This window comes from Lucilia cuprina, chromosome 3 (genome assembly GCF_022045245.1).
Source record: "Lucilia cuprina isolate Lc7/37 chromosome 3, ASM2204524v1, whole genome shotgun sequence".
Classification (NCBI taxonomy): Eukaryota; Metazoa; Arthropoda; class Insecta; order Diptera; family Calliphoridae; genus Lucilia; species Lucilia cuprina.
In genome coordinates, this window is record NC_060951.1 from 12353109 (window position 1) to 12497287 (window position 144179).

The 144179-nt window shown below is 31.1% G+C and overlaps 5 protein-coding genes across 11 annotated transcripts in view; 2 read left to right on the forward strand and 3 right to left on the reverse strand.

The window, feature by feature from the left end:
* Positions 1 to 12825: 12825 nt before the first annotated feature.
* Positions 12826 to 70216, forward strand: LOC111676572 (homeobox protein unc-4). The gene is made up of 4 exons (XM_023437520.2): positions 12826 to 13990; positions 62048 to 62241; positions 69622 to 69761; positions 69823 to 70216. The coding sequence occupies exons 1-4, from the start codon at positions 13417 to 13419 to the stop codon at positions 70214 to 70216; spliced, it is 1302 nt and encodes a 433-aa protein (XP_023293288.2). The 5' UTR covers positions 12826 to 13416.
* Positions 70217 to 90902: 20686 nt separating this feature from the next.
* Positions 90903 to 93030, reverse strand: LOC111676574 (putative leucine-rich repeat-containing protein DDB_G0290503). 2 transcript variants are annotated; one of them, XM_046946959.1, is made up of 3 exons: positions 92903 to 93030; positions 92362 to 92517; positions 90903 to 92300 (listed from the first exon to the last, which is right to left on the reverse strand). In XM_046946959.1, exons 2-3 carry the CDS (start codon positions 92481 to 92483, stop codon positions 90998 to 91000), a joined length of 1425 nt encoding a protein of 474 aa, XP_046802915.1. In that variant the 5' UTR covers positions 92484 to 92517; positions 92903 to 93030; the 3' UTR covers positions 90903 to 90997. The 2 variants fall into 2 exon arrangements, with proteins under 2 accessions (XP_046802915.1, XP_023293290.2); XM_023437522.2 differs by lacking the exon at positions 92903 to 93030 and adding an exon at positions 92589 to 92738.
* A 2275-nt stretch (positions 93031 to 95305) lies between these two features.
* Positions 95306 to 97779, reverse strand: LOC111676582 (flagellar attachment zone protein 1-like). The gene is made up of 2 exons (XM_023437533.2): positions 97417 to 97779; positions 95306 to 96870 (listed from the first exon to the last, which is right to left on the reverse strand). Exon 2 carries the CDS (start codon positions 96843 to 96845, stop codon positions 95415 to 95417), a length of 1431 nt encoding a protein of 476 aa, XP_023293301.2. The 5' UTR covers positions 96846 to 96870; positions 97417 to 97779; the 3' UTR covers positions 95306 to 95414.
* Positions 97780 to 102124: 4345 nt separating this feature from the next.
* LOC124419121 lies at positions 102125 to 102971 on the forward strand. Its single transcript, XM_046947514.1, has 2 exons — positions 102125 to 102582; positions 102643 to 102971. Exons 1-2 carry the CDS (start codon positions 102433 to 102435, stop codon positions 102874 to 102876), a joined length of 384 nt encoding a protein of 127 aa, XP_046803470.1. The 5' UTR covers positions 102125 to 102432; the 3' UTR covers positions 102877 to 102971.
* A 3574-nt stretch (positions 102972 to 106545) lies between these two features.
* Positions 106546 to 144179, reverse strand: part of LOC111676579 (alpha-actinin, sarcomeric) — a 55958-nt gene continuing 18324 nt past the window's right edge. Inside the window, exons 1-9 of one of the 6 annotated variants that reach the window (XM_023437526.2) lie at positions 138159 to 138303; positions 137044 to 137172; positions 113164 to 113580; positions 112935 to 113088; positions 112461 to 112612; positions 109651 to 109743; positions 109052 to 109581; positions 107100 to 108234; positions 106546 to 107034 (exon numbers count right to left, since the gene is read on the reverse strand). In XM_023437526.2, the coding sequence (XP_023293294.1) occupies positions 106876 to 107034; positions 107100 to 108234; positions 109052 to 109581; positions 109651 to 109743; positions 112461 to 112612; positions 112935 to 113088; positions 113164 to 113580; positions 137044 to 137157 (2754 nt within the window). In that variant the 5' untranslated portion in view covers positions 137158 to 137172; positions 138159 to 138303 and the 3' untranslated portion in view covers positions 106546 to 106875. Of the gene's footprint in view, positions 107035 to 107099; positions 108235 to 109051; positions 109582 to 109650; positions 109744 to 111146; positions 111233 to 112460; positions 112613 to 112934; positions 113089 to 113163; positions 113581 to 137043; positions 137427 to 137488; positions 137508 to 138158; positions 138304 to 144179 lie in introns of those variants that run through there. The other 5 variants (XM_046946927.1, XM_023437527.2, XM_023437530.2 and 2 more) reach the window with 5 other exon arrangements.

The following is a 144179-nucleotide window of genomic DNA, read 5'->3' on the forward strand; positions in this document are numbered from 1 at the left end:
TGAAAGAGTCCGATTTTTCCTTTGTAGTGTCATGGGATTAACTAACTATGATTTCCTGCAGCATCATTTCCAACATCCTCCTCTGTGCTCCAGAAAATCTTTTCTTTGTAATAGGTATAGTCTAGCTATGCTATCACTTACATCTTTTATCAATTGCTCTACTTCATCTTTTTTGGGATTTGCTATAATGGTATTATTATTATCATCTGAGGATTCAGAGTTGGAACCCTCACCTATATTTAAAGGCTGAGGTAGCTTAGAGCTCTCTCCGAATACAACCTTCTCTTTCATCCCTATATTTTTGCCAGTGGCATGCTGTACACTTGACGCATTGCCCACTTCGGAGGCCAAGGTACCCACCTCCGTAGTAGTATTATGCTCACGATTGCAGGATGACGACGACACGTGACTCGCGAGTAGATCAACACTTGCGACAATCTGCCCTCCCTCACCTTAAGTGAAATTAACGCTGGCAGAGGACAGATTGTCCATCACCACCCCCTATCTACCACCCAGGGGCGTGCTCGGTAAGAAAAACTGGAAAACTCCCTCGAGAAACTATGAACTTAGTATGTGAAATATATGATCTATATGATATGAAATAAATGATCCATTTAGGTAATCCCAAAACTACTCGTTTGTAAACATTATTTAAGTACATGAACCATTTGGCAGTCCTACGTAATGCAAGCATGAATTATGTTTACTTTTTTGAAAACCAGAGACCATGTTGTGGATCATATACGGCCATACTTTTAGCAAGGAATGAATGGATTACGTGGTCCTTACCTTAAACCTCACATCACATATTCCATATTTTTACCATATATTTGGATAAGTTTTAGTCCAATCCTAGTTCTTTACAAAGTACGGTTTACAAGGGAATAATCTCAATTTCTGCAGTTCTCATTAACATTGCGTTTATTATTATCACGGGGGATAAAATCAACTAACTGACTGATTCATCATCGCATAGCCCAAACGGCTGAACCTAGAATCATGAAAATGATTTTTGGAAATTTGAACATTTACGGGTAAAAGGGGGAAAAAACGGGTAAAACAGGTTTTCTTTTAAGGGGTAAAAATGTGTAACAAAGGTGATTTTGGTACCTTTATGGCCCTTTATAACTTTTGAACTAATTAAAATAATCAAGTTTTTCTAAATATTTTGGATACATCTCCCAAAATTATGAGACACCTGTTTCATATTTTTTTAAAATTCAGTCCTTTTTGGGTGTAAAAGGGAGAAAACTGTATTTATGGTACTTTTTTTTGCACATTAAGAAAATTTTTTCGGTTTATTGAATTATTCCTATTAAATTATGGACTAACTCTGTAATAATATTATTGTAATAAAATTTTTGCTATTTCACCGGGTAAAAAAGTAGCAAAAAGGGAAAAAACGGGAAATTTTATTTTATTCAAACTTATTTATAAAATTTCAAAAAGTAGTTTATTTACTTACACAAAATAAGCTATTGGTATATTATTTTGGAATATGAGTACTAAGGCCTATATAGGACCAAATTCGAGTAAATTGTTTGGTACCTTTTTGAAAGCACAATTTTTCTGGAATAAATGAATGCAGATTTGAATCATTTGAGATTTATCTGTGATATATAGATTTAAATACGGAACATTTTGTATACATAATTCTCGAAAAAGTATACTTCTAAGCGAAAAGGGGAAACATTGTATTCTTTTTATTAGTACTTTCCACTTAGGAAAACTTTATTCCACTTTTGGTACTTTTTCTTCCTTCAAATGATGATCTATGTATGTTCTTTAATATGAACTAAAAACACATGATTATTAAACATACATGGTCCTCATTAAATAAGCTTCTTTAAGAGACAACTTGTTAGTACTTTTTATCTCATAAATTGTACTTTTTTAATTTTCTAAAATATTCAACCTAGGAACAATATTCTGTAAGTGGGAACTATTTGGTACTTTTCTATTCTTCAAATGGTACCCTTTAGATTCTTTATAATGGTTAACCGGAACACACGGTCCTTATTAAATGAGAATTTATTGAGAGAGATTTTTGTACTTTTTCGTTTTTCCGATGGTACTTTTTGATTTTTTAGGGTAGCGAAGCACCCAGGGTATGCTAGTAATTTATAAATTTGTTCACTACTGTAGTTGCGTATAAGTGTGAATACGTATGTAAGTTTTATGAAAATATTAATTATCATTATTAAATGAATAAATAAATAAATATTTATCTAAAAGTTTGTTTGTTTATTTGTAAACAAAATTTTCAGTTTTACCCTCTCAGTTTTTGCATAACAAATGACATTTAACATTATACCGGCACACAAACATACATACTATTAGTATCTGTGAGTTTATATTCACATACTTATGAACATATTATTATTATTTTTGTGTATGAGACTTTATTACGTTCAGATATAATTTTATGTCATGAATATTTTAATTACAATTATTTGTATTTTATATTGTCAGAAGTGACAGTGATCTTTATATTTATTTTAATTGGTTTTTAATTTCATATCAACTGTCGTATGAAGTCATTTACTAAAATTATAATATTAATTTTTTGTTTTACTAATCAAAATTTAATCAATTCTTTGACTAATATTGTTTTTCATTATTTATTTTTGGTTTAATAAGTTTTTTTTTTTTTTGCCAGACATTTTTTTGTTTTTGATTTGTGGAAATATCTATTTATGAAATCTGCAAGTCATGTTGCCAAATAGTTTAATATTTATTTGTTTCGGTAGTTTTCCGATAATTACCAATATGACAAACATGTTGTTTTTATTCTGATTTAAATATATTTATTTTTTTATTAATTATTGACAGGTGTAAACTTATTTACTTAAAACATAAGAAAATTTTCAAATTTAAGATGATCTTGCTGCTCTCTTTCAAAAACAGTTGGAAATATTGTTGATCCTTATATAAAAAATTAGGAAAATCCTTTTGTAGAGAAACTTTTAATTTTGTGTGTTAGAGAAAGAGATGGTTGATATTTCTTTCTCTTTCTCTCACACACAAAAATCAAAAGTTTCTCTAAAAAAGTTTTCCAGTGTGAACCAGGTCTTAGTAAATACTAATTCTTATTTAGTTTGCAAATATTTATTCTCAGTGTAAACTCTCCACTGTGAATACTTATTTACATGCCTGTGACATGAAGAAATATGTTTGTGTGTTTCTATATATAGACGTTATAAATATGTAATAAAGAATTTAATTTTCCTTGAATTCTCTCCTTAAGACCTACTAGAACATAACATACCAAGATTCAAAAATATTAAAAGATTTTATCAACTTTTTTGTGGCAAATAGAAAAATGATAAAAATAAAACAAAAACAAAAAAAAAAGAAACTTATTAACGAGGAAATTAAACAAACAAAATGAAGGAAACAAATTAAAAAGAATGAAAAGGAATACTACTCTACGAATTGCCTCAAATGAAATACACACATAGACACATATGTATGTACATCCCAGCACAAACACCAGCACCCAACAAAAAAAAGGGGAGTTAATTTTATTGGGTGTTGGATAGGAAAAGTTTTTCGACTGTCAGGATGGTTTGTTTCATTTATTCAATGTCTAGATGTCTGTTTGTTTGGCAGCCCAACCAGCAACAACATACATACATATACTACAAGTAAAAATACCAACAACAACAACAGCAGCAGCAGAAACAGCCATAGTAGTCGCAACATCAGAAGGCAGACAGTCAGGCAAGTGGAAATTAATTGAATTGAGTATGCGTTCGTTCGTTCATATAGATTCGTGCAAAATGATAATGGAAAACAAATTATTTTCAATGTCTTTGTATGTATATGTACTATATTCGTATGTATATGTATATCAAAAAAATCCTTATATTTTTGTTTAAAAACACCATTTCCTTTATTGCATTTTTTTATTTAAGAATCAGAAAACATCACAATTTCTTACTGAAAGTCCCAAGGTTTCGATTTGAAAACTCGAAATTGGAATCATTATTTAAACCTAACCGATGTGTCGAACTTTATGAACTTCTGACGCCACCTTTTGTAGGTATACAGAGTGAAACCGACATCTTTCAAAACTGTCACCAAAATTTATTTACAAGCCAAATCCTTTGAAGATATGGACAATGAATCGCATCACAATGACTTGACAACGACCTCTCACGGGATATATAGAAGCGTAACGAACAAAAAAACACTTCCCTCTCTTTCGCATGAACGATTTCAATGATTTTTTAGGCGTTAGGCCCTAACGGATGGTACATTTGAACTAGCATGTGAATAATCTGTATAATAATGGACGTTAAGACATAGAAAAACGTACCATTCTAAGGACAGACCTTGGATCAACTAATTGCTCTTATTAAAACAAACAAAGGTGTCTGGTCCTTCTAAGCCTAAAACCACATATAATATTGATAATATTAAAGGGTAAAGAGGTCTAAAACTATTTCGATATTAGAGAGCAAACTACAAAGTGGATCTGAAATTTTACTTGAACTTGTGATCTTTTAAAATTAAAATCTGGCTAAAATTATGGCATATAGAACCAATAGATGTTCAAAACTCTATACAAATTCTCCTAAGATTTCAGTCATTCTCAAATTGCTTACTTAGGAACCTGAACTACTAGAAGCCGCAATCTTGGAAATGGTGTAAGCTTATAATGCCTGTAGCAACTGAAAAAAAGTTTTCAACCGTAAAAAGGAAAACTTAAAAGGACAAGAATATAAAGACGAAAAACAAATATGGCGCTGAATTGAAAATATGTTTTTTTTTTTTATTAAATACCAACAACAAAATCTTAATTAGTACTTTTGTAACAGACATTAATTTCATTTAAGGTAAATTAAAAAAAAAAAAACAAAATAAAAAATCAATTTAATTATAACACATTTAAATTATATAAAATCTTTAAAACTATAAAGATTAAATTAAGAAAAAAGCTTTTTAGTAATTATTATAGTTTTTCATTTTCAAAACACTTAATTAGAAAGCAACCTGTAAGTAAATGTGTTAATAAAGTAATTGCATTCTTATATTTAAGGAAATTATTTATTTAATATTTTTAACTAATATTAAATGAAATCAACAAAAAACACATTATTACTTAATGAACACATAAAACAATCAATAGCGCTTAAGGAACCAGCCAAGCATATAAACAATGAATGCCAGGAAGAAGGAGGAAAAATGAAAAGGAAGTCCTTTTTTGTTTTAAGTTAAAAGAGAAAAAAACCACTTAAAATATTGTTAACAATAATTCATTCTTAATACACAATGAAGAAAAATGTTTATACACACATTTACTAATTTAGATATACTTTTATACACACATACGATTTCACATATAAAACTGAAAATACAAACAAATACATATGCATATATATATTTTAATATAAAATTGTATGTAAGTAAGTGTTTATGTGCTCAGGACATTCTTATCCTTAGGAGTTGTATAGAATTTCAGTCGATATATTTCATAGTCGTAGGATATTAAACACAATAAACGAAAGACAAAGAAAATACTTCCGCAAGATAACAAGGAAGTTGAAATAACTACACAAACACTCTTACACTTTCTTTTTCTAGTAGATTGCTTCGAATGGTAAACTTTGGTCCAAATTCAAAACACTAGAACTTCTATGGAAAAAAGTATGATATAAAACGATTTTTTTGTTTTGTGTACCATGTACATGTTGTTCCTCCCATTTTGAGACATAAATAAGATATGATACGGTTAAAGGATACGCACTCAATGTATACAGAACACATTGGAAGGCTAAACACAAAAATCGAACGTGTCCAAAAGCATACCAGACTTTGAGGAACTTTGAGACCTATTGAGACATACAGGACGCGCCATCAATGTATTCTAAACACATTGGAAGGCTTTACACAAACATCGGATGTGTCAGAAGGCATAGCACGCACAGAACTTCTCAGGAACTTTGAGACATTAGATACTCCAACTATTGAGACATACAGATCGCGTCATCAATGTATTCTATACCACACACAGAATTTGCAAGGATCTTTGAGACACTGATGCCAGATAGAATATTACAATAACCGGAATGTGTGAATGTATTATTAGGATAAGTAGAACTTAAGAGAGCCTTAACCGAATGCTCTTTCAGATGTAAGCATTCCATCGTATGGCTACGTGAATAATTTGCAGCAAAAAAGTGAAAATATTTGAAATGCGCTTCGTTCGGGAGAAAGTTGAATTAATCGCAAATATATTAAAAGTTTCAAATATCTCCCTTTGGAAAGTCGGTTAAAAAAAATGTAATGACACTTCGACACAAAGTCCAAAGTATAAGACTATAAGTAGTATTTTTTGAATATTAAAGTAATACCCCCAAAATACTTTGATTATAATGAAACTTAATCAGGATTAAAAGTACTTTAATCAAGTTAAAAATTCTAGAAACAAGCATATTTTGGATAATTTCGATCTAATTTCAAGATTAAATCAAGCACGCTTTGAAATCACTTTGATCCCAAAAGAGCTTAAATCGTACTAAAATCAACACTTTAGTCGCTGATTCAAAATTGATTCATTTTTCACTTGATTCTATCCAAACCAGGACCGTATTATTGACACCGATATGAAATAATTCAAGCCCGGATGACTTAATTGTTTTTTGAGTGTAGGGATGTTACCTCTAAATATTTATGATAACGGTCCTATAGAGAGATCATATTATTTCCCTGTGATAGTTTTCCAAAGGAAAATTATAACATTCTTATTCCAGATCATCAATTCGATTTCCGATAATAACATGTTACAATAGTACAAGTAAACCGCTTGCGATCAAAGCTTTTATAGGAAAGTATTCTAGGATCAACACTTTATCTATTGTATACCTTTGATTAACCATTTCCAATTTTGCTGATGACACTTATGATCAGATGAATAGATAAGTGATTCAAAAATTGGAGATATGTAACTGAGACCTGTACTAAAAACATAAGCAATCTTAAAATTTTGGTAATGAGTAATCTAGATAATGTAGTTATTTAATATAATAACCAGGGCAAGGATTTTCATGCACTAAAAAAAATTAAAAATATGCGCTTATAATATGCACTATAAAATGGGAAAATATGCACTAAAAATATGAAAAATATGCACCAAAAATATTTCTTTGTGAAGATACATACTTAGTGTTTTGAGAACAAATATACAGGTTTTTAAGGACTGCTTTATATACTATAATACCACGGAATCACGACCTCGAAAATGACAAATATAAAGACTAAGAAATAACTTTAAGTAATTTAATTTCTGAAAGTGGAAAACTTGATAGCGATTCTAATAAAATTTGCTGAATAAATGTACTTTTGTATAAATTATATTTCTTCCGAATTTTGTCGTTTGGTAATGTTTTATAAGTGAATTATGGACGTGAGAAAGATGTGAGAACAAAATTTCATCAAGTCATCTTTTTATATGGACACACAGAAATTAATACTTAACCGATACTTTAAGGACCAATATTTTGAACGTTACATTTAGCAGCACAAACTCAAAATCTAAATATGTAAATACCAAATTTGTTGTAAAAATATGAAATATAGAGAAAACATAAAATTGTGATTTAGAAAAATTAAAAAATATGCAATAGAAATGTTGAAAATATGCAAAATATATGCAATTTAAAGCAAAATATGCAATTTAGACATTTATAACATTTCCAACAATAAACATGTTTGTTACAATGAAAATAGGTATTATTTATAATTGAGCAAAAGGTTCCTTCGATAAATATTAAGCAAAATACTTAATTGATGAACTGTACAATACATTCGATATCAGTTCTTTACAAAATGAATATATGGACAAACTTTGATAATAATACACTATATTATAAAACATTTTTCACACTCTAAGAGAGATTTTGAATATTTTAAAGAAATTTCTGATAACTTTTTAATACCTATGGCAACCCTAAAAACTCCTTAACTTTAATGTAGTTAATCATCCTAATTTTGTTGTTTTAAATTACTAATAATAATAATCGTAATAATAATAATTTTATGAAATGTCTACAATACAAAAAAATTTATGAAAATGTATGTACATATGCATTATACCTACATACAGAATACAGAGAGAATAAGTGGGAATACCGTGATATACGTACATAATTTAACACAAGTTATTATTGCTTTACCATGATTCTATGGCAAGTGGAAAATTCTATAAGAAAAAAAAGTGGCAACAACAAAAACTAACACTTTTACACTTACAATTAGTAAAAGTTTATTTATTTTTATTTTCATCTTTGTTGCCTTTATTTTCTTTTTATTTATTTATTTTGTTTTTTTTTTTTTTTGTTAATTTAAGATTTAATCTATTTGAACTTAACATTTCCTCCCCATATACAACATAAATACAATTTTCAATTTTCTTCTACCAAAATTTGTATAATATACACACACAAATAACAAATTTCCCAGTATTTTATTTTATAAACCACACCCTTGTTTTGAAGTTTACTAAAACCGTGTACATATATTGTGCTCTTTCACTCTCATTGGTGTTTCTATTGTAAGCCCTGTTGTTGGCTGGTAAATTGATTTTTTTCTCATTTTTTTTCTTTGATTTCATTCTCATCATCGTTGTTGTTGCTGTTTTTTTTTCTTTTTTTGTATAATTATTTTTGTTTATACACTTCTGCTTGCTGAAGCAGAAAAATATTTTTCATTTTTTTGCTGCTGCTGTTGCTTTTGCTGCAGTTGTTGTTTTTGTTGTTATTTTAGTGTCGTCTTAAGTGTCGCTGTTAAGTGAAACCATTTTTTTCTAATAGAATTTCATTCATCTTTTATTGCTCTGCTCTTTTGCACGATACAACAATTTTGCATTGTCCACGTAAGAGGTTTAATAATTTTCTTTCTCTATCACTCTTGGTGTGAAATAGTGATAACGACATTGTTGCTTTTGTCTTTTTGTTGTTATTGTTTGTGTTATTTTAGTACTTGAAAGTTAGTATGTAGTTGCTTTTTATTATTTGTGTGGGAGTTTGGTAAAGGTAAAAAATTTAAAATGTACACTGCACAAAAATTTGTTAAAAAGACATAACTATCTCATTAGGTTTTTGGGATATCGTGTCCTGATAATGGTATATTTGGCATAATTATAAGCTCACAAATAAGGGGTTCCGCTTATCGTCTTTGGGCCAAATTTGTGTTCCAATATTTATCCAATGATCTTTAAAATTATGACCTCTAGTTTGATTACAAGTTTACATGGCTTAATCGACTTAGAAAATGATACTGAGCCACAAAAGTGGTGTATGATATTGGATTTTCAGATGACATAACACAATATTATCATCTTAATAATGGCCATTAACGGGTATCTCGAAAACTTGATTGAGAATTTTTTAGGTCAGATTAGTATTCTATAATTAAGGATTGGAAAATCGTATTTAGTTAATTATGAGGGCGAACCAAAATAAGGCTAATTTTCGGAATGGACCCTTAATGGGAATATAAATTAATTATGGATCGAAATCTTAAAATAAACAAAATTTTTAACAAATTACTAATGTACGTTAATCACATCCTATTGGAGCAAGAACTCACTCAAAACCCCCTGAAACCGGTGGCACAGTTTTGGACTTTGTCTGGTTTCGTTTTTGAAGAGATCTCTTCGAGGCGCATATGGTTACTGTAGTGGATCGAAAAGGTGAAATGTGGCCATTGCATTTGTGTGGTTTTAAACGGATATGATGTTTATAGATCTCGAGGCAGCAATAGTCAGAGAATAGACAGCTTAAGAACGAAAATTTTCACCTGGGTATTCTTTGTAAGTCACAAAGGGGAGATGGAGTTTTAAGTCGGATATTATTCACTCTGTGGTTAGAGTGGATTCCCGTATTAAAAAAGAATGGAGCAATCTTTATTTAAATCAATCTTGGGGAAATTTCTGGTTTGATTGAAGCTTAAATGTCAACTTGATTTGAGATAAAACAATAATATTGATGTATGAATGTTAAAGATTGAATGAATATCTTGATTTGAACTTAATTTGTACACGATTTAAGGAAATTGTTGTGGTGAGTGATCTAGCAAGCGAGTTAGTTTGAAAATGTAATAGTAATATATTACACATTCTTTCTTGCCAACACTTAATCTCTTCCTGGCTTCGGTATTATAATTATATTGGAGACTTTCCATAGGAAGAAGTCCTAGAGACAAGATCAACAATTTGACACTCTCAATATTTTTCCAATTATGAAAATATAATTGAATCGTAACCGGAAGATTTCCATAATTTAAGACCATATTTTCTGAACAAGTATGTATTTATTAGCTTCATAAAGAGGTAGTAATATAAAAATGATTTGTCCCTTGTTTTCTTTTTCACACCAAAGTCGCCAGAAGTTTAAAAAAACATGTGTCCAAGTAGCTGGCCCGAAAAATGTATTCATTCTGCTTAATCTCAATTGAACCTAAATTTATAAAATTATATCAATATTATTTTTTTTATACAGTGTAAAAACTCCATAGTTTATGATTGCTCACAAGCAAAGGAATAACTCGAATAGAGAGTAAAACGGACATTGCAGGTGGATAAAATTAAATGGTGGCCAAGTAGTATTAGTTAGTATCAGCATAGTGTTAGTGACGAATTGTTTTCTTTACACGAGAGAAGTATTTTTTCAACGTGCAACACTTACTTTCCGGTTTTTATGTCTCTTTCGCACATGTAGTGAACGAAATAAAATGTGGTTTTTGGTGGCACTACTAGCAGTAGCAACCACACGAAGGGGAAGTTGAATTGAATTGTAAATTTACAAGTTACAAAAACTCCTGTGACTCTACTACTATAACAAGAAAGTACTGCGTGTTAATTGCTATTATAAACGTTTATGGTTGACGCTGTTGATGTTCGAAGAAGTTTAAATTCGTGTGTAAAGAAAAAAAATAAGCAGGAATTCTTTTTTGTGTATATTTTTAGAATATTAGGGTTTGATTTTTTTGTTGAAACGTTTTCAATTTGGATATAAGCTTTATATCGAAATTCAGAATTCTTTAAAATATGTTTGCACTCATTGAAAAGCAATTAGAACTAATAGCTTTATTATTTATTTCATAACTTCAGATAGATAGATAGATAGATAGATAGATAGATAGATAGATAGATAGATAGATAGATAGATAGATAGATAGATAGATAGATAGATAGATAGATAGATAGATAGATAGATAGATAGATAGATAGATAGATAGATAGATAGATAGATAGATAGATAGATAGATAGATAGATAGATAGATAGATAGATAGATAGATAGATAGATAGATAGATAGATAGATAGATAGATAGATAGATAGATAGATAGATAGATAGATAGATAGATAGATAGATAGATAGATAGATAGATAGATAGATAGATAGATAGATAGATAGATAGATAGATAGATAGATAGATAGATAGATAGATAGATAGAATAGATAGATAGATAGATAGATAGGATAGATAGATAGATAGATAGATAGATAGATAGATAGATAGATAGATAGATAGATAGATAGATAGATAGATAGATAGATAGATAGATAGATAGATAGATAGATAGATAGATAGATAGATAGATAGATAGATAGATAGATAGATAGATAGATAGATAGATAGATAGATAGATAGATAGATAGATAGATAGATAGATAGATAGATAGATAGATAGATAGATAGATAGATAGATAGATAGATAGATAGATAGATAGATAGATAGATAGATAGATAGATAGATAGATAGATAGATAGATAGATAGATAGATAGAATAGATAGATAGATAGATAGATAGATAGATAGATAGATAGATAGATAGATAGATAGATAGATAGATAGATAGATAGATAGATAGATAGATAGATAGATAGATAGATAGATAGATAGATAGATAGATAGATAGATAGATAGATAGATAGATAGATAGATAGATAGATAGATAGATAGATAGATAGATAGATAGATAGATAGATAGATAGATAGATAGATAGATAGATAGATAGATAGATAGATAGATAGATAGATAGATAGATAGATGGATAGATAGATAGATAGATAGATAGACAGATAGATAGATAGATAGATAGATAGATAGATAGATAGATAGATAGATAGATAGATAGATAGATAGATAGATAGATAGATAGATAGATAGATAGATAGATAGATAGATAGATAGATAGATAGATAGATAGATAGACAGACAGATAGATAGATAGATAGATAGATAGATAGATAGATAGATAGATAGATAGATAGATAGATAGATTTAAAGTAGGATACATGATGCATTACATAAAATACACATAGGCCATTAACAAGCCATTTGTGTTCATCTTTACAGGCGGGATTTCAACCCACGACCTCTGGACTGATTGACTATTACTCAACTACTTAACATAAAACAACATAAAAGAGGCAGAGTAGGAAGTTCTCCTTAATGTTTTTATGTATATTTTTTTTTTACTAAATATATGAATAATGTACCTATTGAATATATCTCCTTAGAGAGTAAATAGCTAAGAGAGATTATTACAGATCATGCGCACTAAATTGTAGGATAAATGCTACTGTTACCATTTCATAAATTGCAAATAAATCTTTAAAGTGTTTTTATAATTATTGCGGAATATAGATTTTTTCTATTTTAAATTAAAGTTTCTGAAAATTTTAACTTTACAATGATAAGTCTGTGCAAAATTTTGGTGACATTAAGGCAGAAAAAAAACGATCGTTTGGGGGTTTTGAGAGACAAAAGAAAAAACTTTTTCTATTTTTTTGCCAGCAGCGACGCTCTAACACTTTTTGCACTCACATACACACACATGTTTTTCAATCGAATTTTTATTATTTTCGTGTGATTGTGATTGTCTTTGCAACGTAAATTGTAATTTGAATCAATTTGTAACATTATCTCTTGCTGCTTCGGTTTTAACTTTAACAGACAACTCCAAACAACCTTTTGTTTGTGCAAGTTCACTTCATGCTCTCAGTTTATTTCACTGTTCATCATTATCTACTTGCAACATATACATAATTTTACTTTTTTATTAACCACAATCTACATAAGTACACTCAAACTAATCGAATAAAAAAGAGAAAGAAGAATAAGCAACAAAAAAACTGTTTGCAAAACGTCGAGCAAACAGTGTCACATTTGGTTTGTTGTCTAAACGTAGCAACATTCTTCATACGTGCTCGCTCTAACATCTATCGGTAGTGTGTGTGAGACTATTCGAATAAAATTAACGATTAATCGTTGAACTTTTGCTAGAAAACATACATAGATAATAAAGTGTTATATACAATTTTAAACGAAATTGTTAGTTGTCTAGTTAATGAATATATAAATAACTATAAAACAATTTACTAGAAAATTAATTCAAACATGGTCATGGATCAACTGCTACAGCATTTAAGCAACGGTTTACTCACCGTTGCTTCCGCCCAACGTTTAGCTCCTCCACTTAATGCCACACTAACTAATATTTTGCCCTCCACCTCGGCTTTAAATTTGTATGCAGCTACTACAGCTGCTTCTAATTTACGTGTACCGCCATGGGCGCCTTTCTTACAACTACCCCACCAAGTTAATGCTGGTATATACACCACACGTCAGCGTTTATTAAACAGCTCCTCTGCCGAAACTGCCGATTCTGGTTTATTTCACGCCTGTTCTCCAATTGGTGCTGCTCAGCAGCATCCGCCTAAAGTTATGGCAACTGTTGTTTTGCCATTTTCTACTAGCATTTTTAAGGCTCAGTTCGCGGCCAATACTTTGCCACTTGTAGCTGCAGACCCAAGACAACAACAGCAACGGCAACAGCCGCAGCAGCAGCCTCAACAGCCACAAGCAAAGCTTAATATAAATTTGCCAAAGACTAATTTGCAACATGCTAAACACAATGCTGTACCACAAGGACCTCCAGCTGCCGCCGGCAATGAATCGAATGATGATGATGGTAAGTGATTATTATTTTTTGTTTTTCAATTTAAACCTGTTTTCTATATCTAAATTGTTTACGAGTAATAAAAATAATATAAAATTAATTTTTTAAAGCCAATGCTTGTTATTTGATAATTTGGCAAATAAAAATTTGCCTGAATTTGGTTTAAAGCAAATGTAAATATAATTTTGTGTTTAAATTTTTGTGGAATTAGATTTGCTCATTTTGAAATTTAACTTAAACATTTTAGTTAAAGCTTAATTAAGTTAAAATATTTCATTTTTAATTTTTGTACATTTTCATGTGCTGATGTAGCCCAAGGAAGCTTATTATGGATATCTTCCATAAATTTCAGATAGTTTGTGAGATTTGAAAGTGGGAACTTTGACATTAAAATTTTTTCAGTTAGACAAAAAGTTTACAAACTATGAACATATTTGACAAATTTAAGAAAAACTTATAAAATCACTAGAAGCTACTCAAGAAGCAATTTCAAAAGATGTTTAAGCAACAGGATTCTCACAAAAGTATTACTTCCGTAATACAGCTTAAAGCCATTTTAATATAGGTCCGTTACATAAATCGTATGTCTATCCAACCACCTAGATCAATGCCACAACTTAATACACGGCGCCAAGGTCATATATTTTGTTGGAATCCGAACAGTGTCATCTCTAACCAGCTATTTTATTCCATATGCTCTCTAGAGCTTTATTATGTGTTGCTGATATGAATTGTGGATAGATGACCTTCGACATGCTGACTCCTTTGCATTGATTGACCAGGACCTGGACGTGCCTTAACGGCCTTATTTCACGGTGTTTTTTTTCATCCACTGGGTAGACTTGAGAAAGGGGTATCATCAGAGTATACTCTGAACATATCTGGACAAAATTCAATGGTATCATTTGTATATGATACCTTTCATCCATCATCATTCAACCCAGCATACATCTCATTCATACGACACATTCATAAGAGCAATACACACGACAACTCATTTTCAACGTTTAGTTCCACAGTCACTCCTATGTAGGGTATCTGTTGTTTCGACAACAGCACCGAACTTATCCCGAAATATTGACTTTACCTTACACCTTTTAACCGCCATTTACTCTCTCCGCGAATTTGAGTTTAAACCACAGCCACTACGTGGATCCTGAAGGAACCTCAACCAACTGGCCAGCTAGGACATAACCTGCGGGCAACTGGCCACCCGTAGTACCAGATTATACAGTGCTGTGGTCTGACCTCTTTCAATCTACGCAAGGACTAAGCCAAACAGTAGATTGTAACCAATTTTTTCGTCCCGGCCAGACTAGAGGTATTGGCCACCTCTTTATACTCCGGGATTGCAATAACGCCAAGGTGGAGGCTTCACCAAGGTAACATGCCCCCGCGGGGTTATAAACAGGACAATATAATCACAAACTAATCTACAGATATTTGGCATAAGAGGGGCATACATAATTAAACAAAGTACACAGTTCCTATTCGGCCTAACATTCAGACACATAAAAGAAGAATCTCCTCCTTGATGATAACAAAATCAACAAATCTGTAGATCCCATCATGGATTCTTTTGTTCTTAGTTTTTCATCGTTGACGGGTGCAGATAATCTCTCTGACTAAAAACTGCGGCTAATCTGGGACTTCTGATATCGGTGAATTTGAAACACTTTATTTTCGCACAAGCAGAATAGAAGCTGAAGTCCAACAGTTTTCCGTAAACCTTCCATAATTAACTACTTTCTATTTGAATTGAAATAATTGGGGTATTCAAGTCGTATTGGTGTGCTATTTAGTCGTTTTGTCATAAAATACTAAAGTTTTATGATAGTTTAAAGCAATTGTTGTTGTGCTTCAAAGAAGAAAGTCTTAAAATAATAACACCTTCTATGATATATTCATAGTTTTGTCATAACTAAACAGTGCAAATCAAAGTCAAAAGTAGAATTTTTTTACTTTTTTCAGACTGGCAGCCATCGAACGTATAACAGGCGTCAGAAAATATTTCCGGCTTAGTCATTAACAGCTGTTTATGTTTTTAAACAATTTCGTTTAACCAAATTAAAAGAAAATACTTTAAATTTTTATAAAAATGGATTGTATAATCTACCAATACAATGTCCAATACGCATTATACAAAACACAAACCGACTTTTATATCAGTTTTTGACTTACTTTTGTCATTTTTACTAAAACATATTTGTATTATTTGTAGATGACTCAAATTTAAAATAGTACACTAACTTATGAAGTGTGCTCACAGCAGTCATTTTTTTCGAGTTATTATTTTATGACATATGACTATATGACGACCGTGTGAATCCCCTAAATAACTTGCTGTCATAACACTATGTATTCTTTAACCCAAAAATTTTTCTCATTAAATATGTTATTTACTCATTTTAATATGGCCCAAAGCCAAAATCTTTTAATAATAGAAGTAGAAAACAAAATTAAATCAAAATTATTAAATTTGAACTTGTTAAGAGAGTATTTGTGTAATTATTTACAATGTGTTCTACTTGTTGGCCACTTTAATGTTATAATTGGTCTTGGAATATTTCCCTTATTAAATCTATGATGAGTTATTATTGTTGTACACTAAGTACTCGCTGCTCCTAGTCGCGTTCAACTTTTTTGTGTTGAGTTAATGTTGTCTTTAGGTTACTTTTTTTTGTAAGGGAAGTCATCATCGCTACTGATGAAACATCATTATAATTGATCATACAGAATAAATGGTGGGTAAACAAGATCATGTGGCCAGTGGTTTAGGTTTATAATGAAAGAAAAAAGATTTTTGGAAAACCCAGCTATATAAATGCACTTGAAGAAAAATATAGTGATGTTCCAATCGCATTAAATCAAACTTGTACAAAGCTTTTTTCCGAATCCGTATGTTATTTTGAAAGAACTATGGCAGTAATTTTTTTAAATAATCTGACCTCTATATATGTAAAACAGAGTTGGGACTTCTGAAATTAGGTTGTTAAGAGAATATATACTATATAAATACGAAGAATTACTTCTAAGTCGTTATCGGCTTAAAAAAGTAAACTCACTTTGTGGTTCCATCCAACACTTAATTCATTCTCGCATTTTTATAATTCTATAGGGAACTCATTCAAATTTTCTAAAGAAATTTGTTTTTCAGTGTATTACTATAATGATTTGATACTTGTGGCACTAGTTTTCTTTGGATACATTAAAAATGAAAATATGTTTGATGAAATCTATCAGTGCATCATTAGAAAAGTGATGAATTGTTGTGGTATTTAATCTTAGATTATGTTACTCAATTAAACACAGCACAGCTCTGACGAAATAGACACTGTCTAGTGTTTTAACAAAAAAAAAAAAAGAAAACTTAATTAAATTGTAAAGAAATGTTTGATGGAAAAGGGAAATATTAATATTATTTCTTTATTTCTTTCTTTCTTTTCATTCATTTCTTGTCTAATGTTTTGTAATTTGAAAATGTTTGATTTAAATGTTTCTACCGTTTGTTCTTTTGATAATTATTTGGTTTACTTTTGTTAATTTATTTCGTTTCTATTTGATTTTTGTCTGTTGCTGCTGCCGTTGATGTCTGTCATTATGGCCCAGTTACAAATTGTTTAAGCGGTACAAGTAAATTATTTAAACTACTTGTATTTTGTATTTGTTCCAAATGAAAACATTGTTAAATTATTTCCAACTTAATTATAGAGAGAGTATCTGTTTTATTATTTTCGAGTTATTTTTTTTTCTTTTCATCTACATTTATTTTTTGGAAAGAAACCAAAACAATTCTCAAATTAGCCGCATTACAATAAAAAAAATGACTAATGGCTGTTAATTTCCTTTTTCACTCGTTTTTCTGTTGGCTCAAAACTATTATGTTTTTTTTGATACGATAAAATACAGTACGTTATCAAAATATTATAACCAGGTTAACTGATGCAAAAAAGAACAAATTGACCATTATGTATTAAATATCATTTGTATTCTAATGCAAAAAAACTCAGATTTAACCATGAATCTCATTGTTCTCTCAGGTATTCTTGGTGAAACTAAAGAAATATTCATCACCGATAGAAAGATCGCTTTTAGCCTGAACAAATATGGTCTCTTGTAACTTGGTCATAATGTAGACCTTTAGTTTTTCAGAATTCAATACCCCTTCCGGGACATGCTACCTCAATAAACTTTTCCCATCTAGAACTGAACTAGAACTGACCTGTGATCCCGGTAAAAAGATGTGCTACCAGTACCTCAAGTCTGCAGGGACCAAAAACAGATTATTTCAATGGCGTTCTCTTGAAATGACTAGACATAAGGGTAGAACTAGAATGACTTCTTTTTCTGAAATATAAAAATGTCTCTACTTAGTCTACGCTCCAGCATTCTTCGCCAATGAAGTCATAACTTTTCATGAAACTGTCTCGTCCTAGGGTAGTTTAAAGTCTTCTTTTTTACCAAGCTTTAGGAGTTCAATTCCCACGATAATTGGATCTATGCTCCGGAACGACCCGAGTCATACTCGTCCAAAGATTGTCAACACAGCGCCAGCGAAAGCTTTTTCCTCAGGAAAATAATATCGGTTACAGTTAAACTGTTACAACAAAAGTCCAATATGAAAAGTTTCCTACCGACAAATCTACATTCTAATCATTACATTATGTAAATCATAGCCCTCATTTAAATCAAGTGCTATATATTAATGAGGAATTTTTAAGGACGTAATGGGCGTTGAAGTCATTTCTGGTCAATTTTGTAGCGATCCTCATACAATTTGGTAAAGAGAATTTGGCTCCTAAAAGACTTATTTATGTAAAATTTTATCGCTATACATACTCACATTTTTAAAACAGTTATAACTGTTAAAGCTGTTTTCGGGGGCATTTGTATGAGAGCTATACGAAAACGTGAACCGATATTGTCAATTTTTAATACCAGGAAATATTTGTGTAAAATTTCAACCCTATACCGTTTAGACTCTATCGTGCTTTCAACAGACAGACGGATGGACAGACATGGCTAGACTTTTGTGGGTCTATAATCATATATTGGAATGGTTTTCCTTATATTGGTACCAGGCAACTGGGGAATAATAGATAACGAAACAACGAACGTATTGTTGTAACTGAAATGGAACTTGAGTAAGCTAACTTAAAGAATACAAAACTGTTTGAGGGCTGAATTAAAAACATCCCTATAATCAAATAAAAATTTAAATTCCCTAAGAAGAGGAGAACGAGAAGTATCTTTAGAATGAGCATGTCTTAGGTTAGTATGATTGTACGTATTCTAAGTGGAACTTCGTCCTGGAAACTATGTTTCTAAACATCGGATGACAGTCTTGATAACGAGTGGTCTTGGAGTATTTCTTCGGATTTGATGTATTTTATATCTTACTCTCAACCTAAAGATAATATGTAGTTGGTTATAATTCTTAGAACTTGAGCTGTTAATTTTTGTGTTGGTTTGGTATTTTGTGCTGGTGTGAGCTAAAAAAACAATATAGTTTTGTTCCTAAAGGGCGTGTTGTGGTGGCGGCAGCATACCAAACTGTAGGCTCATTCTCTGGGTTCTGAAATTTTATAAACACATAAAAACACACACACAAACACTTGAGATTCTATCAGACTCTTTAGAAATAAACAGGAACCTTTAAAGCGATCCACAGCGGCAAGCAGGCGCTTTAAACACACTCACACGAGTTCTCTATTTGTTGAGAAGATTGATATTTTTCATGTTTGAAAAACATTTTGACTTCTTTATTTTCGGTCGTTATATATTTGAGAATAACCCAAACAAAAACAACAAAATTAGAGTATTTTAGACTGAAGTGTTGCAGCTGAAAATGACTTTATTGTGTTAGAGTTTATATTTAATTTTGTTTCTTTTTTTTTCATCTTCACGTTTTTTTTTTTGGCAACGGATGTGCGGTTTAACTTTCCAATTATTAAATGTAGTCTACTACTATAGTTTTTGGGTTTTGTAGCAAACCAATAATTAAATTTTAATAAATAACCTGAATATAGTTTAATATTCATTAGTCAAGATCAAGCAAGATTCAATGAAATACATCCATTCACAATAATTACTTAATTTTGTTGTCTGATTCCAGTTTTAAGCAGCAGTAATTACTGATAAACTGGAATATATTTTTATTTTTGATTTATATTTATGGCATTGTGGTGGTTATGTTCGGTTATTTTATAAATTGATTTTGTTTTTTTTTTTTTTGAGTTGAATGGTATATTTTTAAAATTAATTAATATTTAGAATTAGGTTTTAATTAAATAGTTTTCTTTGTTATAAATTTTAGGTTGATTTTCTCAGCAAAAACTCGGTAATGAGTTATAATTATATGACACTATTCATCTACTAACACATACCATCCATATTACTTTTCAGTACTTTTATAATGACTAACATGTGATCAGATACGTAAGTACCGGCCTGTTAAGCATAATACCTGCCTGTTAAGATTGATTCTTTAATCATAAAGAATAAATCTAATGCGGGTTAAAATATCCAATTTTTCCTAAAAATTGTATCATAATAATCTAATTTAAAAATTCTACCGTTTTTTTAAGAATTTGGCACCAGAATTAGATATATAACAGATCTTCAAGTTTATACTATAAATTAAGAATCATCTCCTTCGACATTACATGTCCCTAATAATGCCAAAATAAATCATCTTTCAATCGATATATATTTGTCCAATATTTCATTAACTTCTTAGGAATCTCTAGCTTTACTTTCTCATTTGTATTAAAGTAAGTTAGAAAGTGTGACAAATAAAGTGTTCCTTTCTTTGCTCTCATTAGAGTCATCCCATTGGTCTTTGTGGTTCTACCAACCGTTTTATTGTTCCAAGAGGCCTTATGTGATTATCTCACCTATATTTTTAATTCAGCTTTTGTTGCGTCAAGTGGTTTTGCATTTGTCAGATTAATTGCCTCGAGCTCCCTTCTCTTTAAAGCTATTGTAAACGAATACTCCCGAATGGCAAGCTACGCATATGATGTAAACCTAAGCCCATTTTGTTCACCAATTTAGAGCCATTCGAGAACAACGGATTCCTACTGGTATTTGCTCCAATGTTCAGCTTGATCAAGACATTCTATCTGGCATCAGCGTTACAAAGTTTCCTACATATTCTGTTTCTTGTGCGCGATCAGCCATGTCCGATGATTGTGTCCAGTATACATTAATAACGTGTCCTATAACCGCTTTTGGTCAGTCCGCCTTAAGTAAAATGCCGTTCGGCTGTAAGCGCTACCTCATATCTTAATTATGTTTCAACAGGTAGTATATCCAGCAAGACGAATGTCGAAAGATTAACGTGAGCACCTGCCTTAACGGCTTTATCTCACGGTGGTCTTTTTCATCCACTGGGTAGACTAGAGACGGTCTACCATACGCCCCTGAATTCCTCAATGAAGAACTCAGGTAGCAATTTTTGTACATGAATATCCGGTCCATGTACAAGCACTTTGTTGAAGTACTCGACTATCTAATCTCTTGCCATTGCAGCCCCGTTGCGGAATGACAGGCCGCATTGGAATTAATACGCGTACCCCGACAAGGAAAAAGCAATCACTGGTCTAAAGCCAATAGAAGGGGGTGACGAGTCCCAACATCAGGTGAAATCAATCTTCCGACATTGCGGAAGTGACCACCCTTTATGATGTCATGAAAGAATTGCATTATCAAAATTGCAATCTCCATCATCTAATGACCCATTCCAGTGTATTCCTTAAACTCTTTAAGCCCGCGCAACCACACTACTGAGATGGCTCTGTTGTTTTGGCAACAGCACCTAGAGACATTAGTTCCATTACGGAATGACAGGCAACCATTGAATACCGACCTGACAATTCCCCAGCATATACTGGCGTCCCACTACACGAACGGCAAGAGATACCGATAGGGTTTAGGAATCCAGCATATACTGCTTTTTACACAGACCTGTTCGAAGATCCAACCTATTAGGTATAGGATATATCAGTCCTTAAACCAACATTCTCTCCCCGCAATGTTGGGTTTTAAACCACAGCCACTACGTGGATCATGAAGGAACCTTAACCAACTGAGCATAATCCCGCGGGCAACTAGCCACCCGTAGTGCCAGATTATATGGTGCTCATGAAAAATCATTCCGAGGCGAAGCCAAGTATATATTTGACATCACCAGTTTATAGTCCCGGCAGACTAGAAGTATTGGTAGCACCTCTTTACCCGGGGATTGCAATACACCATGATGGAGATGTCATCATGGAAACATGCCCCCGGGGGGGGGGGTTATATCCAGCAACGTTTCCAGAGCCTTGTTTGAAGTAGTAAATACCTGTAGTGTTTGATATTACAATTTTGGTCCAAAGCAGTCAACACTTTTATAAAGCCAATTTGAACTAAGACTCCATTTCATGCATATCGTCAAGAACCTATGCGCAAAATCTTTACTTACCCGGTAAATAGGCAAGTAATATTGGAGAAAAGTGTAAGTAGTTATTTTATGGGTGAATAACTACATATTTTTGTTCGACGACGACCAAAAAATAACTGGTTATAAAGCTGATTACCCGATTTTTTCCGACTTAAAACTAGTTTTACAGTTATTTTTTATGTTTGCTACTCTATTCTCTTATTCAATGACTTAATTAAGAAGGAATTTTATCATTCTATCTGTAACGTTTCCACACAATTGAAAATATTAACATTTCTCGAAGGAACTTCCTAAATCGACTACGGTTAGAATCACTAACTAATTCCTTACTAGACATACGCTATAGACAATTGACTATAACTTCTATTAAAAACAAAAAATAATTTGTGTTATTCATAACGACAACTCATTACCAAGTAATGTATGAAATAAGTACATTACCTACAATACTCATTACTAAAATTTGAAAATATCTTAATGGGTATCATCTATAAGTTATCTATATTTTAAAATAATTTCTACTTATTTAACGCTTATTGTCTCTTAATAATAAATGTAAAACATTTTTCTATTTTCCCCTCAAAAACATTTATTATTTAAATACAATTTCCATTAAAAAATTGATTATTTGATGATGGGATTAAAAAACAATTCCGTTGTGATTATGAGAAACAAAAAAGAAATAATAATAAACTGATTATTAAATACGAACATGAACAAAACTAATGTGTGTTCAGTCAATTGGAAAATAATGCAAAATAATTAAATGAAAAGAAAATTACTAAATATTTTTAAATACACAATTCTCCAAACAAACACATACATGCAAATGTACATACATATTTAGAGACTAATGGAAAAAACACACTGACATTCTCCTGCGACCTACAGAATCTGCTATAAATAAATGTTTTAGTCTGCGTGTTGTTGTATGGAAAAAAAAACAATTTCATTACTATTATTATAATTATTATTAAATGACAATAAACAATAAAAATTTAGTTGGCTGCAATAAATTTTTAATATAAAATACTCATGCAACAACAACGACTGTATGGCAAAACGCACAAAAAACTTGCACTGATTTTCAATTTACCAATAAAGTTAAAATCGCCATTTTAATCAATTCGCAAATTAAAATTTTTTCCATTTTCACACAGCAGCGTTTGTCGCAATGGGTGCTAGAGCTAATGGACACACAACTTGGATACGTCATTTCAAATAGCTCCCATTTGTAACTAACGCCCATGACATTAATGTTATAAACAGTTTTATATGTTGCCACATTTGTTAAATACTCCGTAGTTATTGCAACCTGCTACATATTGTGGCATTAAAGTGCGTGCAGTATGATGGCTGCCATAAACAGGGTGGGTAATTAACCATTAAAATAAAAACTACTTAATCAAAAACAAAAAACAGCAACCGACTACAGAAAAAAATCCATTGAATTTTAATTAAAACTTCACATAATTATTTAAAAAAAACGAAGTAAAGCACTATAAAATTAATGAGTTTGTTTTTCATTTTACACCAAAAACAAGCATTAAAAACTCGCAATATCAAGAGTTCAGTTTAAATATTATGTTAATGAGAAACACCCATTATATTGTGAAAAAAGGGGCCAAAAACAAACATTTAAAGTTGTACACACTACACTGCCTCATTTTGGCAGTAGCAGACTATCTATGGTTACAGTTGTTAGAGTTTAAGCGTTTAGAACTGTTGTAATGCTAAAGTATAAAATCATTTCTAAAAATTTGGTGTCGCTGCTCCACTTTCTTTGAAACCCCACCTTATATGATTCTTAAATCCTAGCTTGGGTTATATTCTGTAACTGTGTATGTTTGACTTATGAAACTGTTTGATTCTATCAGTCCTAATTTTTTGCAAATAAAACAGTTCAATTAAAAGGCCTATTAACTCCCCGATAACGAAAAAGCTTGCACTACTTTATCGTTTTGCTGTTTTTCTCTGGGTGTATACGAGCTTAGTTCAGGTATCTGCAATTATAATCCCGACTCTGTCATCCTTCTTTGTCGGGCTGGGGACAAACCGTACTATTAAACACAATTACAGAGCTCAATTTTCAGTTATTGTAAACTGAAACTGTCATTGCTGCTGTTGCGAAGACAGAAGGAGCTAGAAGATCATTACAGATCCGATCAGTGAATTCTTTAAAGCAATGCCAATTTGCTTTCTTTTGGTTTATTAAATGTCAGCTGGGTCGATCCCGATTAAAAACCACTGAGTAAGTAGCATGAGGCTAGAGGACTGTTCCCTAGGTTACGTTGTTTATGAGCCAAGGGCTTGCAATTATAATGTCTGCGCAACTGACGTGTGACTGCATAATCATTCAAGTCAGATATGATACGCCAGTAACGCTTCTCTCTGTTTTTCCTAGGCTATACTGACAGAACTTAGTTTACGAGGTCATTACAAGTCAACTACAAATAGGAATATACCCCACATCTTTGGAATGCAATCGATGCGAATGTTGTATTTGCTGCGGTTGTTGAGATGGCGCTAGAGAGGAGATTGATGTGGCATATGATGACAGCAATGTCGATGATTCGTTGACTTCGAGTTGTTGGCAGCGTGGGGCGAGTCTGTGGCAACTTTTGATGATAGGATAGCCAAGAGCAGTTCCTGAGAAGACACCAGACCAAGCAAACATTGCACCGGAAGTGGATGGGCATATGATGGAACGGGTTCTCATAAACTGTGCAGAGACATTGTCCGGGATTTATTGCGATTCCAGCTATGTTGTTTTGGTTGTAAACTTGTATAGTTGTTCATTTCAGTATATAGAATCGACTGTGTCAGTACCACAGCTTATATTTTGCAAGTGACAATAGTGGTCCTTCTAAGTTCCAATGTTTCTTTCTATCTATTTGTAGATTATATGTATTTGATACTGTAGAAACCCTATCGATTCGACAATATAACAGTTTTTTAGGACAGGAATTGAAGAGACATTGTATCATGTTCAACCTTCAGAGATGCCAGACTCTTTACTTACATTTTTATGGTAGACAGGATTTATTTATTGAAACATTCCCGCAATCGTATTGATATCGTAAATTTAAGCCTTAAAACCACTGGTTTAAAGCAATCAGATCTAAGCCAAACTAATCAATGAAGTCTTATTGAAAAGAACTGCAACATTACATCAAGGTGGACGATATTTTGGTAAAAAGTACCAATGCTGTTCTTGCTAGATTGATATCTGAATAGTTTTCTCTGACCTACTCACTAGATCACTAGCAGAAGTTAGCCGGAGTCTTAAAAATCTATGACACATTTTGTCAGATTGTTACCCCGGATCATTCTAAGAACGATTTTAAACGATCATGATCGTGATAGGCTGGAGTTATAGGCTGATAGGCTGAAGTTATAGCTTCCGTTCTTTACTTACATATGTGGATGGTGTTCTTAATGACAACCTTAATTCTCGGTATGACTTTAACTCGGAATGTGTGATTATAGTCCATTTACCATTGCATCTATTGGGAACCTTACAATATAACACTAAGAATTAGTGGACGCAAAACATTTCTATGAAATAATTCTTTTATTAACTCAAAATAATTATTTTCTATTAAACGACTAAAACAAATAAACAACAACAATAAATACTATATAGAAATAAAACAGAATACAAAACAGCTTGTTATGCTAATGAAAATGTTTGCAGTCAGAAATTTACACTCCTCATCGCAACCGCTTAAAACACACACTCGTATTAAATTAAATATTTTCACTTACAAACCGAACAGTGTTAATTCACTTCTTCTGTGCCCCTACAATTATTGGCTGTTAGTTTGTGTGTGTGTCTACTACAACTAAAATTGTATTTGGCGGCATTTAAGTGAATGTTGAATATGTACTCTCAATCGTAGTGCTACTAATAATATGCACTTTGTTGCATGTATAGTTATTAAAGTTGTTGCAGCTGTTGTTTTAGCCAGCCAGCCAGCCAGTCAGTCAGTCAACCAACCAAACGATCAACAACACAAACAAATCGTTTATAAAGTTGGCAACCAAGCCTTTGTTTTGTCAAGACCTGAACAACATTGTGCTTCGAATACGTCGCTTATGCAGGCAGGCAGGCGTCTGTTGCCTTTCATACATCCCCAAAGCACCGATTTAAATGTAAAATTAATTTTTAACACGATAAAAAATGTTTTTCATTCTGTTTTGCAATGTTTGTTTGTAAATTTTGTTGCCGTTGTTGGCATATTAATGTAAATTTAACAAGATAAATTTAATAAAATATTAGAAAATTCATTAAAACTATTTTCAACTTTAATTAATTAGTATTAAAAGTGTTAAACTTACTAAATTAAATTTATAATAGTTAGACTAAAGATTGTAGAGTTTAAAATAGAATTTGGTTTAACTTTTCAAAAGATTTTTTTCCAACGACATTGTCTTTAAGAAGTCGAAGTTCTAAAGAATTACTATCGAAGATAGTTAAATAGGATGTTCATAAAATAGAGTTACACACGTAAATTTCAGTAGTTTCCTTTACTCTTCTATAAGTTTAGTAAATTAGAGTTTTGTAAATTTCAAATTTCAAAAGGGTCAACTGAACCGAACGATAAAGGAACTAGAGCTGAACTATAAATAAACTGAACTAGAATTGATGTTATACTGAACTAGAACAGAACAAGGAAACAAGAGAATATTCAAGATGATTTATGAAAAATCAATCACTTTAAATATTTCAAACTGGTATCATATGGTCGGCCACGTCCGACTAACCTGGGAATTCCACCTTAAGATACCTATTTAACCAAAATAGTTACTTTCAATTTATACTTTTTTTCGACTTTTAGAAACAGGTCTTTGTCCTAGCTGTGGTTTAGAAGTAAATTCTCGGGAAGAGGGTTTTTCCTTCCCCCGCGCCTGTTTTAGTGAGATGTACCATCAGACACTTGTATCTGATGGACGAGATTGATTCTGAGTTATATCTGTAGAAATGTCGGAATAACGAATCGAATAACGGTTGAAGCGTCGGAAGAGTTGGTTTAGATGTTGGGTAGTTGAAATACCTCTTTACTCTAAACATGTTCAACTTATCAGAGTAGGTCCTTGTGGCCACTGAAATAAGTCTGTTAATTAAATATAGAACTGTGTTTTTGAATCCCCTAGGTGCTGTTGTCAAAATAACAGAAGTCATCTCAGTAGGGGTCTAGGTATACAATGGGTTTAAGTCTTTAGCACTCCTCATAGAATCAATTTGGTGTTTCCTAATGTTGGATCCGCCCCTTCTATCGCCTCTAACAAGCCTTTACTTTTGTCAAAGTTAGATTGAGCTTGACTCATCACTTATCAAATCAATTTTTTTTTTTTGTTTTTTAGATCAATTGTTGCGCGATCCTCGTAGAATTTTTCTACAATACTTGTTCATGTCGAATTTCATTTTTAAGTCATAATTGAGTATTAAAGTCAAGGGAACCTTGTATGGGGTCTGAAAAGGAATCTTATATCAATTATGGCCCGATCCTGGTCATATTTTCTTGATATTGCCCATTGGGTGCCAGATTAATATTTCGATGAGTTACAAACGGAATGACAAAAACAATATACACCCTTTCTTTTTTTAAGGTGGGCATAAAAAAATTCATTACAAAATATATAAAATTAATTGGATTTTTATGACGTTAGTTCAAAAATACAAATAATTAAGTTTGTAAGGGGAATTGTGAAGATTTTAGATAAAGAGCAAATATTTGTAACAACTAAAATACTCTCGTAATTGTAGACATTTAATTATAAAATAAATAATAAAATTAATGACACCATCTTTACTAAATCACCTTCTTCTTATTGTTCATTGTTTTACTTAAATTAGAAAGAACAGTAACGGAAAATAGAAAACACAATAAGTATTAGTGGTAATTTAGCCATTTAAGTTATTATCGCCCAAATCTCAACTTAACAAAAGTAACTGAAGAAAAAAAAAACAAAAAAAGTCAAAACCCCCCAGAAATTATACAAAAATTAAGTAAAGTCTAGAAATAAAACATTAAATAATCACAACAAAAAATCTTTGTATACAACTAAAACCGCAAACAAAAAAGAAACACATTATTTTTCAAAAGAAACTAGAAATCAAGTTAAATAAAACAGTAACAACAACAACAACGAAATAATGTTGATCCTTTATTAAATGTTTTCAATTTAAGTTTAGCCAACAAAAACGCCTATTTGTGGCTGACTAACTAACTAACTGGATGAATGGATAAAGATGGCTGGCTTGTTCGCTGTCTGGTTCTTGCTCAGCATTTTGGATTTTTTGTTTGGATGACTGACTTACTGGATGTCTGTTGGTTGCTGTTTGTTGGTGGTAGCGGTTAAGTGCCGGTACAGTAAATAAATTGCAAATATTCAAGCATTATTTCCCTACCAAATGACTCTTAACGAAACAATTTAGTTCTTTCATACATATTACCAGAATATATATATTTTTTATTATTCTTCCAATGTATCCACTCATTATGTTCAAGTACATTGTATTCAATGTGTAAAATTTACATACATTACAGTCATATGAATGTGCTTCTGTATACTGAAATACATTGACAAATAGAATTGAAAGTTACCCAATAAACATTTATGTTTGCCATGGTCATTGGAATGAATGAACGCATCTGTCAAGGACGAACCTGGACTAAACTAGAACTAAAACAGAACCAAACTGCACTAGAACTGAACTTAAACTGAAGTAGAACTGAAATTGCACTAAAATAAAAATAAACAAGAACTGAACCAGGATTGAACTAGAACAACCCTCAAATGAACTGGATTAAAATAGAACTAAACTAGAACTAAAATAAAATCAAACCACAACTAAACTAGAACTAAACCAAAACTGAAATAGAACTGAACTAGAACTGAACTAGAACTGAACTAGAACTGAACTAGAACTGAACTAGAACTGAACTAGAACTGAACTAGAACTGAACTAGAACTGAACTAGAACTGAACTAGAACTGAACTAGAACTGAACTAGAACTGAACTAGATCTGAACTCGAACTGAACTCGAACTGAACTCGAACTGATCTAGAACTAAACTAAAACTGAAGAAAAAACAAACTAGAACTGTGCAAGAACTGAACTAAACTAGAACTAAACTGAAATAGAAACTAAACCACAACTAAACTTGAATTGAACTAGAACTAAACTGGTTATATCGGGAAATATTTTCCTATTGGTTTGTCACTTATATATTTTCAAATGATACAATTCATTGTTGAATTAATATGTATGGTTCCAGTATTAAGGATTTAAAATCCGTTATAAATGAACGAAATGCGTTTTCACGAAGGTGATCGTATTCCCCTAACCGTGGTTTTGAACATGATGTAATTATCATTATTAATATGCTCTAACTTTGTAGTTGAAAGCCTTGATTGCTGTTTACTGGGTAACACAGGCTGGTAGTGGTAATGTTGGCACAACAATATTAAAAAATCAAAGAAACACGAGAAAAAAAGGTTTATTTTTATTGTTCCTGTTTTATGTGGCACAAATGGCACAATCATTGGGTTGCGGAAGGCTGGCATATTGTAAACGCCTCACTTCCTTGTTTTATGCAAATTAGTTTAAAGAGATTTGCACTTCTTGTTCCTTGTTACCGCTACTATTTCCTAGACACAATTGAAAGTATTACATTCTACAACAACATTAAATAATTTACCCTCTTTAAATTTGTTGTTTTTCACTGATGGTGGAAGTTAATTAGTCGAGGGTATAATCAGTATTGTTGGTATTGTTCATATTATTGTACGACAATAGAAATTATTTATTTTAACTGATGTTGTTAATAAATTAAGAAAGAAATGAAATTTATATGAAAAAGGAAACAACTCTTTATTTTTAAGGGCAATTGAGTTTTATTTGATTAAATACGGTTGTTACTTTGATTGTGTTTAAGGGCTGGGAGAAGGTGGAAATCTGTTTCATAAGTATGAAAACATAATGGAAACACTTAAAAATAGCAGTGTGATTTATGTCTTAAATACTCTTCACCAAAATAGGTCCTAGTAAGTCTCACTGCTATAGTATTTCGATCCATATCCCTTTCGTTTATCATTTTATAAAATTATACCCAGCAATATTCCATTGTACTGATTTTCCATATTCAATATTTAATTTAATAATCTTAATTTTCTTACTAGTATGTAAACCAAAATATATTTATGTCTATGTCGTCCTAAACGGCATTTAAATCTTTTTTAGCTGAAAAAAATATAAGCAAAAATACTATATTAAAGTGTGTTCAATTCGGTTTTATTGTTTCTACATAAACCCAAAATAGCGCCACAATATTGCCTTCATTTAAGTTTATTATAAGCAGAGTGAAAGAGAGACAGAGGGGAAATCAAAACGGAATGTAGACATTTGTGGTGGAGATGCCAGTCAGTGGAAAATACAGGCAATATGCCAACAAGCATATCCTTCTTTACACAGCCAAATACATTTAATTTTGTCAGTCTTTTTTTGTATGAATGTTTATGAACAAAGGCGTTTGTATGGGAAATGTAGAATGTAAGGGAAACGGAAGACAACAAAACAGAACAAAAAAATCAAATGAAATAATGGCAACAAAATAACACCAATTTTCCAATTTACAAGCGGCCTAAACGTATATAATGATGGCATGTATCAAACAAAAAAAAAAAACACCACCCACACCCGCAGATAAACTCAAACACACACACATCCATATATAGGATAACAGCAACAACCAGCCATAATGTTGCAGCAATATATAGTTACTATACATTTACTATACCTACAAAAATAGCAGCAACTACAACAATAACAACAACCACTATTAAACAAAAGCACCAGCAACAATAAGCCACAAGTATACAACAATATAACAAGGATAAATGCCTGACAAGGCAACAAACAAATTATCCAATGTTCAACATGTTCAGTACAAGTTCTCTAGGAAGCTAAAAAAAACAAGATGTGGTTCTATTTTGAAATTTACACTTACAGAAAAATTAGGTGTAGATATACTGTAAATTCAAAACGTTGTAAACCTTTATTAAGTTTCGCGATTAGGAATATATTTTGATCATGATCGATCGGAAATATGAGCAAACTACCAATGTTTTACACGAATCATACAAATACGCGCCATTTAAACATTCTCATAGTGTTATTGAACCTTAAGATCATCCATCTTTAATCTTCCAGTCTTCTGTTCGGACTCATATTAAGTCTTGATGATAACCATCTCATTGGTCCCGTAAAGATTTAATCCTTCCTTGCCGTAGATTCCAAGTCTAGCATGGGAGAGATCCACGTTCGTTTAAGTCCTCGCTTTTTTTATATTGACACCACTACAGCATAACCACTAGCTTGTCCGTTCCAATTCTATATTTCCTTTTTTCTCACTCTCACTCACTCTTTCCAGTATTGTAGACTTTCGAAACCCATCTCTTATAAATACAAAATCCAAGATATCTGTAATGAGAATTATGATCCCCCGAGAAATATGCATTGTTAAAACGCCCTCACCTCATGGGTTTGGAAACTTTTATAGTCAATTAACCCGTCGGGTTATTTGACTTGTGGTTAGAACATAATATCTGTCCCATCTAATTGGCCAGAACATGACAGATCAGACATGAACGATCACATAATAGATACAAAAATGGTATCAGATATTCAAAGTGGAGGTTCTATATTGAACACCCAGAAGCAAAAAGACACCAGCGTTTACCTAATCACAACACTAGTTTCGGAATAATATAAGGTGAGCGCTCAAAAGGATACATTCACTAAGAACAAAAACCATTAAGAAGAATTAAATGTTAATATGTGATAGAAATTTACAAAGCGTGTTGAAGAAGAAAACGGGATTGGTAGAACCACAAAGATTCTATGGGATAATCCTAACAAGGAGCAGGATAAGAAGTCATGCCAAAAGCAGTAAGCCTGATGTTAATATAATAGTATGTATTCTCAGTATTGGACATGCGGATTCAGACATATTTATAGCATGTATAGAAAAAAGACAGTGAAACTCTAGAGCCGACTAAGATCCATCTATCTTGAGAGCGATATTATTCCGTATATTACATCCCTTACGAACATTGAATGGAAATTAAGAATTGCATCCATTAAAACCGAGTTTCTGAATATTGATCAAAAATACATTCAGTGAATGCTATATAAGGTTTTCATGAAAAGTAGAGTAGAACAGATCTGATAATGGCCTAGGTGTATTTCATCTGATTTGATATATTATATATCAAGCTAATCTAATCATCCTATCAAAAACTACATCAAGTTCTGACAATTGGTATGGTCCTATCGAGGAATACATACCAGTTGTTCTTAAAATCCAAATCACTATAACAGAATGTTGGTTAAAAGACCGATATTCAGTCAATTTACTATTTCGGAATATCGGTGCTAGTGCCTTGTGTACAGGAAAGTGTTGATTTATTGATGGTTCTCGAACTTCAGTCTATCAAACACATGATGTTGGCAAAGCAATAGAGACCGCCCGAGCACTATGTTTTAGTATGGTGTGGAGCGAAACTTAGATATCTCCAGTACTAAAGCAATAGGATTATAAATGGTTTGCCATAAGTCATGTAGAAAAATTGACACTTACATTGTCTTTGCAACTCACAGTGATATTGCAAAATATCACTGTGATCTTCGGCCGTCAAGGCAGGCGTTCGTGTAAAGCACTTCACGAATTTGTGGGATTTGTAAATACATACCAGTCAGTTCTATAGGAATAATGACCGACAAATCTTAATAGAGACGTCTAAGGGATTCTCATTGAGTAATTGCTGACGAACATCCTTTAAAGGAAACTTGGTTTATTTATGGACTGACTATCATTTTATATAAATTTTCGAAGTGTATTTAACAAATTGTAGCATTTAAAACATATTTATATTCTTAAATATAAATAGCAACAAAAATAACTACAACTAACATTTGACATGCGCCAAAATGAATTAGTTCTTCTAAATAGAAAAACTCATACATACATGTTTAGTTTCACATGCATGTGTTTTAGTTTGTATTTGTGCGAACATTGATCCGGATACTAACAAAAATACCTACCAAAAACCTCCCATTTTCATAGTGTACAAAAGTTTAATTAAAGGGAAATTATAAAGTACCAAAATTGCTAAAAAAAAGTACCAAAATTGTTATTAAGTATTCTAATCAAATTAGAGAAAAATACAAAGCTGATATATTTAATGAGAATAAATTCTATTATGAACCAACATTTTTATAATACTTAGGATTTCATGTAAACATTTAAACTAACATGATTTTTTTTAATTTTCCAATTTAGTACCAAAAAAGTACCCTTTTTCACTTCTCTGATGTACAGAGAGTACAACAAAAAAGAAAAACGTTTATTTTAAATAAATTCTAATTTTCTATATAGACCAGTTTCGGATGGCCACTTAACGCCACAGGGAATGGGGATGAATGAGTGACTGACTGACGGAATGAATGTTGTGTATCGCAACCACAATTGAGCTTTTTTTGGTTGTTGTTTGTTTTGTTATTCGGTAAATTTAGTGTTTGGCAGTCATTTGTTTCAAATACTAAAAACCACACAATGCTGTTTAAGTTTTGCAATCTGTTTCAATATAAACGAACATAAGCGATGATATTCTTGGGGGACAACTCTCTTTAACAGCCACCATCATCACTCCCACCCACAATCCTTCTTCCTTAATATTATATTGTTGTAAGTTTATGTTTTCACAACATGATGATGCTGCTGCTGTTGGGTGGTTGGTTGTAGTTACAACAACATATACAAAAACATTTGTTTTCATTTATTCATGTATTTTGGTATAACTTTCATCATCTTCTTCGTCATCATCCGCCTTATAGCTGTTAATAATATGTAGTATTTTTGTTGTAACTGATTTTTTTTGTTTGGTTGCTCTCTCGTTTGTTTTTGTATTCCCCAGAGTGTCATAATTCTTGACGAGCTCATCTTTTACTTAAGTTTTACATAATTTCATGTTGAATTTGTTTAAAGTTGATTTTTCGTAGTTGTTTGCTGCTGTCTTTTGAGTCTTGTCCCTTAGAGACCTTATAATCGAATAAAAGCCCACAAGTATCTAGTTTTTGTTGTTGTTATTGTGTTTAAGGATGTGTGTCTGATGGGTCTTTCAAATAAGGAAGTAGAGTATGTGTCCTTGATGTTCATACTTTTATAGTATTAGCCAGTTTACTAAACCATATAATTGACTTAATATTGAATTTAACAGATTTCATTTAAATTAAATATTAAAGAACATTTATGTATATATGTATGTAGATTGTTCATTACTTATACATAAATTGAAATAAAGAAAATTAAAAAAAAATAATTTATTTTAGATACAAGAAGGTTCTTAATGGGTAAATATATTTATGCCATAGAGGAAAATGAAAGACGCAAACAATCATTAGCGGCCACGCCAGAGTTCTTTAATAAAAGTCACATCAACAATTTCTTTCTCTTTAAAATGCTGCAGTTCAACTCTGATTGAACTACATCATGCTTAGAATAAATAAAGTGGTTCTGTGTTTCAGTCTCCTCTCTGCATTAACTTCATTCGAGATCATGTGTATTCAATAAGAATACTAACGTTGGGATCATCCCATAGTGATTATACGGTTCTTACCACTGTTACATTATTCCAAGCGTACGCAAGGGATTCTCTGGGAAATATTTTTATTTCAGATATTTACCCCAGATATCACACTAATGATCTTCCCTCTATTTGTGTTATTACAATCTGGGGGAAAAGAGGTACAACAAATACTTTAAGTCCTATTGGACTATGGTTTGAGCTCAACTCGCGGGTAGAGAACGTAGGTGAAATCTATAATTCGGAATTGGTTCGGTGTTTCGGATGTTTTTATCAATATGTATAAGATATCTTATACAAGCAATACAATTGAACTTTTCGTACATGTCTGGGTTTACTTTGTTTATACCAGATCTAACTCACATCGAACTCACTGTTGAAAATCTGATATGAAGAAAGTAAACCCTGAACATACCTTGACAAGTAATACAATTCCTCGACTTATATGTTTGGTTCTAGTCTACAGAAATCAACAGAGGCCAACCCACCTGCGTGTTTTGCATATAGGAAGTAACGCAACGTGTCAGCAACGGTAAAGGATTTGATAGCTCGAGAACGTGAGTAAAAACTTGTACATGGACCAGGAGAACCATATATAAAAATAGTCCTGTAAGGGTTTGTTCTAGTTTTTCGCTTAAGCATAATATTTTAACTGGAATCAATGCCTTTAAGTTCCCAACAAATTCGGTACATTATATGCAACCGCTCATGTTTGATGTTTGTGTATTACAGTCCAATAGGTCCAGGTACCATTGAAGGCAAGTACTATCAAATAACCTAAAGATGAGATACCCTTCTGAGAATGTCCCATTGAATCTTAAATGCGTTTCGATTGGACCAAAACTTTACAAAATTACAATCGCAGTAATGATTATGGTCCACATACCTTCTAGTACCATGTTTGCGGTATTAGCTAACACTTTTTGTACGTTTTTAAAAATCTAGTGTATTTCGTTGTTTTGTTGGTTCCTTTCTCTATTGGAGGATTTTCTTCATTGTTGTCAAAGGATAGATTTAAATTTTAGTTAGGTTCACATTAAGCTCTCTAATCTCAGCCCTTTTTCAGAAATAATTTGGATCCTGGCTGATTTCAACTTTCAAAACAACAAGGAATTATCATTGTTAAAAGTATGTCAAAATATGTTCAAATTTGTCCATCAAAAACAAATTCAGAAATTTATCTAATTTTCCTCTCTGTTTTAATTAAATAAAAAATAAATACAAAAAATAAGTAGGAAAGTATAGTCGGACATGGCCGACCATATACCCTACACCATGAATAATATTTTTAAAAATTTTATTTTTCATAAAGAAACTTTTATGTTAAATTTTACCATAATTCCAAAGTATTTAAGCAATTTATTGATAAAAAAGATTATATAAAAGTATAGGTCAAACATGGGCCGATCCTCGGAAATTTTTTTAAAAGGATATAGTTTTAAATAACAGTAAGTTTTGTTGAGTATACAAATGGTCAATTTTAGACGTTAAAGACATTTTTTGAAGGGGGTTTGTATGGGGGCTATGGTCAATGAAGGGCCGATCATTACAAAAATTATACTTATATAAAACTTATTTGTGCCAAAAAACATGCTTGGTCCAAATGTCATTAAATTATCTTGAAAATTGTTGCCTGTACCATACGCATGGAAAACTTTAACATAAAATCAATTCTTTGTGAAGGAAATTAATAACTACAGGAAGTGATGTACAACGTCTAGATATAATCACTTAATATAAATTTTATTATTTTGTTTTACTAAATACATCATAAATTGAAATTTACTTTGGCCCAACCCTAAATATTGTTATTTTTCAATCAATATCTATAGTATTTTAGTAGACAAAGTTTTCATGTTATTAAAAATTAAAAGTAACATCATGTTCGTATCACACACAACTCCATATGAGTATCGGTTGAATACGATAAATGTACATATGGTACATTAAAGATACATTGTTTGGAAGTTGTCATACATATATACATACTTTATGTATGTATTTATACTTGTTTAGATATGCATTAATACATATTTACTTATATACATACTAAATATAGTGATATTAATTCACTGGTTATTTTTTCCGACGGCTCCAACGATTTTAGTGAAGTTTAAACATTATTTTACATATCAAAACATCTATTAAAACTGACATAACTTTAGACGCAGTTATTAGTTTTCCATTAACCAGATGTTTATAAACTAGAACTTTATAAGGATAAGAATACATTTAACCTTAAATTAAGAGAAACAAATTCGACATTTAAATCGATTATTTATTAATATAATCGTATACAAAATTTTTGCTTTTCTAGTTTTCAATTTAATATGTAACGACATAATGATCACATGTATGTATGTATGTATGTATGTATGTATGTATGTATGTATGTATGTATGTATGTATGTATGTATGTATGTATGTATGTATGTATGTATGTATGTACATTGTAAATATATTTATACAACAACATGCCTTATAAACTGACATCTTTATTACTTCAATTATGAATTGTGTCTATCTGTTGGAAGGTAGGTATGCCTCTTTTGTATACCTCATTTCTATATGTATAGTTGTACATTTTCATATGTTAATATCCAGTAGTTCGAGACAGTTATTTAACTTACTACTTAGGACCAACACTAACCACTTAACCAGGTTTACATCAGATGCAGATTTTGTACAAATTCAAAAACATATAACACTGTGAAAACCAAAGCCCTATTGGGGATCCACAATTTTTTAGGGCTAAAGAGGGAATAATAGAAAGATTTCTTTTGCAACAGTATTTATCTAGTTATCTTACATATTAGGACTTAGAAAATTCTTATATTAACTTAAAGTACTTGTTTATGTAGAATTTGATCGCTGTGCTAGCAGTTTTAAGCTAGTAATGAGCTTTAAGGTCATTTTTTAAGGGGGCTTTGATAAAGAGCTTTTAGCTCTCACAAAACTTGCTTATGTAGAATTTTACTGGTACTCACATTTTTGAGTCAGTAATAAACCTTAAAGTCATTTTCTGAAGAGGATCGTATATGGGGGGTAGGGACAATTTTGAAATTTTAACAGTACCTTATTGTATATCTGGAAGGAACTATAGGCGAGTTGCCACGCCTACTTATTTATTAGTTATTAAAAGTCATATATCTTGGAAACTGGTACAAGTAGTTTTCTCAAATTTTTCACAGACAACTATGACATCCATAAGAATATTTTTGGATATAACGGGCGGAATGTCTATAGTGGGCGTGGCATCTTCCATATTAGGAAAATATTAAATCAGTATATCTCGGAAAATGTAACAGTTAGAGCCCTCAAATTTGGTCTAAGCCACATATGTCTCAATATGATTAGTTAGGATAAAAGTGGACGAACTAGCAGAAGGGGGCGTGGTACCTATCATATTAATAAAATACACAAATTCGTTTATCTTGGAAACTATTGGAGCTTCAAATTTTGCACGAAAATCTTTAGCATTTGGGTAATAATTTGGCGGATTTCCAATGGGGGCAGCGACATTTTTTATATGAATTAAATACAACAAAATATTTTATCTAAGAAACTAATAGAAGAAGATTCCTAAAATTTTGCATAAAGGATTTTCATATTCATCTGAACATTTTGGGGAAAAAAAGCAAATTTCATCAGGGGGTGGCTTGGAACCCCCATATGAATTATATATAAAAATTTGTATATCCGAGATACTGTAGAAGCTAGAATCTCAAACTTTTACATTCATGTGAACATTTAGAGAAAAGTTTGCGGACTTTCAAGGGGGGGGGGGGTGTATTGGCCCCTTCCATATGAATTAAATTCGGAAAAATTGACGAAAGCCATCTCCCATGTGTAAGTGGGTTTTTTTTGCTTTTAGGGTAGCAAAGCACACTGAGTATAGCTAGTTTAAACTAAGTTTATTAAATCTTTATAAATACTTTCAGAATTTACTTTAAAAATATATTTTTAGTTTAGCTATCTGCAAAACAATTTTGCATAAAATATTTCTTACAGATTTTAGATCACAAATATTAAATGTTAATGGGTCATTCGAGTCCACTTTGTAAGCACTTATCATACAACGATATATGTAAATGTTTATTTGGTAAAAGCAACATTGGTATCATTTAAAAGGCCTTTCGAAAGCCGATTAGAAAATGTAAAAATCTCCAATATTTATTTAAAACAATTTACTTTAAGTCAGAACTGGACTATTTCGAGATCTAGTGAAATTAAAACAAATTATAAATTTTCCAGTATACAAAAAGTTTCTTTAAAAATTGGAAAATATATTCGTTGGTGCTTTTTATTAATATTACGCTTTTTTCATTTGGTGCTTTTTATAATTTTAAAGTTGGCAACGCTTTATTTTATGCTTAAATTATAATAACTTTTTATGTTTAATGATTCTTTACGTCTAATCACTTAAGGGCCCTCCAGACGATCACACTTTACGTATGACAAGTCTAATGAAAAAGTAAAATGAAATTTCATCCGTATAACAAAAAAGAGAAAAAAAGTCGTATGATTTATATTTTTTGTGTTTACACGATAAAACAATTAAAAAGTCAGATGGAAACAGCTGTTTCACTTTTTTATACATGTTTACATAAAAATGCATCCCTGATCTAATGAGACCGGATTGTTTTTTGAATCATTTCAAAAAGTGAAGAGAGCCATGCGACTGTCCATCTGTATTCTCTCTCAATGTGTGATGGTTTGATTACATATTGCGTTTAGACGATCCCATCCGTACTATTCTACACAAAATTTTGACAGATCTTATTATTACGTGTGTGATCGTGTAAAGCCGGCTTTAACTAAGTTTAAATGGTTTTAAGTAATTACTGATTAAAATTTTATTTATTCGAAAAATAGCATACAAAATTAATCATCCAGATGTTCGAAATATGATTGTTTGTATATTTATTTCGTAATTATATTTCGATCAGTTGGAAGATCGAAAACTGTTTTCTGTATTATCGTATTTGTTTGTAACAAACCTAAAATGACTCAGAAAAGGCTCCAGTCCAGTATTCCGTCACAAATGACTCGAAATAGATACAAAAATGAGTAGAAATTAATCAGCAGTGGGGCTCATAAAATACTCTTTTAGAAGAGTCGCTGATAGGGTATGTTTTTCACCCGATGAATGTATAACCTATGATCAGAAAATGAGCGCATATCTGATCGTTTTAATCATGCAGAAGAGTCATAAATGATGAGTCGAATGTAATCAGAAAACTGCTAGATGGGCTAATACATATGTTTGTGTGTATATATGTATATTTTAGGGTAGTCCAGGAAAACAAAACCACCCAACTGAAACTCAGTACTCTTCTAACCTAAATAAAATTATTACGATTTAGAACACCAAATTAATTATATACTCCTTTATAACCAATCGGCATATAATCTTTCTAGCATTATAATTTGTACTGCCTTACTATGTAGACAAAGATAAAACGCCAGTATATGGCAAAGTAGATGTAGTCGTAATGTTTTTTATTAATTGAAAAGTTAATTAAAAGCGCTAAAAGTTACACATGCCACCGATTTTCTCGCCGCAGGCGCTCAATTGTTTTTAAACGAAACACACAAAACAGAATTAAATTAAACTCGTTTTATGTTTTTATTTTTTACTCTTGTTTAGATATTATAACATTGAAAATTTAACAAAAGTATTTATTTCACATAAATAGTTGATATGAATTAGAAATACCCTACTATTGATATTTTAATAGCAGGAAACAAATGTTTGATAGTGATTATGTTTGTAGCAATTGATTAATAATATTTCTTAACCCTTTCTTTCTTAGAATTACTGCCTTATGAAAAAACGATTATTAAGTTAACAATGGTTATTAAAATCTGTTTTTATATAGTAAAAGTGTGTATTAAACCATTGTTAACTTAAATAATTGTTTTTGCATAAAGCGGTAAAACTTTTAGAATATTTTGTTTACAAATGTTGTCAAGTATTTAATTTAGTTACTTCAACAAAACTTCTACAATTCTGACTACCAACCGTCATCGATTCAGCCTATTTGGTGTACTAATTAAATATTTATAGTTGCAGTTTGGAAATTTTTAATATATAATTTAAAATTCTCAAGTAAAAATGTTAAATTCAAACTAATTCAAAACTTGAATTTTTCGCAGCTGTTATTATTTACTTTATAAAATATAAAAGAACAAAGTTAATTAATGCTCTCATTACTGAATACGAAATTATTTTATAAAAATTATTTATAAAACAATTTTACTAAATTGCAGGATACGAAAAATGCCTTTAAATTTTAACATTCCCTTTTCGAACCAGTTTAACTAATTGAAATTCGAAGTATTAATCAAAAAAATAATTTTTAAGATATGTTTGTGTATTTTTCTGCTTTGTTGATTGTTTTGTTAAAATATCATCAGATATGAAATGATATGTTTGTGGTTTTTTATAATTGTGTGTAGCAGATTTTATTCCTTTGTCAGTGATGATATTTTGCGTGTGAATTTTAGTACCCGGCGAAAAGAAAAAGTTAAGTTATGCATTTAAACAAATGATGCCTTCAATAGAAAACTTGAACGAGTTCTGTGACTGGATCAACTAGTGAGCACCTGCCTTGACGCCCTTATATCACGGTGGTCTTTTCCATTCACTGGGTAGACTTGAGAACGGTCTACCATGGCCCCTTTTTTCTTCAATTAAGAACGCAGGTGGCAATTTTTGTACATTGGCTTTGACCTGTGCATACACAAGTACTTTGCTGTAGTACTCGAACTTTCTAATCTCAGACCATTGGATGGCCTCCGTTGATTCGGCAACAGCACCTATAAACGTAACAGGTGGACCGAAGTACGATCCATAAATAAGTCGTAGACATTGTTCTTACTCACAGGGACACACTGTGGTAACTCTGATATGAACAGAGTATACTCTAAACATATCTGGACAAGGAAGGAAAATTCACTGGTATCAAATGTATATGAGACCTTTCATCCATCATCATTCAACCCAGTATACATCTCATTCATACGTCACATTAATAGAAGAAAACATACGACACAATTATTATAGGTAGACGGGTGGGTGAGGCCCGCCGTAACCCGCATTCATCCCGTACCATATACAATTAATACTAACTCATTTCCAACGCTTAGTCCCACAGCCACTCCTCTGTGGGTATCTGTTGTTTTCAGCAACAGCACCGAACTTATCTCGAAATATTGACTTGATCATGTATCAGTCTTTTAACCGCCACTTACTCCCGCCGCGAATTTGGGTTTAAACCACAGCAACTACGTGAATTCCGAAGGAACCTCAACCAACTTCCCAGCCAGAAGATAGTGCTGCGGGCAACTGGCCACTCGTAGTACCAGATTATGCGGTGCTGATCAGGTAGATACCAGTACTTTTACGGTACATCGTTACTGGGTACTATGGAGGATATATAGTATGTTAGTTAGTTAGTCAGTTAGTTAGTTAGTTAGTTAGTTAGTTAGTTAGTTAGTTAGTTAGTTAGTTAGTTAGTTAGTTAGTTAGTTAGTTAGTTAGTTAGTTAGATAGTTAGTTAGTTAGTTAGTTAGTAAGATTGTCATCAGTTTGTATTGAAAGTCTGAACGCACTGCAGACATATAATGTGTCGAAAACTTTGAAACTGATCCCAAACAAAAGATTTGACAAAACACTCGTATTAAATCGTTGCTACACGGTTGGTTCTACAACGAAGACCCAGAAACAGAAATATACTACTGTTAAGCTAATCAAACATAAGAATCAAATCATAAGAACGCAACGGTGGGTAGAATCACAAGGATTCTATGGGGTGACTGTATTACAGTACGACAAGAAGCCTTCGCAAAATGAGGAAGTTTGATGGTACATATGTATTCTGAGTGGATACACTGCTTTACAACGTACATTTTCTATGAAAAGAACACTAGGCCTAGGAGTATTGCTTCGTAACCTAACCACCAGTTATTGACTGGAACTTCTAAGTATATTATGAAGCTACTCGAGAGCTAACAGGAAAGAGCGAGGGTGATTACAGGTAACAGTAGGGTATCCAATACTATTGATAATACAACAACCATTAGTGACCTAAGTGTATTTCTTCGGATCAAAATGTGAAGAGGCTTACAAGAGTACCAATAATAGGAATACTTCTAAATAAAATAAAAATAAAAATTTTTAAATTGAATCCCACAGATTTGGTACTATCGTAAGGTAGTACTCCACTGGTACCTTTAAGAAATATTCATCTTCCATGTTTTGCATGGATAAGTATACATATGTATGTGTGTGTATATGTTTTATGCGCTTGCGTGTTCTTGGTACCAAATTAATTCGTTCATAATTTGTTTTGATGTCATGAACGAGTAGAAAAAAAATACAAAATTGATTGAAATTTCGCAAAACAAAAATAAAAATTAAATCAACACGAAAGCAAAGATAAAAAGTTGAGTATAATTAACTAAAAAAAATCAATTTAATATTTTCTTTTTGTGTTTATGTCAATGTGTGGAATTAAGATTTTTTCGAGGAAAATGAAATAAATTAATAATTAAACGTTTACAATACAAACCGAGCATTAAGACTGTGACAGTATTTATGTTTGCATTGAAATAGACAGAATAGTTAATGGAATCGAATCCAAAACACCAAGACAGATAGATTAGCAATGTGCTGAGGCACCTGATATGGTTTTATTTCCCAAATAACCTCACGATTTGTTTTAAAAATACTCTATCATAAATTCATTTAACGGAAATAACTAAATATTTGACAATTTAATATAATTAATAATGATTATGTATTTTATTCTCTATAAATTATATTATAAATTTTCAAAATTATTTTCTGTAACAAATCTTTGCAAAGATTTTGCATTCATAAATCGTAATCATATTGAAAAACAATCATAAAAATTAAAGTTAAATAGTGAACTTTGAGCTCATTTTTACACTCAAAATACTCTTCAGTCGAACTAATGATGAGTGACTGGCTGGCTGGCTGAATGGTTGGTTGTTTGGTTGGATCGTTGATCAAATGGCCAAATCAAGCCAAACAAACAACAATATTCAAACGGAATGAGTAATAATGATAGCAAACGATCGTGCTATTTACGAAAAGAACGATCGCGCTAAACATAATTAATGTTGGTTTTAACGCTAAAACGAAATGGTTATTTGCCTTGATTATATACAATAAAAATGTACAACAACAACAAATACAACAAACAAGCAACTTGAAACGGCATCAGAACAGCAGTAAACGAATGAAGAAGTCATGCAGCAGTTCTGCAAACAAACAGAGAAAGAACAATTTGAATGTAATAAGATCCTAAGGAATGGAATATTATTTGTTTGGTATTTTGGTCAATGCGATTATTTGGTTATTTTTTTCATCTTTTGGTATTTGAAACAAGTTTTAGTAATATCTAGCCGAATAATTACATCGTGAAAAAGTCATAAATCTCCAATTCTAAACAGGAATGTAAACGGGAGTTTAAAAGAGGCTCATGCAAGTTATATTTTCTACCTATAAAATTACTGCATATTTTAATTTAAATTGTGTTAAACTCTAATTTGATATAAAAGGATTACTTTACATATTGCAATTTCAAAACGTATTAACGCTCATTATCGAATACTTATTAACACTAATAAGTTCAGAATAATTTACTCCTATAAATACATGTTCGTCTTTCACTGTATTGTTGTAATACGAAGAATATTCATATGAATAAACTCGTATGCCGATAATGATATTTGACTTGTTGTTATTGTTGTTTTACGGCGACCTGTGTCGAATTGATGGATGGTTGGATGGATGGATGGTTGGTTGTTTCGTTAGTTGACCATCTATGGCTGATTTAAATTCTTTCGCCTGTTACTCAAGGCAGTCATGGGGAAACGTTTTATGACGATTACTGTAATTCGTGTACCACAAACAATAATTACTTTCCATTACGAAAATGGCGGGTATATTATCACCTGAATTTATCACACAAACACACGTTGGTATTCATATGCAGTCAATAAACCAACAACAACTACTACTACTACTACTACTACTGCATGCACCACATCAACCTGTGTAACCAACCGATCGTACTACAAAATTCTCAAGCAGTTTTTAAACATAAAATTCGTGTGTCTTCCATCACTCTGGGTTTGTTTTTCATTTTTACGTTTTTAGATACTTTTTTTCCTCACTCACACCTTTGATGTCTTTATTTGTTTCCACTTAAATAAAATAAATTCATGGCTTAAAAACACTTACAGGTGTCGGCCCTTTTATTCGTCATATAGAAAAAAATGATCAAAAATACTCGTATTTCAAAATAAATACAATATTTTGGTCAGAGGAGCTTTGGTTGTTGCCAGATCAATGATTTGTTTAGTAAAGAGACCGAGCAATGATCTCTATAGATCATAATTCTTAAATAGAAATGGTCAATAACTTGGAGTTAGTGGATTCTTGGCCTAACTTACAGAGCTACTCAGATCAGTCGAAAACGGCTTAAAAGAGGTTGTCCACTATAGTGACATAGAAAGCGCCTTCAATAGGTCTTGGTGCACACCAGGAAACTTTTGTTGAGAAACTTTTTCTTATGTTTCCTTAATGTCTACACATAGAAACTTTTGTTTCGGAAACTACGTATTAATTGCATTGATTCGTTTTTGTACGAATGAGAGAAATAACGTAATAAAACAAGTTTCCGAGAACGGGAAACTCCGTACCGCGAGAGAGATGAATGATATTCTTTCTTTTTCTCTCTCACGAAAGTCAAAATTTTCCCAAACAATTTTTTCTAGTGTAGACCGGCAGTTTCCGAATACAAGAAACTCCGTACGCTAAGTCAAAAGTTTACCAAAAAAAGTTTCCTAGTGTGGACCGGCACTTACTGTATAAACTATATGCTAAGAAACTGAAGGAAAAGCTGCGAAATGTACGTTACAACTATCAGGAAAAGGGTATTCCGCGGTACCTCACAAGGTGGGAAATTAACCATATAAAGGTAGGAGAACATCGGCATCAAAAGGGGTCTAGTCAAATTATGACACATAGTTTTTATTCAAGTATAACTAAGATAAACTTGGACTACTTTCTTCGTCATTGTCGAAATAAGATCGAAATATCTTAGAATTGATATTACTTACATATATCCCTTCATCACGAACACTGATTGAAAACTTCTTAGGAATCGAGTCCACGATTCTGTATTATACATCCTGCTACCAACAGAACTCAGCTACAAATGGATGACTTCTTTAATAGATAGTTTCAATGAATGTTTTTTCTCAGTCTGAGTTTAGTCTGGCAACCTACAATACTCGCTCTTCAGCCTTAAAATGAAGGTAGAACAATCTGTTTTCCTGCTTATTCAGTAATAAAGTCATTTTGTAAATGATCCTTTTATTTGTGTGTTTTCATTTTTTTCATTTGCGTTGCAACATTATAACGTTGCATTTGCGCCAGACCGATCTTTGCAAAGTAGTCATTTACGGTGATAAAATATGACAACTCAATCATGCTCCATAAAAGTGTTGTAAGCCATTTATTTTAACGACATACATACACCACATACTTAAATGTGAACATGAAAGTCATTCATTTGAACAAACAGACAGACAGACAAGCAGCAGACGGACATGCTTGGAATATACGGCATACGGAAGACAGCAAATTTGGATGCAAGAAAATTGATTGGTTTAATGTTTGATAATTGTTTTAATGCTCACAACCGGTTAGGGGATTTGCGTGTCCTCGTATGTCTGATTGTTATGAATGCATTTTACAATTATGAAATTTTAAAATTCTTAATAATTACAGGAATTTGAATTATAAAATGCAAATATATTTCACTTTTATTAAATCTCTGTTGTTTGTTGTTTTTTGTTTTAAGATTTGTTAAAGTAAATTTTTAGAAAAATATTACTTGCTTTCAACTAAGGTATAGTTTTTTATTATAAGTTTAAACTAACAGTTCTTCAGATCGTAATTTCCTTTTCCTATAACATCAAACTATAACATCAAAAAGACTATAACATCAAAAAGACTATAACATCAAAAAGACTATAACATCAAAAAGACTATAACATCAAAAAGACTATAACATCAAAAAGACTTAATTTTTAATGGACCAAAAATACAAACTAATAATGCTTCTGACTGAAAATTTCATGGGTCATAGGTGCATTGATATCTGTTGATCTGTCGAGTGGTTTGAAGTTTGATTTGTATAATGTTCTGTTGTTTCATATGAAAAGGATCGGTTAGCTCTGCTCTCTTGTGCCTGTACTGTACATTAATGACTTCACAAAGTATGAACTAATGATGCCGCCGACTTCAAATTCGTTCTAAGCCATAACATTCTAACCATAAATGACCTTCTAATCGTGAGGCTAAACGTCGTACCAAATATGGAAATTTAGCTTGTAAATATTCTAGGTCAAATAGATATAAGAGTTCGTAACACAAATTTCTATAGGAACTGATATTCAACTCGTATTCCGCAAAACCTTCAAACAAAATAAAGCAATCAAAAAGAACCTCAATTGAATTCAGACCAAGTGCATAAATTGTTTTACAAGCATATTTATTTCAAATTATATGACTTTATTAAGACTTCAGAAAAAAAGCACAATTTCATTTAATTGAATTATCTGAAATTGTTATTCTTTCCCGCTTAAGCCGAATAAAATACTTTGACGTGTTTAAGCATCAGTTGGTAAATTTTTGTGGTTTTCTAAAGAGAGCTAAATCGAACAGAAGGATATTAAATTGAAACATCTCTATGCTGGAAAATGAAGACCAAAGCTGCCAATAAACGAACAAAGCCACAAATGGTAGATCGTACGAACGAGAACATCTTTGCCAGTGATCGAACTATATGTTGTTTGTGTGTTCGAGAGTGTGTTGCATGCTGTTGCCAATATGTATTATTGCTGTTATTATTATTGATGTTGATGTTGCTGTGGCCGTAGCTGTTGCTATTTGAGGCTGTTGCGTTTGAGGCAACGTTAATAAGAAATTAATGTCTTGATCATTTTCGATCGTTATGTAAATCAATCAGGCAAATTATACCTCAGGGGCTTGCCACAATAATTAGACCCTACATAATATGAACAAGAGTTGTATGAATTACACTCGAAAATTGCAACAAGTTATAATCTATAAAGCTATGGGTTTAATTGAAAATAATACGTATTAAAGGATCATAACTCATAAACTCATATATTAGAAGGCATTATTCTCAAATCTTACAAGAATGACATTGAAACCATGTCAACCAATTGCCGAGAAATAAAAATGTTTACGAACGGCGTTAAATCGAACGATTGCTGTTAAATTTTACAACAATGGCTTGAAAATTCTGTTCTACTGAGACCCAACAATTGCAATAAGAGTTTACCCAACCTAAGCGGTCCTTAAAATTGAGAACATCTACAACATCCACAACCAAAAGACCTGATAATAGTGAACCTGAATCTTCTTTAAAATAAAGTGATCATTAAACGTTGAAAATTCCCATTTCAGAAAAGAGAGTGAAAATCTGTCTATGAAGGTTGTAGGTTGTAGGTGCACAACGCTATAAAGTCTGGCAATGAGTGTAAGAACATATTAAATGTTTAAATCAATTTTTTGAGTGTATTTAGATAGTTTCATTACTTTATTAAAAAATTATTAAAATAAAAAAAACTAAAATCGAAATGAAAAGACATGCAACTTTGAAAGATGAAAAAGACGAGGCATGTTTGGCATGCAACAGTATAAACAACCGATCAATTTGCACACGTATCAGCCAAATACTTAAAAAAGTAAAAAGAAAATGTTGACGCAACAACAGGAACAAACAAATATTACAACAACAAAACACAGCACTATCATCACAATACATTTATGCAACATGTTCAACATTTTCAATTCTGGGTTTATTTATTCTTTTTTTCTTAAATAAAAAAAGAAATCCAAAGTAGTGGAAGAAAAGAAATGTGTACGGAATAATGGATAAAGCCAATTTAGTTATATAGTGCCTACTAGAGGGTCTTAGAGAAAAGGAGTGTTTTATCTTGAAAACGTCTTTATTAAAACAACAAAACATTTAGACGGCATTTTAGGCACCAAACACTGTCTTCCGCATCATCATCATCAACATTGTAGAAAATTGATACTTCTTGCAACGAACGTATCGATTGAAAACTCACATCACTAACATGACTGTTATTACTGGTATATGTTCTTGTTATTACTACATTTTGCTCTTGTTGTTGTTGCTTTTGTCAGTTAGAAAATAAGGATTGGCCAGTGTGGAGTGTTTTTTTTTTTCAAAATTTTCACATACAATCCCCACTTTTTTCAATGGAATATTGAATACAGAGTGTAACAAGATGCGTAAAACTTATTGATTTTTCATTGTTGTTGTTGCATGTTTTTTTTTTCTTGTGGTATGATCAAAATTTAATCGTTCAACATGTTGTTAACTCTTCCATACATTAATGGGTGCTGTTGCTGTGTTTAAATTTTTAACAGACACTGAACGTGAGAGTTGAAGTGTAATACAGTTTTCGAAATGAAACATACAAAAACCTTTAAATTGGACTAAGTCCTAACTATAATGATCCAATTTTGTAGTTGTAGATATTCGCACCCTGAACAGAACTAGCTTGCCTTTTGCCAGCATTTTTATTGGGCAGCCAGAGAGAGATAAGGTAAAACGAAGTGAAACCTGCCAGCCTGGGATATTTTAACATTCACCCTTCTTAAGTTGTGAAGGCCATACTGCCAAACCATCTAAGACGATTCGTCCCGACGACATATCCATGATGAAACAGAAGCTGTTTTAAGCCCTGAAACGTTACTCTTGCAATCAATGTCCAACAACTTGGAAAGATGGGGTTTAAATTATGTGAGTGGTCGTCAGTCGTTCATTGAGTTTAGAGACAAGTGATCAAAAATCCATAGAGTTAAACAAGGAGTATCACAGGGCGGTGTCCTATCCTCCTACAGTTAACTTATATCCCTCTGAGCTCCCGACACCTTCAAAAGATGTAGATTTGATATAATATACAGACGATTTACCATTATGGCGATGGTCCAAAAGGTTTGAAACAATGGTTATCTAATCGAAGACACTTTACCATATGGATGAAGTAGGTACCACCTGGATGAATTAGAAGTTTTGGCGGTCACCTATGATAGCCTGTTTATTTCCTCAGAATGTGAAGCAGTAACAACGTCCTCAAAACGATTGCCGGCAGCACTTGGGCAATGAACAAAGAAACATTAATTCATTATGCTGCTCTAGTATGGTCTCCTTCTCTTGAGCGATACCCAATGAAAAAATCAAATCAATCAGAATGATGATATACGGATTGTAACTGTCTACACGCAAAAAAACACAAAGCACCACCAACTGGAGAAAACGAATGTCCTCCTAGTCCAGGAACATAATATCATGCTAAACATTTCCTACTGCAATATCAACCCAACTACAACATCAGCATTGACACAACTGAGATCAAGAAGGAGCAGCTGGCTCAACGCCTACTGTTCGCGCATATACTGTGGCGTCCCTAATATATACCCAGCATGCAGTCAGGGTCCTTATGATATGCAAAACATATCACAGAACAGGATTAAAATTATGCAATTTAAAGCGTTAAAATAACCGTGGGACTAAGCGTTGGAAATGAGTTGGTATTAATTATGGAACTGATAGTCTCCATATATTGGAGGTTAGTACTGATTTAGTATGCTTCGGTGTTGTTGCCATCTCACCAGGTATATTGATACATGCTACGCGACTATTTGTCGGAGCAATTATTTGAATCTATTGACTTTGTTACATTGATCAAAGTCACCCCCTTCTATTGAATTTAGACCAGTGATTGCATTTTCGTTGCCGGGGCGTGCATTATACTTGAGCCTATGTTGTCTGTCATTCCGCAACGGGGCTACTATGGAAAGAGATTAAATAGCTCGAGTACTTAGCAAAGTGCTTGTACATGGAGCGACACATCCATGTACAAAAATTGCGACCTAAGTTCTTCATTGAAGGATTCAGTGGCGATAGTATAACGTTGTCTGTCCAGTGGATGAAAAAGACCACCGTCGAGGCAGGTGTTCACGTTAAGCACTCGACAATCGCATCTCTATATTATTTTTTTTTCTGCGAAATTTGTCACTACCAGAGATTTTCTATGAAATATTTAATTTATAAAAACTTTACACTATTTTATTATTAGCACAATATGTTGTGGCAACTCAATTTGCCAAAAGAATTTTAATTAGTGGCAACTTCGTTCAAATTGTTTAAATTATTTTCTGAAATAACTGTTCGATTTCAACCTTTATCAGCGGCTGCATTTAAGCCGGCTTAAGAAAGAAGTCGGCTGCGGCGTGCTTGCAAAATATTGACGTCGACTAGCCGCCGTCTAGTAATTCTGGGGACATAATCTGAATTAGAATTTTATTAGAAGTTTCGAGTGTAAGAATTTAGTCCCTGTTTTAGTTTTACAGCAATGTTGGTATGTAAATTTGTATTTTAAACAAAATGATCAATAATTTTATTTTGTTTCTAAATTTCGTTGTTGTTTGTTTTTTCTTTTTTAATTTCAAAGGTCGTTAAACAAACAAACTGAAGTGTAACCAAATCAAAACACAGTGCAGACGTCGTTAATACATTATTATCATTTATTATAGTTGCCCCTTATACCCATCATATCTTTCATTATCCTCAAAACTAAATAGCAATCTATGTAGCAACCACCAGCAAGGAGGACACAACTACCCCATCACCTTGAAATACACAAAAAGTAAAGCGTTAAAAATTTATTTTCAAAAAAAAAGAAATTGTTTTTGTTTGTATAATTCTGGGCTAAGCAGAGGTAAGGAGTAAAAATATGAGAGGTAGGATGAGGTGAGAATACACAGGAATAAGAACACGACTTTAGGTGATAAAATAAAACAACCCTCAAATTAACTAGAATCTCTCCCAAAGGGACATTCCCATTTATTCTTTAATTTAGAAAAAAAGGCATAAAAATATAAAATCTAAATAGAAAAGGACTGTTTTAATTTTAATTTGAAGGTTTGAAATTTACAAAAAAAAAATGGAATTTATAAAAAAATTACAAAATAAGTGAAAAAATCTGAATTACACACACAATGTTACCCACATTTTTTATTCGTTTTAGATTCATGACCTTTTATTTTTTAGGTGTCGTTATTGTGGGCTAATTCTGGTATTTTGTTGGTAATTTTTTATTTATTTGTTTTTTTTTTTCTTCAACATTTACCGTGGGTTAATTAGAACTTTGTCAGTTGATTTGCATACTATTTTTTATTTGTTTTCCTAGTTTTTTTATTTAAAATTTATAGGCAAAAAAAAAAAAGATTTTAAATTTCTACATATATTAGAGTCTAATTAACGTAAATTTTTTGTAGATTCATTATTTTTTTAAATTACAAATTACCGTACAATTGACACATGTCTAGATTTGACTGAAAAAAATTACCCCTGACATTTTTTGTGCCATTACAGCACCTTGACTTTTGTGAACTGCTGTCTTAAATGATTGATGGGAGTTTTTTTTGTCACTGTTCAATGATGACTTGTATGATTTAACAAACGTGGGAAACCCTTTACAATCAATCTTAAATAACTGTTAATGCTAACCATCTAAGTAGTAATCGGCAGTTAATTGTATTCCTATTTTAAAGTTTTTTATTTTTCACTTCGCACTCTTTTTTTATAACTAATTCGCAACGTATTTTAAATTTCAACGACATATAAAAGGATGCATTTATTTTTTCCTACTTTGTATTCTAAAAATAATCCCACGATGATTTGTTGTTAATAGACCCATAGTTCATTGGGCTCAATGTAGTTTGCTTCTCTAATTTTGATTTCTTGCAATTGCTTTGTGCTTTATGAAGTTTACTTTTCGACTTTTTACAAATTTAAAATTTCCTTTAAACTGTTGAGTAGACTACGTTTTATCAAGTTCTCACTACTTGTCGTATTTATCGTAGTGATAAATAATAAAGTATTAGATCTTTAGGTCTCAGAGTCTAAACCATAGAAAAATAAATAGAAGTGTTACTGAGAGTAAGAAATATTACTCTCTTACATGTACAGGTTCTGTGTGAATTTAATACAATTGTATGAGTATTTTTATTTTTGTTTACATAAAATAACAAAAATATGAAAGTACAGAATGTATCCGAATACATCATACCCTACCACATTGCGAGTAAGTAGCAATAAGTTATTTAGTATTTTTTAATGTAGAAGTTATATTCAAGAGATTGATGTTTGCTTAATAAATGAATGTACTACTCATTATAACAATATGTAATCAAAATTTCGTATATATAAAATTTTTGTTGAGCCTAATTTTATAAATACCCTATTCTTGTATAGCATGTACCGCTTACAAAAAATGTTCAATAGGCTAATTTATGGACGGATTACATCATTACATCGACGCAGGTGTTACAAACTTTAAGACATAAACAAAATTCCGTTCCCATTAGTGTGGTGTAGGGTGTATTTTGACTGCATTTGGGCTGCTTTGAAATTAACAATAATCGTTCATATCAAGCGTTAATTTTAGCATTAGCACAATTCCTTTGGCAAAATAGCCCCTGCTGCTGTAATAAACACTGCTAAAAGTTATGTTTTTCCTATAAAATTATTGAAAACATTTTCAGAAAAAAACAAATTTTTCAATCGTTTTTATTTTTTTAATATAATTTTTAAGTGTCAATATTGACTCAACCCAGCAAACACAAAGAGTTTATTTAAAATTAAGAATAATTTTTAAAGAAGATGTTTCTTACATTGGTCAACTGATATTGAATAAAAATGGCTAATTCAAAACATTATTTCATAAAATATCGAAATATAATGTCAAACAAAAATATAAAAACTTTTTAAACGAAAGAGTTTGTGTTTGTTGGGTAACATATTTTTCAACTAATACATTCTCACGACTTAGGTTTTTGACAGCAGACTTAGGTTTTGTCATTCTCAGTTTCAGTTCTATGTATACCTTTTCTATGGTCTAAACCAAAGAATAAACAAGAAGTGAAACGCTGTCATTTTTTTACAACAATAACATTACGCTCTTCTCACAGACGAGTGCTGTGTAAATCCAACACATACGTAAAAATTGTATTCTCTCTCCCACAACTTCTAAACTTTTTCGCGAAAATTTGAGGATAATAGCACTTTGAAATATTGTTGATCACTTAACATTATATTTTATAATTTTTTTGCACAATTTAAACACATTTAATAGCCTGAAAATAATATATTTTTTACAAACGAAAAAAAAAATATTTTTTGTTTTTTGACATTGAATTTTTGTTGTTTGAAATTAAAACTAAAAAAACAATGTTGTAAATTTTCGTATGGTAAACGAAAAAGATATTTCAAATAAATGATTTATTTTTCAATATTATAGATTAAAAAACAAATAGACGTGTTTATAAAATGTTTATAGATAAAATATGTGCAAAATATCTTAAGAAACCTTTCAAAGTATAAATTGAAATGTAATAATTTTTTTCAATATTTTTCAATACTATTTTTTGCAACTATGCTGACTTGAGAATTCTACTAATACATTCTTAGAGTTAGGTACCGGATGACAGTAGACTTAGGTACTTTTGACAACAGTTTCATTTCTTATTTATTTTTTGGTCTAAACCTAGATAGTGTAACTTTCTACAAACTGATTTCAATTCACAGTTAGGCAGGACATTAGCAGAAACCACTATTTCTTTTTATAAAAAAATATATATATTCTTGGACATTATGAAATTCAGAGTCGATCTAGCTATGTACGTCTGTCTGTGTGTATCTTTTTACATCTTTTTACACATTCTGATGTTATATTCACGAAAACTATACAATATAAGAAAAAATTTTCAGGATCGGTTCATAATTGATCATAATTGATATTGCTCTTATATATAAGTAGAATATTACTATAAAATTTTTTTCCGATCGGTCCAGAATTGGTCATAGCTCCCATACAAGGTTCCCTCCCAAAAATCACTTAAGCGCAAATAACACATTACAAAATTAAAATCTCTTTCTCTCACACACAAAATCAAAAGTTTCCCAATAAGTTTTCCGTGTGCAGTAGTCTCACTGCACATGGACTCGAGATAGGGTAATGTTAGAGAAGTGTCAGAACCCTACACGCTGTTATATATTTCAAACTGGAAAACTTAACTCTAAATTTTAGAATGAAGGAAAGCTTTTCTTTGCCTAGTGATTGTCTCACTGCACATGGACTCGAGATAGGGTAATGTTAGAGAAGTGTCAGAACCCTACACGCTGTTATATATTTCAAACTGAAAAGCTTAACTCTAAATTTCAGAATGAAGGATAGCTTTTCTTTGCCTTAGTGATTGGACTGAAAACTTCGAAAGCTTTGGTTAAAACTTTAATAAAGTTTTCCCCTATGAGCAGTGTCACACGTTCAATATATATCGTGATATTTGCTGTATTGTAATATGTATTGAACGTGTAACATGTAATATTGACGGATCGTGTTCCATATCACTGAAAACCCCAATTTTCTGAAATCCAAAATTCTTATCAATATTTTTAATGGATCACGTGATAAATATTGATCGTGTAGCATGTTTTGTGATATCAATCACGAAATAAAACAAATAAAAATGAAGAATGGTTTGAAAAGTTGTTAAAAAGAAAGAAATTTTATTTTTTCTAAATTTGTGCTATTTCGGGATTTTCGCTGGCATTCGTTTAATCATCCGCAGACCCTTATATCATAAATACTGACGTAAAAATATTGAATATGTAGCATACCTGCGGTATTCATCAATCCATTTTAATACGCCGTGATCCAAATCGATCATTTTCCAATTCGAGAGTATCGCTCAAACTACCTGAACGGCGGACCAACCAGCTGAACTTTTATTTTCATTTGACGATTCCATATGTTGATTCTACGATATATGCAGTGACGATATATATGGATTTGTATTTGAGTTATAATCGGTTCTTGTCATTGTAACGGAGGCGCAGCTTTTAGTGGCTTATCTACTACCTCATACTTGCAAGTGATGGTAGGAACAGAGAAAGAAAGGATTTAATATGGGAACAGTAAATTAAGGAGGTGAAGGTTAAAAATTGTCATGAAAGCTTTTTAGTTCGTTGTCTTCCAAATAGACAGTACAAAGAACAAGGCTTATTGCAAAACAAAGAGCACAGCCAACACTAAAGCTACCACACCGCGACAGCAAGACAAAGTCATCTTTCCAACAAGCTAGTTGTTTGATCGTAGGAAAGACGATTTATTGAGGAGGCTGTGATGTACTTCGCAAAAAACCAAAACGAGCGATTTTACCACAGCATTGTTGTTATAATAAACAACAACACATGACAACTTCGCGCTTTTTGATTTCATGCGAAGTAGTTCTTGAATCGTAGTTCTTTTCTTTTATCGACCATTATTAGAAAATTATGAATGTTCCTAAACACTCTTCAAAGTGTAGTGTAAGTTATGACAGGAGCTGAATGGAGTAAAGAAAATATTTAATTATTTTTAGGTTGGAGTTGTTAGATATTGATAGTATTTATTTATTATAACATCTTTTGATATATCAATGTATACTGAGTTCCTTTCGTTTTGAAGGACAGTTTTTTAAATCCAATCGTCACTTGTGGTCTCCGGTAGGTTAGTGGTTAATGTTCTAGTCTGGTAGACCGGAGGTGGTGGGTTCGATTCCCATCCGTAGCACTGGTTAAGGAGCGCACAACAGGCCCGTTAGAGGCCTAGGTGTATTTCTTCGGATTTGATTTGTATACATCCTTTTAAACTAACTAACTAACCAACTAACTAACCTAACTAATCGTCGCTTGTTCTCTTTGTACACCTAACTTTTAAAGACACAGACTAGAATGATAAGCTCAAACATACAATAATCAAGATAGATACAATTAGAACTAATTGCAAACAATTAAAGTATAATTATGTAAATTAAAAAGATACTAACAACAATCTACTGTATAAATTAAATGAAACATATGCACATTTGCATATGTGTAGACATTTGTATGCTATTTCAGCAAACTTTGTGAAACTCCTTTAAAACTTAATTATATCCTGCATTTACTTTAGTTTTTATTGAGGAATATTTAAATATATTAATGAGTAAAAACAAGTGTTCATATTTAAAAGGACAGTTAAAGGAATTAAAAGTATAACTTCAATTCTCTCTCTTTAAACTATATTTAACATTCTGTCGGAATAATGTTCAATGAGGAAAAAATATTCTTGTCAATTATCATGAAAATCATACAAGCTTTTTTTGAAATTTATTGTCATATTTCAGTCATTTATGACTCTTCTGCACGGTTAAAGTGATAATACATACATAATCTATTTTTCTAATTTTTAATAATACTTTCATCGAGGAAAATGATACCCTACCAGCGCCTCTTCTAAAAGAGTCTTTTATTCTCATTTTTAATAAATAGTTACGAAACATTTTTGAGCCATCTTAAGGTATAATTGTTGTTTTCTTACAAACGAAACTAATTACATAAGAAGCAATTTTAGATCTTCTTGAATTATGATCACAAAATAAGTTTGAAAACCATTATATTTTTAACGCCAGTATGATAAATTTATGATTGCCATTAATTTTTTTGTTGCTTTTCAAATAAGCAGTTTTTAATCATATATCGTTATAATTTTTGAAAAATCAAACAATCATCCACATATAAGACACTGCAGGTAAGGCGATTCGGATTACCCTACTAATGGGGAAGATGTTGTAGCGATAAAGAAGAGGATCACATGCAACCTTGCGTTAAGAACTTAAGGCATCTGTTCCAAGTTAGGAAACTTTCAGGATGACTTGAGAAAGCTAACTGGCAAAAGACAAGGCCTTTTTACCGTCCATATGAAGTAAGCCTTGCATTCGTTCGAAAATAAAAGCTAAGAGCCTCTATTCCTTCATTTCTCTTGATTACTTTTCTACGAACCTTCCCTTTCATGATTAAATGTACAAGTCTTCAAAAGCCTCTCTATATAGGCTTCAGAAATGTATATTCAGTCCAAATCATGTGACATACATTCAAAGACATTTATGTTGTAAATCAGACAAATCGGAAAATATATCAAACTTTTCTTGAAATCTGTCTTCGATACGTCAATGTGTTCACTATCCGTTTATAAATGCACTATTTGCTACGGTTTACACACGCTTGGATTTCTTGAAAATTGAAACGTTAACTTGCGATTAAAAATTTTTTGTTTGTCAATGTAGATGACATTGGTTGTTAAATTTCAAAATGAGAAGTCGCAACATAAAAAAACTCTCGATACTACACATTGACCTACAAATTTGCCATGTTACCGAAACGGAACTAAGGAGATTCAATATTATCATAGAAGTTCGTGCAATAGCTGAATGTATAAATTGGATTAGAATTAATGTGGCGTCAAAAGCCAGTAGGAAGTTTGGGCTGTATCAAGTGTTTAGGATTGTAAGAAATTTTAAGCCGAATACTCCCATAAAGGATCATATGGAAACCAATGCCACTTTGGAGTAGTCGGTAACCGAAAAGCTAATTTAGTTGCTTAAAAAAAATTAACCTCATAAACGAATTTGAAGTATCGAGGACTAAATCGGTGTGTAGATCCATAGAGATTCTGTTGGGTGATCCTGACATGATCATCTCAAATAAGCCATTTTAGTGTTAGTAATTAATCTGATTGGACGTCCAAGAAATTGAGTTTCCGAATTTCGAACAATAATATCATCAGCACTATAATATCATTGAGCACTTTATACGGGTTTTGTCTTTAACAAGAAACATTTCGATAGTTAATTTTTATGATCTGAATTGTATTAAAAATGTCTCGCTATCGACTATAAAAAATCGTTATTATAGAAAATCTTATCATATAAAAATATCTCTGAAAATAGAACAAATGGCTTCCGAGAGTTCTCGTCATTCTGTCTAACTTTTAAACAATTTGTCATGTTCTAGGAAAACCACTAAAATTAAACTTTAATAAAAAGTCAGCCTATAAGACAAACAATAAATATACAAAATTAATTTACAATAAATTAGAGGTAAACCACTAAATAATAAATAAAATGAAAAAGACGTGACACATTCTCCACACACTTGTACACAAATAAGAATATCCATGAGTTTGCCAACAGATAAAGAGTTCAATAAAAAAGATTCTATTACAAGTCAATACATCACACATCTGTGATTTTTAAAAATGTATTTTATAATGTTGTTGTTATTACATGTGTAAATGTACATATTTATGCATGTATGAGCCCGTCTTTATATTGTTGTTGTTATTGTGCCCAAATAAATACAAAACTTGTAAAAGTAATAAGAAAGAGAAGATATTCATTATCATCACAACAACAATAGAAATTCTTCATCCCTTATTTCAACGCCTCCTTTTCCTTTTCGTTTCAGTTTCAATGTCGTGTTTAATATTTAAGTTGTAAACGAATGTATTGTATTGTTGTAATGTATGTTTTTGGTTAGAAATCAATGGGGAGTTGAGGCTCATCGCACTTGAAAGAGTAAATAAAATAAAAGAGTACTCGTTTTCCTTTCATATACGTATCTGTGTTTGTAAGTGTTATAATTCTTGTTATCCTTGTTGTAGTTACATACATACGTACATATATTTTTCTTTTTTTGTTTGTAGAACAATCTCTTGGGCATAATAAATAAAATTATCTAAATCATTGTCATTGTTGACTTCTTGACTGTATGATGTTGTTGTTATCGTTAGTAAGTTTGTAAGTAGTTTTCTTGTTGACGTTCAAGTGGTGCTCCTTTGTTTTAACATTGAATGTTATAATTTAAATTAATAATTCTATTTATCATTTAAAATTGTTTAAAAGTTAGACAGGGCATTCTGCAAGTTAGCAAGAACTCTCGGAGGCCATTTGTTCCATTTTAAGACTTATAAAAGAACACTTTCAATAATGGCAATCTCATGTGTACTTCTATCAGATTTGTTTTTATTCGATAACGAAACACTCCAGATCATGAAAATTAAATGTTGTATCAGGCCCATTGTGCGTTTCCTTTTTTATTGAAATGTTTGTTGTTAAAAACAAAAATCGTCTACAGTGTTCAATGATGATATTATTGTTCGAAATTTGGAAACTCAATTTCTTGGACGTCTAATTAGAGTTTACACTAGAATGACTTATTCGAGAAGCTCTTGTCAGGATCACTGCTCAGAATCTCTGTGGATCTATCCACCGATTTAGTTCTCGATACGTCAAATTCGTTTATCAGGTTAAGTGTTTTAGAGCATGTAAATTTGCTTTTTCGTTACCGACTACTTCAAATTGGCTTGGTACCCATATGATTCTCTGTGGGAGTATTCGGCTTAAGATTTCTTACAATCCTAAACACATGATGCAGCTCAAATTTCCTACTAACTTTTGGCGCCATATTAGTTCTAATCCAAATTATACATTCAGTTCATAGTTCCGATTCTTTTATCGCCCATTCATCGACCTAGTTCAATACCGCGTCCAGTGGAAATAGTTTGTAAAACATTTCGTATAAGCTTTTTAGAACATATTTTCTCATTGTTTCACTTAATAATTCATACAAAGTGCCTGTCAGTTAAAGAAAGTTATCGATCTAATGCTGGAATACATCATGTTTTGTTCACACTCTGTCCGGGATGTTCTAACTTCTATAACAATTTAATTTGTACTTTTTTTGGACTAAACTCAGGGAATGATCCCTATATGAATATGCTGCTGTCATCGGTGGAAGAGTAAATAATATTAGAAGTTTGACGAAAAGAAGAAACAACGAACAGAGCTTTGCGGTAACCCGAAATGGTACCCCCTATAATGACTCTGTAGTGAAATTTCTGAGAAAGTTCTTAATACATTGAGAGAAATTTTGCAATTAGATTTGAAAGAAGTTTAGATGCATCACTCTTCTTTAGCCAATATGGTAAATGGACCACTACAAAAGTCATACTGGCATTCATTAAGAACATGAATGGAACTTGCCGGTGTTGTAAAAAATACTGAAAATATTAGTTTTCTTAAGATACCCTACGCCAGAGAGAAGTCGGATGGGTAGTCCGAGGCATTTTCTTAGAATGATTTGACCTGTGGTCGAACCAGAAAGGCTTATAATCTAGTACTACAGAAACTCTTAGACACTTTTTGGACTTTGTTTTGTTTCGACTACGGCGAGAGAATCACGACTGATGCATGGTAAAGTCTTTAGGATAAGTTCGGTGCTATTACCGGATAACTAATAACCCGAAGAGGAGTGATTCTGCGTTTAAAATGAGTTGGTATCAAAAGTATGCGATACAGAATGGGTGTATAGAATAAATAGGAAGTGTGTTAGGTTGAATGGTGATGGATGTGAGTAAGGTATCTTATACATCATTCTTTTTCAAGTTACTCAGTTTATACCATTGTCATCGGTTTATTTGATGGATTTGTATTTCGGTCTAACGATTCCGTCTTTGTTTCTGAATCAACAGATGTCATTCCATATGCGTGGTTGTAAACGGAATGATGTTTTTGCATGTCGGAAGTTACGCAATGTTGTACCAATAGTCAGAAATGAGTTAGCTCAAGTACTTGCGCAAAGTGCTTGTTCTTTTTCTTCTTCCTTTTCTTTAATCCTTCATAGCGAAGAGAAAGTCAAAGTCATTTCAGTGTAAACTATATTTTCCAAACCGTAAGAGGAAATCGGTAACACTACCAAACCCGAAGTTTCTATTCCAATTCACATTTTTACATAATCACTGGTGTAGGGTATCATATGGTCGGCCATGGCCGACTATAAATTCATACTTATTTTAATTATCGAAATATGAAATGGAACGTTCGTCTAAAAATTACTTAAGATTAGAAAACATAGATTTATTTTTTTTTTTTCGTTCAGAATCCCTGTGTAATGAAGATGATTATGATGAAGACAATGAAAGCAGCAGCTCTAAACGAAGACGAAATCGTACAAATTTCAACTCGTGGCAACTTGACGAACTGGAGAGAACATTCTTAACAAACCATTATCCAGATGTTTATATACGTGAGGCTCTAGCGATACGATTGAATCTCAAGGAGAGCAGATTAGCGGTAAGTTTTGTAAATGTTTAATTAATATTAGAAATAATAACTCATTTCTAATTCGCCACAAAATATGGATTTTATAAATAAAACTATAAACTAAGGTTTTAAAAACATGAATTCCAGAATCCATTACGGCCAGAAGTGGTACTAATGAAAAAATATCTATATATGTATATAGATTTGTTAATTTGTAATAATAGGATGTATGGATGTCCAAACCTCTTCTTTTGTTGGCAACATGTCATAAATTGTAATAAAATTTAAAAAAATACATTTCAATTGTCTGCAATCCAATTATATCATTCTCTTGCATCATTACAACATTATTATCTGCCATTACATTTTATTCCATTAATGTTGCACAAATTAAATAATTTCAATTGCTCCACATCACAAAAAATAAAATGAGCAAAGTGCAACCAACTGTTTGTGTGTCTGATGGTTTATGCCACCACATGCAGGTTACGAGTATGATCATCACTTGACGTTTGCTATTTTAGATTTTTTGTTATATTTGTTCCTACAATCATCGACAAGTTCATGTCGATTGTGATTACGGGTAGAAATGACATTTAAGCTTAAATTGTTTCTTGGCATGATACATCAATTTCTATGATAGGAATATTTAAAGGAATGTCTACAAAAAAGGGTTGAAAAGAAAACTACATGGGTTGTTTGTAAAATTTAGGATTTGTTAAAAAATGTTTTTTAATGTAAGGAGCTTGTTGCATTAGCTAGTTAATGTTGCTTTTGTATTGTAGCAGATTCAATTATCCGTTTGTAGTTGAAGTGATTTACATTTACTCTCTGTCCCCAAAGAGTCATTCCATTTCCTCCTAGTTACTAGTATCCTAAACCTTTGATTAGCTGGTGTTGACCCAAGTGTTAGTTTTAATAACTAGTTTGGTACTGCTGGATATTTTTAAGTATTTACATAAAATCTCTCCAATGTTATTAGTTTTGAACTCATAACTTAACGTACATACCACTAAAAATAAAGTTTATTTTATTAAATAAAATTTGTCTACTTGGTCTAAAAATTGCATGACTTCAGCTTGAAAAACAATTTTCAATGTATTGAAATTAAATGGAAATTACTATAAAACTATTTAATATTGAATTTAGTTATTATATGAGTATGTATTCACACACATACACACACATCTATTCAAATGCATATATATAAACAGTATACATATATATTTCATTGTATAAAATTCAAACTAACTAAATTTATAAAATACTTGTTAAACTCATTCAAATTTTTTGTACTGAACAAAATCATTTAAGCTCTACTGTGAACGCCATTATTGTCAAAATGAATATGAATTTCTATCAAATTAACAATACAGTACGAGTTGTTGTTACAATGCACGTATTATGAGTGGATATGCCGAGTGATGTATGTAGGTATGTATGTAGTTTTGGTTAGAAGTATAAGTATTTACATGTATATTAAATAGATTTACAAAGAAGTTGCTACCCAATAGTTTTGGGGATAGTAGGTAGTCTTTCTCAGATCTTTATGTCAAGATAGGCTACTGAATAAAGTTTAGCTCATTATCACAACCTTCAACCTATTTTATTAGTCAGTCCAAATGTGAACCCAGTAAAACTTTTCAAATTTTGGTAATGAGTATTGTTGAAAATGTAGTTATTTCATCTATTACTTGGTAATGAGTTGTCGTTATCAATAACATAAATTCTTTTTTTTATCAGATTTTGTAGCCAATTCACTATCGCCTAGTCGATTTTGGAAGTTTTTTTTTCAAGAAACCATTCCTGATAGAATGATAAAATAACTTTTAACGGGACATTGAGTAAGAGACTAGACTAGCAAATATAAAAAATAACTGTAAAACCATTTTAAAATCCGTAGAAGTCGGGTGAGCACATTTGTAAGCAGTTATTTTTTGGTCATCGTCGAACAAAAATAAGTAGTTATTTACCCAAAAAGTAACTACTTACACTTTTCTCCACTATTACTTGCTTAAGAGTATATTGTCACGAGAATAATCCAAAAAATTAAAATGCAGATACTACGTAAATGATAGGTTTAACAGGCCACATAGATACTGGACGCTATGTATGAGAACCATAGGCACGAAGTGGGACCTTAGTATGACACATTGACTTTATAAAAAAGTGATTGGACCAATGACTCAATAATCTTGTAATCTTCTTTGGAATAAATAATGTAATATCAAACTACTACAGGGACTTCAACGTATACTGCTTGGGTATAAATGGTGCCATGAGCATTACGTCAACCAATGCTCTTTGGTTAATTCGCCTACAGCCTTAACTGTAGGCAAATTAACCAAAGAACGGTTATGGAACATATTTCAAAGCTACACACAAACATCACATGTGTCCGATCGCAAACCAGTGACAGAATATTTCAAGGACTTTGAAATACTGATCCCATATAGAATAGGATGGTCAAGTGAAGAAAACGGTTGGCTTTAAATTTAGAGACAATGGGTTTTACATTGATGACCTCAAAATAGAAATAAACTACCGTTTACCCAATCACAACAGTAGCTTCCAAGCAAAAGTCTGAGTAATAACGGCATGCGTATATTGAAAAAGCCAGAAGGTAATTTGGGCGATATCGGGTGATCTCTCACTGAAGTAAGACTTGCATCACATGAGTACAAGGTCACTAAGGAGTAATGGACAACGAAAGACCGAATTAACTTGCTTTAAAGAGAAGATAGCTCGAATACAATAATAAAACTATGGGTGGATCTGACAGTCTCCTCAAAATGAGCCAATCTGGAGTGGACACACAGGCATACAGGTCCCTGAGGATTAGTCAACAACGAAAGACCGAAATAACTTGCTATATAGGAGAAGATTTCTCGAATACAATAATAAAACTATGGGTGGACCTGATATTCTCCTCAAAATGAGTAAATCTAGAGTGGACACACGGGTTTACAGGTACAACTGGACATGCTGATTCTGACTGAATGCAAAGCATGTGGAAAGGATAGTGTAACTCGGGAGCACTTTTTTGTCAGTGTCAGACTTTTATTGAAATTAGATGCAAATATCTTGGAATGAAATTATTTTAGACATAACATTCTGCACAAAAACTGATTGGAAATTACGTACTAGAAACTGGATTTCTGAACATCGGACGATAATACCTTTATTGATCATTATTTATTAAGCAAAATATATAAACATCTTTTGATGAAATGAAGAACCATTCAAACTTTTTTTGGGTACTTGACATTAGACTGCTAATGAACTGTTATAAACTATAGTTTTCACAAGCAAACGAAATATTTGACTTAACGAAGTTTATGCGGATTATATTAAAATTAGTGCCGAAGGTATGTTCGAGTTTATAATAAAGAACTGGTTGACTTGTATACCCAAGAGAGTGACTTTTAAAACAAACATAGGTTAGACATATACATCCGAATTGCAGGGTCTGTAAACCACTGATATAGTTATATACATGTTAATACATAGGTATGTAAATAGAAGGGTGTTTATGTAATTAGTGTTATTTGTGCAATCAATTTATCTGAATGAAAAGTATGTACGTTTTTTGGAGCAAAGTTTTGTTAGTTTCTTAAAAATATAAGACATTCGAATTTATTTAAGCTTATTTATAATAGAAGGCAAAAATGCAGGCCCGTATTCAGCATCTTGGACTTCCAAGGTACTGCATATGAAGAACAGTCACAGTTTTCTTTAAAATAATTAATATTTTCCCACTATATCCCTACAATATTACAAAACTAGCAAGTTGAACTCAAACGATTTCAGGAAACAGTAATTATTAAAAATAATTTGTAATTCTATTCTATAAAACGAAACTTTTTGAAACGTAACAAGTACGAAAAAAGTACCAAAAAGTTCACTTTTTCGTTTCTCACCTAATTCCGACTCTACATACTTAATTTCATGTTCCTAGGTTCAATATTATAAAATATTCAAAAAGTACCTTTTGAAAAACGAAAAAGAACCAAAAAGTTGCCTTTTATGGATACTCACCTAATTCAGACACTACATACTTAATTCTAGTTCCAATATTATAGAAAATTCAAAAAGTACCTTTTGAAAAACGAAAAAGTACCAAAAAGTTCCTTTTTATGGCTTCCAACTTAAGCCAGGCTCCACATACTTTACTTCATGTTTCTAGCCAATAACAACACACTAGTGCTGCTCTCGTTCTGCTATTCTTGCTCTCGCTCTGCCTTGTTTTTATAAACAGAGTACAATAACAAAATTTACCGTATGATTATGTATTTTGTTTTTGTTTTTTGCAATTTCTGTTTGAGCATGAATAAAAAAATCTTAGTTTTTGATGAAATTTTCAGAGGTTGTCTCGGATTTTTGCTTATATCTCCGTTATTTATGAACCGATTTTGCTGACTTTATAAAGCGATCTTCCTGAAAGCATGTAAACAGAATTATTGAAGATTCGGATCTCGCCGATATCTGGGGTCCTCTAAAAACTGATTTCAACAAACATACAGACAGACGGACATGACTTAATAGACTCCGCTATCTTTAAAGATCCAGAATATATACTTTATGGGAATGACAAACGGAATGACAAACTTATATGTATATACCCTTCTCACGAAGATGAAGGGTATAAAAACGAACGTTTGTCTTTTCATTTTTTTATAATCTGGGCCTTAGTCAATAAGCAATTTAATTCAATGTTTGAACTAAAATTAAGAAATTGTCTCTAATTATAACTTTTTTTAATCGTCAGAATACAAAATACAAATTCAACTTTTAAAATTATCTCAAAAAACTTCAATCAAAATAAAACACAATTTTTTGTAAAACCCTTTAACAGCACATTGCAATTTTAATGCAGTAATTGAATGCACACATTTATTATTATAATTTTACTTGTACATATATCTATATTTTTTTGTTAGTATGACAAATAATATTGTATTTAATATTTATGTAGTTATACAAATTTACAAATTTTCTAGTCATAGATACATACACACACACAACACACTCACACATTGTTCAAGTGATATTGAATGGAACCGTATTATTAAAAAACTAAAAACAGTTTGTGACAAATTGCTCGATTTAAAATAATCATTCAACATGAAATTTATAGTTATTATTTAATCATTATCATTATTAATAATTCACAATTTAATACATTAAACTCGTATTAAAATAAAAAAAAAAAACAGAAAAAAATTGAGAAATAATATTCTTGTAATTGGACATACAACGTGTGTTTTAATCAATAAGAATTGTTTAAACAGTGAATACAATGTTATGGGTAGCTACAATGGTAAACGAAATGGGGTTAAGAATCATTGTACAGAATTATTTTAAGTCAAAATTATAGCTCTACATTGTACTATGCCTATCTATTGTCGAAGTCCCCTTTTTTATTATATATAAGGGGTCATTATGGGACGATTTTTACAACTTATTTTAAAATTACTGTTAGTAAATAATCCGTAGGTCTTTGGACATGGTCATACCTTAGAAGGAACATGTGAAATTTGCATATAGTGCTCCAAGCTTGTATAAAGGAAAAACATTAAAAATTTTAAAGTTTTCAAAATTTCCTGAGGTCATTGACGGGTCTCAAATGGAGTCTAACACAGATATAGTTTTGACATGGTCCAGTAAGCAATTTAGAGTTTTACAGAAGGATCAGAACGAATTTTTCCGCACTTTTACACATAAAGGCGGCAAACCCCGGAAAGGCGCCTTCAATGATGTCCACACTTCTACTCTTATACAATCCTTAGACGAGTTTTTATGTGCTATGTAACTGGATCAACTACATAATATGCAACAGATGGATAAGTTGCAAGATATAGTACGATATAACTAACTGAAAAGTGTGTTTCGAGATACATCACAAGATGACCCTTTACTCTGGGTAACCAAGTTTAACAGCCTGCTAAGAACCCCAAACGTGAATGGACTTAGACATGTCATTGTACTTCTTAGAGTTAAGGCTCCAAATAATACGTATAGTAGGACTGAAGAGGTGCCGTATACGGTCTTGAGCTGGACTTAACTCGACGAAAACTGAAATCTAAAGAAGATATCATCGACCGACAGCGTTAAGTACTTAAGAATAATCTTAGTCAGGAGATTAAATTAAAGATTCCACATAAACGATGGAATTAACAAGGCACATCGATGCTGGGCACTATGTAAGGGAATCACGGCTTTATAAAAGTCTGATTAGACCAATTCTATCTTATGCTTCAATAATCTGGACAAAAAGAGTAATATCTTTGAACAAAAAGTGTAATATCAATATACTGCAGGGAGTTCATCGTATATACTGGTTGAGTATAATCGGTGCCTTGAGCACTACGTCAACCAAGGATGCGAAAACATGATGATATCAGGTTGCACTTAGAGCATATCTGTTTACAGAATCGTTGGACTTGTCTGATCGCATAACAGACATAAAATATGTCGGAAACTTCGAGACAATCATCCCAGATAAAATGTAACGATAAACGTTAGATGAACTGTCATTTGGTATCTGTTGCTATACTAATGGCTCTCATTGGCACCTGGGGTTCTATATGAAAAATCCCGTAAAAATCACAACCGTAGTTTCCAGGTAAAAGTCCGATTAATAACGGGATGTGGAAATTATATTACAATAAATGTGGCGCCAACAGACATTAACAGACATTAAATTTGTCGACAGTCAGAACGTCAGGTGATAATGTAAGAAAGCTCTAAACGTCTGCTCTACCAGAGGTGAAGCCGGAGGTCTGCACTACGCGTCTTCGCTTCAAAGCATCACGCGCTTTTTAAGCGTTCTACGCGTCAAGGCATTCTGCGCTTTTGTGCTTGTAACTCTCAGCATATAAATACATTGATTCTACTTTTTTGACAGACGCATAAAACGCGAGAAAGAGTAGAAGGCGTGGTGTGGACCTCCAGCCAACAAAATAAATTTGTCATACAAGTTTGAATCACTCTATTGTCTACCTTTGTCCCTAGTGAATGGATAATAACACCTATTAAACCAATTACCAAGTGAACATTTTTTAGTTAGCAATTTTCAAAAGTAGTTATTGAGTGTTGACAATGTCATTAGCAGTAGAAATCTGCATATTAATTTCAAATAATTTACACATATTTTTTATCAGCAAAATCAAAACAAATAATGTTTAAAAAATCGATTCAATCAATATCGTATAGAGAGAGAGCAAGCTGAGAAAAGTAAGAAAAAGAAAAACTATTTCTTATTCGAGGACATCATAAAACTTCGCATGACAACGAGAATTTTTTAATTATTAAATAATTTCCCTATTTACATACATATTTATATAGAGTTTAAAATTGTATTTAGATAATCAATTCTGAAATCTTTAACCTTGTTTATGCTCTTTATAGGTGTGGTTTCAAAATCGTAGAGCTAAATGGCGTAAAAAGGAAAACACCAAAAAAGGACCAGGAAGACCAGCACATAATGCTCATCCTCAGACATGTTCGGGTAATCCCATACCATTAAAAGAATTAAAACACAAATTAAGGTAATTATCTATTAAAAAACAATTAAATTCAACTATTAATCGTATTCATTATTTTATTAAGAGCACAAAAACTCAAACGAATTGACAAAGCCATAGAAAGACAAGCAAGGAAACTACGTTCTAAAGGAATCGAAGTTAACCGGGAACAACTAAAATCTGACTACTTAGCACAGCATGGCATAAATGCTCAAAGCTCAGCAGATTCAGAAAGCGATGACAATGAAGACAATGAAGACTACCAAATTGATGTTGTAGGCGGTACTGAGAACTATGCTAAATGCAATTGTACAACTGATTGCAATAATTCTATAGCTTCTAATCCAACTGATCTCTTGTCTTGTGATAATTTACAATTTAAAAATGTTACAAATGAACATGTGAAAATTGAGAATAATAAACATATGAAACGTCTGAATTCATTCAGTATAGAATCCTTATTAAATAGCAAAACATGAAAGTATTTTTATTTTACGAATAGAATAAGTTTACAAAATATTTATTGTAATTGGAATAAATTACTTGTACATTAAATATTATAAAATAATTTACGAGTAAAATAGATTTCTTTTAAAAAGTGAAAATGATTTATTTGATTTAAGTTTTATTTTATATATTGCACTGAGTGAGCTTAAAGTCAGAGTAAAGATAGTCACTAAAAAACAGTAACCGACCGAAAGGATCGATGACAAATATGTTGAACCAACAAATAGAAATTAAACTTTAGACCAGTATACTGCAGTGAATGACAGGCCTAGTTCCTTAATATATTGAGTATTATAAGAAGGAGACAATAAAACTATCGATATTTCACACAGATTTTAACTGCGTTCTCTTCTGTATGTCTAGGAATTGCATTGTTGTTGTCTGTAATGCGAGCGTTGACATTTTTATGGGTAGTAATTTTCTTCTTAGCAAATTCCTCCGGTAGTTTAGATCCGAGTGTTCCAATAAACCTTAAGGACTAACTACCATATTCACAAATGAGTTAGAAAATTATTGATAGGTTATTTTAGGAATTTTGCACGTAATAAACCTTAAATAAGCGATTAATATCTTTATGAATAAGTCGGTAAATGTCTTGTTGTTGCACACCGTCGGTTCAAAATTGCGGGTATGATACAACACTAGGACATCGGGATTCCATTGCAGGAAAATTTTTACATAGCATACATCTTACCATTAAATGCTTTGATTTCAATAGACTTAAATGCTTGTGTTGAAGCAACTTTGATATTTAGAGAGAAAGTCTATCTCGTCTGGTAAGTTTTTCTAAATGCAATCAGCCTGGTTATGGCAGACTGATCTTTGGCAATATTAGTATAGCTTGCAGGCATGTTGGGACGTGTCTGGTGTTTAGATGGCAGACGAGATGGGCTAATAGTGATAAAGGGCGGGTAACGTATGCTCTTGTATGTGACGTTTATAAATGAACCTTCATCTTCGTCTTGAGTTTAAGACATGGTCCTCTTAATAGATTTCTGCCCAAAAGAAATTTGTTCAAAACAGCGGACCGTAGATGAGTGGGACAGATAATGATGAAATGGGGCACGTAACATTAGGGATTCAGCGTGTATTTATATTACTTAGGCAACAAATACTTGGGAGTTAAGAAGGGCATTAGAAGACGATATGACAGTTGCTAGGTTTGGTGGGTAAATATGCCAGACAAGTATTCAATAAGAAAATGAATAATGCTATCACTATTAAGGTAGTTGTTGTAACAGTTCGAACTGGAGAAGTTCTTTCCTGGAGAAAAAAACTTTCGGTTGATACAGCCTTTGGCATAGTATGACTCAGTTCGTTCCGGAGCGAAGATTTAATTGTTGTTCATTCCCCAGCACGCAGAATATTGGTATACAATAGCTGTTTAGTTGGTTTTTTTCCAAAGTTGTGTGCTGCGTTAACCTTCCCCGATTTCGCTTAATTTACTGCTGTGTTTTTGTTGATCTCCAAGTCCGACTTTTTGGCCTGCGGTACGCTTGTATCATCGTTGCTTTCGTCGTTGTTGTCATATTTATATATTATATTGGGTCAGACGTTTATTATTTTGTCTGAGTTGTCCTTGCCAGTACAGAGAATATGGCGCAAAACGTTGCTCGCGTATGCAGCTAATCAACGTTTTTTGTGATGCAGTTCGCCATCACTCAAGTTATTTAGAGACCAGCTGGTAGTAATTGGAATTACGATATTTGGTATTACGAAGTTCTACCAGATACTATAAAACTGTTACCACGTGATCCAGAGAGCCCCTTAAACTGTTTTCAGTCTCATGGTGCAAACATTTATTGGAGTGGTTTAAAATCAAATAGAGGTGAAAGCGAAGCTCGGTGTGGTGTTGCATTGCAACCAGTTTGCCGAGATAGTCTAGTACTCCTACACTTTCTGTAGCTATTTGTATGGTTGATGAAGACACCGAGCTAGTGTTAAGAAAACCGTGAGCTTAGATCGTCAAAATAGACACTCACGTAAAATATTGACAAATCTACTTTGCTTCAGCTGTATCCTTCTGTGTGTCGTGAGATCGACTATGCTTTCCTAAAGCATCTTCTTCCACGTTTCCTATATGCTCCAGAAATTCCTTGTTTTTGATTACCGGTAACTTTATTTCTTAACCACTCCCTGTATTCAATCCTTTTTAGAATTAGGTATGATACACATACTTAAAGACTGAGGTTACTTAAAGCACTCTCTGAGTATATATCGGCAAATATAAGATACCTTGCGGTAATGAACAATCTACCACTCCTCACCTGAGTTTAAAATATAAGGGTAGAGTTCAGATTCAACACTTCGTAACCACCAACTGGAGACGCACTTGGTAGGACACTAAAACTTTACCTAAATTTTCCATGTAAAGGGACGCATAATGGACCCAGTAGATATTATTTAGTATGTTTCCTCCATTCTACATAACCTAATTAAAGTTCAACGAATAAAATAAATGTTGCAAATGGAACAGTTTTTCGTAGCCATGTCGAAACTGGAAACAATTTATTAATAAACCAAATATGTAAAATGTGTTAAAGTAAATACTATAAAAGCATTGAAACATCTTAATTAACTTGGCCAAATAACAACTTGTTTGTCCATAGTTAAAATGAAATTAAATTGAAAAGAAAAGAAAAAAAAAAACAAAAATAATTTCCTCAAAATACTTGTACACACTTCAAGTAAATAAATTGTTAAGGAAACTCCTTCACAAACACACACGGACACAGCCATCAAATTCATTTGAATGGAAGTGCCCATAAAGTGTTTTCATGTATGAGCTCAAACGATTGTTTGGCCGGTTTAGAGTCGTACGTAAATGAAATCGCTTGCAATCACTTTCAGTTGTTTTCTCTTTGCTTGTATTTGTTGTAGTAAATAGTATGGCACCATGCAGTATGTGGAACGTCTATATTATTTAAAAGTTTTAAACCACAAATGAATACATGCAATCCGTCATGCAGGTGTGAATGATTCATTAATTTCGCGCCTTCAGTTCTTAACGCGCCGTAACAAACGCGCAGCAAACACATTAAATGTTTAAACAAAATTAAAAGAAATGCAAGAAAATATGAAAAAAAAAGAAAAATATTCTTTAAAACAGATTAGTAACAAGTATCAGATGTATTAAAGAATGTAATCATTTGTAGGTCATCGGTGAGGTACATTCGCTTATTACGGAATGTGGTCTGTACATGACCGTAGTTAAAAGTGTAAAACGTTAAAATCATTCGGTAAACCTGCAAAAAGAGTAAATATTTTTCAAGCAGAACATTCTTTTATATCTCATTTGAAATCCAAAAAGTTTATTTTTCGTGTGATATAAAATTTATGCGAACTTCTACCTTTCCAAGAATAATAATTTATGACTAACAAAATTAAAAATTAATTTCAATTACGAATCGCATCGAATTAAAAAAAACAAGTAAGAAATTTTAGTCGGGCGAGGCCGACCATATGATACCCTACACTTTTTACAAAAATAAAATGTGATTTAGTTGCCATAATTAGGCATTTAAGTTGAATTGTACCTTGACTCAGAAATACACATTTAAGCCGTTTATTGTTGAATAAAATTGTTTACATTTAAGTGAAATTTTGATGGGGGCTTTTCATAGGGGCTAGGGTCATATGTGGACCTATTATAATAGAATTCGTGAAGGTCACCAAGTCTAGTATAGAACTTAGTTTTGCAGCTCTTTGTCGAGATATGAGTGTATTAAATATAATTATGAATTTAAAAGCCCTATTCGGCTTGCTCAATTGTATTTCAATAGATGAAATAATGGACCGATGTAAACCATTTTCAATAGGCTTCGTCTACGGTATCATAGAAGATTATGTGCCAAATTTCATTTAATTATCTCTAAAATTGCGACCAAGGTTTACAAGGCATATTCGGGGGTTCAGTTGTATGGGGCCCTGGGGAAATAATGGTCCGATGTTTACTATTTTCAATAGGCTTCGTCTACGGTACCATAAAAGACCATGTGCCAAATTTCATTTAATTATAACCAAAATTGCAACCTTTAGTTTGATTATAAGGTTTACAAGGCCTATTCGGGGGTTCAGTTGTATTTTGGCTAGATGATCTTAACCATATTCAATAGGCTTCATCCCAGGGACAATAGAAGATCATACTAAATTTTTAGCAAAATTGCGACCTGTAGTTTTATGACAAGGTTTACATTGACGGACAGACGTACGGACATAGCTAAATCGACTCAGAAAATAATGGGTGTAGGACCAATATTATTGTGCGCTACAAACATCAGCTCAAATCCTATATACCCTATCCACTAATGTGGTGTAGGTTATAAAAATGTTGAACTAATGCCTTTACATCTCTGTCACACATACATACATGTAATTCCCTTCCCATATATGTATATTGTGTGAAGTCACTCCAACAAATTTTCAATCCTGGCTATGATTCCTAAACTACAGTCGTAATTGTACATTCATACATACAGCATATGAAATTAACACGGGCATCATTTCCAGATAACGTCTTCATCTTCATCTGCAGCATTGTGCCAACTCATCATCACCTAAAGGCGTTAATTCATTCCATCACAAAACAGTTATTGCATTTTCTTGTTTGTTGTTATTGTTGCTGTGTATAAATGTATGTAGAATTTTGTTTGATGTGTTTTCTTCATTTAACACTTTATATTGTTGTGGCCTGTAATGGAAACTAGTAATTTTTACTATTAAATACCTCAAGACTCTGACGTATATTAATTTAAATTTGTTTGGTATCATGTTCAAATTGTGTAATTAATTTTTGTTTTAACTGAATTCCTTATTATAGAAAAAAAGGAGAACATTAAAAACTATATATACATGGTAATTGCATAAATTTCTTAACGTGTATTATGTTTAGTCGTAATTCAAGTTTGAGTTGGGGAAATGCTTTATACGGACGGTCAGACTTGTGTTTGTTACCAAGCTTTCGACAAAATTGCGTCTCACTAGCACCAATTGAATTAGAGGGCTCTCTCCGAACCAATGTAGGATAACCTGACATTTTGACAAATTAAAGTGTAAAAACAAGTATAAATGTACATTCGGACATTGCCTACCATATTATACCCTACACCAATCAGTATGTTAGAAATGTGGATTATTTTTTAAAAAAATAATGCATTTAATTTGTTTTTTAACAGTACTATGGAATATGTATGTGTACTTATATTTTGTACCCCATATTTGTATGGGGGCTATCCGAAAACGTGGACCTATGTTGACCACTTTCAACACCAAACAATCCTTACCTATAAGAAATATTTGTGGAAAATTTCAACTCTAGCTCTTTCCGTTCTGATTCTAACGTGCTTTCAACAGACAGACAAATAGACCCAGAATATATGTATATGCTTTTGTGGGTCTATGATCAATGTTTCGATGTGTTACAAACGGAATGACAAAATCAATATACCCCCATCGTTTTTGAGGGTGGACATAAAAAGGAGGTTAAAGTAGGATGTATATATGTATAACATCAGATCCGAAATTGTGCATGCATTTTTATATTTTTATGTCCCGGTTTATGCAGATAAACTTTCTTCTTTCTCTTTTAAAGTTGGCTTAATATACACACAGAGAAACATTGTTGTATTGAATTATACCTTTCCTGAGACATACTTAAGCCAATTATTGTTGATTAAAATTGTTGACATTTAAGTAAAATTTTGAAACGGGCTCTTTATAGGGGCTTGGGTTAAATGAGGCCCTATAATTAAAAAATTCATGACTGTCATCAAGGCTAGTATAGAACTTGATTTTCCTGTTCTTTGTCTAGACACGAATATATAAAACATAATTATAAACTTAACTTAGGGCTTCGGCGGGTTCAGTTGTATGGGGGCTAGGCGAAATATGAACCGATATTACCGTACGTCACAAATATCAGAACCACAACCTAAAAAAATCAAGTTTCTGAGTACAATAAACTACGTACCGCGAGAGAGATGATAGATATTTGTTTCTCTCTTACATAAAATCAAAAGTTTGCATTGGTCAGTTTCGCCAGATGTGGGGATTGGGTATTTTAATTTGGGGACAGATTTTCGCGAGGAGGGATTTAAGGATTTCCGGAAAATATGTCAATTTTTATATATTAAATTAAATATATATTAAATTTTCATCCTTGAGAATTTTAAACATTTTAAAGCTCTTTAAAATGTCGTGGTTATAATTAACATTTAATAAAATATTTGTATCAAATATAGGTATCAAATCAGAGAGGAGGAACTCTAAAATGAAAAATATTGTAAATTGTTACATTTAAATATATTATTCATTCAATTTAAAATCCTCATTAAACTTGGTAGAGAGTTATATAAGAACCATTTTTTTCTCTGCGTGTAGGTTCTCACTTACTCCGGGGTGGCTCTACAAGCATAATTTCATGTTTCTAGGTTTAATATTTTAGAAAACTCAAAAAGTACCTTTTGACTAAATTAAAAGTACCACAAGGTAAAGTTAGGTTGATAAGAGGATGTATACTACATCAAATCCGAAAAAATACACCTAGGCCACCACAAAGATTAATTTTACAGAATATCATTTACGCCGTTTTCTGGAGTCAATATTATTGAAAATTCATTTATAATTTCTTATTTACATCGGGATCTACATGCTTACTTTTTTGTATCCATATTAATATTTTTATTCTCTGAACGAATTTTATGTTTCAGGATGAACCTAAGGATATAAGTTTCCACTTATTATCAAATAATTAATTTAGTTATTGGCTACCTGCAGCAGACAAATTTTGGGAGTAATGAATAACATCCGAATTCAATCACATAATTGTTATTCAGAAAATAACATGGTAATGACTTGTAACTACTCAACAACATACTTTTCAATGAATATAAGTATATTAGGGTTCTATTGTTGAAACGAAAAGTCGACTTTTTGTATTTAGTTAAAAGTCGACTTTTCGACTTTTTGCATTTAGTTAAAAGTTGACTTTTTGCATTTAGTTAAAAGTTGACTTGAATTTTCGATTTTTTGCATTTAGTTAAAAGTCGACTTTTTGCATTATATGAAAAGTCAATTTTTCGACATTTCGACTATATGTATTTTTTCGACTTTTTCCAATTTTTTTCGACTTTTTCCAACTTTTTTCGACTTTTTGACTTATTTCGACTTTTTCGACTCTTTTCAACTTTTTCCTTTTTCGATTTTTTTCGACTTTTTCCGACTTTCCTACTTTTCGACTTTTATTAACAAAGTCGACTTTTCGATTTTTTCTACAGTCGAATTTCGACATTTCGACTATATGTATTTTTTCGACTTTTTCCGACTTTTTGACTTTTTCCGACTTTTCGACATTTTTCGATTTTTTTCGACTTTTCAACTTTTTTCGACTTTTTCCTGCTTTTTTCGACTTTTTTCACAGACGATAGTCGAGTTATCGACTTTTTTGGAACAATATAGTCGTCTTCAACTTTTCGACTTTTTTCGACAAAAAGTCGATTGTTCGATTATTCGAACAATACATATCGTTTACATTACTTAGAATAAGTTTTGTAATAACTTACAAATAATATATTATGTAACTACTTAGTTTTAGCCTTGATATATTGCGTTCGAACTTTCTTATAATAAACCTTCAACAACCTCATTAAAAATTTATGAATACAGTTATGACAATTCTAAATATGTGTTTTATTAAAATTTAATTTAACAATTTTTATATTTTAAATGATTCAAATCTCTAAAGATGCTGCATAAAAATTCCACAATGATCATACCGTAACACGATTAAGAGAGTCACAAGCACAGCAGACACAAAAAGGAGGCAATCACGTTTTAATGTCAGTCTTTAAAGAAAAAAAACTATATTACCAAACAAAGATATAAACGAAGTAAGTATTAATTAATTATAAAAACAACATCTTTTTAAGTCAGAATTTCATGTAGAACACTTTTCTACACACAACGAAATAATTGTGTTTTTGAAAAGTATTTTACTTTTTTTGTAACTGAAAGATATTGATGAAGACATGAAATGAAACAGATTTGTAAAATCTACTTATGTAACATTATTTTGACAGATTTTTTTGAAATTTAGATTATTTTGGACAACACTTACGGGAAACGTGAAGTTTAAATATAGCATTCGATTGTAGTAAGATATAACATTGATATTACTTTAATTTGACAGCTAAATCAATTTTCAATTTTATTAAATACATAATTATTGACAACAATTTATATTAATTTTTTTACGTGTATAACTCATCTCTTATACAGAAACAGCATCATTATCGACTGCAAACGAAATGTAAACGTGAACGAAGGTGAGAAATCAATTTTCAAAATCTTTTTTTTTTTTGCACAAAAAACATAAAGAGAATTGGATGAATTTATGGCCAGACATGGAAGAAGGTTGGCGGTTAAGTTAAGCCTTATTCGTTAGCTATAGTTGGGCTGGATTAACAGAATACAACAGTGTACAAGGCAACAAACATAAAACACAAGACAAACCGGGACAGCAGAGTACAATGCAGAACATGGCACAAACATTGGACAGAAGTGATTCTGAATGTCTGTTTTGGTTTTTAATGGCGTGCCCTCATTATTAGTGCTGGCGGCATTTCATACACGCAAAAATGCATTCAACTCAAGTGTATTTTATTTGGATTTCAACTGGAGGTGGTGGTAGTCCAAGAGTAACAAGGAATTTATTGCTGACCAACTATGTTCGCATAAAAAATAATGCAGAACAAAAACAAAACCCAAAAAAAAACACATTGATGATGATGTTGATGATGACGATGATCGTCATTTGCTTGTGGATCTTCCAGCTTAAAGTCTTTTAAGTAAAATTGTTTTTAAGTTTGCGCGTTTTCGACGTAAATTAGGATAACAACGTGAAACATAATTATTACTTCTATAGATAGAATTGACGTTCATTTGCACTATGGCTTAGTTTTATTGAAATTTTTTGTTTAATATAAGTACCAGTAGGGTAGAAGGGGGATCATTCGCCATAGGGGCACATCTGTCAATGTGAATAACTTGAAAACGGAGTAATCGATTTTATCGCATTATCAAATTTTGTTTTTGTTTATCGATTATCTATCATCCCTAAAAATTTAAAACATTAACTTTACATATGATGGGAAGCAGACATGATTAATTGTTTTTCAAAGGGTTGTGAAAATATATCACTGTGTGAACTTTTTGCGCTAGCTTTTTTAGTTAAAAAAAAATATTGGTCAGTATTAGAACGTCAATAGTAGTGAACAATAAGACATAATAATATTTTCGATAATATAATTTAAAGCCCGAAAAAAATTGAAACTAAACCCCAGAACTGATCGTGGGGCACATGCGCCAAATATATGTAATGCTTGTGATGTAGAACAAAATTTGGAAAACAGTAATAATTTGTTTTAATTTTTTTGTTAAGTTTTGTGAAATAAACAATAAATGTCTGGTTTATTATATAAAACAGAAAAATAAGTTTTTATTTTTGTAATTTTTTCTTTTATTTTACTAATGACAAATCTGCCCCGTCTCTTTGGCGCATTTACACCATGGATGGGGCGGAATCCCCGTTTTTGGTCAGTGCGGAAAAGTTAAAAAAATATGTACATGAGGATGACTTAGGAAAGGTTGAAAGGAATAAAACTAAAGCCAACATATCTAAGTATCTGAACCAAGAAAAAAATTAAGAATATATATTATGGTTTTAATTTGAGGTCGCCTCAAAAAAAGTGGCGTATGGTCCCCCTTCTACCCTAGGTTATATTTTGACTGAAGTACATCAATGAACATTTTTTTGTTTTTATTAAAGTCAAGTCGTTATTAAAACCCTGATCGGTGTATATTCTACTTCAAGACATGTCCAAGAATGCCGGCCGTTTCTCAATGAGATGGCGAGGCATTTAACAATTATTTTGGTTTGGGTCAAAGATCACATGGACCAAAACTGCAACATTATTGTTTATGCTATCGGCCATTAAGAAACACATATCTGTTACTTATTATAGTCTAGCTCAACTACCGCTGGTCTCAAAAGCATACCTGTTAGTTTGCAAGGACGCTGTGGCCTCGCATGGATCTTCATAGGACTTCCTTTCCAATAGGTCTCATTAGAAACCTTTTATCAGTTATTATTGGTCATTGTAAATTTGTAAACCATGCAAGACGTATAGGTCTTCCATATAAAGACATCTATAGAAGTTGTCAGAACAAGAAGGAAGAGGAAACAATTACTCATCTCCTCACATTTCTCTGATCTATCTGATCTGTCAGACGTTCAACGTGTTCGTGCAATCCTAAGTTTTTAAAATTGGGTGTAAACTTTGTTTTCTTTTATCATATTTCTTTACAGGCAATACAAAGGAAGCCAAGCAAAGCTTATTCCTGGCAGTGAGCAGTCTCATCTAAACTCTAATTGGCGTTATCACTGATCAATACTTTCTTGATTTTATAAAAGCTATCATTGTCAGCAATGTTCAATAAGTCCAACAACAATTTTGACCCGAATTTAATACTAACACAATATTTAGTTCTGGTTCTATGCCAAATTAGTAACAATTGCTCGATGCCCCGATATTCAATAATCAAGACAAAGAAGTAGAAAGTTCGGATAAATTCCGAACTTACTCCTAATCTATGGAGATGCGGATTTTTGTAAAACAGATAAATTACTTTAAATCCAAATTAATTCATCTGATTGAAACGACTCCAAATGATTACAGCTTTACAGAAACTTATGCTGTTAGTCGATCATTTTTGGACGTCTCTAGTGTACATCCTATACATTTATTTTCCTTTGGAATTTCTCATTCCATTGTGCAGTGACTGCAAATCATTTCTTAGAGTTTTTTTCCTCTTGGCTTTTTTCTCAGTTTCTGTAATAAATGTATTAAACTTGGTAACGCCCCCAAAGTGAGAATACTTTTGATCTTGGCAAGTAAGTATTTCAATTCGTTAACTTTTAGTTGTAGTTGGTGTTCTTCGTAGTGACTTTAGCGACTTGGATTAAGATGCACACGTTTGCAAGCGTAAAGTATTTAATACTGATTTCTCTATTCATTTCATACTTGGACATATTTTGATTTCAATTCTTACGCCCTCCATAAACTTTTGGATTTTAAAGCGCGAGACGATAAATAACTTTACGATAATTGAAAAATTATGAACACATTCTGAGAATTATTTACGTGAACATGCATGTGGACAGACTTTCGTTCGTATAGTAAAGAGTATCTCTAATGATAGATGTATAAATTTTGCAGCAAATACATATTTAATGGTCATACAACACTCGGTCAGTTTTAGGTTCAGGAATTTATGACTTATGTCTCTATCTTTATTGAATATCACACTGCCCAAAAGTGTGAACATCATTTTTGTGTTCACCTTCTGGCGTATTGAAGAGTAATTATTATTCGAAATGAACCGCTTTGAATGAATTTTCAAACAGTTTATTCAACTTCTGCGAAATTTAAATATTTGTTAGTAAATATTAAAAATTCATAATAAATATATATCGCGATATTGGTTCGGGAGTTACAAATAATAATTTGAAAAAAAACTTTTAATAAATTCATTCAGTTTATATTTTCACATTTGGTCGTCATTTCTCAAAATTTGACGTTGCTAGCGATCTTCATTAATAAAGTTGTTGTTGTAACAGCTTAAACTATTGAGCCTGTTGCTCAATACCGATTTCAGTTGTGCCAGAGCAACTCTTGTTTTTCGCCGCATGTTCTTTTCTATTTCTGTAATATACGGTGGGCGACCTCCAAGAGCAACATTCTTGCAATAACCAAAGACCGCGGTATTTATGGCGTCTCTGGCGTCACACAGATAAAATATCCACTGAGTGATTTTAATGTTGAGAAGACTCCTCCGGAAATATCTCAGGAGAAACTGCATGACATTATGTTTCTTGTGGCATCTTTGTTTTCTCTTTTAGAGCTCGGAGATTTTTTGCATGTAGCCCGTTACAGACCAGCTTTGAATATTTCCCCACAGAGTACTACTAAGCGAAGGAAACCGCACTTGAGCAGCATATTTGACTAAGGACCGGCCAATTGTTTTATATGGAGCCAACAAGGTTTCTTAGTCCATTCCCCAAGTGCTACCGGCTAAGACTTTAAGGACCTTGTTCCTACTTCGCATTAGCTGAGGAGATAAAGAGGCTGTCAAAGGTAACCCCCAAAATCTTTGGGTGGTTCACCATTTACTCGATCCCATAGCTTGTCAATGTTTTGGCCCGTCGCATAATGGTACAGTCATCCGCATATGATATAACTTCCACACATTGAGTTTAGAGTAGAAGTTAATCAGGGGAGATAGGACACCGCTTGTGGCATTTTGAACGCATGTCTCTAAACTAAACGAACGACTGACGATCACTCAGATCATTCACAATCCATCTCTTCAAGTTGTCGGACATGGTTGACTGCAAGATGTTCAGGAAGATTTCGGCATGGCTAACTGTATCGAAGACCGTCCATTAGTCCAGCGCCACTAGGTGTGTCTTTTCACTTAAATTGTTTATGGAGGTTAATGCTGAGATGTGCATCTTACGGAATCCATGCTGGCGACAAGATGCTTTTAGATGGTTAAACATCTGCAGTAAGAAAAGCGCCTTAAGAGTCTTCGCGACTGGTTTGTATTGGATCGACTCTTTTTCCAGGCATTGGATAATAGCTGGCTGCTCATTGATATTGAGTTTATGAACAACACTTCGTTTCGCCTCTCCGCCTCTCTCTCTCTGCTGCTCTCTCTCTCTTGGTGCTCGATAAAAAGTGGACCCAACCATGATCGAAAATAATAGTGTCTTCAAACTTTACGCGACCCTGTCATAATTCTTCGTCGTATTGGAGAGGGACCGAACTGTAGACCACAACTTACTATCACTTGAGCTTAAGTTGCAGTTCTTCAAAAGATCTAATCATTTATTCCGCTTGTTCTCATGGATGTCATGATTCAGCAGGATAATACCATGGTCGTCAGGGTTGTTGCTTCGGATGTCATCATGCTCGTCTGCGAGCGCACTACTGATAGTCGACCAGCAAAAATAAAGCTGCTGCGATGATAGTTACGCGGCATTTGCTATCCGCTTGGTGAACGTTACTAGGAGATGTATGATCATTCAAAATATGATCAATGAATTCTCTGAAGCCCAGCCAGTCTTTCTTTTGTTTTATGTACTGTCGGTGTTCAGAGACGTTAAAGTCGTTAGGTCAATCCATACAAACGATTATGGGTATGAGGTCCTAGGCTAGAAAAAATATTGCTTTCCAGGTTGCATAGTTTATCAGACCAAGGATTTCTATTGTTATGCCTGTGGATTAAAGTGAAGTGGATTTGTCATTTTATTCCAACAACCACGATGTTTTTTTTTTTTTTTTTTGCATAAATGTGGTTATCTCGGTTAATTTTCTTGAGGCCATTGCAGTAAAACTGCAATATGGATATCACCCCAGGTCCCTAAAATGCGGCTAGGGTTGTTGTTGCTGCTTTATATGTTGTAATTGCGTTTTGGAGGGCGCAGTTGTGGCGTATGATGACGACGATGTCGATGATGACATTGATTTTCGTTGCTGTTGTTGACAGCATGGGTCAACAAAGGTGACCTGAGGTGACCCCTGCCCAAACAGGCGTTGCACCTTAATTGTGTGGACATATGGTGCAACCGGTTCTGGCAAACTGTACAGAAGCATATTGTTGCTGTCATTCCGGTTCATTCCGGTACGTAGAACCATCTGTCGGGGAATTCATATGGCGGCATCGTTAAATATTTTACATGAATTTTGTCTTGATTTACATAAATGTACATACATATATCTTCAAAGCTTTTATCAAAAGCTGAAGTTGAATAAACTGTTTAACCCATTATCGGTGACGGTAATTTTGTAATTCAATTTCAGAATTAAATTCTTAACGAATTTTGTATTTTTTTAAGTACTTTTATTTTAAGTGTTTTAAAAGTTGCAAACAAATATGTAATATATTAACGACGTTGCAAAGAGTCCAGTACCTTGAACTTTAGTTTATAAAAGATAACCAACTGTTGGTCTAAACACAAGTATTTATTTTGTATACTAATTTCCGGTGCCATAAAACACATGTTACACGTTTTTTTCGTTTTGATTATTGATCACAAAATATTAATTTTGTTTCAGTTGTTGCTGAAGAAAATGAAATTGTTTGCAAAATTTAATTAAAAAAAAAGAAAGCAACTTAAAACATATGTTGCACTTCTTAATTCAATTCAATAAGATCGATGAACACTAAAATAAATAATTAATTTGTTTTTAAACGAAAAACGAATTAATTTAAGATATAAAATTATATTTGTATTGATTGTTAATACCACTATTCTGTTTTATATTATTTAAAAAGTTAAATTCTATCGAAAAAAAATTACTTAATAGTAAATCTAAAAAAGCTCCTAAATAAACAGACCTAGAACTCGTAAGTCTGTAGTCTTGTCTATAGTATAGTCTATAATTTAGTCTATTTAATAGTCTGTAGTTAAGTCTATAAGTCTGTCTATAGTCTAGTGTATAGTTTAATCTATATGTATGAAGGTTTCATTACATATTGTGTTTAGACGATTCGATCCGTATCATTGTACACAATATTTTGACAGATCATATCATTTGAGTGCTCGTGTGAAGGTGCTTTAGAAAAATAATATTCATTGGATTAGAGAAAAAGTGTGTACTAATTTTTCCCCTTTCTTATTCATGTTTCAAAAAATGTTTATCAAAGCTTTCCAAAACAGTCTTGAAGTGTGTGGTTTAAATTTCATAAAATTCGGTTCAATCGTTGTCATAATAAGACATAATTGATTCATAAAATGTAGCAAAAATACAAATATTTCCTTTATAGTTTAATTTGTCAAAAATATTGATATTTATAAATTTAAATTTCACACAAATTCAAAAACTTCATTTTATAATTTTAAAATTCCAAACAAAATTCGTTCCTTTTATCTGTAAATTTTTAATTTATTAAAATATTAAAATGAAAATGATAAACATGAAACTACCCTTTTTAACCAATTTAAATTAATTTTTCTAATAAGTATATACCTTTTGACTGATTACAGCAAAATACATTTCAAGTATTTGTATATTTCCGAAGAAGTACCTAAACTACACATAATTACCCTTTCTTATCCGTTAAGTTTAAATTTACCCACATGCCTATTCCCCCTTCTGGTCCATCTTTCGCAACGAATCTTTGCCAATACATATTTCTGACACTTTAAAAGCTAAATCGAAAGTATTTAGCTTTAGAACAGACAAAAATAGCTTTTTAATTACAAAAACAGTAATTATGCCCGAAAATCGAAAATAATTTCGCGTTTTCCCAATTTATACGAGATACACGTTTTGTTCCAACTTTCGCAACGCAACTTTGCTAATATATATTTCTAACATTTTAAAATGATAAATCGAAAATATTTTCGCATTAAAATTCCGACTTTTTGACTATTTTCGACTATTTTTTGACTATTTTTTTTTTTTTGACTATTTTTTTTTTTTTTTTGACTATTTTTTTACTTTTTTTGATTTTTTCCGACTATATTAGAGTTTTTGAATTTATTCCTCTTTTGTAAAATTTTTGACTTTTTTCACCTATTTTCGAGTTTTTGACTTTTTATCGACTATTTTTTTACTTTTTTGACTATTTTGTTTTGACTTTTCTTCCACTTTCGACTATTTTTGACTTTTTTCGACTTTTTCCGATTATTCGAAAGTCGATTTATAGCACCCTAATTCCATCGTTTTCATCAATTTTCCGGTCATATATCTTTTTATGTTCCAAGAAAAATGTTTGAAGAAAATCGGTTCATCCGTTTAGGCGTGATTGACGCACAAACAAATGAACAAACTTACAAAGAAATTTATAATATATATTAGGATAGTCTATAATAAATTATATGGTCTAGTCTATAAACTACCCCATTGTTTAATCGATATAGCCTAAAATATAGTTTGTCAATAATCTTATCTTTGGTCTAGGCTGTAGTTTAATCTATAGTCTAGTCTACAGTCTTGTCTAGTCTATAGTCTAGTGAATAGACCAATTTAAAGTCAAGTCTATTGTTTATGCTATAGTCTTGTCTATAGTCTAGTCTATATTCTAGTTTATAGTCATTTCTATAGTGGATTCTATAGTCTAGTCTATAGTATAGTCTGTGATGCATTCTTTGGTGTCTATAGTATATTCTATAGTCTACTTAAGCCTATACAAGTCTAGTCTATAGCATATTCTACTCTACAGTCAAGTCTATAGTCTTGCCTACAGTATAGTCTATAATCTTGCATTTAATGCATTCTATAGTGTCTATAGTCCAGGCTATAATATAGTCTATTGTCTAGTCTATAGTCTAGTGTCACCCGATGTGGGGATTTATTTTCAAATTGGGGATTTCCAGTTTTATTTGGGAAATTTCGTAAATTTTGAAAATTTTTGCGCTATAAGTATTTAGGGATTTGGGAATATAATTACTAAATAAATTGTTTGATATTATTAATCAAGGTCTCAAATTAAAGGTTATGTGTTCTAGCTTGACAATCTTTGAGAACTTTCAATGGGGGATTGGTCCTTTTCATATGAATTAAATTCGGAAAAATTGACGAGTGGCATCTCCCATGTGTAAGTTGGTTTTTTTTGCTTTTAGGGTAGCAAAGTCCACTGGGTATAGCTAGTATAATATAAAAATAAATTAATTAAATTAATTTTTCCAATACTAACACTAAAATTAAAATATAGTCCCAGCGATTACATAAAAGAATAGTACCATTAGAGCATTACAAGAAAATTTGATTTTAGTAAAATAATCAACAGTATTTTTATACAAATTAAACAAATATATTATTAAATTTAAACTAACAATTAATTTTTTTGTTCGAAATTTTGTTTTTTTTTTTTTGTTCATCAAAGTTAAACATTTTAAACTGGAAGTTAATTTTCTAACTCCCAATATTAATCGCTTAATTTAGTTTTATTACGCACATTTTTCATAAAAAAATTCCTACAATAAACCATCAATAACTTTATCAAGCATTTATGAACATAGGAGTAAAGGTTCCCATGGGCCCATTCAGATTTTTGTATATGTTGTCGTTGTAACTTAATTTTAGTAGAGGCATTATAAAAAATACATATTTAAGATATCATTGTTAATGAGTTTTTCTGCAAAATACCCTGGTATTTTGCAAAAATGTGGATATAAACTAAAATTTAGTTTTGCATCCAAAAATCATTTATATTCATAACAAATTTCAAAAATTCCAAATATTAGTACTACAACATATTGTATGTCCCCTACACCTCGAAAACCGTAAAAATATTTTTTTCGCTTTCATACTAAGAAGATATGATCTATTTTTGAAACAGACAAACGTCATTTCCATTCTTTGTAACGTCATTTCCAATTGTTAAATGGAATTTTTTGCTGCACCCACTGAGCTCAGCAAAATTTGCTCTGATCGACACACAAACACGTACATTTCTTACCGGTACATTTTGCTGAGATACCCCACCTCTCAGTAGCATACAAAGTTCATATTAAATACTATTTAATAAATAGAACTGTTATTGGAAATTTTGCTGACCTTCAGCAAAAATTTCCAAAGCAAAAGATAAATTTCTTGCTTTACTGCTATAAAACATATATAGTGTAGCATAGTTTCTGGCGTACCCATTACAGCAGCAAAGTCTACCACCTTTTTTATAATATACAAATGAACTTTTATTTTTTCAATAATAGATGTCACTGAAAGCCTTTTTATTTATTTCATGAATGACATAAAAAATAAGATATCAGCCTAAAATTATATTAACTTAATAGTAAGACAATGCCCGGTTTTTAAACATTGAAACAGTGTTGCCAGAAAAAAAATAATGAAAAACTTAAGAAAATTCATAAAACCACCAAATTATTGTACCAGATAACTTTCGTGTAATAAATATATTTAGATTCGGATTCGGCTTTAGCACTGCACAATCCTATGGATAAAACAATTGTTGGTCGGCGTAATCACTAGAGAAAGTTTCGAATTTGTAAAGACATATTGTAGATCATTTATCCGTAATTCACTTTAAGTTTAAGAAATGTACATATATGTATGTTGAAAGGTGATTATATAAGATTCGGCATATCCGAATACAGCATACAACTTGTTTTCACTTTAAAATATTTGCATTACTTTTTGAAATTTGTATTAAAATACAAAAACAATTTATGATTATTTGTAAAAATTTTTTTGCTACTGAAGAGATATTTTATTTTTAACAGACTAGAAGCCAAATCGAAATAAGTTTGCCTTGAATAAAGCGTTGTTTTTATACCATAAACGACGCAAACGACACTATCCAACCAAAAATTCAAAATCGATTTTATTGGTGATTCTAATGTATTGCATCAAGACAAATTTCCACGGCAAAAATTGGACACCTCCGACCATAATTATCGATGTTATTGACAGAAAACAAAAGGCCCTATCTACAAAAACATTTAAATATTTGTAGTGTCCTGGTGGACCAGAAAACAAAATAAACAATAAAGGACAGAGTGGCCCGTGGCGTATTGCGCAGCTAAAGCTCGCCGCCACAAACACTAACATAAAAATCATACCAGCTTTGGGTTATTATTAAGTTAAAGGGATTCAAAGTAGTCCTGTATTTTCCTACGGTCATACTTATAAACAAATTAAAGTTAATCCCCTAAAGTTGTTTTTAACACTCAATTCGGTTATTTTGTTCAAGCGCCCAATGGTGGTGGTTTCAACAAAAGTGTAAACAGTTGATGCAAAAAAATAATACAATTTTTACTAAAATAAACATTATAATGATTGATGCATCGATAATTATTAAATACAGGGACTTCACAATATATATTTTTTTTGTTTTAAATTTAAGTTTTCACTAATTTTCATATTACATTTACAATTGTCTTTCTGTAGTTCTGTATGGCAACACGGTGAAGTTTAATCTTGTACTCAAAAACTTCAAAGCAGTCGTAATTCAGGTCTGAGTTGGGGAACAACTCTCGCGTCATCGCGATTATTTCTTAAACGCGTTCAGGCTTGTGTTTGTTGCCTGGCTTTCGACAGTTTTGCGTCTCGCTCGCACTGGTGTAATGTATTACTTCATATAACTGTTCAAAGTTATATGTTGTCTACATTAACCTCGTGCTTTCGTATTACCTCAAGTGAGGTTATGTTTTATTGGTGGAGACCATAGAATACTCAAACGTTTTTAACTGGTGGAGACCATAAAATACTCACGATATAACCTGGTGGAGACCATAAAATACTCACGATATAACCTGGTGGAGACCATTTAAACTCAAATATATACTGGTGGAGACCATTAATACTTTTGATGAAATCAAGTCCGGATGCTCCAACTTCCTATATGAAGATATAGGTCGGTTGGTGGGGTTTTCTCTGGACAAACGTGTGATAACCTGGCAATATGAGTGCTTGATGCACCGCCATCCTAATCAAAACCCAAAAAAAAAAAAAAAAAAAAACTTCAAAGGGGATTAACATCAGAATCAAATTATTTTTAGATTAACTAATCTGATTATTAATTGGCATTAGATTGCCAACTTAAAAACCCACTCTAAAATTTTCGAAATTAGCTTTAAGGTTTAAGCTTTCATTTAGTATTTAGGAATTAGCTTTAGTTTTAGGATTTTAATTTAGTTTTAAGATTAACCTTTAAATTTTAACTTTAACTTAAGTTAAACCATTTAGATTTAGGATTTTCTTTCGACCACAATTCAATTTAATTTGAAGATTTAATTTCATGTTTCGAATTTACTAAATTAAATTAAATTCGTGATAAACAGCAGCCTGATGATCTACGTGAGGCAATTATAGAAGAGTTCTTTTGGTGGATGAGGCTTGCTGACCGTCCGTATTATTATTTCACGATTATTTTTTCACGTTTGCCCAGAAGTCTGTTTTCATGTTTGTCGATGGTTGGTGGTGAGCGGGATAGAGAAGAATGGGTTTAAGAAAACAAACATGATTTTTGACATTCCTCTTAACACCCATTAGCATTATTGATATATTCTCAAGAGAATTGGAAAAAACAGACGTCTGAAGAGTCTTCATGTAATTTTCGCAAATATTTTCAAAGTTCTGTTTTAATTTAACTTAGAAAAATTACTTTTAAAAAATAAATTATTTTAGAAAAATAAAAGCAAAACATTTTTTTTTTCTACAACAGAGGAGCGAAAAAACGCTTAATATAGGAGAAATAATCGGATTGTTGAGAAGGCACATATTTTCAATTTGAAAACAAAAATTTTTTTAAAAATAAGTTTTAAAATACATTTTTTTGTATCATTTCAAAGATTTTTGTTTATTAGGTTTCTTAGACCTGGTCCACACTAGGAAACTTTTGTTGAGAAACTTTTTCTTAATTCTCTTTTGAATTTTCCTTAATGTCCACACATAGAGACTTTTGTTTCAGAAACTACGTATTAATTGCATTGATTTGTTGTTGTACGAATGAGAAGAATAACAAAACAAAACAAGTTTCCGAGTACGAGAAACTCCGTAACGCAAGAGAGATGAATGATATTCTTTCTCTCTCTCTCATCAAAAGTTTCCCAAAAAAAAGTTTCCTATTGTGGACCGGCTGTTATTCTTATTTATTTATTTATTACATAAAAATAATATACATAAGTATGTACATATGTGAATAATAAGTAAATATTTTTGTTTTGCTTAAATGTAATCTAAATAGTCGTACATATCATAACATGGATAATTCTCAACTATAGCACTTGAACATCGGCTTTCAAGTATTTGACGTCCCACAATTCTATCCACATGATTTTTATCCAATATAGGTATCTCTACAGTATCGTGACGATTCTTTTTGGCAATAACTTGATTGTGTTTACATTCAACAAATTCAAATCCATTTTCTCTTAGAACTCGATTCGCATACATAAAAATGGGATAAACAGCTTCATTGATGTATTCCTTTAATTTTATACATTTAGTTGATGAATTGAAATTCAATCGTTTTTTGTTTATAAGAAATTGTATTTTTCCATTAATTGTCTTAAAGTCCACTATTAGTGCGACTTTATTTGAAATAATTTTGTCTAGGCCCTTTTGTTCCAAAATACTAACATGTGTAATATCTTCATTACTAAGCTTTATAGACATTTTAGAAGCTAAAGAAATTACAATATTTTTTAGTGGATATACAATTTCTTCTGAGGGAAAATCTTTAATTATAACTTTGGTATCATTGGGTTGGGTCAGTTCGAATTGACGATTTACAATTGGTTTTATGATATTTTGCTTATTACACATTTCTTTTATTTGCCCTTCTTTATGGATTTTAGATTGATTTTTTTGCAGCTGTTCGCTTAATATTTTTCTGGAATCCCCTCTCTTCCGATTATTTTTTTGCTGCTGGTTATTCTTGTGAATAGTTTTTGTCTCATTAGGTTGTGCTATTTCTTTGTCCATAGATCGGTTGACATTTTCCGCAATTTGCTTTTGAAGCTCTAAAGTAACATGATTTAATCTTTGTTCTAGTATTTCTATTTTATGATTTAAAATAATTTTTGAATCTTCATCCTTGTTGAAGTTTCCTTTAAGTTTTGTATTTTCCTCTTTTAATTTCTCGATCTTTTCACATAACTCGTGAATACCTTCTGCTTTTTGCTTTGTTTCAAGGTGTGTTTTCAAATATTGTATTTCGTTTAATTTTAAATTCAACTCTTTGGTATGTTGTACATTTTTGACTTGTGATTCGTGCGTTAATTTATATATTTTTGTTTCAAGTTCTGCCCTCCACTGTTCAGAAATATTATACAATCGTTGAAGATCATCTATTTTCTGTTCTTTTTTTGCAACTTCCTCTTTGATTTTTTTCATTTTATCATTGGTATTCTGGAGCTTATCTCTCAAGTCGTTTACGGTTTTTTCGTACTCACTAGTGTCTTCAAAGTTTAAATAAATACAATGAGTAGTGGGATTATAGGTTCTACATAAAGGGCAACTGGTAGATCTGGCAGATTAAAATATATAAATATTTTTTTAACGAAATTAAACTAACGAAGCAAACTCACTTGGAACGCCATTGATTCAGGCAAAAAAAGTGGAATATATGGCCACAACTGGTACTGTAAATTGCGTCGGAATTTTTGAACTTTTCCTTACATACTGTACATGATATATTTATTGTAAGCATTTTATTTAGTTTTCTTTATAATCCAATTCAATCGCTGCAAATAAAAAAATGTTCGGTTTAGTAACAAAGACGTACTAAAAAAAGTTTATTTTAAAACAAATTTACTAGGTGTTGGCGGTTTTACAAAAACAATAAGATTTTTGTATGTTATTATGTCCACGGTATACTAAACAAGGTACTAGCACACTAGAGACCAGCCGCACGATTGTCAAAATTTTTTTTATATGGAATTTAACAAACGTGCGTTTTAAGCCTGTATACAAGTCTATGTATAAAAAATTGTAAACATTTGATCAGCTGGGCTAGTGATGTCACCTTATATTCAGTTAACCATAGTTATGTTAAAAGTATATCTGTGTTGCCAGATTTTAAATTAATTCATATTTATTTTGTTATTTATTAATTATAGTTATGTTTACTTGCTAACGATCTAAGGCAGCAACTTTTCCTCTTGTAGTGCATGTGTACCCTTTTTGCAATAGCGTCATCTTGACAATAGTTTACATGCCACTTAATAGAACTAACTAATGACCGATTGCAGAAAATTACCGCTGACCATTGCATGTTGTTGCATACATTTGTCATTACTGCTGACATACGTCGATTTTGTCTTTGGGAAATTTGACAAAATACATTAAAATGTCCGGGGGTGTCATGAAGTTTTTTGCATGAGAACACATGAGATATTTCCATAAAACGTCTTAATGAAATTTCCCAATTAAAAAATAGTCTAATGATTAAATTTAACTAAATTTCCAACGAATAACAATTAATTTAAATTCCTTCTTTGTGCGTATAAATATTATGATTTTCTAATTCTGGCAATACGAAAAAACACAATTTGACAGAATTGATTAACTTTCAAACTAGATTTCTTGTTGACACCATCTTGTTTAATCGGCTCAATATAAACATGCGCATATCATTATAGATTAAAGAATTTGTTAGGTTAGCAAAATAAAGGGGATTCCCCATGTTTTATATTTAATATTATTATGTTTCATAGTTGACAAACGTATGATGTTGCCAGATTTGCAGTAAAAATGTTATCACATTTATTTGAAAACATATGTATATTCTATAACAACGTTTTTGTATGTTTTACAAAATTTAAAATAAACCATGGGCACAAAGCATACAGAGTTGACACCTTTGACGTCTCAACAAGTCTAAAATCAGCTTTTGTATGTGCCATGGGATTGAAAAAATTAAACCTAATTAATTCGATACAAATTAAACCATTCTAGGAAATTTTTTTTGGAAACTTTTAATTTTTGTGTGTGGGAGAAAGAAAAAGAAATATCAACCATTTCTTTCTCTCACACACAAAATCAATAGTTTCTCAACAAAAGTTTCCTAGTGTGAATCAGGTCTGAACAGAATTCACAAAAATAAAAAACCAAAAACAAAATACATTACTCAATGAAGCCAACAGCATCCAAATATATAAAACCAAATACACAGCATAATAAAATTGCGAGTCGTACTTTGAAAATAGTGTTTACTTGGACACACGGACCATCGTATGGACGGACGGACATCGTTAAATCGACTCAGAAAGTGATTCTGAAGCAATCGGTATACTTTAAGGTGGGTATGGTACTAATATTTTAATGCGTTACAAACATCAGCACAAACGCATAATACCCTTTCCACTATAGTGATGTATAATTACTTTATAATTATCACAGGGGTCATTGAAAAACGGCTTTTTTACAGATACTTATGTCCAATGGCCTCAAAAGCTGCTGATTTTCTTGCCCAAGATCGCTAACTACTGTAAATTCTATATTGTAAATTTCCGATATTGTTTCAAACACTATAGCTTCAATCATTTTACAATTAAAGTTATAAAAAACCGGTTGTTTCAAATTACCGCGAATTTTTTGGTCAAGTATGCATAATTTCTCCTCTGGAGCCAATTCACTTGATCTCATATGAGAGATTGTTTGCATTTGGATTCATGGTTCCACACGTAGTTTTGGGGATCATCTACATACGTAGTTTAGCTTTGTACACAGACCTGTTCGAAGAGAGATTTATCCAGCCCATTATTTATAGGATATATCAATCCTTAAACCAACATTCTCTCCCCGCGATTTTGGGTATTAAACCACAGCCACTACGTGGATCCCGAAGAAACCTCAACCAACTGACCAGCCAGGACATAGTCCTGCGAGCAACTGGGGGAGGGGGGATTGCAATACACCATGAATGGAGATTTCATCATGGAAACACGCCCCCGGGGGGATGATACACACAATGGTTTAGAATCATAAATGTATTTAAAATGTCCTTGTAAGCTTAAAAGGCGTCATTTTTGTCTAAAGACATTTTGTTAAGGCATGCCATGGATAATTCTTCTTAATATTTTAATGAAAACTGAGGCGCATCGAACAAGTAAAATAATAATTGTAGGTTTTGTAGCTTTTAAGAGCATCACTCTTTAATATTTAAAGATTCCTTTAAGTTATAATTTTTAATTGCATTACCTTTTTCTCAAATTTTACTAATTCGCGATTTTTTTAAAAACTATCAAAAACAAGTTAAAAAAGTATGTAATGAAATTTCTTACTAATTCTTACTATGTTTAGAAAAATTTTGAATATATAAATATTATGTTGTGCTTTGAATTTGAAGTATTTTTACTATTAAGTTCAAGTTTTTTCAGATATACCATATGTAAACACTATTTTTAATATTTACTTAAAACCCGTTACATTTTTTGCGCCCCCTGATTAAAATGATTAACGTAACGGATTCAAACAATTTGAATGTGAATTTTTTTGATTTTTTTAACTCTAAAATTAAAAAACTTTGATAATTGTTCATATAGATATTTTATTTAAAAGAGGTTTGAATGTTCGTAAATTAATTATTTTATTTATATTTGATCCTTAATTAAAAAAATCGTTCGTTTTAAAAAAATACTTAAGCTCTACAATATGACATCGAAAGTAAATCGACTTGATTTCGCGACTTGATTTCTATTTTTGTATCAGAATCACTTTTTTTGGCAAACACTTGATTGTCTTTGCACCAAAATTTTTGAAATCCTTTAGGTCGAAGACGTTCGTTGGCATAAAGGAATAATGAATATACTTCATTTTCCAAAAAATCTTTTATCTGAATGTTCTTAGTAGATGTATTTAATTTCATTTTAGAGCGACTGGAAAGAAAACTAGTTTTTATTTCATAAGTTTTGAAATCAACCAACAATGAAACTTTATTGGAATACTCGTTCAAGCCTTTACGCTCCATGAAACGAACTTGTGTTATATCATCCCGATTTATACTTATATTAATTTTTGAGGCCAAATCTATAATAGTTCTTTCCAATGGATGAAGTATTTGATCGGTAGGTACATCTCTAATGAGAACTTTAAAATTGCTAGGAACATTCAAATGATCCTGCGATTCTGACTTTGTTTTTGATTTCAATCCACTTATAAGTCGATTCATTTCTTTGTTATATTCTCCAAGTGCAGTATTTTTAGAAACTTCTTTTTCAAGCTCAGAAGACAAGTGTTGAATTTTTTGTTGATGGATTTTAATGTCCTCGTGTATTTCTTCTGATTCTGATCTTGTAGTTGAGCTTAAAGATTTTAGTTTTTGGTTCTCCGCTCTTAGTTCAATACACATCGCAATTTCTTTTTCTAACTGTAAGTTTAAATGTTTAAGTTTTTGTTCCAATATCGTTTTATCAATATCGTTCTGTTTTACTGTTAATGGTGAGTTTTCAGTTTTAAGTTTTTCATAATTCTTTTTAAGTTTCTCATTCTCTAACGATAGTTGAGTACATTTTGAAATTTCGTTCTCCAATTCTAGGGACGTTTGTTTCAGTAGTACTAATGATGAACTTTCTGCTATTAGTTTTTCATATTTTTCTTTAAGTAACTCATTTTCCAAAGATGTTTGATGAAATTGTTTTTTTAGCTGTGAAATTTCTGCATTTAAGTTCGATATTTTCGAATTTTCTTCAGATAATTTAGCACATGTTAAATTCTTTGAATTAAGCTCTGTAGATAACTGTTTTAGTTTTTCATCCAATGCTGCTTTTTCCGCATTAGTCGCTTTTAACTGATTGGTATACTTGGTGGTGTTTTCTTGAAGTTTCCTTGAAGTAGCTTTTAATTGACATTCTAAGTTTGTAATTTTTTCATTTAATTCTGGTAGTTTTGAATTTTCGTCCAAAAGACGATCGTTACTTAATTTAGTATCATCTAATTGTTTTTGAATTAGTTTTAATTGACTTTCAAGTCGAGCATTATCAATCTCTAATATCGATTTTATATTAATGTAATCCTTAAGCTCTTCTTCTAAATTCGTGTATTTACTTTCCAATTTTTTGGATATTTTCATCAACTCGCGAAGTCATTGAGAGCCTCTGTAATATATTTAAATTATTAAAATTAATATTAATTTACAATAAATTTATAAAAAATGCTAAGAATTTAAAATAATTTTACGATGCGAATAATACAGATACGATATACTGAGTAAGTTTATGTTATCAGGGGTAAATCATTCAAAATATTGAAAACATAATAGCATATTTCTAATATTTTACTTTATTATATTGTTATCAAAAAAGATACAATCTTTTTAGTTTGGTTCAACAAAAACAATTTAGTGATTTAGTATTTTCATGTTTATCCTTCCTCTGGCAACACTAGAAGTAAAAAACCAGCTGTTCAATTGCATTTGACAGTACAACGCAAACATAAAAAGTAAAAAAAAGAAATCATCTATACATCTGTCTTCACCTAATATAAATTTGCTTTAGCACTTAAAGGTGAAATTATTTGTGTCGTTGCAAACTAAAAAAAGGGGATTTCCCTTTTATCTCACCTCATTGTCTTTATAAATAATTTCATAATATTAACATTCATGTTAAATGATTTTTTTAATAGATATCAAATAAATGCTTTACCATTTAAACTTTTAACTCTATTGGAAACTCCGGAAATTTGTATCTTATTAGTAATTCCTTGTTGATTCATTGCTTTCTAGTTCGTCAAAATGTACAATTAAACAATTTACTGATAACAAAAAATTTTTCGTTTATATAGGTTTCTTTTCATTAAAATTCACTTTTGACTTTATTTTTACTTTTATTTAAAAATAACTTCTTGAATATTCTTTATTTTTATTAGAAAACTGACTATAAAACTAAGGTATATTAATTAATTAATATATCTTGCTTATAATTATTATATCTTGTATAAAACAACGTTGCTGATTTTTAAATTTCTTCCTCAAACTCTTCTGGGTTACTCAGTTTTATGTTCTTTTCTCCAAACAAAGAAGTTAACAGTGTTGAATATTAAACAAAATCAACTCTGATTTTTGACACAACAAATCAGAGTTGCTTTTTTGCTTATTTATAAAAACGGCTGTTATGTTCTGACGTAGAAACTAACTACACATAAACAGCCAAGATCAGTCGAAAAAAATCGAAAAAAGTCGGAAAAGTCGTCTATTTATAAATTCGAATAGTTGACTTTTAACTAAATGAAAAAAAGTCTAAAAATCGAGTTTGAATAAAATACAAAAAGTCGACATTTAACTAAATGCAAAAAGTCGACTTTTCGTTTCAACAATAGAACCCTACGAATGAGAAGAATAAGACCTGGATCACACTAGGAAATTTGTCGAAAGTTTGTTGAGAAACTTTTGTTTTGTGTGTGAGAAAAAGAGATGGTTGATATCTCTTTCTCTCATACACAAAAATTAAAAGTTTCCCAGTGTGAACCAGGTCTAACAAAACAAAACAAGTTTGATCTAGTTCACACTAGGAAATTTTTGTTGAGAAACTTTTGTTTTGTGTGTGAGAAAAAGAGATGGTTGATGTTTCGTTCTCTTTCTCTCACTCACACAAATCAAAAGTTTCCCAGTGTGAACCAGGTCTAACAAAACAAACCAAGTTTCCGATTAAGGGAAACTCCGTTAACGCGAGAGAGATGAATGCTATTAGTGTGGACCGACCAGCAGCGGAACGTCACAGAACGGAAATGTTACGGAACATTCAAACTAACTGAGCCTTAAGGAAAATGTATGATTTTAATCAGTTTTTTTTTTAGTCAGAAAATTTTTTCTTGGCAAATAAAAAAAAAATCGTCAAATAAAATATTTGTTTAAAAAGTACATTGAAAACAAACAAATTTTGAAATTTATTGAAAGTGAAATTTAGTTTTTTTTGTTCCCATATTTTTTACAAGAAGAGAAAATTCATTAATTCTCTTTAGCCAGAAAATTTCTGGATCAAAGCTATAAAATTTCAACATAAAAGCAATTTTTAAACAAAATTATTTAAATTTCTTTTAATTTAAATTGAACCAAAATGAAATATTATTATTTAATTTAAACGTACACAATGAAAACTATGTACTTCTAGAACGAGTGCTAACAGAACCACTTTAGATTGTCTAGATCAATTTGTTAGCTCATGCTATATGAGCTTTTTTTAGCATTATTTTGTATAATTTATTTTTATGTTTTTAGATAAAAGGTATCATAGATTTATGTTTTAGCATTTAGTTAGTTAGTTTGTTGTGCGCTCCTTAATCAGTGCCTCAGGTGGGAATCGAACCCACCAACTCCGGTCTACCAGACTAGAACACTAACCACTTACCTACCGGAGGTCACATTTAAAATATTAACTAAGGGCGAGTTTTTCTGATAAAGATAATCTTCATTCTTTGGTTAAACCTGGTTTAATATATGTTTCGTGTTTTTCAGTTATCAGTAAAGTTAATTATTATCTTAGTTTAACTGAGTGTAATTGTCCAATTGAACTCAAGTTATAAGTGAGAAAACACAATTAACAAAAACAATAAAACAATGATTTCGGAAGAACAGAAACATAACATTTTAAGTAAATTGCTTTGTTTCATTAATTATTGTTTTAAATGTTTATTTAACATTTTTCCAAAATTTTCCATTTTACAAAAGTATTGTCTGCAAAAAACAGCTGTTCATTGTTTAAGTTTTTGAGTAAAAACTTGGCAATACTAACAAATTATCGGTTAAAGTTCGCCTAAATTTGTTCCGAGTTTAATCTGACAGCAAGTTAAGCCTAGTTTAACTGATGAGTAAGAAACCCGCCCTTAGTTTCTGGAATTGATATCTAAGAAAAGTTTGATTTTACTGACATTCATGTTAAAGAAAATATTTTCCTACAGATCCTTTGTGTCATTCATTGATGACTTTACTCACTTTCTAATAATATATACAATTAAGAAAAAATCTAAACTGTTCGACTGTTTCAAAGACTACGAAGCTATGGTAACAGCTAAATTTGAAACATCAATTTCAAAACTCACAATTGATCAAGACCGGTTATATGGATAAAATGAACCGATGAATTAGTACAAAACTAAAGAAACACAAGTTGAAGAAACCATGTCCTATTCCTAAAGAGTCCGAATGATACAATACAGCCAAAGTAAAAAAGGTGAGAAAAATATTAGTCCAGTCAAAAATGACTAAGTATATGTGGAATGAAGCCACTTTGATTGGGATGTATCTAGTAAACAGAAGTTCAACAAAAAATCTCTCGGTAAATGCCACACCTGCTCGATTGTAGTTTCTTTGTAAGACAAACATTAGTTCACTTAAAATTTTGAATGTAAGGCTTATGCTTAGGCGACGAAACCAAAATGTCGCAAACTTAATGCTAAGAGTCGTCAAGAGCATGTCATTTTCGGATATGTGCCAAATGATTATAAGTTGAAGTAAATTTATTCAAGGTGTTCATTTCATGTCTGTTTCTTAACAGTTTTTTCAGATCTCTTATCATAATGATGCCAATGAATGGTATAAAGTTGAAAATAAAGAATTGAAATCAAAGGATGACAATGAAAACCGCCTTGTTAAGAGGTTGCAGCAGAAAATTATATGACTTGTCCTCCTCTAAAATCTTTATATGAGCTGCAGAAAAAAATATACACTTTAATATAATGGGATTCATTATAGTTCAAATCTAAGACCTGGTTCACACTAGGAAACTTTTGTTGAGAAACTTTTGATTTTGTGTGTGAGAGAAAGAGATGGTTAATATTTCTTTCTCTCACACAAAAAATCAAAAGTATCCCAAAAAAGTTTCCTAGTGTGAACCAGGTCTAATGGGAAGTTTAAAAAATCAATAGTGTAGAAGATTTGGAAAACTTAAGCACTTTTTATGAATGAAATTTTAAAATGATGGTGAAAACTTGATTATATCTCAAGAAGCAAGTATCAATAATCACTTTATAAGGGATTGTATTGAAAAAAGAGTTATAAAGTGGAATACATTTGAACTGCAAATAAACTGGCTGACATGTTTCCAAAGTTTTAGATAATTGTTTAGGATTGTATGATTGAGAGGGGGAGGAGGTATTGTAGAAATTGTAAATACTGAATCCAGATAAACTTGTTTTTAAATGTCTTCTTAATAAACATACATACTTTCGTGAGAAGGGTATATATAAGTTTGTCATTCCGTTTGTAATTTCTATAATATAATTTTCCGACCCTATAAGGTATATATTCTGGATCCTTATAGATAGCGGAGTCGATTAAGCCATGTCCGTCTGTCTGTCTGTTGAAATCAGTTTTTAGAGGACTCCAGATATCGGCGATATCCGAATCTTCAATAATTCTGTTAGACATGCTTTCGAGAAGATCGCTATTTAAAATCAGCAAAATCGGTGGGTAAATGACGGAGATATGAGCAAAAATCCTAGACAACCTCTGAAAATTTTATCAAAAAATTTCATATTTTTTTCATGCTTTGTTAAATAAGCAACAACAACACTGTATATTAGAAAACTATGTACACGTGTGTTCAGATTTATGTATATGGTTTTATTCAGCTGTGTGTTCTTGTTTTGTGAATTGTGTTCGTATATTTGGATGTAGGATGGATTTATTGCGTTCTTTACTTTGTTTTTGTTTTTCTGTATTTTCGTTATGTATGTTTAGATGTCTGTTGGTTTAATTGTCTTGTGTATTTTGTTTTTTATTTCATTTAGCATTGTTGTTGTTCATTTTGTTTTGCTTTTGGTGTAATAATAATGTAGTCGGAAAAAAAATTTATAAAACTAATATGTTTAAAATACACTATGGTGAAGGGTATATAAGATTCGGCACAGCCGAATATAGCACTCTTACTTGTTAAATTTAATTTTTAAAATTGGATTCGAGTTCGAACATTAAACCGATAATTTTACAATTTAAGAGACCAATACATTCTTTGTCGTTTTAATAGTGACAGAATTCAAAAATATTAAATCTTGAAACTCAAATCAGTTTTTGAGTACAAGATTAAACTTCGCAGTGTTGCCAAACCAAACAACAGAAAACGTCACTGTTTGTTATCAAAACAATGCATGTTTTATAAAAAATAGGAAACAATTGTTAATTTTAAATGAAAATTTATAAAAACTTCAATTTAAAACAAGAAAATGTATTTTAAAGTTTTCTTAATATATACTTATCAATAAATCAAACATTTTAATGTTAATTTTTATAGAAATTGCATTAATTTATTTGCATCAGCTGTTTTCACTTTTGCATTTCTTGCTGCCATTTACCGCTTAAACTAGAAACAAAATTTTCTAATTGAGTACTTAAAAACAACTTTTGAGGATTAATATTAATTCAATCCCTAATCTTTTATCTAAAGATTCGCCTTAAGTGTTTTAAATGAGTAACGAATTAATTTTTCCCAAAAAATTTCCCAAGTTTAACTACCTGGAAAAAGCAAAATTTCAAATGGGAAACTCACATTTTATTAGAAAAAACCCATGATCCTTCAATGAAATGTTTACATACATATTTAGACCATGCTAGCCATTGATATTTGCTTTATAAGAAGAAGTATATTTATTTCAGAGCACAGTTCAAAATTGACTATATTCATATTAGGTTGAGTCAAACTTACTTGCAGTGAAAATTATAAAAGAAAATGTTTTTCAAATATTTCTACTCATGGCTTGTGATTCTATTGATATTTTTCGTATATAAAACTGACGGAAGCATCATTCATTTATCAAAAGATTCTAGATTATGGAATAGTTTTCAGATCAAACAATGTCGTCAAAAATGTTATACAGAGGTAAGATTGTCAAAAAAAAGTGTTTAAATATAAAAATTAATATTATTATCGTATACTTAGATTCTGCACGAAAATTTTGTAATTGGAAATCCATCAAATTTCGAAAAATGTCACAAAGTTCCAAATTGTTTTATGTGCTATGATTATTGCCAGGCTCTCACGAAGGCTTCCATGGAATTGGGACAATCAATGTGTTCCGATATGTTTTACTGTTCTAAAGGATGTCGCATAGCATGTCTTTATCATAATATCCATACATTTAATGAAATTAAATATAAAATATCATATACATAAATTAAAAACTCAAAAATTATAAAAAACGTTTTTATCTTTTTATAAAACATACATTATTTTGATAGCAAACAGTTACCTTGTTTTGTATGGCAACAGTGGCTCAAGTACTCAATTAAAGTAGGTTTAACTTGCTGTTAGATTAAACACGGAACAAATTAGCCGATAATTGTGTTTTTTCAGTTATGGATTTAAGTTCAGTTAACTTTGTATTGCCAACTTTTTAGTCAAAAACATAACCATTTAACAGCACTTTATCAGACAGCACTTTATCAGACGTAATTCAGGTCTGAGTTCAGGCTTGAGTTTGTTGTCTGACATGCAACAGTTTTGCGTCTCGCTTGCATTGGTTGTCGACATTAACCTTGCTTTCGTATCACTTCATGTGAGGTTATGTTTTATCGGTATAGACCATAGAATACCCATTAAAACTGTTGAACCAGGGATGAAAAAAGTGATTTTGTTTCAGTATCAAAATATATTTCAGAGAGTACTTTTTTGGGTCTCAAAGTACCAAAGAATCTTCCAGCCAGTGTTATCAGGAATGTAATTTTCGGAATAACATCAAGATACTTGGATCTAACTTCGACGAATGTCGGGCAGTGGCAAAGAAAGTGCTCCAGAGTTCCACTGTCCTCTTCACATGCTCTATATACGTCTGAATCTGCACGTCCAATTTTGAATGTGCTCGTAATCGTGTTTGTCTAATACGAATACGTACTATCTTACTAACTTCAGACTTGCTTATTTTTAGAAGATTTGTCGTATTGCTCTTACCAGGGTCACCCCATAGGATTTTCGTGGTTCTACTCACTGTTTCATTATTCTAAAAGGTCTTATGGGATTCTCTCACCCATATTTTTAGTTCAGCTTTTGTTGCGTCGAATGGTTTTGCGTTTGTCAGGTTAACTGCCTCGAGCTCCCTTCCCTTTAAAGCTATTACATTCGCTCTTTCGATACCGACTATTCCCGAGTGGGCTGGTACCCATATGATGTGAAACCTACCTCTGGGGGAGTATTCAGTTAAAGGAGGCTAGGGGCCACCACAAGTGGTACGTTAAGTGGTCAGTTCGAGACTGTCCCGTCGAACTGCTAGGTATGTACAACTTTTACAGATGGAAATTTTGACAGTACATATCTAAAATACATATCGTCTAATAATACCTTTAAGTGTTTAAAGGGTTTCAGCTTCCTATATGAATACATAAATCGACTTGGAGGATTTCCTTTATACCAACGTGGGATACCCTGACATTTTGCTTATAAGCTCAGCCAACAATTTAAATAATCCAAACAATATCACTTTTTTAAAATGTAAAATTTTAGAAAAAAAATAAATAAATAAACTTTATAACAATAATAATATTGATTGCAATATAAAGTTTTTCTTCTTCCGAATTCATTATTTTATCTGTTGATTGTGTTTTCTCACTTATAACTTAGGCATATAATTAGCCAATAACACTCAGTTAAACTAAGATAATAAATAACTTTACTGATTACTGAAAAACACAAAACATAACTGACTACATAACAGATACAAGTAAGGGCGGGTTTCTTACTCCTCAGTTAAACTAGGCTTAACTTGCTGTTAGATTAAACTCAGAACAAATTTAGGCGGACTTTAACCGATGATTGTGTTTTTCAGTTTTAGATTTAAGCTCAGTTAACTTTGTTAATATTGCCAAATTTTCATTCAAAAACATAAACAATGAACAGCTGTTTTTTGCAAACAATACTTTTGTAAAATGGGAAATTTTGGAAAAATGTTAAATAAACATTTAAAACAATAATTATTAAAATAAAACAAATCAGAAAATTGCAATTTACTTAAAATATTAAGTTTTTGTTCTTCCGAAATCATTGTTTTATTGTTTTTGTTAATTGTGTTTTTTCACTTTTAACTTGAGTTTAATTGGCCAATTAGACTCAGTTAAACTAAAATAGATAATAAGTAACTTTACTGATTACTGAAAATCACAAAACATATATTAAACTAGGTTAAACCAAAGAATGAAGAGTATCTTTATCAGAAAAACTCGCCCTAAGGTATTGAAATTTAACTTTAGCCAGTTTTTAAGAGCCAAAAGGAATGTTGTTGTTGTAACAGCTTAAACTATACGATTTTTAATTCGGAGGTTCTGTATCAAGGTCTAAGCCAAAAAATTGGTCTACTTGGTGATGTAGGGTGGGCTTGACACGAATGTCGAGAGTTTAACGTGAACACCTGCCTTGACGGCCTTATTTCACGGTGATCTTTTTCATCCACTGAATAGACTAGAGACCACTGCTGGTTTACGCCCCGTGAGATCTGAGTGGTTATGTTGGTTAATGCTGTGGTGGATTTAAACCCATAAAAATCCCATTATAACATAAATAAAAGTCAATGAATGTTTTTTTTTTAATTGTGTTTTGTAAATAGTTTTTTTTATTAAAATGATTCAGTTGGTTTTTGTATCATTCGACATTTTACATAGAATTGATGTGTTTCTTCTATTCTTTAATAGATTTGGTGTTCTTCATAATTTTGTTTATGTTGTTGTTATTAATATTATTATTATCATTATTATTATTGTAATAAAATAATTTCTCCCTCTTGTTTATATATTTATATTATAATAATAGTATCAAGTAATAGTAGTAGTATTATTATGCCTTAATTTAAAAAATATTAAATAATTTTTTGTTTTTCTTTTATGATAATTTAAATAAAGAAATAAAAAAAAACAAAGAAACTAAAAAAATCAAATTATATGGGCGGTTATAATAAAAATAACATAATTGTTATAATAAATTAATAATTAATTTAACAAAAATCATAAAACAAATATAAATTAATAAAGTTATAAAATTAAAATGTATAAAAAATAAAATAATACAAATAAAATAATAAAAATATCAAAGTTTAGTATAATATTCTTATTAAAAAAAAAAGAATTCATCTCAGATGAAAATGTTAAAATAAGAATAAAATTTTATTGTGGATGTTGTTAAGCGCTCCCTTTTCGCCTTTAAACATTCTCATGTTCATACATATATGAATATTTATTTATTTATTTTATATTTTTTAATTCATGTAGTATAAGTTCTATATTTAAAATAATTGTGATTTAATAATATTAACTAAAATTTCTTCCCTTTGCTTTTATGCTCGAACCTTTTTCGTGATTCCATTCACAATGATCATCGTGTGTTGTTAACAGTCTTTGCATACAATTTCCGTTAGTAAAAACTAAACTTGAATTGAAAACAAAAGAACACCAACTGATGATCGTTGCAAATGGAACGAACGTATGTTTCATTAAATTCTCCACAAATTAAGTTTCATCTTAAGTACGACAAACAGAAAAATAAACAAAAATAATAATTAATAAATAAATAAATGAATTAGTAAAGTAAATAAATAATAAATAGGTTGAGTTAGTGCTCTCTCTATATTTTATATTTGATGTTATTGTTGTTGTTGTTGTTAAAAACTCTCCCATAATTATTTATTTGCCTCTAGGATGACAACAAGGATATGCATATGTGGTGTACTAATAACAGATGATACGTATCGATTGTTCAGTTAATTGTGGGGAACTTAATGTGGATGTTAAGTAGTCGTGTTGGTGGGTGGTTAAGTTGGTTGGTTGGTTGATTTTGTAGTGCCTTTAAATCCGTAATTCTTGATTTTTTTTTGTATTTAAGACTTTAATTGATTTGCGTATTTTTGCAGTGCGGGGGTTAGTATTTAAAGGACATTTAGTTTATGCATCTCGAAAACAAATGTAACGTAAAAATAAATTAATTTTTGGGCGGGTTAGTATTAAACAAAGAAATATATAGACTTTTTTTGCAATTTAACTTAAACATTATAGTTTATAGAGTTTGGTTGAAGGCCAATCGAACGGTTTATCGGTCGCTCTCACTCTTTGTTAAGTAGTCAAGTGATTGATGATTTATATTTGAGTTGAGTGGTTGATTTAACATTTGTATGTTGTGGCACATGAGTGGATTTGTTTACAAATCGGTTTCACCGTACAAAGCTGTACTGAATGACATGTAATCGAGGGCACCGGGAACACCGTTGGGTCCCTTGTATGGTGGCATACGTTGGATACAGTATTCAGCTTGATCTGGTGGCAATTCACGGCGCAATTCATCGGGCAAGATGTATGGCTGCAATAGACAAGTGACAGAGATTTAATTTATGTTGTTGAAAGAGCAGCTTGTATAACACTTACCTTATCAGCTGCCAAAATTCTGAATGAATCAATAACTTGTTCGGCAGTATCGGTGTCGGTGCTTTCGCGAGTCATAAAGTCAAGGAAGGCATCGAAGTGTACGTAGCCAGTCGAGTTGGGGTCAACAACAGCCAAGATGCGTTGGAAGTCCATTTCACCTTGACGATCCTTGCCAATTGAGTAGCCCAATGAGACAAGGCAGGACTTGAATTCTTCGGGTGTCAAACGACCGGTGCGGTTCTTATCGAAGTGATTGAAGCTGGAACGGAATTCGTTCAATTGTTCTTGACTGATGCCCTTAGAATCACGGGTGAGAATTTGGTTTTCAACCTCGTTGATGTTGCGGTTAATGGAGGTGAGCAATTGTTCCCAGCCGACACGGAGAGTTTCCATGGTGTAGTTGGTGTAGCGGTTTTCAAAGATCATCGACTCTTGGACGGCTTGATGGATCTTTTCCAATTCTTCGATATTGGGTTTGTAAGCATATACAGCTTGTTCGTACTCCTTGAGGCGGTGCAACTGATCTTCCAATGAACCTTGGAGACCCATACCGATGGCGGTGACAGCATCCATTTGGCGCTCAATCCAGGGACCAACAACATTGGCCTTTTCGGCAAATTGTCTGCGCAACATTTCGTTGTTCTGTTGTTTGCGCAATTCGTTGGCCAAAGTTTGGTCACGTTGTGGCACCAATTGGCGGACATCGCTCCATTTGCGTGTCATTTCGTTGGCGGTAAGAGTGGTGTAGGGGTTCTCCAAACCACCGGGGATTTGGTGTTGCTTAACAATCGATTCAACTTCACGTACCAAGTTGACAATCAAATTGAATTCCTTATCAGCTTCGCCCAAAGTGGCCTTGAACTGATCGTGAGCTTGGATGAGACCTTGAATTTCTTCCATGGTATGAACAATGAACATATCGACAAGATCTTCGCGTGTACCGTCCAACCAGTTGTTAAAGGGAGCGGCGCGCTTAGCGAATTCAAGATGCAAAATGTCGATTTTCTCCAAAATACGTTCAGCTTCATCCAAAGCGGTACGACGACGTTGAGTCAAAGCACCCAAACGATCCCATTGATCGCAAATGCGTTGGCAACGAGCATTCACAGAAATGCAGTCATGATACTCAAGAGTGCTAATGGAAGATATAACAAAATGTATTATTAAACAATTGTTTTAAATATTATTATTACTGATGATCATGTGTTCTGATCCTATTTAGTAGAAAGATAATGATATTTGTAATTTAGTATTGAGATGTTAATTTTCTTTCTGTGTAAAGAGAACGCTATGAAAATGCGTTTTGGATTAAATAAATAAACATTTTGAGTTTAAAGAAATTCAACTACATATCGAGGAGTGTGATATCAAATTGAAGTTTTTTATGATAACTGAGCAAAAAATCGTACCTCGTTTTAAGCAATATCAAAAATTTCTTTTAAAGGCATTACTTTTTCAGTATTTTGCTTTCAACATTGAAAACAAATGAAAATATTTAAGAAGAATATAATAATATTGAAAAATGTGAATACAAAAGAGCCAGCGTTAACTTTGGAAATTTTAATGAGTTTGACTGTTACTACGAACATACTTATCCAAACATTTTCAAGTTGAGTTAAACTTTCGAACGAATTCATACAAAGTTTGGATTAAAGTTTGACTAATTACAAATCATGTCCTATTTTTAATATCAAATCACGAAACGGCTATTCTGGATAAATGAATTATGATGTTTTATGTGAAAGAATTTTTCAATAATTTTGCAAATATTAAGATGAAAAATGTGAATGTTAAATTTAAAATTTATTAACATTACAATCGAACCTCACACTTATGAACCATTAGGAAATACATATGTATTTGTTAGCATGTAAGATTATTGAAAAAAAAGATTGTTAGCCATTCTAAATACTTAAAAAAACATTACAAAGCCTTTGGTTACAAAAACTTACTTGAGCTCTTGGGCAATGGCAGCAATTTGCTCAACGCGATCTTGGTGAGCGGCCAAATCGGATTCGAAAGCTTCGTGCTTCTTTTTCAAAGCCTTCAAATCGTTCAATTTGCATTGACGGAAATCTTGCGATTGCAACATCTCCTCCTTGCCACGAGTCCAGTCTTCGTGGGCATCGGCCTTGTGCTTGAATTTTTGGGCCAAATGTTCCAAGCGTTCCAAACGCATGGTTTCAGCCAAAAGCCATTCTTCGAAGGCCTTTTCGGCGAGTTCCAAGCCCTTCCAGGCATTGGAGATATCACCAACGGTTTTACCTTCAGTGGGCAAATAGGCGGGACGATTGGAGAGGCGCAATTTTGTTTGCAAAGTGTTGAAATTAGTTTCGAGCTTAGCTTTTTGTTCAACACGTGGTGGCTTGTGCTTGCGACGGTAGGTGCGGTATTCTTCCAATTTCTTTTGCACACCAGCCAAAGAGTTATCAGCTTGGCGAGAGTTCAACCAAGGCATAGTGCGGCGAATCCATTCCAATAGCTAAAATATTATGCAACAATAATATAAACTGATACTTTTTAAATGATTTTATGTCAAAAACAAACTTACATCGCTGGCAAGACGTTCATACTCTTCCATAAGACGTTCATTCTCCTGGTTGACTTTCAAAACTTTGCAAATGCGATTAGCAGCAGTTTCCGCCTAAATTTTTGTTTTAAGAAAAAATTATTTATTAGTTTAATGTTGTAAATTGTTTAATACTATATGTTTAAATACAGTATTCGGAAACACTTCTCTATTGAAATGCACAAAAAAAGGAACAAAACGAAAATATAAAACATTAAAAACATAACGAACATCATTGTAATTTGCATTAGTAGCGTTTGTTAATTAGGGCATTTTAATTATTTTAGGAACAATTTTCACTTTTAAGCGAAATGTCTGAATTGTTTTTGTACATATTTCATAAAATTTCCTAATGTTCTAATGTGTGAGCGGAAACCTTGTTTTTCACAACTTCAAATGTCGACTCTATAAGGCCTCCAACGCACAAACTAAACGTGTTCAGACTTAAAAGATAATAATTCTTAAAAAACATCGATTAATTATAAATTATAAAGTCTAAGATCAAAGTATACATTCTTTAAGGATTGGACTAACTTCAGAAAGCAAAATGAAATTTTTTGCATCCATTGTTTGTTACACTTTAGGTTAAGCATTTATTGATAGATAGAGGGACAAACAATATATTCTGAATGAGAAGACATTGAGCCGGTCCACACTAGGATACTTTTGTTGAGAAACTTTTTCTTAATTCTCTTTTGAAGTTTCCTTAATGTCCACACATAGAAACTTTTGTTTCAGAAACTACGTATTACTTGCATTGATTTTTGTTATACGAATAAGAAGAATAAAGCAAGTTTCCGAGTACAAGAAAATCCGTAACGCGAGAGAAATGAATGCTATTCTTTTTATTTCACGCAAAATCAAAAGTTTCCCAAAAAGAGTTGCCTAATGTGGACCGACACATTGCGTACAAGGGAAGTATGGTAAACATATTCGTCCTTATCGGCAATAGCATGTAAAATTTCTGTTCCCATAGACATATTTATTTTTCTCAAAGGAAAAATTGCTATAATAAAATTTCCTTAAACCTTTCATTCACAATAGTTGATTTTGTTCGTAACAGCTGTTTATTGTTTACAAACTTGTATCAATAACATTGAAAACAATAATGTAGTTGTTCACGAGTTGGCGAACAAAATATCAGAATTGGAAACCTAGTTCATATGATTATTCGGTCAATTTCTCTCAGTTCAATTCCTTTAGAAAAATATATTCAGCAGTTTACAAAGTTTGTCGGCCTGGACAAAGAAAGAAATTAATAAAAGAAAACAACAATAATAAAATAAGCTTCCTAACAACTAAGGTGAATTTGTCCACCTAATATTGAAGCAAATCATTAATAAAGTTCTATTATATAATAATTATTTTTAAATCTATGTAAAAATTTTACTTTCTGATAACTTAAAACAAAAACTATGGAAACTACATTCTCTAGTTTTTTTCCTTTTCGATGGAGAGAGTGATAAAAAGGAACTAACCTTTTGGGCACCACTGAAGCAATGATAATATGAAGAAACATATGTCATGACTGCCCTTTCATCTGGCAAAGCGGTATTCTGCAGGTCTGTTAGAATGGCATTTTTAAAAGTAGAGAAAAAAAGCAACAAAACAAAACATGAAAAAACAAGTTAGTTATACAATTCAAAACAAAAACATTAAAAAACAATAAGCAGGCATAAATTTAAATTAGTTTATAATATAAAAAATAATATTAATAATATAATTAAATTAAAAGAAAATGCAGGGGCATGCACAGCAGATTAAATTAATCGTCATAAGTAGTATATTTACAATATTTATTTATATATATTTATTTTCAAATTTAAAGACTTGTGATAAAAAGACTTTATTTTTTAGGAGTAGTCTATTGTGTTTGCCTCCTTAGGAATTAATTTTAAAAGTTATTGACATTAAATAAAAGAAATTAACAACAATTAACACAAAATGTTAATAAATTTAAAAATGTTTTGATAAATTTTTTGACTGTTGTTAAGTGAATTAAAATGTAACTCTGTCATATGTCAAAAGTATGTATGGCATAATTAAAATCGTAAATCAAATTAAACTTATTTTAAAGAAAAAGAGTTTTTTTGTTAAAAATACTTTTACAATTAATGACAATTTTAATTATGCCATAAGGTACTGTATGTTAGGTTATGTACTGTTGAAGTTTAAATTTGTCTTTTGGAAATAATATTCAAATAAACATTTGCTGAGACATTAATTCATAAAAGTATCATTGAGTACTGTAAACTAACTAAAAGAATTATTTCAAAATTAATTGAAACAAAACAAAATGTTTATTTTTAATCACAATTAAAGTCAAAATTTTTATAATTTTATAAATTGCAATATACTATTTAAAAAGAAAAGCAAATTTTATTAAAAATTATATTTTTGTGGTTTTAATAAAGCGCTTTAATAAGAAATGAAAAAAAATATATATATTTAGAAATTCATGAATGGTTTCAAAATTTGTGTGGCTTCACAATAATTTCTTTCATTTCTTATACATTATTATTATTATTTTTTTTTTTTTTTGGAGCAACATCAATAAGTAAATAAAGAGATTAAAGCCACTGGCAGGCATCTCAATGTTAAAGATGTTCTTTTTGTTGTTGTTATTGAAAGAGTATTAAATACGAAGTTAAAGAAGATATTTTAATTAATATTAAAAAGAGGAAAGTAGTAGAGAAGATTTTCCAAAAAACAAACTGCAGTAACGAAAAATCAAATAAAAAGAAATAATAAAATAAAAATGTATCAAGTGTATTGATGTGAAGTTTAGTCACATTGTAATTATTCGGGACGTAGGTGTATTGTCTTGTGGGTTCGGGTACATGCGTCACATTTCCAACCTGTTGGGCTCCCTGGAAGGCGTGGTAATAGCAAGAGACATATGTCATGATAGCACGTTCATCCGGCTTGGGAGTGTTGATCAAATCTATATATTTTTTTTATTCATATACATAATTATTTGATTTTTATTTTGTATTTTAGTTTAATTGCCACCATCACCCCAATAAAATGTTATATAAATAATAGATTTTGATTTTTTTTGTTTTCGTTGATTCGTAGAATTTATAAAAAATGAAATAATAAATAGAAATAAAAACAAAAGAAAGAAATAATGTAAAAGTGTTGGGAAAAATAAATTAAATAAAGGTGCTACTAATACTAACTAATAATAATAATAATAATTACTCTTAATAAAATCATACTAATTATAAGTTGAAAATAAGAATAAAATATAAAGAGTGACTTACCATCAGGATCCAACATTCTAGGAATATCGAGATATTTCTCAGCAACATCAAAGGCAGTGTTGAGATTCTCCAATGGATTGTCTTTGGAGAGTTTGGAATAGTCAATCAAGTCGGGCCTGTGGCGATGGATCAAAGCACAGAAAGCTAAACCGTCCTATATACACATATGGGACAAAATAAATATGTTAAAGAGTGTTTTTTTTATTGTGTTCACACTCATTTTACAAACCTTGAATGAAAGATGGAAGTTCTGTACATTGACATTCTTGTAGGGGGCGGTTTTGCGTTGGCACCACAACAACAAGCCCTCCTTGGCGGTCATCTCTTCAACAGAGATATCTTGAATGGCAAAACGCAAGATGATGGTCCAGATCATACCAAGTGTCATCTTTAAATTGCCATCGACAATTTCTTCGGCACCAATCGATACCAAATGTACACCTTTGGAGGCAATAAAGTCCAAGGCTTTGTTGACATTGGCAATTTTATGGAAACGCATTTTACCACGATCGGGCTTGGGCAAAGTTTCACCAGAGATAACCTCGAGCAACAACATCAATTTCAAACCATTACGGAAATCATCTTCAATATTGTCAATGGAGGTGCCAGCTTTACGCAAATGACTGTTACACCAAGCTGTGAATGTCTGAAATATAAAAGAAAATAAAAATTATTAATAAAAAGTTTGTTTTGTTTTACTAAATTATAAAAGGAAAAACAATGAAATCTTCTCTCACTTCTTAAGAAAATCTTAGGATTGTGTTAATCTAAGTTTTCATACAGTTTAACTGCAAAGACTTTAAAATTTTCTACAATTTAAAAACTAGACCTTTCAACGAATATGTGAAGATTCTCTAAAAAAAACAACTTGAATCTAATGGAGAGCATTAGTGTAAAATCATGAGTTGTTCAAATTAATAAATTTATATTGTTTTGGTTTAGGAAAAAAAAAATGATAAATAAACTGATTTACATGATTCACACTCGTGTATTTTATTCCCACAGACATTGTGATTATTCCCAATAAAATTTATGCACACAAAGGAAAAAAACAATGAATGCAACAAGCTACAACAAAAACTAAGGTCATACTAATGCATTTTTATTAACAGTTAAATCTCAATGAAGTGGTACAAATGGAATAGCGTCTAGCATCGAAAAATCGAAATTGTAAAAACGTTTAAGGCAGTTTATATATAAAATTGTATTAATATTCTACGGTTAATAGATTTTTAACAAGACAATTAAAATGGCAATTATTAAAAATGTATCCCGCTTAACGAGGTTTAACTGTATATATATATATTTGTTAGCCGGGCGTTCAGTCGGTCGGCTGGTGGTGGGTTCGTTAGTTGATTTGGATGTATGGCTGGAAAAAGTTGTTAGCAAATGAAAAAAACAACAACAACAACAAAAATATCATACACACATAAAAATTGCAACAAAGACTAGAAAACAAAGATCTAAAGATCTTTGTACTGTGTGTGAACTGGTTTAGAAGTAGTTTTGTCCCCGTTCGGTGAATAAGCAAAATAACTGCATCTTAGAAAATTATAAACAAAACACAACAACAACAGCATTAACATCAACATCTAAAGCCAATGTTAGAAACTTGCCGTGATCATATTTTATTCCTTTTTGGAAAAAACAAACTAGATTTAATGTTACTAATTTTGTCTTTGTACACTGATAAAACTAAATTTTATAATTTTTAGGGCGAGTTTTTCTGATAAAGATAATCTTTATTCTTTGGTTTAACCTAGTTTAATGTATGTTTCGTGTTTTTCAGTTATCAGTAAAGTTACATATTATCTTAGTTTAACTGAGTGTAATTGGCCAATTAAACTCAAGTTATAAGTGAGAAAACACAATAAACAAAAACAATAAAACAATGATTTCGGAAGAACAAAAACTTAATATTTTAAGTAAATTGCAATTTTCTGATTTGTTTCGTTTCATTAATTATTGTTTTAAATGTTTATTTAACATTTTTCAAAATTTTCCATTTTACAAAAGTATTGTTTGCAAAAAACAGCTGTTCATTGTTTATGTTTTTGAGTGAAAACTTGGCAATATTAACAAAGTTAACTGAGTTTAAATCTAAAACTGAAAAACACTATTATCGGTTAAAGTCCGCCTAAATTTGTTCTGAGTTTAATCTAACAGCAAGTTAAGCCTAGTTTAACTGAGGAGTAAGAAACACGCCCTTAGAGTTTAATTTTGAAATAAGGGAATAAATGTTCTGTCTGTGGAAAGTTCAGCTCCCAGTGTTTAACTCAATAATATGTTGGCGTTGTATTCAACACTCAAAAAGCCTTCCAATCGACTTATACTTTTATATAGGAAATTGCAACCCAGAACAGTAAATTAATCAAAAGTATTATTTGGTCTCAATCAATAATTAAACATAACCTCAAAACGCGTTCTACACTTCCTCTCACTATACGCGTCTGTCAAAAATGTAGAATCAATGTATTTGTAAGTTGCAAGAATGATGTGTAAAATGCTTAAAGGTTGAAGTACACAACGCTTTTTAAACTTTTCGCGCTTTACATGCTACAAGGTTCACACCACGCGACATTTTTATCTTTCTTTTAATGTTTTTTTTTTAAATCTAAATTTTAAGTTTTTATTTATTTTTTAAATCTTTTCTTTAATTGTTGATAAAATTTATTTCATTTTTGTTTATTCTTATTCTACACAAAATAAAGTTCAACCCTGATCAGCTGCCGACGCGTCAAAAGTTAAAAGTTGCTGAACTTTTCGCGGCAAACGCGTTAAAAACTACAGTGTGTAACTTGTAAAATAAAAAATACACTGTTTCAACATTTTTGACAGAAGCCTATTAGACATGGTTCACACTGGGAAACTTTAGTTGAGAAACTTTTGATTTTGTGTGTGAGAGAAAGAGATGATTGATATTTCTTTCTCTTTCTCTCACATAGAAAAATCAAAAGTTTCCCAAAAAAAATTTCCTAGTGTGAACCAGGTCTAACGCGCTGCCGCGTGGGAAACTTTAGTTGAGAAACTTTTGATTTTGTGTGTGAGAGAAAGAGATGATTGATATTTCTTTCTCTTTCTCTCACATAGAAAAATCAAAAGTTTCCCAAAAAAATTCCCTAGTGTGAACTAGGTCTAACGCGCTGTCGCGTGCAACGCGTGTTGTGTACTTTGACCTGAAAACATATCTACTTTCTATTTTTGTCTGCAACACAATCGGCGCAGGAAAAACTTTTCGTCTGGTGTTTGATACCTTCAAAAACAACTAATTTTCATAAACTTTTTTTCTAGGAGTAAAAACTTATGATTGGTACAGCTGTCACTGAGTTGAAAGTCTTTGTTCGAGTTGTTTCGAAGCAAAGAACCTATTGCCATGGGCAAACTAGGCATAACCTTAAAGAGATCGTTTAAGTTACAACGGCCAATATTTTTAAACCAATTTTTTTGTAAAGTGTATATAAAATATACAGTTTTTATTATTGTCTGTGTATATTTGCTTTAGATTTAAAAGACGTCATTGTAATCGGTGTTTTTTTTTGTTGGTTTTTCATTATTATTGTAGATATTTTACTGGATGTATCGTGTCGGTGTCACATCTGCATATTAGGCGCATGAGCACACGCCACTTTTCTTTATTTCTTTCATTCACTATACAACAATTTATTTTCTTATTTTCAATATTATTTGTATTATTTTTCACATACAACTTTTTTTCTGTGACATACCCATATATAATATACAAGTAATTTTTACGTTTTGGGTGAATAACTAAAGAAATCCCATCCACTATGGGCAACTGATCAGATGAGTAGCAAATGTTTTATGAAATAAATATATTAGTTGAAAATTGTATATAAATAAGGAGATAATTAAAAAATAAAACTCAAATAATTTAGAGAAATACAAAATGATTAAAAATATTAAATTGAAATAAAATTTCATTTCAAGTCAGATCCATAAGAGTAATTTGTGGCTTGTGACTTTTGAAAATGTTGACAATTTTTATTTAAAATATTTATTCATTTTATGTTATGCCTTCATTGGCATTTATTCGAATGTTAACTAAGGAGTGAGATCGAAAAATTCTTAACATACATATATGTTTATAAAAAAGAAACCACTAAACTTACAGCTTTATTTTTTTTTTATTTGATTCAAATTATTATTACAATTTACAAAAAAAAAAATATTTTTATAGTTTTAATCACTAGTGATGAAATTTTGAACCCTTTTCGGAAACCCTTCCATTAACGTTTTTATAGTGCTTTCCGTCACTTTGCTCGAACATGTAGGCCATCTCCGTTTAAAATCTACCACACTTTTCGACACCTTTTTTGTACTCTTCAATTCTCTTTTAACAAAAGCCCAATATCTCTCCACTGGCCTTAGCTCCGGGCAGTTTGGAGGATTTGCCTCTCTTGGCACAAATACCACATTATTGTTCTTGTACCACTCAAGGGCTTGTTTACCATAGTGACAGGATGCCAAGTCAGGCCAAAAATAAGTGGACACATTATGAAGTCTTATGAATGGAAGCAGCCTTTTTTGTAAACATTCCTTGATGTAAATTTCGGTATTTATAGAGCCCGTTGTAACAAATGATTGGCTTCTTTTGCCGCAACTGCATATTGCTTGCCATACCAAGAACTTTCTGGGAAATTTTGTCTGCTTTTGGGTCCTAAACTTTTCTTCAACATTCCCTCGAGCATCAGCAACATAAAACTTTTGACCTGGAAGTTGCGAAAAATCTGCCAGAACATACGTTTCGTTATCCATTATGCAGCAAGAATATTTTTTTATAAAACTTGACTTCAATTTCCGTGCACTGTTTTTGGCCTCTAAATTTTTAGCAGCGTTCCTGTCAGGAACTTTTTGAGCCTTGTATGTTTTTAAACCTGCATTAGCTTTAACTTTTCGTACCAAATAGTCCGAGCACTGAGCTAACCGAGCTGCTTTCCTACCGGATGTGTTGGGAGCTCTTTTGAAAATACGTTCTATTTTTTTGGCTTTAGAAACATCATGTGGACCATTCCTTCTACTTGAACCAGGTTTTCTATCAACTGACAAGTTCTCCCGGTACTGTTTAATAACATTGGAAACAGTTTGACGGCAGACCTTTGTATGCTTGGCCAACTTTTTGTAAGACCAAGTTGGGTTTAGTTGAAAATATTTAATAATTTCAGTACGCACTTTTTTCTGGTCACTCATTTTAATCAGATTAACAAAAAAATTAATATAATTGACATTACACATAATAACTGACATGTTTTTCAAAGGTAACTTGATCAAAAAAAATATCAAATAATACTTTGGTTGAAAAATGTAATGAAAAACGCGTGTTAAGAATTTTTCGATCTCACTCCTTAATACTTTCTTTGTCATTTTAAGGATTTCGTCGACATGATATCTAAATATTTTGTGACCGATATTATTCCAGATATAGGAATAGGTAGGCAGGTCGTCCTCGCGATATCATCACTGGGGACACACTTGGGTCCAGTATTTGATTCCTTTGAATAGAATAGGAATACTTATTAAAAAATTCAAAGAAAATGTGACTTGGAAACTGAGTTTCTAAACTTAGGTCAATAGATCTTTATATAAGTTTTTATTCCTCCAAAATGGTTCATATAAAGAGCTTACAACAGGCCCGTTAGAGGACTAGGTGTATTTCTTAGGATAGTTCATTAGTTTTTTAGCAAAGGGTAAGTAAAAACTGAAGGATGTGTTGAAAGTCCTTAAGTGTTAATATTTTTGGTGTTATTATATGCAAATCGTCGATATTGAATTTTTAGAATTGTAATTTTCTTTTTTTCAATTTCTATTACTAATTATATCACACATTAGAAAAAATACTTAACACAATCTAAACAAAAGTGAGTTCCATAGATATCTTAAATTAAAGAATCACTTACTACTCTGGACTCTTGCCATAAACTGCAAAACATTTAGATAAACATTTTCTAGCATGCGTGTTAGACTTCCAAACAAATAAATAAAGAATAAAATAAACTGTAACACTTATTATAATGTAAAAAAACGAACAAACTGTAAATCTAATTTAAAAATGGTGATTCTTTTTCTTTTATTTGTATTTATGGCAACTAACACATAAATATCTATTATAATTTGGATACGGATATAGAATGTGAATATGCAGCTCGTTTTGAAAGTAAAACAAGAAATTTGATGTTTTCTATTTGAAGCTAGTCGAATGCAGCGTTCCAATATTTCCCCGCTGAAATCTTTTCATGTTACTTTCTTCCATTTAATTTATCGCCAAAACCTACGTCAAGTTGTTTCTCTCAACTAGACCTATGGAAACTTTGACTTGTTATGCGAATATTCTATAGGTTTTCAGATAAGAATTAAAAGTTATTGAGAACTTAAAGTGGAATTTGAAAGAGATTTTGTTGAATGATCGGAGATTATTTAACTAATTGTGATTTCCATAAAATGATCGTTCCTTAATAAGGACGAATATTGTCCTCTGTCAAATCAGTTTTCTAAACTAGACCTATGGAAAGCTTGGGCTTTTTTTTAGATAAGAATTAAACGTTATTGAGAACTTAAAGTGGAATTTGGAAAAGATTTTGTTGAATTCCATAAAATGATCGTTCAATTATAAGGACGAATCTTGTGGTTCCCGAGAGAATCTATCGATTCTTCGAACACATTACATTCATTCTTACGACAAACGGTTCTACGCATCGGAATGACTCAAATGATTAGACCTGGAGTCTGCGCTCAAGGAAAAAGCACGGACCACCTGAGTTCCTTGTTACTGCAGCCTATCATGTCCGGTAATATCATGGTAGATATGAATATCATTTTGCGGAATCCTGTGTCTCAAGGGTGGAAATGCAACCTTAATGTCTGTCTCGTAAAGTTTATGTTGGAGAATTGTGATAGAGATCAAGTTCATAGGGGAAAATTCCACATCGAATACCCGTGACAATTTTTTTAGACTTCAGTGCAAATTGAGAATGATTCTAGACATTTTTTTTACACTGTAAAATATATACCCTGATCCCTTTAGCCAATAGAAGTAAACATTTTGTTCCCTTTAAATTTTCATTTCCCTTGAAGGGAATATTTCTATCGTGAACATGTTTCTGAACAAATCATTCACAATAGTTGATTTTGTATGGAACAGCTATATTTACAAAATTCCATGAACAAATTTGACAACAGGGGGATTTTTTAACGCAAAAAAGGCTGTGAACGAATAAAGTGAAAACATATTTCACGTGAAATGATGATTGGCGATAGGGGTGAATATTTCTGAAAAATACAATTTATACGTTTTGAACAAAATTTTCAGCCTGTCCTCGCATAAACATACAGGGTTTTATTGTATATAAAATTCAAAATTACAATCCGAAATTATTTTACTACAGTATTAACTATTGTTCATGGTAACTTCTAAATTTGTTTTATGCATAAATGCATTTAAATTTAAAAATGACATTTACGTCATATGAAACTTGTATACAAAATATTTATATATTTATTTTATTGTAATTTATTCATTCTTTCCTACAGAAAAACTACTTCAATGAAAAGAAGTTTCTTTAACAAAAAAAACTTTTAAACACAATTCATGTGTATGATAATTAAAAGAAAATAAAAATCTTAAAATGAAACACGTTTAATATTATTAAACAAAAAAGATGCACTTTATAACGGATCACCATCATCATACTCAAACTCATCACAAACTTGAAATACTTATTTACAATTCTAGCGAGGCGGCTGGTGAGTGAATGAGTGAGAGGTGGTTGCCAGGCATACATACACACTTGATTTAACGTCATGATGATAGTGTTTGTTGGTGGAAAAACAATAAAATAAACAATAACAAAATAAGAAAAAAAGTCAAAAATAAACATCTCTTTAAATGAGTATTGAGTCCGGCAGCACATTGGTTTCCAAAGAATTAAAATGGATTATTGAAATTATTGTATATGGCTAGAAGATGCATTTTACAAAGCCATCTTTAAACAAATAATAAATAAATAAATGATATAAAAAAACAAGTTAATGCCGTTTCAACCGCTATTTTTACGGCAGCTCTATTACCGGCTTTTAAATGGTTTCTTGTTTTAATGCACAAACACACTATGGCATCACCTCAATAAAAAGTGACAGAACATTTTGAAAAAAATCTGTTAAATATCTGACATTAGATTAGGTAAATATTTGATTTGATTTGATTCAATCGTTTTGTTTGATTTTCTATTTAAAGTCCCACGCTTTAATAAGAAATCTTTGTAAAAATGAAGCAAATAAGAAAAAATGTTTGACACATAAAACCGTATTGTTTTAAATATTTACATACATTTGTTCAACATTTCTTAACAAAATTAAAATAAAACAAGTAAGGAGTTATAGCCAGGCGATGCCGACCATATAATACCCTACACCTGTATACGAATACTATATACTAAAGCAATTTACTGTTTTATAAAACTGTGGATATTTAAGTAAAATTTTGATGGGGACTTTTTAGAGGGGATAGGGACAAATGAGGCCCTATAATTATAAAGTTCATCAGGGTCATCAAGACTAGTATAGAACTTAGTTTTGCAGCTTTTTGTCGAGATACGAGTATATTAAACATAATTATGAACTTAAAAGCCCTATTTGGCGGGTTCAGTTCTATGGGGCCTAGGTGAAATAATGGACCGATTTTCAATAGGCTTCGTCTACAGTACCATAAAATATTATGTGACAAATTTCATTGAGATCTCTCCAAAATTGCGAAATGTAGTTTGATTACAAGGTTTACAAACTCTATTCGGGGGTTCAGTTGTATGGGGGCTAGGTGAAATAATGGACCGATGTTAATCATTTTCAATAGGCTTCGTCCGCAGTACCATAAAAGTTCATGTGACAAATTTCATTGAATTATCTCCAAAATTGCGACCTGTAGTTTGATTACAATGTTTACATGCCCTATTCGGGGATACAGTTGTATGGGAGCTAGGTGAAATAATGTACCGATCTTAACCATTTTTAATAGGGTTCGTCCCTGGGACAATAGAAGATCATGTAGCAAAATTTCATTCAATTATCTTTAAAATTGCTGTAGTTTGATTACAAGGTTTACATGGACGGACGGTCATAGCTAAATCGAAAATGGTTATTTCAGTGTTTCCATTTGTCAAATTCTAAAATTTACTAAAACTATAAAACTTAACATAATGTATTAAAAGAAAATTCTGAAACAGAGGAATATTTCAGTAAATCTAACTATATTTAATTCTAAAATATCGCCAAATAGAAAAATGTTTTAATATTACAGAACGTGAATTATTTGATTGGGTGCCAAAAGTTCGTGAGTTCGAAAACAGAAAACAATACCGAAGAAATAATAAGTAATTTCTTATTTCATCATAGACGGGTTCTTAATACTAGCTTAAGTGGTTGAATATATGACTTATAATTATAAAGTTGAAATAATTGTTCAAAGGGGATGCAGGACCAACATTATTCTAACGCTATAATGGATCCTGGTTACAGAAAGTGTCAGCCGATATATTAGTTACGTCTAGCACGATGAAAGGTGATGAGGAACTTAACATCTTTACTAGAACATACATATGTATTTCTCATACAAATGTTAAGTTGCTCGTTCTAACTACTTCATATACTTGGTCTCTATATGATGCGCTTAGTTCAAGCTAACTTATAAGCTTCTGGAGCGAGCGAACTCTTGCACCAGAAGACTACTGAAGAAGTGTTCATAATAAAGAGGAATAGAAGACAATAACTCATCTAATCTGTCTAACAATTCGGTACACAGTTTCTATTAGGTATTCAGGAGCTAGCAATGAAACATACCTACTAGAGTCTACTGTAACTTTTAAAGTTTAACAATTGAACCAAATGGGCAGCTCATTTAGAGGTTCCCATAATATCCCCACAATAGATGTAAAATTCGATCCCTCTATCGAAATAGTCAAATCTACAACCTCTGATGAAGACGGTTTATGATATTAAAATTTTAAAGTAATCATAAACATACTACATTATGAATTTACACATGCTTAGATAATTAAACTTAACACTTGACAATAAACCGTTGAATTTTTTTTATTCTTTAATTTATTATTTTTTTTTTTTTCATATTTTTCTGCTTAGTTTTAGAAGTTGTTTCGTTTTGGCCATAAAAAAACAATCAAACATACTTTTAATCATCATGTGTTCTATTAAATGTAGAAAGCAAAATAATAAGAAAATCAAGTTTATAAATATGTAATGATGACGTTGATGGAAATGATGACAACTCCATATAAAGAGCTGAGTGCGTGTAGTAGCACCAATGACAATTTTTCCGGTTTCTTAAGAAGCAAATTAAACAAGATGTGAATTAATGGAGAAATTAAAAAAAAGCGATAATTCCTGGTTTTAGTTAAGTCAAGAATAAGAAACAAAGAACTCATTTTACCTAAGTGGGTTACTAAGGGGTTAATACAGTATTATATAAGCGAAAGACAGACGACATTTGTAAGTATTGTTAAAATACAACATTCTAAAGAAATATTTCAGCAAACAGTGATCAAAAGAGAGTGAGAGAGAGGAAAAGCCGGTTTCATTTGAATGTACCGTTTGGCAGCAATAAGTAGAGGTAATAGAAAGAACAGATATGGAGCAGCAGGTTACAAACTGGTAACCACCATATGTACACCACTAACACATCCGCAGACATAACAAGATAATATTATTTCTTCTTCTTGTTTCGTTTTTAAATACGAGTAACTCTTGTTATTATTTTGATTTTTTTATTACTTGTTGACTGACGACTGACTGACTGCCTTTGCCCCTTTGCTGTTATTGTTTTAATTTTATTTATTTATTGTTTTCATAAACATAATTGTTTTTATTCAAATTTTTGTTATTTATCATGAGGGCATACAACTTTAACTTTTTGTTGCAAAAATTTAAATACTTTTTGTGTGCAAGAAAATTCTTTATTGTAAGTGTGGCAATTTTTTTGAAAGAGAATATGGGTAAAACAGCTGTTTTATGACTGTTGTAGTGAATAAACTTTTACGACTTGTGTCTTTTGCTTCAAAAGCTTTTTTAAAGACGTTGATCACACTGGCCGGAACATTGGCTTAGGACTTAGAAAATACGACTTTTTTGCATTTTAAAATTTAATATTTGGACTTAATATTTTGCCATTAAGAAAGTTTTAGTTGAAAACGGTAAAAATAGATTTTAATACAGCAACATACAGTCAGAGGGAAAAGTAAAGGACCAGTTAGTCAACATTGAATAACACAGCCTACAGTTTAGATATATGTAAACATACATATGTATATAAATGACCTAAATCTTTAAGTTATTTTTAATTTTCAAGTCATAAATAAACTTTTTTTTATAAACAAAAGAGTTGAAATGAAATTTTGTTATTTTTTTAAAGAAATTTTATCAATGAACGCCTTTTTTTCTTAGAGTACTTAAATTGTTATTATATACAAATAATTATGTAGGTACATACATATATTTACTAATATATAATTGGTTATATACATATATACATAAACATCAATACATATGTATGTATACATACAAAATATATTATACAACAAAAATAAAATTTAAATTTAAATACAAATTTGCTTGAGGATGGATGACTAATTCCTCACGAAAAATTTACAATTGAACCAAAAAATATATTTTAAAAATACTTTCTGTTAGTTGTTGTAAAATAACAACAACATTTTTTTTAAACAAATAAAAACACAAATATTTTTGCGCTTAAAATCTGTTCATGAATAAATACAAAATAAAAATAAATTTTTAAATAACAGCTGTGCCGAATTTTATATACTCTCCTTATCTATAAATCGTTAGCTGATCAATTGTAATATCAATAGACTAGAATATATATCATAGGTTAGTTGAGTCCATAGAGTAATGCAAAGACTAGTCGAGATATTAGTCAATAGATTGCTTCATGGTCTAGTCCATAATGACAGGTCTTTGAATAAATGGTGTATAGATTAGACTATAAACTAGTGTGAATAGAATAGTCTATGGTCTGAAAACAATTGTGAACATTACAAATTGAATGATAAATTCAAATTGTTTTCTAAAGTCTTTAAAAATAAAAATAACAATGAATCCTACTCGATACACCTGCCATACAGGTAATTCGTAAAATATTTCATCAATGTAAACAAATAATTGCATTTGTTTTGTTTATCGTTATTGTGGACTCATTACATTTTTTAAAGATTACAAATTTTATAATAAAAAAATGTATATAATCTTTTTCAATAAAAAACATACAAAAATACTATATAAATATTTATTTTAAATAGCCAAATCAAATTATATAATACAACTAAAAATAATAATGGTATTTTTGTGGCTGTTGGTATTTTTATTTTTGTAAAAAAAAAACAACAAACAAATGTTATGAAATATTTAAAATCAGAACTACACAACAGCAGCAGCAGCAAATAAAAAAATAACTGTCAAAATAAAATGAGTGACGGCACCTGACATTCGTATTTCTATATAAAAATAAAATGAAAAATAATAATATATATAATACTGCCTGAGACATTGAACATATTTTCCCCCCTCCCCACTCACTTCACCACATACATATTCACCCATTTGTTAATGGATCCAAAAACAATTCTTTGCTAATACAACGACTTGAGAGCTTTTTTTGGTCTGTAGATTTTTTATGCGCATGCGCAAAATAATTAAAGATTGAGCAAAACATTTACCACTCCCTCCTTTAGATGCTTTATTTATCAACTTTCTCGCAGATAACTTAAGCAATAATAACAAAACAGTAAACAGTGTAAGTCGTAGAAAGGGGACAAGTGGAGAACACTTTGTTAAAGCTTTTTGTTTAACAAATTGATAGATCTTACAGCTTTTGGAAGCTCTGACCGGCGCACTTTAAACTTGCACGATCCATTTTTGGCTGAATGTAATTCGATGCTGTTTTTCTTATTAAACAACCCCTCTGTCAAAAAGACAACAACAAAATAAAGTTAAAACAGAGAGACAAAATTTCATATTGAAAGTTTAAAGAGAAGAGAGAAGTAGGATAAGTACAAAAAAATATATATATTTTTGTTGTGTATTTAGGTTTGACACACCAAACTAAACTATGACTGATGTTGCAGTCTGACAGCCAGCCAGCCAGCCAGCCAGCCAGTCAGTCAGTCAGTTAGTTCACCAACTAGCCAACTTGTTAAACTGACATCAAACCAAATAATATGTATTTCCACAAACATATACATAAAAAAACATTTGTACACAAAATAAATCTTGTAGATACATTTTTCTTAAATTTTAAATATTTATGTACATTGTAAAAAGTAATTAGAATTTAATGCGTATTTCATTTGTCAACAAAACTGTCAAATTGTCATCAACTAGTTCTTCATTTCTTTTTTCACAACAAATCTATTTCATATTTCACATATTGATCACAATTATTGTCAACTTGACATTTGAAGGTTTTTTTCAATATTTCTATTATTGTAAATGTTTTTTTTTTGAAAATAATTTTTGATATATGTATCCAAAATTAAGTTTTATTTAATATACATTCAAAATGCACCTGTGGATATGAAAATATAATTTAAAAAAATTCATTGCCTTGAAACCAAAATTAATATAATTTTATAAATTTTGAAAATCATCATATCAAAAAAGAAAGTCAAACTTCTTAATCGTTAATCATTTACATTATTAAAAACATTATTTTTAGTTATTGTATATATTAATAAATTTTGTCAAAACTTTTAAGTTTTAAGTTTTAATATGATCTACATTTCAAAAACCCCAATTTGGTTACATAAACTATTATAAATTATAAACAAAACCAAATTTAAACTAAAATAATAGTAGAATTTAATAAAACAAGTAATTGGCCCTAAGGACATAATAATAATGTAACGTTTAATCATATAAATGTATTAATATATGCGACTATTTGGTATAGTAGTAGTCGACTTTCGTAACGTCAAAGTCGACTTTCTTGAGATAAAATACTTTATTAATCGAATTGTTGTAGAAAAGTGAGAAAATGTCGACTTTAAATAAACTAAATAAAGTCAATGTTTTAAAAGTCCAAATTTCAATAAAAATGTGAAATATTGTACAATTGAAAAGTTGTGTAGCGTTTTAATATCTTTAGAGCATTGCGACAAAATTTAAGATATTAATTTCTAAATCAACAATCGACCCACATAGTCAAGAAGGTCCGAAAAAGAGAAGTAAATAATACGCATAAACAAATATCAAGAATAATTTCAAAACCTGAAAACAATCTGAAGATTTTTAACTGGCAACAAAACCATTCCCCCCGGGGCATGTTTCCTTGATAAAAGACTCTCATCTGGGTGAACTGCAATCCCCGGGCTACAAGTACCTCTAATCTGCTGGGACTATAAACTAGTGATATTACTTCACTGTTCGCAGTTTCAGTTAAGCTAAGCTTTCCTTAGAATGATTTGACATGGGTGTGTAACCAGAGAACCACATACATTGGTACTATGGTGATGGTCAGAGATTAGATAGCTCAATTACTTGATCAAAGTAAACTGGAAATTCCATATATGTAACTTACTATCTGTTATCTGTCACAGAAACTTACCCAGTGGCAGGGCAGATGTTCTTGTAAAACACTGCTACATTCAATTGTCAAAACAGCCATTTCAAGCAGGGCTGGCAAATACATTGTTCCATAGACTATAATCTAAAAACTAAAAAAAATAGACCACTCTAAAGAATGGACTAGTCTGTAGTCTAGGCCATAGACTAGTCTATAAACTAGACAATAGACTAGTATATAGACAATAAAGACATTGGAGTCTAATATATAGATTAGTTCACATACGACCCAAAGTCTAATTTATAGGCTAGTCTATAAATTGGACAACATAATAGTATATAGACTAAACTAAAGACTTGACGAGTAAATATACTAGACCAAAGATTTATTCATAGACCAGTCCATTGACTAGTTAATAATGTAATAACTTTAAAATTGTACAAAATGGATCATTGGTGTACCCATGGATATTTGAAAAACGAATTGTACCAAAAAAAGGTTGCCAACTCTGGTGTCAAGCTTCATTTTAAAAAAGAAACAAAGTCACGTTTTCCCCTTTTAGTCGAACAAACCAGTCCAACAAATATTCTAAAACTGGATTATTTTATTACAATTAAAATTATAGAAATGTTTTTATTAGAAAAAAACTGAATAAAAATAAACATAATAAAAAAATTAACAAAGTTGTTTTCATTAATAGTTTCAAACCAATTAATTTTCCCTTTATAGATTATTTCAGGGACAAAGTCTGCGTACAAACATGAATATGTAAGTATATTATGTATATATCTCAGTTCATAATATGTATATATATTTTTTTAATTTGTGTATTTTTTAGATATTACGTTAGTTTTCTCAGTTTTATTGAAAATTAAAATAAAATTGTTGAGAACATAAATTATTAATTTTTTGAAAATATTTACTTCTGTGTTGTTGTTGCCAGTGGCATTTAGCAATGAATTAAAAATGTTTTTAAATATTAAGTTTTTTTTCTACATACATAATAAATTTATAATAAAATGTCACATTTAATGAATACTTAGTTTTGTGTGTTTGTGTGAGTATAGTTATTTATGTTTAAATTTATTAATAAAAAATTTTCCATTTGAATTGTTTTTCTTTTCGTTTTTCTTATACTGCAGAAAAAATGTTTCAAGATCACATTAGAAATGTGCCATTAAATAATGTATGAATCTTTTTTCTTCTTATTTTTTTTAAACATAAAAAAAACTTATACACATTGGCAAATACATACATACATACATCCATACATATATACATATGTAGATAGTTAGAAATTCTGACATTTACACCTACACGTTTAAAAATACCCACGTCCCACATAATTTCTTTGGTTTAAAGGAGAAGAAAATAAAATAATAAAAAAAAGAAAAATTTTCATAATTTACGAAATTAATTTGAAAAGCTACAAATTTTATTATTATATGTGAAAATGATTTTAAATTTAGAACAAACAAAAAAACTATTAAATAATATAAAAACTATACATTTCAAATAAAATATCTATGATTTGCAACATTTAGTTTTTAGTTGCGAATTTTTAAACTTGACCATAAATCATTTGACAGAAATAAAAAAAAAAAAAAAACCTCTTCTTGACAAATTGTTTAACCTTCGTACTACCAAAATAATTCCTTCATACATTTTTGATTGATTGCAATTTTATTTTTCTTAATTAACAAATTAAGTAAAATGTTAATGTCCCACCTGGGAAAGTTTTCGCAGTTTACCTATTTATGTATATAATAAGTTGTGGTAATACGAAGGTTAATATATATTAAGCTAACGTATGTATTTAAAATGCTTTTAGACTATAATCAAATGAAATTCTATTCCTTTTTTAGTGAAGGCAATAAAAATCATTTGATTTACATTTTTGCGTTTACCCTATTGACAACAGGGCAATAACAAAGTAGATTTGAAACAGCTGTTTTATTTTTATTATTTTCATTACATATTGCATTTAGTCTATAACATATGTTCTCTTCTATACAATATTTTGTCAGATGATATTATATGTGTTATAGTGTAAAAGTAGCTTTACATATTCATGGGATTTAAAGTCTATAATTTGTTTATTTCATTAAGACTTAACAAAATGTCGACTTTTTTTTTAGAACAGAAAGTCGCTTATTTAATAGGAAAAAAGTTAACTTCGAAATTTGCGTGAAAAATAATGCAAATGTCAAAAAGGGGACTTTTCATAATTCAAAAAGTTGACTTTGCTAGATGATACTATAAGAATTTGTTGAGCTGATTTATAATGAAAAATTTTGTAATTTTAAAAAAAATTGAATTATTGAGTGATTTTACTTTTTTCAATTATAAATAAATGTATAGGTATACATACCAGGGTTGGCAAAATTAATACAATAGCATTTTTCTTTGGAACAATACAATCCTTAAAAGTACAATGATACAATAATAACTCATTTTGTATAGTTAAAATTTTTTTGTAATATTTTAGTTCTAAAACTTGGTTGTCAGATCTTACACTGTTGACAGATAAATGTTCAAAAATATCTTACAACCATGTGAACATACAATTCTTGTTATGTTTGATAATTTTTATTGTCCGATGTGCATCTGACAGTAGAACCAATGTCTTATAATGTATTCTATTAGCAACACAGTTCACTAAAATAACATATGCACCTAAAATAAGATCTGGCAACTTTTGCAGATCACTAACCTCCGGTAGGTTTGTGTTTTAGTCTGGTAGACCGGAGGTTGTGGGTTCGATTCCCACCCTGGTGACACTGGTTAAGGAGTGCACAACAGGCCCGATAAAGGCCTAGGTGTATTTCTTCGGATTTTATGTGTATACATCCTCCTTTCAAACTGACTAACTAACAATCTGAAAACAATTTTTCTTACAATTGTCTGAACTGACAATATACCTAATGTTATGGTTCGATAAATTGACTTTCGAATAATCGAACAATCGCTTTTTTTGTCGAAAAATGTCGAGTTGTATATTTTCTTCAAAAAAAAGTCGAAAAGTTGACTTTATAACTAAAACTATAAAAATTGAAAAGTCGAATTTTCAGTATAATTGCCAACTTTGTAAGATCATGTATACAAAGCTTAAGACAATTTACGCTGTCTTATATATAAACTAGTTTATTCTCCAAAGTAGTCTATTTTATAGACCATAGAAAGGCAATACTGTTTAGAACATAAATCAATCTATTGATTTAATAGACTTGTTCAAGTTGTTTTGTGCAATTTTAAAATTGTCAATTGCCATCTCTGATAAATATAATAATTACACATGTGTACATATTATCAGTTTGCCCCTTTTGTTAGTTCGTCCCTCTGTTTTGTAAGGCAATCTTGATTTAATAAATAAAAATTTTTAAGACAAAAATAACACACATTTTAATTTACAACAATTGTATGTCATTGAACGTTTTTACATTTAATTTTGTTGTTATTGTTTGTTTATTTTTTGCAAATGTTTGCAAAATAAAATAACAAAAAAAAAATTAATTTAAAACAATAATAACAACTGTGCATAATATGAATAATACACGAAAATATGAAAATAATGAATTTTACAAAGAAAGTTAAAGAAATGAAAGACAACAATTCAAACTTTAGGTTGTTGTCTGGTTGGTATTTTAATTGTACAATTAAATTTTACTTCATTCAAATGTTAAATGAGACAAACAAATAAAAATATAATAAATTAACATTAAACATGTAGGAAAAGGTGTTTTAATTATTTGCAATTAATTATAATTATTATTACATATAATGCAGACATATTTCATATGTAAACTGTGTGTATATCTTTTTTCTCTTTTAAATACATAGGTATTAACAAATATTTATAATACAAATTTAAATACAAGAACATACATATGTAAGAGTATTTAAGCAAAGAATGTCGTTTTAGATAAAAATATAATTCTACAATTACTGAACAGACTTACAATCTGTTCATTTGACAGCTAATTTGTTTATATTTTGTATTGCAAATTTTTCTTAAAGCTTTCTTAACGCTGTAATACTTGGTTGTCAGATCTTACAACGTTGGCAGTAAAATGTTCCTAAACTGTCTAACAATCGTGCGGACTTATAATTTTAACTTTGACACGACTATGACAATATAGCAAGACAAAAATTGTAAGTTGACACGGTTGTTAGACATTTTCTGAACATTTTTCTATTAATATTGTAGTTCTGACAACCGTGTGTACAAAGTTTTAGTATGTTTGAAAGGAGGATGTACATATATACATCAAATCCGAAGAAATACACCAAGGCCTCTATCGGGCTTTTTGTGCTCAGATATTACGAGAAAACCACGTTTTTCTAAATCGTTTTTTCTAAAGTTGAAAAATTAAATAGTCAACTGATATTTTTAACAAAGTTAAGCCAATGCTGCGTTCAGACCATCAAATAACTGAAAAAGTTCATTATTCCACGAGCACACAAGTATTATGATCTTGGTAAAAATTTTGTGTACAAGATTAATATGTTATGAAATCCTCACTAGACTTTACGTACGTAAAGTGTGATCGTGTAAAGAGCTCTTAAGCCAAAATTCAATCTACTGATTCATTTCAAAAAGGAACGTAGAAACTAAAGCGAATAGACTTTTGTTGTTTTTTGTTCATGTAAATTTATCCCGACACAGTCAAACTCCATGTAAAAAAATCTCTCTCAAAACCGACGCTGTCAAACTTCATATATGAATTCGCCGCAAAATGAAATTACTTCATCTTATAATCTATTTGCCTTTTCCCAATAACTAGTTGTCAAGGCGAATTGACTATAAGGCGAAGTCATTTCATTTTGCGGCGAATTCATAAATGGAGTTTGACAGCGTCGGCTTTAGGAGAGATTTGTTTATATGGAGTTTGACAGCTTCGGGCTAAATTTTCATGAACAAAAAACAATCAGCTGTTGAAATTACTTCACCTAATTAATTTTGCCATGCCTGGAAGTTTAGAACAATAATCAGTTTTCATTTGTTTTTATTAATTTTCAATGATGAGCGTTATGTTGTTGAATTTTTAAATTTCATTGTCAGAAATATTTTTATATTTTATACGCATAGTTTTTGTAAACAATAACATAGTTATTGTAAAAATAAATTTGCCACTTCATTAAGGAATGCTGAACGAGAAATGTCAATTATGTTGTTGTAGTTAAATAAATATGTTAATACTAATGAAATACAGTATAATCATAGTACAAAATAATTAATTGTTAATTAATCTCCGATATTATTATTACAGTGTCTTCATGCCTATTGCCAATCACTGTAATTATGATATTTTATTTTCAATCTCCTCCTTCTTCTCCTCTTTAAGAATGTGCTTTAAAAGTTCTCGTCATTTGGTACCATTTAATTTATGTCTTATCTGGTTTATTTTTTCAGTTTTTATTATTTTTACATTTTGTACTTTTATCTTTGAAAATTAAAAAAAATAATGTTGTTTTAATTAAAGCATCACTTCTTAGGTGAGTACGCAGAACACATATGTATGTACATATGTACATTTTTACAGGTATGTAGATCCGTTCTATGTCTCTCTTTCTCTTTACGATAAAAATATATAATAATGTTTAAAAAACTACGTACTATTTGCAAATCTATATAGTAGAGGAAATAATAAATAGATATTGTACTGAACTAAACTAAACTGTTTTGTTTAGCAGCAGCTGGCTGTTTTTCTCTTCTAACACGGCCTTGATTTACAAAAGAAATGGAATTTAATTAAAAATAAAATTAAGTAGAGAAAAAATAAGAAAAAAATATAGATTTCTTTTAATCAAAAAAAGAGTGTGACATCATTTTGTTGGTGGAGCCGTAATATTCAATATTTTCCTACTTTTCATTATCATGACATTCTTAAAAAATGTTTTTGCTGAACATGTTTTATATAATTAACTATTATTTTGCAAAAAAAAAACTAATTATTAAAATTGTTCTTTATTATTATCTGTGAAACTGGGTGCGATATGTTAGAAATTATGATTTTGATTTCAGACATATTCCTACAATTCCGGATATTAAGTAGTTGAAAACATTTTAATTTAAAACAAAATTTTTAAATGTTGAAACCCAGGGACTATTGTTTACTATTATAAATTGAGCTGCACTAAAGTCCTATCTATCATTTGCCATTTGTTTGGTTCGTTTTTTTTTTGTTTTAAAGATTTCAAGCTTTTTTTATTGAATATGGTCAATCATCTCTAGACTTGTCTTTGAGACTTCATTTTAAGATTTATATTTAATTTTAGGTCAGATGTCGGTAGTGTTTTCTTTGTAATAACAAGAATATGACCTATTGTCGTGCCCAAAATCGAGAGATTATCAGATGAAAAGAGAGCTCAAATCGTTTGTGATTTAATAAACGATAAAAAGTTTTAGGGGAACTGAAACTAACATAATCGCATATAGAGGATTATCAGTAGTCATAAGGATGCTATTAAGCGATTCAAGCATATTAAATCTATAGAGTTTAATCTCGGAAAAATCTGAACTATAATCGAATAAATGCTAGTGTTGTAACTATCATTTGCAAAAGAACTTATTCGATTACACATGAAGGAGTATAAGACGGTCCTGAAATATAATAATAAGTGTAGGAACAGGGCCGTGAAGAACTCTCAAACTTTAAATTTAGTTCCCGAAACTAAACCCTTCTTAAGGTAAGTTCCAACGGGATTTGTTTAAAGGTCAAATGACGTTTATATGACACCATTCGATCTCCAGTGAATCGTCTAGGGATTTCATATACTTTTAAGAGTTTAAACAGGGCTTCGAGAGCCTTAAGATAAAGACGTCGAACTATCTTCTCTCTTTAAGACAAGTTTGAGGTAATTCATTTGATTGTACATCAAAAGACGTTTATGTGACGCCAATAATGTGCTGGTGTAACGTCCTTTGATTTCGAGTACTTTTGAAAATAGGAACAAGGCCTTAAAGAACTCAGAATCTTAAATTATAGTCGTTACAGCTAATCGAAAGCGATTTGGTTGGACATCAAATGACGTTTATGTGACGTCAATAAAGTGCTACTGAAACGGCCTACGATTTAAGAGTATTTTTGAAAGTACAGGACTCTTCTATCACAATTTTTAAGGTATTTTTGCTGTTGAAGTTCAAACAAGATTTGTTTGGCCCTCGCGGACTCAGAATCTTAGTCACTTCCAACGAATATTACATTGAAACTAACCCATTCTATTACTTTCTTTAAGGTACGTTTGCTGGGAAAGTTCGAATTAAATTTTTTTGTGGAGATCAAATTTCATTTATGTGACGCCATTAGTGATTGCGAGTACTTTTGACAGTAGTAACACAGTCAGGACTAAGAGTCATAAGTAATAGTCGTTGGAACTAATCCCTTTAATTACTATCTATAAAATGGAAATTCGATGAGAAAGTTTATATCCGAGTAATAATCTAATAGGGGAGTTCTTCTTACGAAAAGTTTATGTTTGCATTTGGGATTTTCGGCACATTTATAATTTGTCTAAAGATGCTTCTCCAATTTTTTTAATTTGGTTCTTTAATGGAGCATTTTGATCAAATGACATCTAATTTGTGTTTTTCAGTGCAAAAGCGAACTAAAACAAATATGACGTTATGGATTTTAAAAATCAAGCCTATTCTTAAAAGCCTCAATTGTGTAAAACTTCGTACTTTAAAGAAGCAAATTAATTATGTTATCAATCTAGGGTCTACAATGTCTAGATCTTTTCCTGAGAACTGATTGGTTTCTGGAAATCGGGATTTCGTTTTTATATTAGTGATTTGATTATGAAAGCCAGAGGTACTATTAAGGGCGTGTAAAACTGATCCTAAGGAGTCCTAGGTGTATTTTTTCAAATGCTCCTATCAAACTATGATTTCATATTAAAAATTCCTGGGTTTTAAAGATTTAAATAATTACCCCGTTATTTTAAAGTTTTACTCACGGCGAGAGCTTTAATTGCTTTAACAGTTACAAGCAATTCATTATTTCATCGATTACTCATTACTTAGTAATGCATTGAGAAAAATATATGGTTTTTTTAACATGTGTGGCAAATTAAATACACATACAAATTGTTTATTTCATAATTTGTTATTTTTTATTAAAAATTTTTGACATTTGAAAAGAAAAAAGAAATGATTCTATATGTATAAGGCTTTTTGAAAAATATGTATATAATGTTAATGTTTTAAATACTATACATTGTAGTATGTATCTGAAAGATATTTCTTTTCAAAATTTTATAGGCATTTGCTATAGATACACACTCACATAAACAATAAATACATATGTACATACATATATTGTTTGTTCTGAAAGTAGAGAGAAAAATTCTTTAAAGAAAACAAAAAAAATGTATTGCGTGAAAACGAAACACACATACAAAATGTTGAAAGGAAAATTCTATTTTTAAGTTTTTGTTAAAGAAAATAGAAAAAGCTTTTTTTTTTCTTATTTTGCTATTTTTTCGAAATTCTACAGAATATATTGAAACTTTATCGAAGAATTATATGAGTGGCAGAAAGATAGATGCAAATGAGTGTATAGATAGAAAAAAAATTTTTAAATAAAAAACTAAATTTATTTTTTTTTAGGGAAAAGGAAAAATACATTGTTGAAGAGACAATTTAGGTGGGCGTAACAAGGGCAGGGGGTATGTTAATATTTATTTAGGAAACATAGAATAAAACAAATATTTGGAACAAAGTTTTATACAATTCCATTGGCATTCAAAAGTATAAAAAACTATTGTGTGTTGAAAAAGCTTATTTACGCAGTGAAATCTTTTTAAATACTGAAATTCGAAATGTTTTTTATGGCACTCAAGACCCACGAACAAAAAAAAAAAAAAAAATAAATTAAAATAAAATGTATGTGGGTGGGTGGTTGGTTGGTCGATTTTCACGAAAAGAAAAATCTTGCAAAAGCGACAAAATATTATTTATTTATAAAACATTTTTATTCTACTTTTTTTGTTGTTGTTATGATTCTTATTATTGTCGTTGTTGTTATGGTTGATTCAGTAAAAAGATCTATAAAGAACATCATACTGACAACTGAACCAAACGACCAGACTTCCTTCTCCCCCCAAAAAAATTATGTATATATATTCAGGTTAAAATTAAGAGAGTATTGGTAAATAGAAAAATAGCATACACATACATACACACACGAACATTATATATACATATATTGGAGGATCTTTGGGTGAGTATAAGTAAAAAACCCATTAATTTTAGTTATGTATGTGTTAAAATATATCTACAGATACAAACGTCTGTGTAGTATATATACATACATATGTATGTATATATGTATATATAACTGTATATCAATAGCACCTAATTTTAAATTCCATTTCTTAATAATTTTGACTTTTCTAATAAGAAATAAAATCAATAAGATCAATTTGATTTGCATAAGAGTGGGAAGAAGATTCCATTTGAATTCAAAAAAATAATAATTTATATATAATTTCGATCAAGGAAAAACTTACCTTCTTTTGTTGTTTTTCCCAGGCAGGATCCAAAAGTCCCTCACGCTCCCATTCCTCTTCTTGTTCCATATAACCATCTCCATACTCCATGGAGAGTCCGTTCTCCATCATCATTTTGAATTCGTGTTACTGTATTTAAAATGACGTTTTAACCGTTAAAAAATTTATTCGTTTCTTTTTGTTGTTTTTTTTATTAAAATTTATTTAAATTTATTAAAATTTGATGTTTCTTTTTATATTATTTTGTTTATTAAACTAATTACTACTTAAAAATTCGCAGTTTTAGAATATTTTCTAGTTTTTTATTATTATTATTTCAGAGTTGTTTTTGTTGTTGTTGGGGGGCAGGAGATTTTGAGAAAAAAAGTAATTTTTAAAAATTAGCCATTTAATTTAACAACAAACAAAAAATACAGTTGTGAATAAAATTTATTAAAATATTTACAAATTTATTATTTCGTTCGGAGTATCCTTAAGATTCTAAATCTAAAATATCAAATGAAAAATAAAAAAAAATAAGAAAATTAATTGAAAGAAAATCGCCAAGAACAAAAATTCTTATAGCAACAACATATAAAAATATCTAATTTTAAATTATTCACAAAAATAAAATATTTTTTATAATTTTATTCTTTTTTCAACTAAAATATATATTTTTTTTTGGCACAATTTAAAGAAAATGTCTGCAAAATTTCATTGAATTCTCTTTCAGTTATTTCGTAAGCGTTTTTTTATTTTTATTTGTCAGCAAATATTTGCAATTTTCGTAATCATAAGCATAATTTTAATTTATTTTCGTTTCTTATAAAAATTTGTTTTTTTTAATAAAAAAATTTTTCAATTAAAATATTTGAAATTTCTCTAAATTTATTCGTTTCGAATTCGATTTGATTGTATAACACAAATGCATATTTTGTTATTCATTTAAACTTTAGTATTTATTTAAATATTTTTCCGTTTTTTTTATTGTTCTCTATATAAATTTTCTGCAGCAGTATAAATAAATTTATTATATTCATGCACTATATAGATTTTTCTTTTAAATTTTATAAAAAGTCCAAAATTTTAGTTAAATAAAAAAAAATTAAAAGAAAAAAAAATGGAAAAATATATACGTGTGTCGCTTGCAAAGAGAATGACCCGCTCGCGTTGGTAGCCAACTCAAAACTAATGTTGCGCCAACGATAATCGTGCGTTCGAACTCGTAGAAAACTTTCTGTTTTGATCTGTGCAACTTGAATTTATGTGATCAGTGTTGTGTGTGTTTGCTGTGAGGTGTTTTACTCACTCACAGCACAAAATAATGTGATAAAGAAAAACCAGAAAATGAAATACCGCTGCTGTTTTTCTTCTTTTCATTTCTTACTTCAGCTACGGAGCACAAAGACGACAGCGTCAACAACATCGTCGTGGCTATCGCTGACGTTGTCGATGTCAATATCACTAACGTCATTAAAATTGAAAAAGACGGGGGAAAACAAGAAACATATGAAACAAAGAATGAATATCCAACTACAGCAATATCAACAGTTATTTTGTTTTAAAGAAAGTTGAATCGAATCGAGTCGATATTAATGCAACAAAAACGGCAACATTGTTCGAGAGGTGACGAGAAAAAGTTGTTGTTGTGTTTGCTGCTGTCGTCGTAGCTCGGTCACAGGGACAGGAAAACAAGCTAACAAAAACAATCGAATTGGCAAAAATAATCACTCATTCATTACACATTGTTTCATTTACTCATACATTTATTTATTCATTCATACATTCACTCGCTCACTTACTCATTTGGTCAATAATAATAATAATGGTTCTTGTCTCGCCGCTCCTGTCTTGATTATTGTGGTTTGACACAAATGCTGTTGACCCATTATAAATACATATGTATGTATGTATGTCTGTCTATTAATATATGTAAGATCAACCAGCAAGCAAACGATCTAAATAAATTTATCAAGTGTTAAATGATAACAGGGATGTCATCATTAAAATAATATTGATCAAATAGGATACGTTTATATGCGAGGGCTGGCTAAAGAGTTAAATTTAAATGAACATCATAAAATAATTTTTCTTGTTACGATCACTTAGCACATATTTCCCTTTTAAGGTCGTGAACCATATTAGCGTTATCCTAGAATGTCTCGCTATCTCATTTGATTGACCTAGATATCATAAACACATACTATATATTCTTAGCCAATTCACTGATATTTCTGTCAGAAAAACACTTTAATAGTTAGGCAGTATGAAGGACTATTTAATACCAACTTCAATTAAGAAACTGCCAATCAACTTTTTTCTACTACTTTTTTAACCATCAGTCTCTAATTCTGAATTCCTTTTTGGAATCCTGGTAAGGAAGTGATTATGGAAGTTGCGTATCGTAACGCAATAGTCAACAATAATATGCAGTGATTCGAAATATTTTATGACTCTTGAATGCTCATAATATCTGTTACCAGATCACAGCCACAAGCATTTTATCTGATAGCAAATTTAAGAGTAAACTAAATAGCCAGTAAATCAGCTGATAACCAATTACAACAACTACACTAAAACTACATAAAGCATAATGTGTTTAAAGACTGACTTGAAAATTCAGTTAATAATTAGGGTTTATTCCTCAAAATATACCAACTAATTAAAGTTATTAAGTCCAACAATTATTTAACGACCGCCAGTTTGGCTTTCGTAGAGGTCGCTTCACAGGAGACCTACTAGCCTCCCTTTTGGAGAAACGGTGTCATTCCCATTACCATTTTGTCGAAAGTAAAGTGATTGCTCTGGATATTTAAAGGCGTTTGATAGAGTGTGGCCATGTACACTGATATCAAAATTAAATGCTTTTGGTGTCGTTAAAAATTTCAGAGATCGTCCTATACGAGTTGTTATAGATGGGATCTCATTAAACTTCCAACTCTATATACTCTTTAGTCGTTGATACCAATAACTGCTATTCATATTAATTCAATTATAGACCAAGCCCTTTAGAGATTAAGGCAATGAGGCAAAATATGAATAAATCACTAAATCGCGACCTGATTACAATCTGTGAATGGAGTCCTATTAATAGAGTGAATTTCAAGACTCAATGTTGTTAACACATAGCGTGAGGCAAATAATGTAATTTTTTCATGTCTAGAACTCTTGATGTTCAAGACATGCGATGTCCCCTGGTCTAAACACATTATTCAAGTGTCTCGGTTTTTTTAAACGGTACAAGGTTTACTTTACTCCATCTGATCTCCTGACTATTTTATTGGGCGAACTTGTTCCCACAACCATTTGTGGACGATTGGCCAGTGGACCGCACAACACATTACAGAGAAAATGCATTCTTCAGCCGCACCGTTCGTATGTGGAAAAAACTTCCTGCAAAAGTCAAATATCCACAAACACTATTCCCTCTATTCCCCCTCCCGCATCCTATTTTCCTAGTTCCAACACAATGCACTGCATAAGTAGGGATTATCCCCTGAGTCTTGCACCAAAACTCAGGGAATAATCTCTATTTGGAACTAAAACCATTGATATACAAGTACTTTACATATGTGAAAGATGTATGACGTGGAATTTATTATCATAGGATAGAATGGATCGCATAACAATCCTAAGGATTAAAGACCTTTTCAGGTTTCTGTAGGGGGTTAGTGAGTTTCTTGTGATCTCTTTAATTGAATCTCTTTGTTGAATACAAGTTATTCCAACTGCGCTGGGAGGATTAGATGACCGCTGAAAAATCTTAAAGTTGAATGGTTTTGGATTAAAAATTACTGGACGTAATCTGAAATTATACATCAGAATATTCAGAATCAAGTCCAATGTAGCAATTTATAGTTCAACCATATTTCTAGAATATATGTGTTGCTTATCACAATGAATGTGTCAGATAAATAAAGTACGGCATCTTATTCGGATGACATCAGGGAAATTATATTGAATTAAGTGTTACCGAATCAACAGAGACCTTTTCATCTGTATGGTTATAAATATATTTTTGCATCTCGAAAGTTACACGTTGATGATGTTTCCTATAAACGCTTTTGGTAAGTTCACCTAAAGTTCGGCATCACGAAAGTTACACAACGGGTCAGCGATGGCTACAGAATGTGTCTAGTATACAATGATGAAGTGTCCTATAACCTCTTTTGGTAAGTTCGCCTAAAGTTTAATTTAGGAAACTTTAAAGTTTCGCTTTAAAATTTATTTTGTCATTGTAGGACTAAGACACCTATAGTTCTCCTATATCACGGTTTAGGATTATATGTAGCTATGAACTGAAATCTGCCGATCCAGAAAACAGGTTTCAATACATGTAGACAATTTTGTGTTTCTTTTAAACAGACAAATTTCTATATTCGCCAGGTTAACATTGAGGCGTCTCGAAAGAGTCCAACTTAGGGCCATATGCAAAGCCTCTTCATCCTTTCTGCTCTAGTAACTTTCTTTATTTTTCCCTTAAAAGTCAGGAATAAGTCAATTCTGGTTAAGGGTTACACAGAATAAACGAACAAAGTGCCAACCTGTGGTGAAACGCGAAATACCCATTTCCTGATAGTTATATAGTTCATCTCGCAGCTTATCCAACTATTCCTTAACATCTAGTTGATCTAATTATGGACCACCTGGTCAACATAAAACTGTTCTAAGGTTTTGATAAGAGTATAAAAGTACTCGTTGTGTCTTTGTGAATTTTCCTCTCATTTGTATGAGCTTTTTGCCTCTTTATGACGGTAAACATTTCGAATCAACCGACAATATTTGAAAATTGACCTATATTTCCATTATGACAAATCCAATAACACTGGCCGATAAAATTAAAAAAAGTTGTTGACTACGAATCCGACTTTGTCTGAATTTCTCCATTACATCTAGGATTTTAGATACAGTGTCGTGATGTTAAAAACGCAATGTTTTTAACATCACGTCATTAAGATGTTATAACAGCGTCGACAACTTTATTTAAAAAATGCTGCATTTCTAATTTTATTTCTAAACATTAGGGGTAGGCAAGGCTTAATATTAAGGAGTGAGATCGAAAATATCTTAACATACATATATGTTTATAAAAAAGAAACCACTAAACTTACAGCTTTATTTTTTTTATTTGATTGAAATTATTATTACAATTTACAAAAAAAAATATTTTTATAGTTTTAATCACTAGTGATGAAATTTTGAACCCTTTTCGGAAACCCTTCCATTAACGTTTTTATAGTGCTTTCTGTCACTTTGCTCGAACATGTAGTCCACCTCCGTTTAAAATCTACCACACTTTCGGACACCTTTTTTGTACTCTTCAATTCTCTTTTAACAAGAGCCCAATATCTCTCCACTGGCCTTAGCTCCGGGCAGTTTGGAGGATTTGCCTCTCTTGGTACAAATACCACATTATTGTTCTTGTCAAGGGCTTGTTTAGCATAGTGACAGGATGCCAAGTCAGGCCAAAAATAAGTGGACACACTATGAAGTCTTATGAATGGAAGCAGCATTTTTTGTAAACATTCCTTGATGTAAATTTCGGTATTTATAGAGCCCGTTGTAACAAATGATTGGCTTCTTTTGCCGCAACTGCATATTGCTTGCCATACCAAGAACTTTCTGGGAAATTTTGTCTGCTTTTGGGTCCTAAACTTTTCTTCAACATTCCCTCGAGCATCAGCAACATAAAACTTTTGACCTGGAAGTTGCGAAAAATCTGCCAGAACATACGTTTCGTCATCCATTATGCAGCAAGAATATTTTTTTATAAAACTTGACTTCAATTTCCGTGCTCTGTTTTTGGCCTCTAAATTTTTAGCAGCGTTCCTGTCAGGAACTTTTTGAGCCTTGTATGTTGTTAAACCTGCATTAGCTTTAACTTTTCGTACCAAATAGTCCGAGCACTGAGCTAACCGAGCTGCTTTCCTACCGGATGTGTTGGGAGCTCTTTTGAAAGTGCGTTCTATTTTTTTGGCTTTAGAAACATCATGTGGACCATTCCTTCTACCTGAACTAGGTTTTCTATCAACTGACAAGTTCTCCCGGTACTGTTTAATAACATTGGAAACAGTTTGACGGCAGACCTTTGTATGCTTGGCCAACTTTTGGTAAGACCAAGTTGGGTTTAGTTGAAAATATTTAATAATTTCAGTACGCACTTTTTTCTGGTCACTCATTATGATCAGATTAACAAAAAAATTAATATTATTGACATTACACATAATAACTGACATGTTTTTCTTGACTTCAAATAATACTTTGGTTGAAAAATGTAATGAAAAACGTGTGTTAAGAATTTTTCGATCTCACTCCTTATCAAATTTTAGATTCATCATTTCAAATTTATAAAAAATCTGACAATAATTCTACAAATACTGCGCAGAAATCGAAAAAGTAAAAAAATCCCTTAATATACTATGAATTAATGAATATGAAAACATGTTCGTATATACATAAAATCCATAATTTGATATTAATTTTTGTTTTATGTTCGAGATAAAAATTGTACAAACAATTGAACATGATTGTAATTGGATGGCAATGAAAGTTGTCTTCTCTTTTCTTTTTGTCTTAACAAATTTGGCAAAACAAATTTTAAATTGTGCTTTTGATCAATTCAAGTAGCATGTCTGTCACTCTCCCCCCCTTTTTATGTGCGTAACTTTTTCCATTGAATAGATACACCAACGCCAGTATCGTGTATTAAACAATAATATAGATTTATAAAGCGATTTAAAAGAGTGATTGCTTTTTTTTAATTATATATCAGAATGTTCCTTTTATAATTTTGGAAATTTCTAATTATATTTCGATCATTTTAAAATTTTCTGATTATATTTCAGAGATTTCCAATTGAAGGTTGAAAAATGTTTTATGAAATTGGAAATACAACTTCTTAAAATTATAAATAAAGTTATACAGCCATGTTATTAACAAAGTATTAACCCCACACATAATTGAATCTTTTAGACTTCTGCATCAACCACCAAACAAACAAACACCAAAAATAAAAAAATTATGTGTATAAAAAATGAATTATCAGCGACAACTACAAGATGAGACAACAATTACTCTTCTAAAGTGTTCAAAACAGTGCAGTTAGTTCGATTATGGTTACAAATTCGAAACATTATGATCGGCATCTCGTATGTATT

Bases quoted from the DNA above. Each gene is read 5' to 3' on its own strand.
- LOC111676572 (XM_023437520.2), top strand. From the start codon at position 13,417: ATGGTCATGGATCAACTGCTACAGCATTTAAGCAACGGTTTACTCACC. The intron at 13,991-62,047 runs GTAAGTGATTAT...TTTTTCGTTCAG, and splicing joins TGAATCGAATGATGATGATG to AATCCCTGTGTAATGAAGAT. The intron at 62,242-69,621 runs GTAAGTTTTGTA...TGCTCTTTATAG, and splicing joins TCAAGGAGAGCAGATTAGCG to GTGTGGTTTCAAAATCGTAG.
- LOC111676574 (XM_046946959.1), bottom strand. From the start codon at position 92,483: ATGCTTACAATAAATATATCATGTACAGTATGTAAGGAAAAGTTCAAA. The intron at 92,301-92,361 runs GTGAGTTTGCTT...TTAATCTGCCAG, and splicing joins CTGAATCAATGGCGTTCCAA to ATCTACCAGTTGCCCTTTAT.
- LOC111676582 (XM_023437533.2), bottom strand. From the start codon at position 96,845: ATGAAAATATCCAAAAAATTGGAAAGTAAATACACGAATTTAGAAGAA.
- LOC124419121 (XM_046947514.1), top strand. From the start codon at position 102,433: ATGTTTTTCAAATATTTCTACTCATGGCTTGTGATTCTATTGATATTT. The intron at 102,583-102,642 runs GTAAGATTGTCA...TCGTATACTTAG, and splicing joins GTCAAAAATGTTATACAGAG to ATTCTGCACGAAAATTTTGT.